Source organism: Cinclus cinclus, chromosome 3, assembly GCF_963662255.1.
Source record: "Cinclus cinclus chromosome 3, bCinCin1.1, whole genome shotgun sequence".
Classification (NCBI taxonomy): Eukaryota; Metazoa; Chordata; class Aves; order Passeriformes; family Cinclidae; genus Cinclus; species Cinclus cinclus.
Window position 1 is genome coordinate 69,906,539 of NC_085048.1, and position 144,179 is coordinate 70,050,717.

Here is a 144,179-nt window from a genome sequence, read left to right on the forward strand (position 1 = left end):
AGATTAGATAGACTATTTCTATTTTGCCCTTCTTTGTTTTTCAGTTGGCTCCAAATCACCTTTCACAGATACTTACTTTATTTCTCTTACTTAAGAATTGATGTTATTGCTGTATCGTGTTTAGAAACCAGATACAAAGAATGTGACTTTGATTTTTGGCTCTATTTTAATCTTTCCCTAAAGTAGTGTTATTTTTTTTTTTTTAAGAAGAAAATGTTTAAAAAAATTAACCTGTGTGTTTTTGGAATTTAGAATACACCTGCAAGTAGATTTCTCTGGGGATTTTTTTGCCTACTTTGTTCTCTTTTGCAAACATTCTTTTTTAGAATTTTGAAGGTTGGAGGGGGCAGCAGGTTTAATTCAAATCAGTTTTCTAAGGACAGATAAACTGAGGGCATAGTCCAGCCCCTTTGCTTTACATATGCTAATTAATAGGTAACATTTGGCAGTTGGTTGCTTTGTCTTAGCTGGAGGAAGAGTGTGGATTATATGACAGCTGAATGCATTTCAGCTAACTGTCTCCAGGGCAGTCAAGTCAGAATTTACAGTACTTTTAGACTTAGTATGGTAAACTTAGGCTCTCTCCTACTTTGCTTTTGATGTTGTTTGACTTGGAAACACTAAACTAAACTAGAAAAATGCAATTGAAATACTTGTTTTTTTTCTCAAATGGGTTAGTGTTTGCAACCATTGTAGATTTCAAGTTAATATAATACAGTATTACTGGATGAAGTAGGAAGGAAAATTGCTCTATCAGAGGATTATTACCACTAGAAGGAGTTGTTGGGATTGACATTTTGTGTAGTTAAAGAGTTAAAACAAAGGGTATTTTTTAACGGATTTTTTTTTTTTTGGTCTGTGTTAACAGAGTGTCTCTTCAAAGAAGTAGTTGTGATTATATAAAAATTGACAAACTGCGTACTGAAATTGTTGTAGTTGACAAGTGTGTTTAATTAGATTAGGATTATTTTTGCCTTGAACCTCTGTGTTTGTATTTCTGTTGCCCTTGTACTTTTTTGTTGTTAAGTTCACACAGGAAACTAAAATGGAGTTCTCCATTGTTTTAGGTGTGTGTGTACTATGAGGTTGTGTGCATCGCTTCTAGAACTGTGTACTAAAACAATTATTTCACTGTTGGAAGCTTTCGGTTTCCTGGTCCCTCATCTCTTTACTTTGTGAATATCAAGGTGAAGTGGATGATGTAGTATTATTAATGCTTCACTGCTCTGGTTGATTTGAAATTACTTTGGGGGTTGTTTATCACCTTTTACTGTAGTTCTGAGTGAAAAAATCTTAGATCAGCTGGGTTGGGCTATTTGTTTGTTTGTTTAGCTTTCTTTTGCAAGAAAAATCAGTTTCTCATATTAACCCCTCAGTGCTGGCCATAAGATTAATGGATGGGTAGTGAGGTGGACAAAAGGTTTTCCCCACCTTCTTCCAGCTCTGTGCCTCAAATGTTAATAGACAGATTAGGTTTTTTAACTAACAGGTTTAGTTTCTTAAATTACTCTTATTGACTTCTGAGTGTCAGCTTGGACTAGAATATACTTGCTGTATCTTTTCAGCCCTTGATAACCATGCTGATTTGCATGCAGACAGCAAACCCCGTTTCTTAGGTTCAGTTGTTACCACCTCGATGCTTTGTCCTTTTGACTTGGTGTATTTCCTTGAAGTGTTCAGCCCAGAAACTGCCCAACTATGTTGGATGAACTGCTCAGTAAAGATTTTACTAAAATCTTTTTGTACTTGTCTTCTCTAGATCGCAGAAGCAGAACTACTCACAGTGTAAACAGATGTTTCTCTGTTTATGTTTAAATTACAGACTGATTAAATTGCCTTGTTTCATAGCACAGGATAGACACAGGCTCTGGAAAAAGGCCTTAGTGGTATCCCATACCCTCTGTGAAGGCTATCTGTATGATGGATTGGGGGTGAGTGGTTGAGGTATTTTAAAGCATTTTTAGTTTGTGTCACCTTATAAAAAATGTATTTACAGAAGCAGGAAAGAAGAGTCTGCATGTGTTCTGTGGATGAATCTTCGTAGTATATTCATACTTGCTTTATCCTGTAACATGGTACCTTCTTTATTCAATTGTTATGAAATCTGCTTATTAATTGAATCAGAAGACATCTGGTTTTGGTAGTGATTCATGTTTAAAAAAAATCTTTCGGTTGACCACATATGTGGTCTGTCAAGTGGTATGCATTCCTCCTCTGGAAGCAAACGTTTCCAGTAAAGTGCCTCCTACGCATCCATTGCCCAGACTCAGGATCTGCTTGTCTTGTCTTGTCTGTAATTATTAGAAGTTGATTATAGCTAGAGCTGTGAAGATTTTTTGGTTTTCCTGTTATGTGAATAATTTAATTTTTAAGTTTCTATATTTGATGAGGGTGGAGGATGCAAACTTCCCTCTAGATGCCTTCCCACTTCATACTAGCCAGTTGCTTGGTAGTTCCAATTTTTCACTGGCACATTGATTACTGAGTTTCCATGTTGTAAATCCACTAAGTTTTAATTTACTTTCAAGTATTAAATAGAGACATGAGAGCTTATTTCTTATTGGAATTTAAATGATATTGGAACAAAACAGGAATATATAGTTTAAAATGTTCCTTAAAAGGCGAGCTGTAATACTGAGCAGACTGTACTAATTTTTAATTAATAAAATAACTTTTTTCCTAAAAAAAAAAAAAATCAAGCAGCCCTTCCCTGCAAAAAAGCAAACAAACCAACTCACAAACAAAAAGACCCAACATGAAACCCAACCCTATCAAGTACCAAAACAAATCAAACTCAAATTTATATCCTTCTCTGAGTATTTCAGGGTAGGAAGATGTTTGCTGTGTTATACTGTGTAGCAGTATTTGATATTTCTTTCTGTATTTGTAGTTTGGTTCTACAGCTTTCACAAAGCTGCTTTTCTTCAGTGGACTCAGAATTTTTATGTTAATGTGTACTTTTTCCCCAGTTACTTCACACTGTCACTGGGGTTCTGTAGAGTTCAATGGAAATAATGCCTGTCTTGTTTAGCTTAAGCACAATATGCTACTATAGTAGTTTCACCCAACTTTTTTATGTGCAAAGCAGTTTGCATCATGCATTGAATCCTGTCTCATTTGAAAGTAGAGTCATTGTGTGTGTAGGAACAATTGATTGTATATCAGCAAACTGATTTCAATTTTCGTGTGTTTCTTTAATAGTGTGTTTTTTTCTAACTTGCAAATATTGCTGATATCTGCTTGAAAAACTAGGTTTATTAAAATATATTTAAAATTAGGAGGTTTGGCAAATGCTCCTTGGACTTTTAACTTGTTTGAGAACCAAATATAAAAAGAACTCTTACATTAAGATTCTTCCTCCAGGCTTTGTTGGGAGGAGGGGGAAACGTAGTGACAAAGGATGAGGAAAGAGCAGAGGTACTCAATGCCTTGTTTGCCTCAATCTTTAATAGTAAGACCAGTTGTTCTTTGGATACCCTGAGCAGCAGGGTAAATCTTGAAGATGTAGATGGGGAACAGAATGAAGCCCCTGTAATCCAAAGGGAAATGTTCACACAGGTTTGCAGGAAGATGTGGCAAAATAATCTGGCATTTTCATTTTTGCTTCAAGATGAGTTAATGAAATTATGATGAATTCGTGAAATACTTTGATCAAGAACTGGTATTTGTTATCCTTGATGCAAGTGGTTTTGGGACTTTTTCCTCATACTTGTTCCCTTTGAGTTATTTCATGGCTTTGATATGTATCTTTGAAGTTTTTAAGAAGCAACCTGTGTTTAAACTCAAATATTAATTTAACACTTTTAAGCAGCTTTAATGAGTTTATGAGGGTATTTAATAATTAAGGGTTTTTTTAGCAAAGGCTATGTATTTCTATTATATTTTCTCTAAAAATAATAGCTAAAAATGAAAAATATTATTAAAAATAATAGTTTTTAAAAGTATTATATAGGACCACAAAGGCTACTATATATTCAGTTTCCCTTTTTATGTCTTGTCTTAGTTTGTGTGCACTAAAAATGCATAATTTGTGATCTTTAGGATCTTACTTGTTTACTTATTGTTGCAATTGACAGTGTTGATGATAGAGTATTCTCTGAAGGGTTCTGTTCATTGGAATCTTCTCTAGGCTATTGTTTGAACTAGATAATTTGCTGACTTTAAGAACATATTGAAGTACATATTTGTTTTGCCTTGGTTTTGACAGGAGGTGGAGGCATGGATTATCACCTAAGAGTTAACACATAGTAACATTGTTGAGTGTAGGTACAGACCCTTCTTATTCAGAGGAAAAGAAGCATTTAAATAGTCATACAGCACAGTGAACATTTAAAAAGAAATCCCATAGCTTTCCTAGTCTCCTGGGGAAGACAAAGGAAACCGAGGTAACTGAGACAAATACTGTTGTACAGTGTCTCGACTGACTTACTTGGATACCAAAAAGATGTGTCCTGTGAGAACTAAGGAGGAGGAAAGATACCGAGATAAAGGAAATACCTGTAGAGGAGTAATAGTGGTAACAAAGAGGATAAAACATTCAGAGAGGGAATGAATAGTAAAATGGCAGAATTAAGTAGAACCCAAAGAGAGTATTTCTAGAAAAGGTACAGCAAATACATGCTTTTAAAATCAGATGTACTTAAATACTGTGTTGGAAAACTGAACTTTTGTCAAACTAGAAGACCTTGGAAAGGACAAGGAAAAGGATATTTATAAAAGAGGAAGAAATGGGCTTGGATGAAGACAATAACGTAGGATGTTTCTTTTCCTTTCATGATGGTTTAGGAGTCTGAACTTGCCAGGACCAAACAGATCACTCCTTGATAACAGACTGTTTTGAACAAGGGTTTAGCTTCCAGATGGTTCTAGCAGTCAGTGAGCAGAAGCCATTTGCTTTAGGTGGGAAACAGAAAGAAGATGGATTGGGAGCCTTTGATCCGTGATTAGCAAATCTGCTGGCTTTTGCCATCTCTGTAAGTGCCTATGAATTAAATAAATGGTTGATAACAACCATTACCATCCTAAATTTGCCTAGCATCATAGTTTACCTTGTTGGCCTGTTCTTATTCTGCCTAGCTATGCTTGAACAAGGGTTGTCTGTGAGTGCTCTCATTCCAGACCAAAGTGTTATCATGTGCCGAGCACATGTCTGATTTGTGCTCCTTGAATGGAGGATGATATACATATGGATTGAGATGGAAAACATTGCGTGAATTCGGTAGGATTTGGTGAATACATGGTGCCAAGTACATGGAAATAGAAAAAAGAGGAAGTGAAGAAGCACACTGGAATAAATATCGATGGGGACCACCTCATGAGAGGCGAAGAATTCCTGGTCTTGTGCACCAAACATGGCATGCAAATGTACACTGTCTTTGAATGGAAACAAAACTATACCCATGCTATTTGGTTTTGAAATATAAATACACATTTAAAAAATCTTCCCAGTGAAATAGGGTCAGCTTGTTTAATGGTGCTATGTGATGAAATAACAATTCATGAGACATTGGCATTGGGCTTTTTTGCTCAAGACTTGGCTTTTTTTTTTTATCGTCATGTACATTTATTAAGTTCAGAAAAGCTAGCTGGGCAGATTCTGTAGAATATTATTTAAAATCAGTCACATTATGAATTGCCCTAAGTAAGGATATTTTTCATACATAATGTTGACATGAATAGCTGAGACCCTTTTTAAACAATTCATAATTTGTTGAAAAATATGCAGTCAGGGTATTTAGGTTATTAAAAATACTTGTTTGATAATGGTTTGTATTTTGGGGAAAAATAATCTATGGATTTTACTGTAAGTATCTGAGTGTGTATAGGGAAGGAGAGGGAATAGCATTAATGTAGTTTATATGTCAAATGTGTAGTTTCTATTGTAATCTAATATAAGCTTTCTAACAGTCAGGAACATAGCAAGTGTGATTGTTCCTTTCTAAATCTGGATTTAGAAATAGATCTGTAGTTTCTATAATGCAAATATGCTTCAAAAAAAGAGGCAGATATGCACTGACAGTTCCAGAAATGTGTGGTCTGTATAAATGATATACAGTTTGTTGGCTGACCCAAAACTTTGTGCAAAATCAAAGCCAATAATGAAATTCAGAGGCAGATTTTTTACAATGCCTACACTGCATTACTATGCCTGTGTGTGAACACTTTGGATCAGTTAATTATACCCTCCTATTTGAACGTTTTCATTTACATAAGGAGCAGAACTTGATAAATCAAATATAAAATTCAGTGTCTGATTTATTGGATGGGGTGTTATGTAATCAGAATTTTAAAAGCAAAAGTTAAAGCAAAATTGGCCCTATAAAAGCAAACTATTGCAGATGAATATGAATTTAAAATTAACATTCCCCATGCTTCCCAAAAGTGGACCATAGTTAAGTTTTTCATGGTTCCTAAGAGTGCTATTTCTTAGTGTGCTCAGAGATCTATTTAAAGGTAAATTACTGATTATTGAACATTTCAGTAAGTCACCGTAGAGCAAGATTTCGTTTTCAAAAATTTTTGCCTTTTAGCTCTTTATTATAAAGCAGTAAAATTCAGAAGATGTCGGCATGCTTATGGTGGCTTGCAGCTAAGGATCAAGAAAGGCTTATAGACTTTTTCTCTAATGTATCTCTAACATAAAGGAATGCAACTCTAAATCTGCATTCCTTAACCCCAGTTATGATGATGACTTTGTCTGGAAAATACAAATATACAACAAGGTGTCTTCTTTCTAGATAAATGAGATCTTGTCTCTCTGACTCAGAATATTTGAAAGATGTGTTTACACACTGTATTTTTGAAGACGGGTTTTTTTTTTTTCCTGTTTAAAATAAAAATATATAGCATATTTTCTCAGCAGGGCAACTCCAGAAAGTTCTCAGACATGTGCTTTAACTTAATAAACTAAACCAAAATGGTAGAGCAATGATAATGCAGTCTTATTGTTTGGGGTGAGTTAGGTTGATTTTGTGGTTTTGTGTTGTTTTTTTTTTTTTGCTGGTTTGTTGTTTGCTTGTTTTGTTGTTTTTTTTAATGCAAGGGAGAAGCAGAAGGAGGTGCTCCATAAAGTTGGCATAAAGCTTTAAAAAAATATTTTCAATTATAGCCCTCTTAAGTCTCATTGAGAACAAGTTTTTCAGCTTAACAACAATTTGTTTCTAGATGATCACTGAACAGATGGCAGTGACATTTTATTGCTATCAAGTTGTGCCAAATTTGAGTGGACTGATGAAAAAATGAAGAACAGTATTCTGCTAATAACTCCCTCACTCCAGCTACTGTTCTTCTGTTTATATCTGGAATTATGTAAAAAGATTCTATTCGTTGGAAAAAGAACTATTACTGTACAAAGCTGTGGAACAACCAGCCTAGAGGGTGGCTTGTCTCAGAGAGGCACTGGTTTGCCCAGACTGAATTGTTCAGTGCTAGGTGGTCCAGCCTCAATTGCATGTTCCTTGGAAGTGCCATGTGGACACAAGTTACCAAGTTGTTTGGTAACTTCCAAACTATTTAATGTATATTATTAATATTATTAAGTTCATGTTCCAAATTTACAGTGTAAAATTAAGAACAAATTTTTTTTTATGTAGTGAGACTGTATGAATCAAGTGCATTATGACCACCATAGATTTCAGCGTATTTTCTTTCTATATGGAGCTCCTGCTCTTTTGTTTCAGAGAGGAAGGATAGAAAAACGTGAAACCTCTGTTCTCAAAATATAAGTTTTAAAAAAGTTCTTGATTCACAGTGATGTGAAGTGACATTTTATAGCTCTACAGTGATGCAGAAGTACCTGAGAAATTACTTGCTAACATCTGAAACTGCAGATCCTCCATCAGCTTGAAGCTAAGGTTCCAAAAACTGGCCAGTAATATTATCAGTTTATACTACCTCACAATTCCTGCCAGCTGATAAAGAATCAAGGTCAAACTAAACCGGTTTCCATAAAAAACAATCATGACTCATGCTCATATTTCCTTTTTCTTTAAAATTTATTTTACTTTAATCAACCACTTCCTTCATTAATACTAAAAATAATTGAGGACTGTGATATCAGAGCCACTCTACTGCCAAATGGTATGACAGAAAACCTGCTTCTTGCTCTGCTTTCTTGAAAACATAAGAAGGAGAAATACTAGCTTTGTTTCTCTTTTTTCCTTAGAATGTGCTTCTGTTAATGTTTGAAGTGGTTTGCTGTTTGGAGGAGTTTGGTGGTCTCTGGAGTTAACCCCAATGTTTGAGTTTGCAAGGTCAGACCATGGAATCCAAGTGAGTGCTTAGATCTGAGGCACTGGTGTGAGCATGGCAGGCTTCATCAGTGCTCCTGCCTCAACAGCATTTTTACTGTGAAACTCAGTTAGAATGGAAATATGTAAAAGAACTTTCTTGTTCTGGCTAAAAATGGCTTTGTACATTTCAAAAGCTTTCTTGAGTAGTGTCAGCATCTGAAACCTCCTTCGTGGAATAGGCAGCCTCAGCTGTTTAACAGATGCATTGTTTTATCTTTTCACTGACTGGATGAAAAAGCTTTCGTTTGGACCTCACTGTATTAGACTTACGAAAAGTGGAATTGCCTCACAAATTTTTGTGTGGCATACTGACTCTAAAGAGCCAAAGCTTGCAATCTTGTTCTCTCTTTCTGAACAGTATCTCCATTTGCAGTACTAGATTCCTTATTCAACTTCAGTGCAGCTTCTGAACCTGCTTCCAAATTTCTACCTCGGGATGTGAAATACCAGTCGAAATGTTAGCACATCTCTACTTCCCTATCAGTTTTAATTAAAACCCATTTCTTCAGGTAGCTAGAGGTGCCAACTCCAGTATTCCTATTTTTTTTTCAGAATAATCAAAAGCAATTGTATGCACTACGTGGGAACAGCCTTACATAAGTGTCCCAAAAGCATCTCTTTTCTATAGAAAATATACTGCTAGTGCATTGTCAGAAATTTATCTGAGCATATTTTTCAGTTAGAAATCCATCTCCATTCATGAAGTTTTAAATTTTTAAGGTTCATAACTAAGATAATGATGTAATTCAATAAATTCTAATTTTTCAGTCCCATCATTCCATCTGTAGCAATTTGTTATATATTGTAAGGACAAAAATTCTTACAGTGTGACTTTTTTAACAAAATGGACACTTCTTAATATTAACTGGGTTGCATCTTGTGGGTTTTTTCCTCTGGTTTTCTCTGTGCCTGCTTTTGGGCAGAGTGCTTTTCAACTGGAATTTCAATTCTGTGTGCTGAGCTAGAATTAGAAGAAAAAATTTCTGATGCGACTAATTGTGGGGAAAGGTAAAATATGTTCCTTCCTTTGTTTTAAAATAATGCAGTACTCTTCAAAATCACTGATATGCTTTTTTGTTTCTGCCAGTATTTTATGCGAACTGTATGAAAAATAGCATTTGTAGTACTTGTAAATGTTTATTAACAACTTGATGGTAAAAAGTTTGTTTTGAAATGGAGCATGTGTATGTTGCTTTCTCAACATACAATATGAATATGCTCCTTTCTGTACACTCTGCTGCTAGTTGGTTTAGAGGTGCTGTATTTCACTTTTGGTGTTGTTATCCAGATGCACATACAGTTGGTTGTCCTTTTCTTTCTCTTTGAATAATGTGAATGGGCTGAATGAGTCCTGTCTTTTATCTTTCTAAGCTTTGCCTCTGACAGTGACTTGGTCCACTTGTTGTTTACCAAGTGGGTTATCATAGTGTTTGGCATCCCATGCAGTGGACAAAGGAATAGTCCCTGTCTTGTGGATTATGCAATTTAAATGAGAATACATACATTCATGCAGGAAGGGGCAGTTCAACAATCTTTTAACAATTTGACTTTTGACAATTTCTGAGCCTGTAGACAGTTCTGTTTCTACTGAGGTTTCAGATGTTGTCTAGCTTGCTTGAGAAGACCACTTTTTTTTTTTTTGTTGTTGCTTTTTTGAGTGGAACTTGCTTCAGTGCAGTGTTTCTGTATTAGAACTGAAAATGAGTCATCTTTACCCTTTCAGAATAATTCATACTTTGTCTAAAGTGAACTCCCTTACTGAATTGGTTCTACTGGCTGAGGAAAAGTACATGTCATCCAAACAGATTTTTGGTCCCTTCTTTCTAAGATTTTGAATACATACATTACATATTATGCTAAATTTATTTGTATTTGTCTGCTGACTGCTGTTTTTGTAGGACTCTTGTTTATGACGTACCTGTATCATTACATATTGAAAACTCTTCATTTTCAAAGATGAAACTAGAACTAAAATTCTGCTTTACTAGTATTTAAGGATAAATAATAAATATTATGATCAGTTAATAATAATAATAATAATATTCTATGAGAAGTTTGATGGATTTCCCCTCCCCCTGGAATAATAGGTGATCAATTATATGTATATAAAAGATATATGTATAAATTTTCAGTTGTTCTCTGGAACAATTCTTTGGTCTAAGACTTCCTGTTAAAATGTTTCCTTTTTCCTTCATTAATTATTTTATGTTGTAGGCTATATTTTTGTATTGTAAGTTTCACAATTTCAAAATAACTGAATTGGAAGAACACAAATGGAAGATTCTCAGTGTGTCAGTGGCAATTTTGCTGTTGTTTAAAATATGCTACTTTACATGGTTCAACCTGAATAAGATACAGCTTCAGTTCCAGTTTTGTGGTTGAGCTCTGCATAAGAGCTGTAAGAAGAGGAGGATATCCAGTTGGTTCTGGAAATCAAATTAGCCTCAATGCATCTCTGTCAAATCTTGTGTTAATGGAACAATAAAATATTGTTATTAATATTCTAAGAAAATGCAGTGGCAAAACAGTACAAATTTATCTGAACATGTTTTTCAGCAGCAGGAGATGATTTCCAACACAAGGTTTGACATTAAGAAGGTTAGACATTAATTAATGACAGTAGGGCTATGGTCAGTAATAGCTCTGTGTAAAACACTGGTGTTCACTGAGAGATAACCTAGGTTGCTTGATGAAAAACTTAAGCAGTGTTTTTTAGGTAAGCAAAGCATGACTTGAGGCTAAATGTATAATGAGTTACACCAAAGAAAGTATTATCTTTTGAAATGGCCTTTTTGGGTTTTTTGGGTTTTTTTTTCCTTCACTAAATGGATGCAGTATATTTAAAAACAACCAAACTAATGCATAGAATTGAGTTTTGTATTTAGCACTTGGAAGGTGATATTTATTAAAATACTTTCTCTGGAAATGCCAAGGTGACAGGGATCTTGACCATAGGATAAACAAGTCTAGCATTTTAAAGCGTCTATTTGTTATTACATCTTAGGCAATTATTTCTGTAGATGGTCATGAGATTTTTCTCAGCCTGTTGGTGAAGGAAACAGTTGTGGTTGGAGAGGTCTCTCCCTTAAAACACCTTTCATTGGACAGCACCAAAGCAGATGTGGAATTCAAAGTTCTGTTGCATCTCTTTCTCAATATTTATGTTCATCTGCCGTTTTCTTTGTTGGAGAAAGGAACTATGTTTGAAGAACAGATTATGGGGTTTTTTGTTTTTTTTCTTTTTTACCCAAAATCTTGTACCAGTCCCAAACTAATGCAAGTACACTGTTTTGCTAAGAAAAGTGATGGTCTTGTACCACCACTGAGAATCATGTGGGCTGTTTTTGTCACTCTTAGCTATAGCTCCTTCCTTCCCTCCCTCCCACACCCCATGATTGTTTGTGGATACATTTCTGTAACTATGTTATTTCAACAAAGGTTTTTTTCTGTTTCTACTATGAAATTTCACTCACAGAGGACTATAAATTTAAAGAAATACAGCGTAGCTAGGGAAGTGTGCAACAAATATTCACTACAGAGCAGCTCATCTGTATTTCCATTTGTCAAATGAGGGTCTTCCATCATTCTTCTGCCTCTTTTCTGTGTCTGCATATTAATCAAGTATCTGAAATATGCATATCTGAAGTAATCATTTATACTGTAGTAGTTATAGCTTTAGTTGTAAATTTGATGTACAATAATTTGAACCATTTTTTTCATGAGCTCTGCTCATAATTTGTTCGTTGTATTATTTTCAATCCATTTTCCACAGCTGCAATCTGAATAAGTGGCTCAATTATGGCTTAGTGTTATTCTTTAATATTAACTGAGCCCTATGGAAAACTTTGAAAGAAATATTCTATTTAAAGACAATTATGCTTAAATATCATAGTTTCTAAAGACATTTGCATGAAAAAAGGCAGAAACGTGAATAACTATGTTTTCTTTTTCATACTACTATGTACAGTAATAATTCTCCTGTGTGACATCATAATCAACTGTCATGTGATATGATATCACAGTTTAGTGTGATCAGAATTCTCTGACTTGAGCACACAAATAGCATTGCTTGAAAACCAGACATAGCTGTCGCTTTGCTTCTGAAAATTGGATAGTTCTTTTACAAACTATTAAGGATAAGAAATCATCAAGAAATAGGTGCTGTTAACTGATATATAAAACTATGTAAATCTAAGAACACTCGCTAATATAGTCTGGTTTTTTTAAAAAAAAAAAGCCAAACAAGTTTGAACTTGAATTACAAAACTTTTTTCTACTGTTTTGTCATTTTTCAAAAATTAATTTTTTTTCTAGTGGCGATCTTAGTTTTGTGACAGGTCTTGTGACAGATTGTTCAGTGAGTTATTTCGTCTAGAATTTGTAAAAATTCGGGCGGCTTTGAAACCATGTTCATTTGTCCCTCACACTCTTCTTTTTCACTGCACTTGAAAGCATGTGCAAAATTTTTTTGCAAACTTTAGGTTCCTGTGAAGTGACCTTTGTGTAGCTGCTGCTCTGTTGTACTGGCCAAGTACATGGCACTACTACCCCACTATGTGTTGCTTTGAAGACTGGAAACTCACTGGAGGGAGACACAGAAAATGCTGTGTAGAACCAATTGAATGCAAATTAAATGTTGGATCTTAAGCTTTTGGCATATTATTACTGCCTATACTCCTGTTTTATCAAATTGCACTTCCCAGTTTTTTAAGATTAGCAGAGCTTGAGAGTCATGGTGTATAGAATTGTCATCTTGATAAATAGTAGAGATTAATGCTTTCATCCAAGTTATGCTTTTTCTTTTAGGATGATAGCATTACATAATAATAGGGGCAGATTTCCAAAGTCTTGATCAACAAAATGATCACAGAAAGACTTCTTAAATAATTCATTTCCATCTATCAAGGCTGACGTGAGGCAGCGTTACCAAACAGCCTCCTTTTGACAGGGTAGTCCAATAGCACAGTTCTTATTCATTGCTCGGCTACTGGCACAGGAACATTTGTGGGCATGTATCCAGGTCCCCAGGAAACTTGGAATCGTTCCATTTTAAAGAACTGTAACTGTAGCTAACAAACCAGCTGCTGTATTGAGCTCAAAAGGAAGTCTTTGTAGCTGTGTGGAAGGAACTTAAGTTATTTGCATAACATCCAGCAGTCTTAGTGGGAAGGGTTGGCAGGAGCACAACAGCAGGGTAGGCATCCAGCTTTTCTTTTTTGACCTTATCTGTCACTGATTCCATTCTTCAATGCTAGGGTGAGATGAAAAGAGAGGGAAGTGAAGAACTTGACTAAAAGAGCTGTACAGGTCTGTAGAGAGAGTACTCATGATCATACTGACATCGTTCTTTTTGGAAGTAATAGCTTACTAAATTCAACAACAAAAAGGCTGGTTTACAATAAATAGTATCAACATCAGTGCAATATTTGAGTTTGTAAATTCTTACTGTGGAGAGAGAAAATCCTTAACAACAGATGACATGAGACTATGGTGCTATCCATCAGCATAAGTCAGCTGTCAGCCAGAGCATGCTGTTGTACTTTACAGAAAGGGTCTGTCATGTTAAAAACAGGCAGATTTTTTTCAATTAGGCCAATTTCAGATTAGGAAAAAAGATTAACATTATATCTTAAATATATTGTGTCACTTCTTCAAACATTACTATTTCCAATAAAGTACCAATCTGCGTTTCCAAGCAGGCATTTCTTTAGTCTTCCATCATACCAGCTTTGCACTGTAATGAAAATGAATTTTCTATTAAATACTGTCTTTTGCAATGTACCTCTGTTAAAATACTCAGGCCATACTTCATCAAGTATTTAAGCTACCACCACCACTGCCAGAGGGGGGGGAAAAAAAAAAAAGTCTTAAGTCTTACTTTCCTGTGGCCTTCAGCTCTCTGCGGCCTTTCACAAATGCAGATGTTTGTGACGTCAAACAGAAAATCACTTTGTGGATTTGGATTGGAAGTAAGTGGGGTGGTAGTGTCCATCTATTGCTCTTTACTTCTGCCTCCCACCATCTCGTCAGTTTTATTTCAACCTTCATTATGCTCCTGGTCAGTTCACTACTTTTGCCCAAAGGCTTATGATAAAAAGTGGGGCAAACACAAGAGAAGAAAAGAATGGAATTTTTGCAATATAGCCTTTTCTTACCTTATATTTTTTCCCTGATTTTTAAGAGATTAATTTTTATTTAAAAATGTGTAAACTAATGACTTCTATGAATGGTTTTTATATAAGAAAGGGCAGGAAGGCTAGAAGATGTAATTCACCGTAATTTCAAAGAAAATTGAATTAACCTTTAATAAGAAGTTAAATGTCTTTCCCATGATAAATTAAACTTACTATGTTCTCAGTCTCCTATATTCTGGCAGAAATGGAAAAGATGATTCTGGAATAGTTTAGTTTTCCTTCAGAGTTTTTATTTAGCAAATGTTTCTTCCACTTCTATGATTGTATATAGAAAGTCTAAGAGATGATTAAAAAGCTGTCAGCTGTTCATGTTAATTCAGAAAGAACTTGTATTTCAGCTTTGCAGTATTACTAGTGCTCCAGAAATCTTGAGCATATTGACATATCTGACAGCAGCCCTGCAAAGAAGTCTTTGGGTTATTGGTGAAGGAAAAGCTGGACGTGACCCAGCAGTGCGTTCTTGCAGCTCAGAAAGCCAAGTGTGTCCTGGGCTGCATCCAGAGCAGCATGGGCAGGGAGGGGATTCTGCCCCTCTGCTCTGCTCAGACCCCACCTGGAACCTTGCATCTGGCTCTGGGATGCCAGCACAGGAAGGACATGGACCTGTTGGAGCAAGTCCATGAAGATGATCAAGGGAATGGAACATCTTCTGTGAGGGAAGGCTGAGAGACTTGGGGTCTATTCAGCCTGGAGAAGAGGTGGCTCCAAGGAAATCTACTTCTGGCCTTCCAGTACATAAAGGGGACCTACAAGAAAGCTGGAAAGGGACCTTCTACAGGGCATGTAGTGACTGGGTGAGGATTAAACTGAAAGAGATCAGATATTAGGAAGAAATTCTTCATTGTGAGGGTAGTGAGGTGCTGGAAGAGGTTGTCCAGGGAAGCTGTGGATGCCCCATCCCTGGAAGTGTTCAAGGCCAGGTGCGATGTGGCTGTGAGCAACTTGGTCTAGTGGAAGATGTCCCTGTCCATGCCAGGGGAGTTGGAACTAGATGATGTTTAAATTCCCTTGCAATACAAACCATTCAATGATTCCTCGACCAATATTTTTCTTGTTGTGTAGTATTTTCATAAGTTAGTGCTTGAAAATCCTACTTGCCAGTTTAAGTGCTATTTCTGTGAATATGTCAGTTGTTTAAATAATCTTTTGGACTTCTGTAAGGAACCAATTTAATTGACTTCGTTGGCCATCAAGGAATTTGTATGGAGTGAAAATAAGCTGCAGAGATACATTGTTATTGAAATTGTCAGCAATTTCCACTACCCGTTGCATAGAAACCATAGCCATTATGAGAGTGCTGAAGTCTAACTTGTGTTTGTTACCTCATTACTGCAGAAGTCTTTTAAAGTTTGCTATATCAAACACAATTTCTGACAAGCAGAATAAAATAAGGTGTCACATTTTAATTTATATTATTCCCTTGGCCCTCGTCTCATCTTTTCTCCCTGTCCTCCAAGGAATTTTTATCACATTAAATATAGGAGAAAAAACACTCATCTTCTAAATTCTGCTTACTGCCTCATATCTTCATTGAAATCAAGGGAGAATTCATATTCCAAGCTAATTTAACCTGACTTCTTTTTAGTCTCTGACGAATTAATATTGTCCTTATTTGCAGCATCTTAAAAGATTGTTAAGTTGGCATTTTTGTTCAAGGAATAAAATCTGAAGAAGTATACAGCAGTCTGTCTTGTCTCCTATTTTTAATCTGCATTTATGCAATGGATTAATGGGTGGACTCTGCCTGCAAATGAATCTTCACAGCATGAGTCGTGGTCATTCTTAAGACTATTGAAGAGTATTTTTATATACTAACAGTTCCAATTTTGTAATCAAATTGAGGCTTATCAATAGAGCTACTATCTTTTCTTATTTACAGAAGAGAAGAGACATGTTCTTTATCACAATAACTAACAGTCTGGGTTTCCAGCCAGAGGAATATAATATAACAGAGACAACTGTAACTGTTTAACACAGCTAAATAGTAGTTTGTATTCCAAAGAAAGGAATGTAAGTAAACCTCCCTTTGGGAGGAGAGAAGGGATAGGAAACGAGGTACATTAATTCACTGAATCATAGTGGAACAATTATTTATCTTTAAAATATTCTTTTAAATGGGGCAAAACACATTTCTCTGTATAAGGTCTGATATGCTCCGTAAGATTTTACTTACATTTTCTACCAGTCTTGCTCCAACACTCCTGTGTTCATTAACCATTTTCCAGAAAGCTCGGAAAAAAAGTGTCTTAGATGTTATGCAAACAAAATCAGTGATTAGACAGAGAGTAGACATCTAAGTTGCTGTCAGGATTGCAGGGAATTGTCTGTGGCTATTCTGCTTGTGCATGAACTGCGCAGCTCATAAGAGATGCAGGTTCAAGCTGCTCACATCCCGTGGAATTGAATGAAAAACTGGAATTATTACATTTGCTGGGTTTTAAGGAGTCCAAGGATAGAAAATGATACAAAGCAAGTCACTTTAGGTCCATCCAGTTTCATGGGGTGTTATGTATATACAAGCAACAGTGGAAACCTACTCTTACTGAGTACAAGCATTTTAACACCTTTTTTTTTTTTTCCCCCTTATGAACAGATTTAAGAAATTTGTCTGGATTAATACTGAACTGAATGCATCTGAACTGAAGGAAATGTTTTGAAATTCCTCTCCTGACAGAAACTGTACAAAAATGGCACACTGAGGTTCCTGCCTGCACCTGTGGGAAGACTGTAACAGTATTTTTATATTGCAGTTTATTGGCCCATAAAAGACTATGTAATAACAAATGTAACAGTAAATTTATGCAATAGTAGTGTTTCTCCTCCCACTGACTGGACATGAGTGATCAAAGGTCTTTGCAAGAAGATAAGCACAAGGTTAGCAGAACGTCCTCCAAGTTCAGGGAGTCTTCGAGAAGCATGCAATCTGACGATTATTTCGCTAGAAAACTTAAAGCCTTGAATGGTAGCATGGGTCCTCCTGTTTCTTCAAATGCCTCTAGCAAAGCTGAAAATAATCAAACAAATGGTACACCAGCCGTGCCTAAAATGGGTGTTCGAGCAAGGGTATCTGAATGGCCTCCTAAAAAGGATTGCTCTAAGGAACTGAGTAAAGCTGCTTGGGAAAACAGACCTCCAGCCAGTTATGAAGGTGGTGGCTCAGTGCTTCCAAATGCACAAAATGACCAAAGCGATGAACAGCAAGAAGAGCTAGAACTGGAATTTGCAGAGGGAAAATACTCAATTGGAGATCTTTTTGTTCATTCACCTCAAAGGGGGCTTCATCCCATACGGCAAAGAAGCAACAGTGATGTGACAATAAGTGATATTGATGCTGAAGATGTGTTAGACCAAAATGCTGTAAACCCAAATACTGGAGCAGCTCTTCACAGAGAATATGGCAGTACTTCTTCAATTGATAGACAAGGCTTGTCTGGAGAAAATTTTTTTGCAATGCTGAGAGGATACAGAGTGGAAAATTTTGAACATAAAACCATTGCTCCTTTTGGATTTTCTGAGTTTTTCCACTGTGATCCTACGGTTTCTCCGAGTCTACATGCTGCTGCACAGATTTCCAGGGGAGAATTTGTCAGGATTTCTGGGTTAGATTATATGGATAGTGCCCTACTTATTGGTCGAGAAAGGGAGAAATCTTTCAAGAGGAGACTTAAATCAGAAGCAGTAGAAACATCTCTGTTTAGAAAATTGCGAACAGTTAAAAGTGAGCATGAAACTTTTAAGTTTTCATCAGACCTGGATGATAGACTTGACAGAAATGTTCGTTCTTGGAACTGTCAGAAATGTTTTGCACATTATGATGTTCAGAGTGTTTTGTTTAACATAAATGAAGCAATGGCTACCAGAGTAAATGTAGGAAAAAGAAAAAATATCACCACTGGAGCTTCAGCTGCATCACAAACTCAGATGCCAGCAGGCCAGAGTGGAAACTGTGAATCTCCTTTGGGAAGCAAAGAGGACCTCAACTCAAAAGAGAATTTAGATGCTGATGAGGGCGATGGGAAAAGTAATGACTTAGTATTGAGTTGCCCTTACTTCAGGAATGAAACTGGTGGGGAAGGAGATAGACGAATTGCACTTTCTAGGGCAAATTCAGCATCTTTTTCTTCAGGTGAAAGTTGTTCCTTTGAGTCCTCTCTGAGTTCTCATTGCACAAATGCTGGTGTTTCAGTACTGGAGGTACCAAGAGAAAATCAGTCCATTCACAGAGAGAAAGTGAAGCGTTACATCATAGAACATATTGATCTTGGAGCATATTATTACCGCAAGTTCTTCTATGGAAAAGGTAAATTTTTCTAATGCAAATGTTCAGACATAACCATGCATTAAAATTGTTTAGTAAATATTTTTTTTTGTTGTTGTTTTCCTTCTCTATAGAGAGACCTAGGTATTCCAGAGAATCGTTAAGCCTGTTACTTTTGCTTTCTCAGGGCAAAGCAGTGGGTTATGTATGGTTATGCACGATCTGTGTGAGTTCATTAAGTGATTTAATGAAAGGTCATATAACATAGCCCATAAGCTAACTTCTCCAACCCAAACTTTCTTGATCAGCAGGAAGAAAAGACATCATTTATATCCAGTAGATGCATTGGAAATACTGGTACTCAGAGTAGAAATAACTGTTTCCCAAAAGGTAACTCCAAAAGTGAGTGTTATGTCATGGAGGCTTCTGACTCTTTTCTAGATTCAACTGTCTTCAAGTGTCTTGAGACCTTTCACATTGTATGCACGTGGACATACTCCTTAAACAGAGAGCTTCTGATGTTACTTAGTTTTTCAGCTTAAAGAAGGATGCCTTAGTGCCTTTCTCCTAGCCTTACATCCCTTTCTTTTAGGATGTGTTCATTATGCAAATGTGCCAGGATACTCCTGTCAGCAGAGTAATTATCTTGGCTTTAATCATTATTCAGATAAACTGTTTCCACTCTGTGATCTGCCTTGATAGTCTGCATTCAGTACTGGCTTGTACAATGTGGATGAAATCCCTGGTTTTGTGGGAGAACCCCAAAAACCTGTCTCTGTCCTTTCTGTATTGCAAATTACAGCCAGGTCTTCTTGCTTTTATTAAAAGAAAAGGTCTGCTTCTGTTTTTAAAAAAAGCTGTTATAGCTTGATTCTTCTTGTTCTTCTTGAAGTCATACTTCCTCTGCTTTCTGACTATATTTGAACATCAGGAAATAAGCACAGTACTGCTACTCCTTCCTCCTGTAACCCTTTAAAAGGGACTCAAAAGATGATCCAGTACAGTGCTAGTCACAATACAATAGACACTGAAAACATATTAGCTGTAAAAAAAAAGGCAAGGAAGAAAAGAATCTGGATCTGTGATAGAAGAGGAAGAAAACAACCCACAGCTAAGCAAGGAATGGGCAGTAATTTCACAAGTTCTAAACAGATTTCAAGCTAGACAGGTTTCAAATTATATAAAAAGTGTTGCAGGAGTCAGAGTGCAAGAGAATGAAGGCAAACTTTTAAAAAAAGGGTGGCACATTTTTTTGTGAGGGGCAGAGAGAAGAAAAGATTGGCATTCACAAAAATTAAGGGAAGACTATCAGTAGACAAAGGTAGTGGCAGGATGGGCAGGGGGAATTGGGGAGACAAGAATTAAGCTGTATGAAAGAGGACTTGTTTATGAAGTGCTTCTATCTTGGATGAGTTACAAGTGCTGAAGCTCAGAAGCTTCTGTGAAGAAAAATCTTGTCAGAGAAATTGCAAAAAGAAAATGCAGATACAAACTCAAAGCCACTTTAAATACTATGTTATAAACAAACCTAATAACCTTCCTGGAAAATTGGTGTGAATGCAATTAGTTTTTATTAACTTCTGTTCTGAAATAGTATCAGAGTTTCTCAGCGTTTTATCCCACATAGTGTAACACTAGGAAACTTGAATTGTTACTAATTGTTCTCTAGGTAGAGTTCTTCAAGAGTAAATATGGTGTGATTCATTTAGTATCCAGCAATTAATTATTACCTTCTCACCTTTACAACGATATGTAAGCCATGGCCTGTTGGGCATTATCTTTTGGTAGTGCTGTAACAGAAGCTACATGAGAGAAATCTCCATTGAATGGCTTTTAAAACACAGCAAGTCAGGGCAAATAAGCTGATGAAACTAAAATAATAATAATTTTTAGTATCTAAAATCTGAAGGGAGCAAGTATGTAAGGAATTGCCACATTAATTCCAATTGAATACAGTTCTCACCTAAGCAAAACTTACTGTGGATAGAAGAAATAATCTGGATGTTTTGTGGTGGGCACCAAGATGTCTTGCTGCTGGCCTGAACTTCCATATTGAAGAGAAAATTTGGCATTTATGTTCATACCGGGTCTACATTATGCTGTTCCATGACAGTGAGCTCTCCTAGCTGATTTTTAGATTTAGTTGTGCACTTAATTTTACCAAAATCATTGTGGAAGGACGAAATAAAAATTTAGTAAGTAATAGTTACTTGTAGACACAATCACTGATTTCTGTTGCCTTTAAGAAAATACATATGATGAGGAAATAACTTTCTGAACATTTGATTTTGTTCACAGTTGTATAATTGGCACTTGTCATCATACCAGTTTTATTTCTGTTTTAAGATGCATGGAAGAAACACCCTGGCATGTGTAGCACTAATTATTCCATTCCCTTTCAAGAAATATGAGATTTGGGATTCGGTGTTTTCTGAAATGAGTTGTAGTTTTATACTGCATATTTATAAGCTTTGTAACTGTTGTTGAAATCAAATCTATTGCAACTGATATAAAATATGTTATGCTTATTGAATATGTCTTCTCAGTTTCCAGTTGAGAATTTTGCAAGCTATAATATATTATTTAATCTCACTGTTTTGATTATCATTGTTGTGTCCATTTCCCCTTCTTCAATTAATCTTGTAATTCCTTGAGACTTGTTTATTATTACTATGCTTTTTATTTGTGGGATTCTTTCAACCATTTAATGTGTGTCTATCTGCTGATATGGGATTGGAAAAATGTCCTAAAAGAAATGTACAGGCTTAGCAAGCTATTGGTATTAACTCAATTTTGTACAGTTAAGACTTTTGTGTTAGGAGAAAAATAGACAACTCTTCCTAAAAATGAAAAAGTAAAAAGTGACAAATATTTTAGCATTTCTCTAGGTCTCAGAAAATAGTACTTAATTTTTTCTTTTCTCCCCAGATGGTTCTTTTAAACAAACATGAGCACAGTTTAGTGAGCTTAATGAGTTTGTACTTTTTGACGCTAAAAAAAAGATGCTTTCCCCTAATCCCAGAATATCAGAATACCTAGAATATCAGCTTCTTTACTTCTATTTTCTGAAACTGGTTTATCTATTTTATTTTTAATGCATGTAGATAATGTGTTTGGGTTTATGTCTTTCATGTTGTACAAGAAATGAATAGGTATCTGCACACACTTGCATTTTTCTGGTCAGTAATAATGCAGCCAAGAAATGTAGTAACTCTTTAATACCCTTTTCTGGATTTACATCAAAATGGAAAGCTCTAGACTTCTAACTGAGGAGTTTAGCTTATGCAGCTGTGGGGAGCTTTTATGTTACTGGGAGTGTTTGACCTCTGAACTTCTCTCTCCCTCTCTGTCTCTTCTCTGTGAAGTTCTGTTCTATTTGATAAAATTGCCTATTTAGACTCAAAGTTTTAATTTAACACTGGGAAGTCCATAGGTACATTATTTATCCATGCAGGCAGAATTCTCAGACTGGGAAAGGAATGTAGTTGGAGAACATGAGCAGATATTTTAATGCCTGTGCCTCTTTGATTCCAGGTGTTCCTTCCTGAAAAAGTTGTAATGCCCTGATTCTCATTTTCCTTCCACTAGGAGATGGATTGGAACCATCTATGTATTTCATAGATGGATTTTTGAAAGACTACTGGAAATCTAATTTAAACTTGATTTGAGAAATAAGACTGTCTTTTACATAGAGATTATTTAATTATTTTTTATTAATTCGGAGAGTATGGATAACTTCTTAGTGGAAGACATTACGCATTTCTATACATATTTCTATAAATACATTACTTTAAAAAAAGTATCAAAATAGCTCAAAAATGCTAGAAAAATGTTTTTTAAACCCAGACAATCTTTAAGGATTGGATAAGGAAATTAGTAATTATTTTTTTAAATATGGGATTATAGCATAAATTGGATTGGAAGACATTTCTGCAGGCCGTCCAGTCTAATTCCCTCTTTAAAGTTCCCTTTAAATATAGGTTCCAAATAGGTTGCTCAAAACCAGTTTCCCTTTACCTGTCCCTTTAGCTTTTTTACAGTATCTAATGGATGGAGATTTCACAATCTCTCTTGGAAACCTGTTTGTGTTGGATTCCCCCCACTCAGAGGCTTCATCTTGTATTGGCTGCATCTTGTTCTTTCACTTTGTGCCTTTGAGAAGACTCTGTTTCTCCTTTCTCTACAACCCCCCATCAGCTTGTGGGATGCAGCAGTTATTTCCCCCATTAGTCTGCTCTTCTCCCCCTGCACAAGCCCGTTTCTTTTAACCTTTCATCATCTGTTATATTCTCCAGCCCTCTAATTATCTGTAGTTGTCTGCTGGCCTTGTCCCACTCTGTCCAAAACTGGACACTGCTGCTTATGTGGCCTTGAAAGTGCCCAAACAAAAAGGTGTAATGTTCTCCTGAGCTGCTGCAGTGCTCTTGCTCACATTGTGGTTGCCCTCCATCTCTGCTGGGAGTTCCTGCTGGCTGCTGGGCAGCCTGTGCTCACAGGGACCCCAGTCCCTTTTCACAGAGAGACTCCTGAGGCAGTTGGACCCCAGCCTGTTGTATGAGCTTGTTCTGTTCTACATGCATTTCTATGTTGGTCTTCATAAGACTTTTTGAGTCTGTTTTCTTGGATTGTCAAAATGGGAGTTTGTTTTAAAGTGTCAGGTTGAAAACTTGAAGTGGTTTAGGAGTTGCTTCACAAGCATCCCAGCTGTCACAGCTCAGCAGTAGCTGCCTCCAGGGAAAGGGAAGAGTGGGAAGTGAAGCACAAACACCCTACAGCTGTAGGATTCTACCTGTGGGGCTCTGCCTTTGGCTGTTTTTGTAAGAATACAAAGTTTATTTCAGTATCTGCCCTGTGCACATGTTCCTCATTTGTTAAAAGCCTGCTGTCATCTGTTGCACCCATCTACAGTCCTAACCTCCAATACATGAACTATTCTTTTAGAACTTGGTCATGGACAACAACTTGTTGAGGATGCACTCCATTCCATCATTTAGATAATGTAAAACCCTACTAAACCTTATTAAACAGTAACATCTCCACTGAGGTTATAAATTCTGATAAACATTTTAGTAACTGGCCACTAATTGTAATTATTACTGATCAGAGTCCTTTAAGGTCAGCTCTCCAGCTGGCTTCCATCCACCTTGTACTTTGCATGTCCAAACCATGTCTTTTCAGTTTAGCTACAGAGATAAACTATGGGAGACTGTGTGAAAACATTGTTAAAGTACAGATGGGTAATATTCATTGCTCCTTCCTCATCCATAAAGCCAGTCACATCACAGCAGAAAGCAACTGGGTCATGCACGGTTTGCATTTTTTAAATCTATGCAGGCTGTTTCCAAGTGTCTTTTTGTCCTTTTTGTGCCTGGAAATGTCTTCCATGAGAATCTGTTCCTTAATTTCTCTGGGAAATAAGATTTATCGTGACTGTTCTATGGCTTCCCAGACCCTCTTGTCCTGTATTAAAGGTGACTGTCACTACTCACTACAATCTTTCGAAGGTGGTAAGGAGGAGCCTCCACGCAAGTCCTTATTGGTCACATGGATTTTAGTGTGTCTGGTCTCCTTAAATGGTCTCCGATGTGATCTTCCTCTTCAGCTGATAGTGCTTTACTCTCCCAGACTGGACCAGTTGCCTCAAGGATGAAATTAACTATTCATCAGACACTGAAGAGTTACTAGACTCAGTTTTCTCTTGTTGAGACTGGGTTGCTGCTTTGAATGTGAAATTGTAAATAAGAATAAGAATAAATCTTATTTGTTTGAAGATTTTTAGGTTTTCTTCAAGATTATATGTAGATAAGTTTCACCAAACTAGCTTCCTACAGCATGAAGCAAAAAGATTAGTTTTGTGGTAAAAAAGCGGGGGGAAAGAATCATAGTAGCAGCAGTTGCAGTAATTTATGTGATATGAGTGACCATTTTGTTCATCAAAATTAGCATTTGTGTTCAGAAGATCACCAGCTGGTGTACGCACATACCTCACAGTCCAAGTAAAAATTAACTGATTTTCATGCTGCAGAATTTTTTTTTTTTTTTTTGAGATTTGATGAAAATTTTCTAGGAGATTCATACTTCACTCTTATCTCTTCATTCGTTCCTGTGCAAAAGAGCATCAGAACTACTTTGGAATAGATGAAAATCTTGGACCTGTTGCAGTCAGCATCCGGAGGGAAAAGGTTGAAGATGTGAAGGAGAAAGAAGGATCTCAGTTCAACTATCGTATCGTTTTCAGGACAAGTGAGGTAATGTTCATTCCATAACTCTACAAAGCAATGGAAAAGTTGACTTTGAGCTTAGGGTACTCGTTGTTTGTCTGGGGATATGTTGCTAACTTTGAAAGTAAATCTCTTAATGGGAAAGGATGTTTCCTGTATCATTAGTAAATTTACTTCCTCCTGAACAAAGCATTCCTTTTCTGTACCACATACAATTTTTGTCTTGTTGAGTGAGCACCCAAAAGGAGGTAAGTTGGCTGAAGAGAACTGCAAGGTGCAAGCAAGGGAACAGATGTTAACACAAAGATAAGTGTGGATCAGGCTGCTTGATGTTGTGTTTTTAATGATAGAAATAAAGATTAAGAAATGTAGGGATAAATGGAGCTGTAAAATCTGAAAATGTCTAGTATACTGACTTGTTTTTATTTTTTCATTTCAAAATACTTTCTTAAAAGCTTTTTTGTGACGTGTTTCTATGTACTTCTACATGGATGAGTTGTAGAAGGAGTATTAATATATTCATAAATAACGTTCTTATTTGAAAGAAGAATTTGCCTGTGGTTGCTGTGTGTGAAGTCTCATAGCTTCTTTTTCAACAAATTTAGTATCTCTTGCTAAATGATTTCTTTATCACAGCAACTACCTTAGATTTGTATGAAAACACACATTATTATTGCAGAGAACAACTGTAAATTTTCGGAAACCTTAGGAATATTGATTTTTATTTTGACTAGGATATAGAGAAGTGTTAGCTAGACCTCCTGATATCGCTGGCCTCTTGTGCTTTTGCAAACAGATGTAAAAACAGATACAGATAATAGATACAGTTTTTGTTTTCAGTCTAGGGGGGGTTTTTTATGGCCAAAAATGGGGTGTCCATGTATGTATGTGTGGTGAGGTGATCCAGGTGACCCAGTTCTAAGAAATTACTCTCTTTTTGTCAAATCCAATGACGATAAAGCAGCATGGATTAAATCGTAGGTGAATGGGTTAAGTAAAGTTGTGATTGGCTATAGTTTATCTCACATGTCCAGCCATACATTTGACTAATGTGTTTGCGAGGGTAGTATGACAAAACTAAACTATTTTTAGTTTACTGGTCTTTAATGCTTTCCCCCTCCCCCAGAAAAGGAATATTCTTAGTAATTGTGATGAATCGTTAACATGCTTCATGAATTTCTTTAAGCAAAAAAAATCCATCTGTCACTTAGACAGTGAAAACTTGTCTGCTCTTTGAAAGTTACTTAGTATTTTTTTTTACTGGTTAAAAAAATAAATTAAAATTAGGATGTTTTCCTTTCCATTTCTGTTTTCCATGCTTTTGCTAAAACCTCAAGTTTTTATCTCTAGGCTTTAGAGTATTAGAGCTTAAAATGTTTGTGTGTTTTACCTGTACTGCAGCTTACTACACTTAGAGGAGCAATTTTAGAAGATGCCATACCATCCACTGCTCGTCATGGCACGGCAAGAGGTCTGCCTCTCAAAGAGGTGCTTGAGTATGTAATACCAGAGTTGAGCATCCAGTGCTTGAGACAGGCATCCAACTCGCCCAAAGTACCTGAGCAGCTGCTTAAACTGGATGAGCAAGGGGTATGTAGCACATGGCCTTCTTTGTAAAGACTATTCCTTAGATAAATAGAAGAAAAATATTATTAAATATTTTGCAGACAGTGCTGATTGACATGGATCTGTAATGCAAACCATTCAGTTTCTTGGTTTTAGAGAAAGCTGTCTATTTTCACTAACAAAATGAGATTTGATTTTTTAAGCAAATTCTTTTTAAAATACATTTCACAGGAAAAAAATATTGGTCTATGGAGGTTGTCTTTCAGTGGCTGAGTGAGAGAAAGATTATGAAGTTTTAACATCAGTTAGAGGGAATTTTCACTATCTGTATTTGTACTTTAATGTGTACAAATGTTGAATGCAAATGAAAATACATCTAAAACTTGATTAGCATTGGGTGTGGGTGAGGAGGCAAAAGCATGTTATATCTTAAATCTCTGCATCTAAAATTTATGGTTATTTTTTACAATACCATTTTATGATATGCTTGCTGTATTCTTACTAGAATACAATACTTCTGTATTCATAGAACTGAAATCATGATTGAGACTAATGAATTAACTGCATGGCAATAAAATGTTCGAATGGCTTAAATTTTGAGAGAAAATGGTGAAGTTTATTAGGTTCAATAAGAGTGAATAGGCTTCATTCAAATCTAGTAGTTAAATTTATTGTTTCTGAATATTTTGTGAAGCGCACGCTTATAATGGTTTTTAAATAATTGTTTTTTAAGAAAAATGTCCATTTAAATTGAAGATTTTACTTTGTAGGTGAAAGTCAGTATCCAGCTGTTGAAGCCCAATCCAGTGATTGAACCAATTGATTATGATGGTGCTACAGTTAATTTTTTATTGCTAACAGTTTCAAATGTGGTTATTGCATCTAACATCAGTGGCATCTACCGGAATTCTTCTGTCTTTCCTTGTGCTTGTAACAATTACACAGAGCAGAGCACATGTAGCCAGAGGAACGGAATTAGCTTTTTTTGGATGGATTGTTAAGCTGTCTTTTATATATTAATTTTAGTACTTTTGTTCACATTGGTATTCGAGGATGGTGTTAATTTAGCTGAGTGTTGTTGTTTTCTTCTTCGTTTGTCAGTTTTTCTGGTAAAACAATACAGGGAAATCAGAGGTACTGAATTCTGAATCCAAGAATTCCTGATGTGCTTTTGCTGTCTGCTGTTTGACCTTCAGAGTGAGTTTAGGTTAATCTAGTAAATAATATTCACTCTCAGAGGGGCAGTATGTTCAAGGCAGTACTGAGTATGACTGTGTTCGATTTGATCTAAATGTTTTCCCAAACTCACTGACAGTGTTTCCCAAAAACTGGAAATGGAGATTGTCCGTTGAACTGACCAAAGTGATTCTTTAATCATCATCTCCTCATTTTGAGAAACAGCAGTATATAGCACTTCCTTTTATTTTGTGTGATCAGTTCTGAAATTCCATCCTATTATTAAATGGGCTGTCACCTGAAAAATGTAATATTAATATATATCTTATATACTGCTTATTCCAAGGTAATTACTTGAACATAGACAGAAAGCTGTGCAAAGAACTGGCATAGGATCCATTTTTGGTTTTAATCCTCTTAGGTACTTAATGCATTCAGTTTATTAATAAAGTAAATACAAAAATTTAACGCTTGGCAACTGAAGGTTTTGACTTGTGGAAACACCATGAATTTAAAAATATGAATTATGATCTAGAAGATTAGTACTGTCACCAGAGTGATAGCAATTTTGTCTAACAGAGTATTAAATGTTTGCATCATTCTGTAGCCAACTGAAGACTACTTTGATGTTTTGATTTCATTCTCTACCTGTTTGATAACTTTTCTGTGAAATCTAATATGGATTATGGAGGAAACATGTGGCTAAATTTTGTCTCTAAAAATGGCAGTAGAAACTAGATGTAAATTGGATGGTTGACCTAATTTGAATACATAAAGAAATTTCCTTTTCCCAATTTATTCTGCCATATGATGCTCATCATTAAATTAAACTGTAGATTTGCAAGAAAAGCCAACATTTTATCTGCTACTGTTGTTTTTTTAAGTTTTCTCCAACTTCCCAGTAGTTTCCCTTTCTAATTTCTGGTAATGGTTGTTTATTGTATGTGCTTTTTGGTTCCTCTCACGTCACTCTAGGGATGCTCACTTCTCTCGAAGCTATAGGATGAAGTTTAAAAAAGACCAAAGAAATTAAGCTTGGTTGGAGTGATATTTAGTGGCTGTTGTGTGTCTAATCTCTTGATGTTCCTTGACAGAAAAGAATCTAAAATCTTCAAAAGTTGTCGTTACGTGATAAATAATCTGTGCAAAAATTTGACAAGATGCCAAGATTCAGTAGCAAGTGATTGTGACAAGAGCACAATCATTTTGAGTCAGGAAGGACTGCTATGCACCTTCAATACATATCATGTGCCCAAGTTGCTAAATGGGTTTAGAAACTTTTTTGTGGTGTCATGTTGCTAAATTGTTCTCAGTGTAAAATATAACTAAATGTAAAATTTCTGAATTGGAAATAATTGAAATCAGACCCACATCTGCAGTTACTTACTTAAAAAGACTTGAGTAAGCATGTGGTACCATTTCAAAATTGGCAAACTTTTTCAATTTTAAATATTCTGATAATTCTTCATGCCAGTTAAATACATGACATAAGAAGATCCTGCTGAAGCTCATTGAGTTATTTCTCTTTTTGGCACTGACATTATAAATGTACCTTGATCTCTGCTTCAGCCACCATGATCTTGGCTGAGAGTTCTTTTACTCAAGTTTTGTAATTTCATAGTTGTAAATGGTTCTAGCACAGGAGCAGGAGGTTCAGATTACTGTAAATAAGCTTTCAGCTTGTTTAGCAATGGTGTTTTTTTATAGTATTGACTTCTTTCAAAATTGTATAGTGTTCATAATGCTTGTCTGTCTACGAAGTCAAATCACAGGATTAGTTTATGTCTTGGGCTGGTGAGTCTCAGATCCTTATTTTCAATGTCTTTTGGCTCAGTGTTTAAATGGTGAGGTGTTAGACTGTCCTTTAAGATAGGTGTACACTTCACTCCTGTTTGGAATATTACTGATATTCATGAACAAATTCAGGAATTATTGGCATCTGCAGAATGAAAAAGTCTGACTAGACATAATATTTTGCCCAGATGACTCTTTACTCTTAGTTCTTGTCCCTGTTTTTGATGGTCATTTTAGCATTTAATTTCTCTACTTGTCAATTCTAATGTGAAATCCTGTGTGGTTTGAGTTAATCTCTTTGACACTCAGTGCTGGTGAGTGTAGAGGTGCAGAGTGGTACAGAGGAAGTCTCTGCTGGGATGTATCAAGTAAAAACACTGCTTCCTGTAATCTAATGTTTGTGTGACCAGTTACCTTGCAGTTTCCTCCATTAATTGTTCATGCCAGCTTTCTGCTGAATAAAATAGTCACCAGTGTGCAATCTGGAACCTTTTGTTAAATACCTAAACCTCTTTAAAATGGGGGTCAAGGAAGCACTCTTGATGGGGATAGCACCTAATGCCAGTCAAAAGGAAAAGGCAGGAGCAAACCAGTATCTTCACCCTGCCCTGCTCCAGATTTCATTGGTCTGACTTGGGCAGCTCCTACAGTGCATCCATAACCCAGAATCCCCTTTTATCTCAGACGGTCATCCATCCCATTCCACATCAAACTTACAGCTTCTGGATCTTCTGTGTTCTAGGCTGGCCAGAACCATAACCTTATTCCATATTCCTGTCCTTACTAAGCCTGTCCTTCACCCCTAACTGCTCTCTGGTCAATGGCATTGTGCCTGAGCAGGTTCCACAAGGGCTCACCCCGACACAAAGCCTTTATCTCCTTATGACTGAGGGGCAGCAGACTGTTGTTGTCACCTGTGCTCTAACAGAAACACATCCAGCCTTTGCATAGCATGCATTTTGGACACTAATCCTGAAGTTTGATTAAGAGAGGTCCACGGCTGGAGAGTTGACTCATGAATATAGATAAATGTCTGAAGGGAATCGGGTGTGACTGATGGTCTGTGTCAGTTTGTGAAGCTCTGGTTAAGAATTATAGGGACTGCTCCATCCATGTGGAGGTTTCCTCTTTGTCAGCTTAAGTGTGCATAAAAGCTAAGAAGAAAACAGTCTGCTCAAGAAGTAGCAATCTCTCTTTATACCTAATGTTTTATAGTTTTTGTACTTTATTTTTGAATAATGTAATTTATCTGTTTAGTGTTCCTTCCATAACTGAGAAACTGTTAAGCAAAGCTATTTGAGTGAAATCTAATTTATTGATTTAAGTGTACTTTTAAAATGACAAATAGTTTTTAACAGTGATTTTATAAGGAAGGCAAAACATGGCATTTAATAGAAATTTCTGTTCTGAGGGGTTGTTTTAACTGAACTACAGTAAACTTTAAAGCAAAAAATGAGGGACAATAAACTCACCTTCTTTGAAATCTGAGAAAAAGACCAATATACAAATATTGCCAATTAAATTTTTCATACTGTAGCATGAAGTAGAGTGTGCTTTTATAGATAACAAAGTGAAAAGTCTTTGTACTGCTTTTATCTGTGTTTGAATACTGCCAATACAATTCTCTTTCAAGAGTTGGAGGGTGTCTTTTGTGGGTTTTGTTGTTGTTGTTGTTGTTGTTGTTTTTGTTCCGTGGTAACTTAATTTCCCAAATCAGAACATTTATTTTTTTTCATTTTTCGATGCTTTCTGTCAGGGGTTGTAAGAGTGTTATAATTTTAATTGTTAGTATTTATTCTGTATTGACTTTCCTTTGCTTCTCTAAAATTTTCCTTCTCATTTTTATTTAATTTTTAATTTCAGCTGAGTTTTCAACATAAGATTGGTATCCTTTACTGCAAAGCAGGCCAAAGCACAGAAGAAGAAATGTATAACAACGAGATGGCAGGACCAGCTTTTGAAGAGTTCCTTGATCTACTGGGCCAGAGAGTACGGCTAAAAGGATTCAGTAAATATAGGGCTCAGCTAGATAATAAAAGTAAGTTATATTTCAAGCTATGGGAGAAAGGGTAATTATCCATCTGATCTTTTGTAAATTGTGTTGTTTTTTCATGCTCTTGACTCTGGGTTTTGAATAATAAGATTATAGGTTAAATGAGGAAGATGAAATGTATGATTAGAGCATGTATCAAACCTTCTCTGAAAGGTCATTTACTTTTCCTTTGCCATTAGTAGAACTGAAAATCAAAGTTTATTTCATTTGTTTTAGTTTAGTTAAAATCATGAGTAAATATTAAAAATACTACATGAGTCATATCTCCCCAGGTACACTTTAACATCTTATTCTTTCAAAGGCAATAAAAATCTGTGTTTCAAAATATGGAGTAATTTCCCTTATTTCAGCTAAACATACATGCTTACTTTTACCCAACACACACATACAGTCAAGTTTTCTCACACATGCACAGTGAGCATGTAATTTATCAGCTGATAATTATTACTCTGCCTCAGCACTGTGTCAGTACTGCCATTTCCCCAGGTCTTTCAGTTTCCCTAAGTGCAGTATTATAAAAATTTCATTGTACAAATGGTTTGGATTTTGTAGCAAAATAGGAACTGAAGTGTTGCTGTTTTTAAAAAGTCAATGATATGTTAAGACACTTCTTTATTACCACTTCTTTAGTAGTTTTCACTGATCTTAAATTTAACTTAAATTCATTCTTAGCAGAATATTGACACCTGATCATATGAGCTGTGATCTAAGGACATCTAGTTACTCATCTGCTTCATTTTAACATGGTGTCAACCTAGTATAAGCATCACATTTATTTTCAGTAACATTATTGGCTTCATGCTTAAATCCATGCTTGTTTTCCTTTAATAATTCAAGATTTTTAAGAGACTATTGCATCCTATTTCAGTAGAGAATAATAGCAAATCATTTTTCAAATTAATTTGTAGAAATACGTATTAACATGCTTTGGATGCCAGACTTCTGGGATGAATTGATAAATAGGGATGAAAAATTGAAAGGAATAAGGGGTGTTTGGGTTTTCCTTTTTCTTCCCCCCAATCAGAGCATGACTGAATGTCACCTAGTAAGTTGTACATATGAAAATAAATGCTGGTCAGTCAGCAAATTCAGTTTCTGTATTTGCTGTGCTTCAGTGTGAACTTACAGTGCCGATCAGCTTTGTGTATGTATCAGTCAGTAATATGATTTTAATGTTTTACAAAGTCTGTGTGCCATTAACTATATTGTCCTGTCCTAGTGTGTTATCATAGTTTGCAACAGGCAGAATGGAATTAAGAATTCAAAAAGATACAGTCTTTAGTGTTACATTAAATGTAAAGTACTGGCTTAAGTATCACATTTTTATTGTACTTGTTTTTAAATACAATGATGCAAGAAGCATTACTGTGTGTTCTATTTAGATAATACGTTGTTCTGACTGCCTGCAGTTTCAGAGGAGTGTAATAATTTGATCTCTGGGAGCTGTATTTTTGGTAGACAGAAGGTTTCAGTAATAAATCTTGCTTAGTTCTTGTAGGAGTCAAATTTATTAAGTTTTCATATTCTCAAGTGCTTGACTAGCTGTGAGGTTTTTCTCTAAGAAGTTCTCTTATTAAATGTTTTTATTTTAAAAATTTGTTTCTTTAATATTTGGATAAGGAATTGGTCCATTTCTTATGTAACAGAGAAAGTAGAATGTGGTGGGTCACCCTATCTGGCAAATAAGCCCCTACCTCTTGTTTGCTCACCCACCCCCAGTTTGTGAGTCAAGATTAAGAGAGGTCAGTGAGTGAAGGGAAGAAAGGAAAAATAAACACCCCCAAAAAAACCCTCCCAAATAAAGAAAAACTCCAAACAACAAAAAACCCCGCAAACAACAAAAAACCCCCAACCCACCACTACATCAATCAGGCAATAACACAACTGATGCAGAGGCAATCAATCACCACCTGCCTTTAGCTGACTGATGACCAGCCATTCTCTGAGCACAGCTACCATGAGAAAACTCTCCCTGCTCCAGTTTTCCTGCAGAACATAACTTTATGGGGCATGGGATATGTTTTTGGTCCATTTGATTGGGTGTCCTGTCCTCCCAAACCCCTGGCCACCCCCAGCACACTTCCTAGGGTATGGACAGTGTGATGGGCAGGGCACTGCTGATGCTCTGTGGGCACTGTTTGGCCACAGCTAAAGCAAAGTGTTTTACCAGCACTGCTGTGACCACACAGAGAACACACAGCACCATATGGGCTGCTCTGAAGAATTCCAACTGCATCCAAGCCTGACCCAGTGCAAATGTCAAGAACATATGGAATATATTAGCTATAAACCCTTTTCTGCCCTTCTTTAGTGCAGTTTTAGTGGCATGCAGTTCCAAACCCCAAGATAAAGACATAAGAAAATTAAATTAAACTTTACCAATTCAATACTATATAATTTGTTTTGTACCTGTTTTAAAACATATCAGTCTACTAGAAATGAGAAAAAAGGTTTATTGTTGGAGCTTATTTTCTCTATCTCTTCAAAACTGTCTAAAATGCCACTGAAAGGTTATAATAGAATTAGATTTTCAGCTAAGATTTTGAAATAGAAGAGTGCAATAAGGTTTCCCTTTTTTAGCAATATTTAGGTGACAAACTTCAGTTGAAATTATGCTTTTTATTTCTTATGCAACTGTAATCTGTGTTTAATAATTAAGTTAATTATCATACAGACATAACTGATGCACCCACTTATGAATGTGCTCCTAATTGTATGCACACAAATATTTTTAGATTCATGGCTGCGAATAAACAAGTGTATGTTTATATACTTTTATATACTTTAAATGGAGACCTAACATGGCAAAATTATTTCTTTTTGGAATATAGCTATTATTCAAAACAAATCAAAACTCTAAAACTTTAAACAGTGTGTTAGAGAGTGTACTGGAGAATATTTATTGCTGTAGATAACATAAATTTACATTAAAAAATAAGTGAACATGGAAAAAGAGAAGAAAATATTGGTATTTGTCTTGACTAGAGTGTTCAATTGACTTAAACCTTAAACTTTTTAAAAGTTCATTGTACCTACTTAAATAGTCTGTATGAATTGAAGGAAAGGAATAAAAAGGATTAATGTATGTCTGCAGTGCAAAACTCATTTACTGTAAACATTACAAAATGCTAGCTATTAAGAAACTTTCTAAATAAAAGAATATTAATTCATACATATGAAATATATTTTTAAAGTTTTCCAATAAATGTATTATGCACATATTTTATGTTTTAAAAATGTCTGATCTGCAACATGTGTTTTAATGTTAGATTTAAAATAGCCAGTTCAGTTTTTGGTAGAGTATGGGTTTAGTCAATTGTCCTTATTAATGTTTAACTAATGAAAATACATGTTGTATAAAACTACACTCAAGTAGCTAAGTGTTTTGGTTGTTTGGTGATATGGCAATATATTTAAAATTAGTTTATTTAGGTCTCAGAGACAGCAAACTCTTGGGGTGTTTTTCTGTAGGACCCGTCTATGTCATAATAAAGAATAAAAGACTAGATTTTTAGCTGATGGAAGCTGGTTTTGTTTAGTCATAAAAAAGACACAATTTATTTAAATAAATTTAAATCACAGCAGGCAGAGCAGTGTCCTAAAGAGTAGTATGAGTGTTCTAATTTACTGACCTTCTTGCGATTAAATTAATTTTCAGCTGATTCAACAGGAACTCATTCCCTCTATACTACCTATAAAGATTATGAATTAATGTTTCATGTATCAACAATGCTTCCATACATGCCCAGTAACAGGCAACAGGTATGTTTTTTGGCTTTTCATTATAAGTGTTTGATATTGAGCGTTGGGGTTTATTAATAGTATTGGTTGAAAACAGAATTGTTTTAAAAGAAGTGTGACTCAATTATATTTATTTTCTTGAAATATTGTAAGACATTTGAAATCTTGTAGGATTTTTATTCTGTGTGATTCAGGTACTTATCCCATTATTTCATTATATTATTAAAAGGCAATACTGCCACTGGTGAACGAGTTATTTCCAGTTTGGACTGAATTCCCATCTTAAGTGTGTTTTAAACATTGAATGGGATGAATCTTGAAAATAATCTTATGGCTAAAATATGCATGTATTAAGATTTTTAAAACTATTCCACTTAATCCTTGTATTACAGATCTTAAAATGTTTATTTATGTGTGATATTAGTGCTAATTTTAAACTGTATCCTTCAAAGTGTCTGTGAAAACAGAAAATTGCAGTGCATTTTTCTTACTTCCGGAGAATTCCCTTTGCTTATATAATAAGTCAAAATGTCTTCAAAGCATTAAGGGTGGCTAAAAACCAGCACAGCATCCCAAGTGTGCAGTGCACCAGTAAGGTTACTCTGTCTTGCCTAAGATACTTCCTGTGACTTAATGAAAATGTACAAGCACATTTGGTATAGTATATCAGTATTAATGCTTAAAAGAAAAGCACTAAAATTGCTCATAGATCAGACTGATGGTAGTTTGTAACTGTTTTGTGCTCCTACTCTTGTTCTTCCAGGTATGCAGAAGTAAGTGTTGATTTATTTAGTTAGTTTTGGAGTATTCTCGCCTTGCCATGCAAATTATAATCATTTCAGCTGTTGTGGAAGGCTGTCATGAAATAAGGATGCTATCTCCCTTTGGTTTTGAACAGCACACAAAAGATGCTTACTGATTGATTGCTGAACCATATGGGAGTTGTATCCTTCATGTCTATCAATAGGTCTTGTGTGAGCAGAAGGAGATGTGTCAAGGCAGCAATAAAAAGATAGAAGTACTGAAATTCTTCAGAAGGGATAAATAAAAATAACAATGGAAGAAATTATATCATGTTATGTGTTTTAAATAATCAGAGAATAGAGCTCTGAAGAGTTTGAAAAGCTGTTTCAAGTGAAGAGTTAAGACATTACATTTAGTATTTAGATGTGGTTCAAATAAACTAAATTAGGAATCAAAAGACAAACTTTTCACCATATGAATAATACAAAGTTTAGATGACTCACTTCCTAAAATGTGTGGCTTTCAGGAGACAGAATGTTCAGCTACATCTGACACACAACTGTGACATAGCTAGTAATCAAGGGGTTGGATCTTCATCACTGATTTCAGATTGTTCTGCTTTTCTAAACTTTCAGTTGCATCTTATTACAAAACAGGCTTAATTTAGTAAATGCATTAGGAGTTGTTCTGTCTGTAAGGAGTTGTTCTGTCTGTAATCAGTCTGACAATCTTTGACTGGAAATGCATATAAATAGGGAAAACTATACCCTATGAGGACGATATAGTACACTGAATGAGCTTGACTTAAAAGAATAAAATTAATGTTTTCATAGCAAATCACAGGCACTGACAGTAAATATGGCCTTACTTGGAGTTTTTACTTTTGTTGTCTTTTGTGAATTTTCCTTGTTTGTGAGAACAAGGTATCCTCTTGCCATGATCCACTTATTTTCATAGTTTTTTGCTGTTAGTCTGTCAGCTTCACTGCTGTGTTGCTTAGCCATCCCCTATTACTGTCTTTTCACTGCTGTGCCTTCCTTTCATTCTTATCATTTTCTTATGTGTCTTTCTAAATGGTCAGGTGCTGATTCTTCTGTAGAGGAAAATCTTTCAATTTTTACTCCATGGTTTTCCCTAGCAACAAGCACTCCTTTCCCCAGTGTTTAGTAAGCTCTCATCATTGTCCCTTTCAAAGATTCAATATTTAGCAGAAGCACTATGTTGTTATTTGTGGTTTTCTTGGGATCAAAATAATGTGGCAGTTTTCCAAGTTCAAGCCGTATGCCTATCTGAAGACCCACCACATTATTTTTCGGGTGATGAGATCTCTCAGTGTTTGCACAGCATGTACACTGTCTTAATGAAATGTGACAAGTGCACCCAAATTACTAGAATTTAGCCAGCCTTAATGTGCAAAACAGATCTAGAAAAACTGTTTGTTTTTTGTTTTTGTTTTTTTTGTTTTCCCCTCTTACTGTTTTGTTCTTCAGGGTTTGGCTCACTGCATACCCAAATAAGGGGAAGTTAGAGACCATGGTAAATTTCCTGTTAGGTTATGTTAGGGATGAAGGTCCCCATTCAATAGTTATTTTCTGCTAGCATATTATGTATGTACTGGCTGAGGTTGTTGCATCCTTTCCCTGTGTCCCCTGTTTGGTAATGACTGGGCCAGGTATTCAGTCAGTCCTCAGAATCTACGATGGTGACCTTCAGTGAGCAAGCACTGAGCATCGCTTGTGTTCCAAATACCTGTGAGCCAAAAATAGGCCACACCAGAACTGTTTGTTGCTTCTTCCAGGATATAACTACGCCCTGCTTGGTCCCTGATCAGGACATCCCTCTAGTTTTAGAACCAGCAGGAGATCCAAAGAGCAAGGTAATTTTTATTTTGGCTGCAACATAGGCTGGGAACTTTCAAGTCAGCTGCTCCTTCCCTAGGATGGAGAAGACAACCAGCCCTGGTATGGCCAGTTCCTTTGCCTTTACTGGCCTTTTCTTCAAAGAAGTTCAAGGCTTTTCCCTTTAAACTTTACCTTTGCAATGTCCCTTTCCAATTTCCCTTTCCTTGCAAGTTTCCCATTCACGCATTTGCAGTCTGCTTGTGTACACGTGGTCTGACCTAATTAATCCAAATCTGTTCAAATAATCAGTTTTCATCTGGTTTTATGAAAACTTAAAAATATAACAGATATGCGGTAATGAAATAAGCTTGTTGCATTTAACTGCTGTTAAAATAGTTGGGTAGCAAGACCCGTGGTTATCCCAAACTCAGTTGATCGGACCTGTTGAAAGAACTTCTGCCATTCATTTCTGGTTTTGGTACTGGCTAAGAACACAAAATGAAAATAGAACTTTTGAAACCACTTATTTTAGAAATGTTCTGAAATAATCTTAGAGTTTTTCTTATTTGACTCTTAACACTTTATCATTTAATTAAATGAAGAGTATATTTCACTGCGATTTCAACAAGAATTCCTTGTTGTTTTGCAGTTTGACAAAGCAGTTAATATCACAGAAGTGGGTAGATTTTTAAGGCTAAGCACAAGCTATTAATATGCTAAGTTTTAAAACAGTTCTTTCCTTCAGAGAGGCATATCTGAAAATCAAGAATTGAGTCACTAAAATCTGAGAATTAATATAATAACTATCATTTAGTGCGAATAATTTTAATCAAATGGATTCTGCTTTTCTAACATATTCTCCTGACTGGACTCCCCTTTGTGTGTCTTGTATTCTTACATAACACTTCACTGATTTCCTTTTGGCTGCCTATCATACTTCATTAGGTTCGTTTTCAAATCCTAACATGACAGTCATGCCTCCTTACTGCAAGTAATTCTCTGTAATCTCTGCACCCAGTTGAGAGTTCCTATTGTGCTCAACATTGGCATGAGATTCTTTAGAGTATGTTAGAAAGGCAGATTTAAAAAAAAAAAAAAAAAAAACCACAGTATTTTACAACATCCAAAACCCCCCAAACCTGAGCAGACCTCAAAATGGGAGAGGAAGGGGAAACTGAGAACCTGAAAAGAACACACAAACATAATAGGGGATAAAAGTTGGGAGAAAAATCTAGGCTATAGAATGGAAACTAGAAAAGGGCTTTTTATAGATAATTTTGCTGAGTTCCGGTTTCCTTCAATTCCTTTTTCATTTTCAGTATGCTATCCTTATCTCACATTTCCCAGAGAGGTGTGTGTTCCTTCCTTCTTCTCCGTTCAATACTTTATTCTTTTCCTGTTCCTTTACCCTATCCAGAGCACTTCTTTCCATGTTCCAGATCACCCCAGTTTAATTCTCCCCCCTTTAGAAATTCTTTGCATTATGATCCTCTGTGCACAGCCACAACTGTGCTTTGCCTTTTGCATTGTGTTGAAGTTGACTGACCACTTATGCATGACAACTATTTATAAGCATTACACTGGTTTTATTTTAAATTGAAGAAGTCACTAAGATCTCTACTGTCTTGGTAAGGTTCTTAAAAATAATGACCTGTCTTCCTATTTCTATTTTTGTGCCTTGTAGAGTTTTCTGCTCTTGCAAAATATCCTAAGGATAGGGTATGGGAGCTGCCTTACTTTTAAAAAGTCTCTGCTAGCAAACTTTCTAAACATTTCTAAAACTTACCTCCAATTAAGTGAATGCTGTTCTTGCTTATGCTATGTATGATGGCAAACAGAACCTCCTAAATGGGTCTACAAAACCAGAAAATATTCTTGAAAACAATGATTGTCTTGAAAAAGAAATACACCTTTAAAGAGGATTGCATTCTCATTTTTATAATTTACTCTATGGAAATGTATAGGCATGAACCACTGCAGCAAGAACAATTGGGTGCTTGTGGTATAACAAGGGCAGAAATTAATCACCTTGTACCTCATAATTGGAAGGTTGCTTACAAATTTAAGTGAGTTGTAAATTCCAACCTGTGAGATAGTAATAATTTCTAAACATTAACTTGTGCTGCCCTACTATAATCTGATTGTATGGCTCACTAGATGAGCAAATTAAAGTGTACCTGACACACTTAGTTCTGTGCTCAGTTCCTCGTAGTGTACTTCTGTATGTAACAGCCTGTGGATCTTAAAGGGCTCAAATTACCAGGGTTTTTTTTTTTTAATTTTTATTTTAGTCTTAAAACCCTGAAAACTTGACTGAACCACATGACTTAATACAGTTTTATCTTTCTATGTCTGTTTTCAAGTTTCATAAGAAGTCTTATTTCCTTATCTGGATTTGGTATTTTGATTATGTTTAAAATAATATAGTTATACTTAGTGCTATAAAATTGTGGTTTTGGCCCTTATGACTACCTTCAGAATATCATCCTTTATGTTATTTTAAGGGCCATACTTTTGGATTCTAGGCTTTAGCGTGTGTCACTTGGCTTTTTATTGTTGGTAGCTGAAATACTAACTTTTAGTGAAACTGGAAAAATGCAACAAAATACTCTTATTAGAAAGATTCTGTTTTGTGAAATCACCTTGATAGAGATATTTTTACTTGCTCTGTCATAATTTTTTCATGTAAATTTGTTCCTAAATCCTTTTTTGTTTACACATGAGCTAAGGTACAGCTTTAAGTGTCTTTATGCTATTAGTTGACAATGCAAGATGTTTGGCATACTTTGGGTCATTATTTTAAATGTTGCAACTGATGGACTGCTTTTTTTGTCTGTTAATATACAAAACTTGAAAGTAACAATATTTTTCCATGAGGAAAGTGAACATCATTTTACTGTAATATTTTGTTGGGTTTTTTTGGGAGAAAGAGTAGTAATTCATTCTTGCTGGATATATTTTGTCATTTTTACTAAATTTTAGCCTATAACAATCATTTAGTACTTTAAATTAGTTCTTAAATATATTTTGATGATAAAGCCTACCCATTGCAAGAACAAATTTTTAATTAAAGGGTTCTTAATAGCTGTTGTTTCTCTGTGAGTCTTGGTTCTGTTCCTCAAGTATGCAGTTGTTAATGTTTGTGATGGATTTTCATGATTCTTTTTAAATTAAGATCATATTAAGGACAATATTTTATAGTATTATGATGTGGAAAAAAGTTTTATTGAGACATAGAAGCAATATTATACTTTTAATGTAGAGACAAATATTTCACTGTAAAGAGGGAATGGAGGTACAGTTTTCTGGATAGTAAGAAATATCAAGTGATGTAACACTTTTTTATTACTAAAGTGTAAGCATTAGCAACAATAAGAGAAATATTTTTTTCTCACAGAATAAAATATAAATGAGCAGAAACTATGGAGAACTAGTGTGGGGATGTGAGAAAATTCACTACTATTTTTTTCACTACTATTTTAGCCAAATTTCCTTTTCCTATATTTTGCAGTTCTGATATCCTTTATATGTTGTTATCCATGATGCAATAAAAGTTATTTCTGAAAAATTATGCTTTATTTGTATTGGTTTGACTTGTTTGGTTTTTCTTTTTCCTAAGATGATACATTTGTGACTTCAATTTTTTTTTTTTAATAACTAATTTCAATGCATGTTTCTTGTCTAGCTGCTAAGGAAAAGGCATATAGGAAATGACATAGTTACCATTGTCTTCCAAGAGCCAGGAGCACTTCCTTTTACTCCAAAAAATATTCGTTCCCACTTTCAACATGTATTTGTCATTGTCAAAGTGCATAATCCTTGCACTGAAAATGTGTGTTATAGGTGAGTAGAGCCTTATAATTATTTGTTGCTAAGATTGCAATGCAGCTATGTTTTCTAGATGTTTTGTATTTCTTATAGATATTATGTGCTCAATTTTAAAAGTTCTGCAGCACTTCCTGCGATTTTGAAATCCCAGTGTCTTCCTTGCACACATCTAGAGTTATGGAGCACAGTTTGTAGACTAAAAAGGGTATGTGCAGAACTCCATGTGGCTAATTTATGGCCCCAAAATGGGGATATAACAAGTTAGTGAAAATAAGATTTACAGATGCTCCAATAGAAACTAATTTAGAATTTCTATTGCATGTTTTCTTTTTTGAAAGAAAGTGATTTGAAGTATTTCAGAAGGTACTTTAACCTGTATGAATCCCTGAGTGTGACAATATGACAGCAGGATGAGTCATAGCCTTTAAGCACATGAATGGGAACTTTTGGAGAATGGAAAAAAATCATAAATTTCAGATGATTTTAATTCTCACACTTAAGTCACTGCATTGTGTACTTTAGCAAGGTAACTAAGGTGGAAACACATTTCTGAATTGATTGGTATTACTGTCTTTTAGCTGCCTACTAGAATCTAAACTTTTAGGACTTGATTTTGTTTCAGTAAATGTTTTGTGTTGAATAATACATGACATTTCCTAAGTTATGTTTTTCTTACTTTTAGACTCTATTTGTCATTCCAAATTTGACTGTATTTCAGTCAAACAAATAGTAGTTGCACCCACTGTGTGCAGTATTTTGAAATTCTTTTTCAGTTGAAATATATTATGTATATATCAATTAGAGGTATAATTGTATCAATTAGGAAATATTCCTAATTTTCTTATATTTTGCTGTGAACTGTCTAGATCAAGAATTGTGTTTTCCAGTTTTGTGAACACAGAGTAGGCAGTTTAAGCAAGTGGATAATGTTCCATTATAGTCACATTTGACACCAATATTTTTTCATTGAATTCACACTTCATTGTAGAAGAAGATTTGAGGATAAAAATTAATTCTGTTTCTATTTTTGCATTTCTTAGTTTTAAGATGATGCAACTGAGTGACAGCTGAAAATTATATATTTACATAAAAATAGTTAAAAAATATATCTCTTATTTCTTGCCATTCACTTCAAATTTATTGCATTAAGGAAAGTAGATGGTGACACCCTAAGAAGCTATTTTTAATAATTTTTGTTTTAGTAAGACACCTCCATAATATCCTTTATATATTTAAAAGAGGAAAGCCATTCTAAAACAGACAACTCAGTCAGTTTTCTTTGATGTGTCTGAAATGTCTGCAAATTGGCATGTCAGAGCTGTACTTAATTGTGTAAATGGATTGCAGAGATCACAGTTCTGCTATCATCTGATTTTAATCATTTGTTGGTTTTGTTTTTTTTCTATTTCCAGTGTTGGTGTTTCACGATCAAAAGATGTTCCCTCATTTGGTCCACCCATTCCCAAAGGAGTAACTTTCCCCAAGTCTGCAGTCTTTAGGGACTTCCTTTTAGCCAAAGTTATTAATGCTGAAAATGCAGCACATAAGTCAGAAAAATTTCGAGCCATGGCCACAAGGACACGTCAAGAATACTTGAAAGATCTGGCAGAAAACTTTGTTACCACAGCTACAGTGGATACTTCAGCCAAGTTCAGCTTTATTACTTTAGGGGCAAAAAAGAAGGAAAAAGTGAAACCAAGGAAGGATGCACATCTATTCAGTGTTGGAGCAATTATGTGGAATGTGATTGCCCGAGATTTTGGCCAGTCTGCTGACATTGAATGTCTCCTTGGAATCTCCAATGAGTTTATCATGTTGATTGAAAAGGAATCAAAAAATGTTGTGTTTAACTGCTCCTGCAGAGATGTTATTGGATGGACATCTGGCTTAATGAGCATCAAAATATTTTATGAAAGAGGAGAATGTATTCTTCTGTCTGCAGCAGATAATTGTACTGAAGACATCAGAGAAATTGTTCAAAGACTTGAAGTAAGTCAAAGTACTGTTTCTAAACTGGAATACCACTTTGTTTAGGAACAGTTACTTGTCTACATCTCCACACTGAGATATAATTAAATATGTTCTATATTTATAGTTCAGGAATGTTTTCAGTCTTCAGAGAGCATTACAAATAGTAATCTTCACAGCAGCCTGTAAAATAAATGTTATCAACCTGTTCTTCAGGGGTAAGGTTTCAGACACCATTAATCTGATCACTTGCCTAAGGCCATGGATGGTTCCAGTGTTGAAAAGCTTTTGCCACCTCTTGCCTGTTCTCAAATCTAACCCTTGTAGGTAGAAGTAGCATTAATTTAAAAATATGTAAAATATTAATGTGTAAAATATACTTTTTGTAATAATCTGTGAGAATATAAGCAGAAAATTTTATGTGAGTGGTTCTGCTGATTTGTTCCTCTGTACTGAGAAAGTGCAGGCAGTAAAGAAAGCTACACCAACTAATGCCAGTTTTAACAGCTGACTGGATAAGGTTTTTCAGACACTTGATGACCATATCAGTACTACTGTCCTGTAACTATTTCAGTCAGTCCAAATGAAATGAAAATAACTCTAGGGTAAAAGTGCTGATGCATCTAATGGTTGCCCTTCACTTTTTGATCTTAATTTAAGTGATTTAGATGGCCGTAGGGTTTTCTTCTATTAGAAAGCTCAGTGCTGAAAAGAAATCAGTCTGCTTACAGTTTTCACACTGGAACAGTTGGATTGCAGCTGATGATTTAGGGCCCCTCTGATACTGCAGTTGCATTTAGCATTGCTCAATATCATGCTCTAAATAATAAGAACTTTCTTCCAAAGTACAATTATATTTCAAGAGCTGAATGTCTTTAAACTCTTCTTGCCACTGTTGTATTATCCCTTTTACTTGAGGTCTTCAGTTTCACTTCCCTTAGACAGATATTTCTCGAAAATAGTGCTCCCATTAGGTCTTGTTAACAGAACAATGTACATTTCTTAACACAAATGAAAAACAAGATTTAAAGTTCTAGTGAAAACTGCTGTCATCGGTGACAGTTTTTTTTTGCTATTTTTCACTTACTCGGTTTTCCAAAACCTGGAAATAACCCATGTTGCTGGAGACAGATCTTTAAGATGTGGTAATTAAAAACACGAAATTAAATGTTTATCTATGTTCACTACTTTTTATTATGGCCAGATTTGATGTTAAATAATGACAAATTGGCTTTAATCCTCAAATTTAGAATCAGTTATTATTAAGGTTACATGAATATTAACTTCAAGCATCTATTCTGATGAACTCTGCCTTTTTTTCCCCTGCTACCTATCCAACTTTCATACTAATTAAAAGAGTTAACTATCATTACTTGTTATAAAGCATTTTTTGTCCCTGTTTCTTGCCTCATCTTTTCTTTTCCCCCCACATCTTCCTCTCTTTTGAAAGTTGCGTATAGGTGTCATATCCTTGTTTTATGAATTGGAATGCTTTCTACAGTCCTTAGATACATTTGGTGTGGAACCATTAGAACCACTAAAAAGTATTTAAAATTCTGATACCACACTTTATGTGCATACTTTAAAAACCTTTCAAGTGACTCAGAACACAGCTAAGGTTAATAGCCATATGTGCCACCAGATGCTAAACATGAAAGCTCAAACTGTGATGCAATATCAATCTTCAGTGACCAGATGACTAACCCTTTTCAGTCATGAGTTAGAGCATTTCTTAAAAACAGTAGGTAGAACATTGCAATTACTAAATGAGATTGTCAAATAAATAACTAGACTTTATTGCCTGGATTTAAATCATGCAGGTTAAAAGGACACCTATCTGAGTATCCTGATTAAGATAAGGTGTAAAAAGCTGGCTGAGACCATGGTTTTAGTTTGAACTGAAACAATCAGTCTCCAGGATTGAAAAAAGAGCTGTGACTTGTCAGTCTAGACAAATTTGTATTTGTGGGAGAGAGTACCTAGTTATAGAAATTAGAAAGAGCAGCAAACTATAGATTGACTTGAAGGATTGTGTTGGAAAGCAGGAAAAGCAGTAGTTTTGAGATTTAGGGTAACCGAAAATGGCAGGATGATAAAAGATTAAATGGAAACACTGGATGGAACTTTAGATAAGAATCTGAGTTGAGAAATCTTCCTTACTATTCTGTATATTAAAAAAACCCCAAACTCTTCACCTTCATGGCGCTTAGAGGATCTCTGTCTTTAAACTTTATCTGTTTTAAGTGCATTGAGAGAAGCCAGCTCTTAGTTCATTTGTGGTCACAAGAAAAGTGAAGCTGCAACCAAGTCAGCACTATCTTTAATCTGACATTGTATGTAATATGCAGTGTTATCTTTTAGCAATATACACTTGGGGAGGACTAGATCTCCTGGAATACTTCCCTTTGGCATTAGATGAGTCTTTGGCAGGAATCTTTTTACTTTTGAGTATTTAACTAACTTGAAGAAGAGATTTTGAGTGCTCTGAGTTGAGGAAATCCATATACTTTGGCTGGCGCACTCATTTTGCAGTAGTCTACAATTGTGACATAATGATAAAGAGGTGTCAGCCCCCCCAGAAAGAATATCATGTAGCTTCATAAGGAAAAAATTCCATCCTTCAGCTGGGCTTCTGACTGCAATAGTATGTTCTTAATTTTACTACATGACTAAATGCATATTTTAGAAACTTGTGATGGAAGTGTAGCTGACGAAGAGCTGAAATTTCCTTTTCACCTGTCTAGTTCACATATGATGAAAGGTTTTTTTCTTATTGAAATTTAATCATAAAAGATTTAGCATAGGTTAACAGTATGTTAAAGTTTCCAGTATGCTATGTAGTTCTAATACTATATACAGAGTTATAAGCACAATAGAAAGTTCTGTTTTAAAAGGAAAGTTTCTAAACTACACTATAACCTCAGAGCTGAAAAATTACAAAGGAAAATAGCTGCTTTGTTTTTGTTATGAAAACCCAGAACCTGACTTTGTAAACAAAGCCACCAGAATACATTTTAGACATCTCGATAATGACTTTAACATTTTAACTTTGAAACCTGCATCTTCAGAAGTAACTGGAAAGATTATGAATCACAATTTCCAGGCAGTAATTCTTAGAATATCTGATCCTTGCAGTATCTTCAATATTTCACAGTTCACAGAAGATTATCCCTTGATTAATTGAGGGCTAATTGTATTTCTTTACCTCACAGGATAAAAGCCTGAGCATACAGCAGATCAGCAAAGTTAAAATAACTCATGGATTTGTGGCACTTTGTTCTCATGTGTGCAAGTTCTAATTTTTTCTGCCGAGTGACAGATATCCATATAGAAATATTCTATTAAGAAAATAGTACTTTAAAACATACTAATGTACCAAATCTCATGAGCTGTACAGTCCCAATCCCTCCTCATGTACCCCCAAATCAGGTTGGACCATTTTACTGTGGCAAGCACACAAAAAACTAAGCCTGCAAGCTAGCCTGCCTGGATTCTGGCTCAAGCAGGCAATGAAGAGCAAGTGTGACTTTTCCAACATAGCCTCCTGAATTAAATTCAAGCCATAAAACAACCTTTGCAGAGATCTGTCCTGCACAGCTGGCAGTAAAGAACACTAGCCTCCTGTCTATTTTTGTGATGCACACTAAACCCAGCCATAAACAGCATGAGCACCTTTGTGAAACAAGGTAAGGTGTGCTGTGGAACTGCTCTTAATGTGGCATGACCTTGGGAAGATCCCTTGATCTGTATTGTGACATAGGCATCTCTAAAAGGCAGGTATTGGCTTTGGCAGAGTGTTCATGGGAGATCTTTAATGCTCACTACAAACTTTGAGAGATCTTTGATAATGTTTCATAGTGGTTAGGCTTTTGTTCTAATTGAACTAATGAAGCTAAATACATACTGGTTTTGTGACACTGGCAAAAGGAAAGGCTGGTTTAACTCTCAAACTTTCTTGTAATGCAGGCTAGAATTTTGTCTTCTGAGTGTGGTGCAGTATCCCAGCTTGTAGGCTGTTGTATGATGATGATTCACAGGGCAAAACTGTTAAGAACTTGATTTACAATATATATAGAAATGAACCTGCTTAGCAAAATCTGAATTTGGAGGATTTTGGCTGCACTGTATAATGACAGTTACTTTTCATTGAATATGAGGAAAGTAATTTTTTTGTTTCTAAGTTTCCCAGTGACATGGAAATTCTCATCCCATTTTAGTGATATCCTCATCTGGAGATGATGGTAGTTAGGAATCTGCCTATGAAGCAAAATAAAATAATATTTTCTTCTGTGGTATTTTCTGGAGGAAAACAAGCTGCTAGAACTGAGGCATTTCACTCATTTTGGCTCATGTTACATCTCAGGTTTAATACTGTTTAATGCTGAACAAAAAACACCTGCACACCTGCAGTCAGCCAAAAAAGAATGAAGTAACTGACAGGGCAGCATTTTTCTTGCTTTGTGTTCTGAAACTAAACCACCTGTAAAGTTTTCAGTTAGATATAAATGGCATTGTGTTAACGTTGGGCAAGGGGGAAGAACTTGACATGGGTCAGCTGCCTGCCCTGGAGATGTCAGGTTTTTAGCATCATGAAATGTTTAATTCGTTTTGTTTTATGCAGAAACCTTCATTCAAACATAAATGTTAAGATAATTTAATGTTAGCATATTAAAGATACTCACTATCAAGCCATACATGATTTTATAATGTTTGCGTGCTCTGACATTCGTGTAACAATGTGGTGCTTCCTCAGATAGTGACCAGAGGATGTGAAACCACGGAAATGACCCTGCGGAGAAATGGGCTTGGCCAGCTTGGATTCCACGTGAACTTTGAAGGGATAGTGGCAGACGTGGAGCCCTTTGGGTTTGCATGGAAAGCAGGGCTACGGCAAGGGAGCCGCCTGGTCGAGATCTGTAAAGTGGCTGTGGCAACTCTGACACACGAGCAAATGATCGACCTCTTACGCACCTCGGTGACGGTGAAAGTGGTGATTATTCAACCCCACGAAGATGGAGCGCCCCGAAGGTAACGAGCTGCAGTTCTCAGTGAAACATTTCTACCTGTTTGGGGCTTTTTTTTTTTTTTTTTTTCCTTTCTCTGCTCCTGTTTAAATTATCACTCCTTAAAGGAAGGCCTTCAGTAAATGGATGTTGTCTTGTCATGTTGGGTGATAATATTGTTGAGGCTCTTAAGGCAATCCTTTCCTCTCCTTTCCCAAACCCATATTGACTTGTTATAGAATATAAAATAAGATTCTAGGGGAAATTTAATGGAAAATTTATATGACTTTAAAAGGGTAGGACGTAAGCTTTAGTGTATCCTGACTGAGTTGTCCTGAAAGCTGATGTTGCTTCTTTTCTTCCACGGGAGAGTTTTATGCCTTAATGCTGAATTTTAAAATGTGGAATCTATTTCATGAAATTGCACCTTGTCTATTTCTGAGATTTCTCCAACTTCTGACTATTGGAAAACATTTGTTTTTTCTTATGTTGAAATGTAATGAAAATAGTGAATTACTGGGTTCTGGACATACATGGTACCAAGTCTTAGAGTTCTGCTCACTCTCTACAGATATCTAATTTATTGACATTAAATGGTGAATTACATCAATGAGTTTATCATTTAAAGCAGAGGAATGTTATTTGCAACATGAAATATATGTTTGTGCTCAGGAAAATCGGTAATAACAATCATTACAGTGGCTGTGGCAGTGTTTTGGGGGATGAAATGAATTTTTCTTTCATGAGTGTTTCTTTTTTGGTGACAAAAGACATTTCCCCCGTGTTTTAATATTATAAGGTAGAGAACTAGGAAAAAAATTGAAACTTTGTAACAGTGTGCCTTTATTTCTCACACACCTTGTCTAGTCAGTGTTAATTTGGCTCATTCTAAGTGAGAAGTGTACCAGAGTAAATTTAATTACTTCTCTTCTTGTAGCAGGCCAACTTTAAATCTCTTGTTGATTTTTAATTCAACAGAAAAAAAAAACGCAAAACATTAGATGTGTTGCTTTTGGCAAGACAGCAAGCAGTAAAATTTTACGTAGCGTGCCGCACTGTGAAGTCGATGCCAGCTGTATACGAATGCTGTTTAATTGGTGGCAATTCTCCAAGCAGTCATTGGCCTGATGTATGACACACAAGGGCTGTCCCCTGCCTCGACCTGCATCGTGATGCCTCCCATTCTGAACAAAATGCCTGTGAATGTAGAATACCACCGTTTTGCTTAGTTGGATAGAAATTTGCAATTAAGCCTCTCTTTGCTTAGCTTTGCTGTTCTCACCATCTGCTTCTGGGTATGAATTTTCACTGACTTGTTTGGTATACATTTCCAAGCTGTTTACAGAATATGAGCCTAATGAGCTGATCCTTTTATATTGAAGGTAAAAATGTGTATTTTATAGGCCCTGATAGAAAAATACATACTGTATGAACTGTTTATATTGTCTTTGATATAAATCTTCTTCTAGAGAGAAAGTGTTTAAATCCCAGATCAGTGTGATACATAGCACCCAAGTCTTTGTGTAGGAGGAGTTTGAACTGAGTGTTACCACACTGAGAAAAACCTGCAAAAGCTGCTTCTCTTTATAATTTTTAGCATTTTTTAAATTGTGACTAATTACTAAGAAAAATGAATTTTTTAAACTATGTCTGTTCTAAAATTTTGAAAAAACGTGTTTAAGTTCTTTTTAGTTTGACCTCTCTAGTGTATATATATAAAAGAAATGTCTCTCTCAAATATCAATTTCCCACAGAAAACTGCTAATTTTCCCTTGGATATTCCCAAAAATATGCTTAGTGATTTCAACTGTCCAGTCTTTGAAGGGTTTGAGCTTTCCTTTTCACAATGTTTATAATCTAAACAGAGCAGAGGGAAAAGCAGTTATAGATCCTGCACAACAAGTGTGAGAGTTTCAGTTGACAAATAAGTTGACAAATAAGCTTTGTAAAATATATTAATGAATGAGGGAAAAGAGGAGAGGGCAGAAAGGGATAAATTACCAGAATTCTGGGGGGACAAAGATAGCCTATCACTACTATTTACTAGTTTAAACTTGGGCAAATCCATCTCCCTGTCTCCTGCTCAGTTGCTTGTCTTAGCCTTTTGCAGGTTCTTGTCACAGAAACAGAACAGCTGAGGTTGGAATGGACCTCTTCAGGTTGTTGAGTCCAAGCCTATTGCTCAAAGCAAGGTCATCCAGAGCAGATTGCTCATGGACATGTTCACTGGGCTTTGTACATCTCCAAGGATGGAGATTCAGAAATTCCGTATTTCAATTTTGGTATGCAATCATCCTTTTAATAAGAAAAGTTTTTATGTGTACTTAAATGGAACTTTCTGTACTTCACTTCTGCACCTTGCCTCCTGTGTTTTCACTGGATGCAATTCTTAGTCTGTCATCTTTTTTTCCTTATTCACCCCTTAATTAGATATTTTAAACACATTGATAAAATCCCTCCTGAGCTTTCTCTTTCCCTGGCTGAATGATACCAGCACTCTCAGTCTCTCCTTGTGTTTCAGATGATCTTCTCCTTTAAATCATCTGTGATCCTTTGCTGGACTTGCTCCATATGTTCATGTTTCTGTTGTACTCTGGTATCAGGTTTACTCAGAGATTTACAGATAGTAGTTTTGGATGTAAAACAGGAGTAGCTGGATAACTAAAATCCATTTCACCTTCACTTAACAAGGAATGTTCCTGTCCTTGGAGAGTCCATGCATGGCTGAACAGGATAGAATCAAGCCTCTGTGAGTGGCTGCAAACACATACCTGCAGTAAACTTTTAAGACAGGTGTGACAGCTTGTCAGGAGGGAACTTTTTTGTATCAAATAATAATTATCAAATAACACTCAAAGAGAGATACAGATATTTTTGTAATATTTGTTGGGTCCATCCATCCTTAACCCACACATTACAAGTGTCTAGGAAAATGAGGGTTAAAAAGCATGAGAAAGCTACATCTATGCTCCAGTATTTATTGCTTTTATTCACAGCTGGTTTTAGAGGTTTTCTGCTAAGAAATGATGCATCAGACTATCTGATATAGGTAGGAAGGTACATTTGGAGGCTGAAATAAGTCCCTTGAAAGTTTGACTCATCCTACTGTGTATATGATCTTCTGACAGTTGGCTAGGCTTTTCTGTATTTCAGCCTGGTTTCTTGGAGTATATGCTGGTGGTTTGTTCTTTTGTTTTGATTTTTTTTTTTGTTTTTGTTTTTGTTTTTTTTTTACTTAAATGCCATGATCTAGGGTTTCAAGTTCAGCCGCTAAGATTTCACCCACAGTGCATAGATATAAAAATACATTAATCTTTGATTCTAAAAGGATACATTAAAGATTTACATGCATTTACAAGCATATACATATAATTTTAGCAAAAAGAATTCCACAGTTTCATGAAAAAATCCAAATGTATCATTTTATTAATGCCTTTCATTTTCTGAGATAACCAGCTTGTTTCCAGATTTCCACTTCTTGAAAGACTAGTTCCTGCTTAGCTTTGTCTGCTGAGTTTTATGAATACAAAGCAATGAGGAGTTTCTCTTTGGGTTGCTTACTAGCACTGGTTCCTTCCTGGGATCAAATTCTTTGTGAATTTGCACAAATTGGACATGACTGCCATGGAGTGTCTTGGGAATTGTATCCCTCAAGTGAAAATGAGTTTCAAGTGTGCAGGGGTGTTTCCAAAGCAGTCCCTTGAAAAATCATCAGCCAAAGTGGAGATCTTTAATCAAGTTCTTGACTTGATTTTTGTGTCTGTTAGCTTATCCACAAATAATCTTCAATCCATCATTTTGAAAGGAAGGCCACAAAATATAAGTGTGCCCCCACTGAGAATAAACTATTGGCAATAAACTATTAACAAGGATTATTTTCTTCCTGCAAACTGTCTTATATTAATTCCTTTCAGTGTGAAAATAAACTATTTGAATGTCGAAGGTGCTTACAAAGGAACGTTACAGCGTGATTAGGAAATTACAGAGGAAAATTCTGCTCAATAAATGTCTTCCATTACTTAATCTAGATCCTTCTACTGAAGTGTTGGCAATAGTGTATGCAAAAGCAATCATGGAATAAGGCCTTTCATTTACTATCCTGTAAAATTAATGAACTTGAGACAAAGCTCCTGCTGTTTTCAGTTTGCTCCAGCAATTAAATAATCATGCACAAATTGATGCAGAAATCAAAATTATTTGTGTGGCATCGGGTTGATATTTAGATAGAAAGAAGAAATTGCTGTTTAAAATATAAATTCTTTAAATGACAAAGCAGTATTAGAACAAATATGTTGGCCATTGTTTTCAGATCTGAATACGTATTCTTGTGTCATATTTTCTTCTGTGCTAGGTCTGTCCCTTCAGAATTGATGATTTGGGATTGTGTGCATTTGAACACGAGAATAATGATGTTCATTCTGATTTGCTTTCGCTGGTGGTGTTACAGCAGTGTTCAAGGACACTATATCCTTAATCAGCCAAATCCAATCAAGGGATTCAAGCACTTCTAAATCTATTTTAAACTGTAGATTTTGCTGGATTCTTTTTTACTACATTTTATGTATGTGTTTGTCTTAGTTCAGCTACCATTTCATATGGAAAAGAAAAACTGCTTGAGAACCGATGAAGAAACAAATTTCTAGAAAATTTAGAATGCAAATGGAACTTAAAGCAAAATTTCCAGGGCTTCCTATAAACACAATCTGGAGTGCTGAGGAGCAGTAATTTCCACTGTTGGTCTGAACAAGCAGGAGACTCTTTCTGCTGTTGTAGGTAGTTTAGAAAATGGAAATACTTCAGTAACTATGACTGAAACTGCCTGTGGGCCATTTTTAAATACTACTGCAGTTCTTCTGAGGTTGTTTTATTCTTTTGAACCTTGCAAACTCCTTCTTACAAATAAAATAGATGTAATGACTTATTTTCTAGTCTTGATGCTTTTTCCCCTTAATGACTATGATTTCTTTGAAAGAATTGTCTTCCCGGGTCTTTTAAAAAGTTGCAGATAACCAGCAGAGTATAGAATGTTTGGGAAATGCTTTTAGGAAGGGAAGAGGCTACTGTGTGGTGGTGTTCAGTTATTGTCACAGGGGTGTTTGCCATAAGCTGGTGGGATAGTTCATAGGGCCTTCAGATTCTTAATAATTTTTTACTTATTTAATAAATTAAGCCACCTAAGCTAGAAAGAAGCCAAGTCTAGCATCACCCGAGGCAGGTTGAAGCAGCAAAACCTGAAACGGAATGGTTGTAAAAGTAGAATTTGGGTGTACCAAATCTTTTAATTACCATCCCTGCTATTAATCTAAGAAGGCTGAAAAATATCTGAAATGTCTAGATTCTGATGTTTTACAGAAGTAACTGAAAGAACTATCACTAAGAAAATGTAATTGTACTAATTGGAAGCCGTACTACTTGCAGAAGTTAATCCTCTCCACCCAACAAAAAATGAAATGGTAGAAAATGCTTAACTGTGTTTCTCATACAAAGTCTTAGATTTTTTTTCTTACTGAGTTATGAATGAACTTATAGTAGGGGTTAATTATAATTGCTAAAGTTAATTATGTGTACAGTTGTTACAGTTGAGCGGCAAAAACCCCCTAAATGTCTGGCAAAGCACTGTTTGTCTCTATTGAGAAATGCAAAGAAGAGTTCCAGACTCTTTTTTTTTTGCTTTTTTCTATTCTTCTTTCTTGTCTCTATTGACGGAATCATATTAGAATCATAGAAAGGACCTTAAAGATCATCTAGTTCTGTAATATTGTCTGTATTTCTATTTTTCATGTAACAATACAGACGTAGAGGCTCTTTTGGAGGCCTCTGAATTGCTTGTCAGGTCACCAACACAAAAGTTCTTTTTCAAAACTGAATAGTAATAAAGATCAGAAGGAGAATGAGTTTATCTTCAAGAAGGAGGGATTGGCAGCTTCAGCTCTTTAGCTCCATGGAGGGACTGTCAGAAAGTCATCAATTCCTGTGATTGGTTGCTGTAAGCAGTCTCATACATCTGTTGTGGTATGAAATTATTTAAGTATAAAATTTTTTTTGGTTTTTTTTTTTTTTTGTTTTTTGTTTTTTTTGTTTGTTTTTTTTTTTTTTTTTTTACATTATGTATGACTACTTTTAATAGGTTTCTGAGTTGTCAGAACTCGGAATTTTTGTCTTGGTTTTTAACCAAAATTCTCTTTGACCATTTCAGTATTATTGCATTGTCTTGGACTTGTGCCCTAACTGATATAGGGCATCAGTGGAGTTGAGATATTACCTCCAGGAAGTACTTCACAGTGTCAGGGAAGGGAAAATCTCCCCTTAACTAACTATATCCTGAGTCTCAGCAAAACTAAGCTACTAAATTCTGCTTTTTAGTTAAATCCCTATAATGAAATTAAATCAATCTGTGTTTTATTATGTGGATTTAATAGATTGCACAATGAGTCCTCAGGCTCATTGTGTTTCTTTGGGCATTACTGTAGTGTAAGAACAAACATGCACTCTAATATAAGTGATTGTTTTCAAAAGCAAAGTTTGAGTTAGCGGAATGCAGTTATTGTACTGCTGGATAAAGACTCTTTCTTGAGCAGGATTAGATGTTTGGTGTTGAAATGGTGATAGTAAGGAATAATCTATCAGTGTAATATACTGGTGCACACCAGTGATTTCTTCTCTATCCTTTCATCTCCTTGCAATGCATTAAACTGGAGTTAAACTATAATCAGGTGTTCTGCTTAGGTTGAACCCTAACAAATAGTCCATGCTTGAAATCTGTAGGTAGCTGGGGTCCAAATACTGAAGTTGTGCTCAGTCATAGGATTTAGCAGAAAAGGAGGCTTTTGTGTAGCTATCAAGGTGACAGAGTGCTGATCATAGTGCATAGAAGCTTCTATCTCTTCCATGGAGATGGATATTTACAGAGTTTAACTAGACTCCCTGCCTAATGTGGGCCCTTCACAGAGCCTATTATATGGCCCTTCACAGAACGTTTATATGGAATCTGAAACTAATATTGGAAGGTTTGATTAATGTAGTTTTAAAAATCTTTATGGACTGCTTGATAATTCTTTCAGAACATAATGTTCCTTGCAGGAACATTTGAATATTGCAGATTTTTATAGTGGACTCTTAAATTTTATTACGTTGTCATGACCTGCTAGCTCTGTCATAGTCATGCTGTCTTTAATTGCAGAGTAGGTTTTATTAACCAAATTTTTAATAGGATAATATGGCCCTTGAACCAAAGGTACTGGTAGAAGTCTGTGCTTTATGTTGAAGCATTGATTTAATTCATACCAACTATAGTGAAGGGCAGGAAGTGCTATAATTTCTGATGTGTGGTTAAGGTATGGTCACATTTGCTTGTTAAATATCGTGAGTCTGTTTTTCAAATGTTATATTGGATATAATTTGCAAAAGACATTTTATATCCTATACTTGTTTAACATAAATTTAAGTATCTTTTGAAACCATAGAATAGCGATTTGTCTTTATGTTTCCTTTAAAGTGAATTTAAAAGTGAATATATAAAATTGAAATTTAAAAGCTGTCATTCAGTACCAGTGCCAATGTATATTCTTGCACGGGTGGAATAAGTACCAAAATTATAAGTAAAAGATAAAGGTCAAATTACATATTTAAGAGGGAATTGCATTTATTTTTGTGGGTTTTTTTCATGTAAGACAACTTAGGGTTTGAACCATGGCAGGGAGTGGAGGTGGGGGTTGCAGGCATGAAGTAATTCCTTCTCTGCCTTCCTGATAGAGGAGGTAGCTAAAATTGCAACTTTACCTATCTCAGTATACTGCAGTGTCTGTTCTTTAAGCAGTGCTTGTGAAGCAGTGAAGCATACTTTTTCATATAACTGTTGAAGTGATTGATTTGGTACTTTTAAATAAAGATTTAAAAGCCTTATGTGACAAAAGAAGCTATCTGAAACCATGGAAATTCTTTTTTGAGCCAGTTAAAACAAGCATTTGAGGGCTCTGTATTGTAATCATAAGCAACACTGCTGTTTTTTTATAGTGATTTAAAACAAAGTTGTTTTGTAAACCTTTTTCTGCAGGAACTGTATCCTCAATATTTTGTATTTTTTTCATTTGTAGGAAGAATATGTTTTCCTGATGCAAACAAACACAAAATTTTCACTTCTTACTCATTGAGGGAAAGCTTATTGTGTACTACTATTATGCCATGCTTTTGTTAATTAGTCAGCAAGCTAAGTCAAACTAAATAGCAGTAACAGTCCCTTTTGCTTTTAAAACCCATGGCTATTTTTACAGCATTTAGAGTACTTTATGGGCAATATCTAATGAGGAGTACAATCACAATTGCATGCTATGACTTCATCAGTTGCCAAGATGAACTGTAAAATTGGTATCTTAATAGCAAAAGTTGGGGATGGGGTGGTTTGTTTCTAATGCCTGAAGCCTATAGGAATGAAGAAGGGAGTGAAGCAGTACTAAGAAATTAGCAGAAGGCAGGTAGAAATTTTAGCCTACATAATTGTTCAACTTTTCCATCAAATAATGGCAAGCTCTGTGGTATATATGGTCACATGAAAAGTTTTGCAGTGCACCAAACTAATACTAACCTTGCTGTGTTATTTCTTCATTCTTTGATCTGTTTGTTTTGATGTAAAACTTCTTACTTAAAACCAAAAAAAAAAATAAAAAGAGAAAAAAAGGATCACAGTTGCATTGCTGGAGGCTGTTGTCTCCTGCACCTTTGTTGCAGGCAGTGAATGAGGCAGGAACTTGCACGAAGGGAAAAATGATCATGGAACATAAGCAGTTGAAAATCACACTGGAGAAATACATTCTATATATGCTTCAGCAGCAGAAGAGTTTGCACAGTTCTGTGCAATTCCCTTAACTTGACCTTTTTTCATGGTGTTCATTCTAAGAGCCAAGCATGTGATTCTTAGAAGTGTGAAGAAAGTTTTAAAAATCGATACCTGCACTGAGGTAGTTTGAAGTGGTATTCTGAATAACTGTCATTTCAGGGTGAGGGGAAGGTTAGAGATATACCAAATTGACCCTCTGAAATGATGTGATAATTTTATAACAGTGATTTCTCTGTAGCACCATTCCATGTCTGTGAGAAGAGATTATTAGGGTGGTTTTACCTCCTTAGGGAAGCTCAACCCAGAAAATCATGATTGCAAAATTCTGTGATGTCCAACTATGATTTGTCAGCAGAGGTTGGATATGTCAGATTTTATTGGTGTATTTTACAATGATATTTCTGATAAAAGAACAACATTGAAAAAACAGGAATTCTGAGTTCTGCTTTCTAAGATTCTAGCTCTTCAGGTCATCTTCATCAAGGTGTCTTCCACCCTCTGTTGGCTATTGATCTCCATTCTCGATACTTTCATCATCTGTGTTTTTAAGTACTTTAACTTTGAGTGTTTGAGTGTCACCAGGGACAGAGATTTAGTGCTACAGGATAAACTTGCCTATTTGCTGCTAAAAAATTCATCAGAGTGAAACATTTGGCTGGATCAGACTATGCATATACAGAGTATGTAGAATGTAATTGCTACAATTGCTCAGGGGTCTTCCCTTCAATAACCTTGAATAAGGCGGTTTGCTTTTTGTCTAAGAATTTTTTCTTTCAATCTGTTTATCAGAACACAGCTAATGAAAATATTCTTTGGGAGGGTGGATTCAGAAGCTTTAATGCACAGTGATTTAATGCGTGAGAATTTATACAATTTACTTTCACTGCACATTTGTGTTAAGTCATTTACTCCAAGATATTTTCAGGATTAAGACTGTAAACTCTTCACACTCTGTTGCACTTTCTCTAGGTGATTTTAATTTAGTTGCAAATGGCAAATGTTGGTTTTTCAACAAAAGCAAAGCTTGATCAAGTCTCAGCTGAGAAATAGAGCAGAATTGTGGTTGAGACAGAGGAGCAAATTTTCACTGTTTCTTACTCAAACTTAATGTCTTGCTTTGGAAGTATTTAGGGTGTTCTCTTCATAGGTATTGATTTAGTACACACTGCCTATCAGAAAAATAATGGAGATGGAATGCTGAGAATATAAAAAAATCTCCGGTGATAATCGGTGTTGACTTAAAGGGCGTGTGAAGCTTCTATTAACCGATTTCTGAAATAGTAAAGCTAAATTATTGAGTGCAGTTCTGAGTCTTCAGCAAATGTCCCATAGGCACACTGATCTTTTGTGGAACACTACTTTTACCTGGGTTTACACTGTCTGTGAATACTGTTAGTATTTAACCACACCGTAAACTTCAAGCAGAGCTGGTAAGCCAGGCTGTTTCTGGTCTGTCTATTCCTTCCATTTCCCCATTTATCTTCCAGGCTTACAAATCCCTGGGAAAAGAGACATTAGAAAGTACACTTTGAAAACACAGGGAAAAATATTTAGGTGCCCATTAATCATTTGCATTGTAGACTATGCTCTCTGTTATTTGGTGGGGACAAGGTGGGATTCTAGAGGAGAATTCTCAACCCCACTGAGAAACATTGAGTTTGCTTCAAAGCAACAAATGTATTTCTGAAATTTAAACAAATCAATGCTGGTTTAGAAAAACTTGATGCTTTATCACTTCTAAATGCCTTGTCTCTAAAAGTTTTTATTATGTAAAATTCAAGCTGCAGATTAATTTATAAAAGTTCAATATGTTCCTCGTTTTGAAGGGCAAGGAGACAGTTCAAAGATCTTTGAGCACGTGACAGCAAATCTTTTACTTTGAAAGGTTTTCTACCTGCTTAGTGTGGCAGTTTTGAAATGTTCAAAGTATAATGCTGCATGAACACCTTTGGGCCCTTGAAATCAAAATATGTATATACTTCTGACTGTGAATGCAAGATTTCTCTCTCTGTTCTGTCCTGTGAGACTGATGAGCATTTTTATTTGTCCCGCAGGGGTTGTTCAGAACTTTGTCGTATACCCATGGTGGAATACAAACTTGACAGTGAAGGCACCCCATGTGAGTATAAAACCCCTTTCAGAAGGAATACCACTTGGCATCGGGTGCCGACTCCCGCTGGGCAGCCTCTCTCTCGTGCCTCTCCAATCCTAGGAACATCTGACAGACTGCAGTGCCAGCAGCTTCTCCAGCAGGCTCAGACAGCCATTCCTCGTAGCACTTCCTTTGATAGAAAGCTGCCAGATGGTGCAAGGTAATACACTCTCTGGTTCTTGCCTGTCGTTTTCCTAATGTGGGTTACTTTTGAAATCTCTGCATTCTAGGACTTTGGTGTCTTGTTTTTAAAACCTAATTTTATTGAGGTTTTTATCCTGAGTTTGTATTAAATAGTGTTCACTGGACCAATCTGCTTGAAACGAGTGACTTTTGGTTTTTGTGGTAGAAGTGGGCTGTACTGAGGATCCCACTGCTGAGGAGAGCTGGCCTTTCCTTTTAGTCCCAAATCAGTGAAGTGGGAAACTGCCTTATAACTTCTGGATCTTGATAATGTCCTGTTCCCCACCTTTTGGAAGACTATTTTAACAAATATTGCGTGTAGACAAAATGAAGTCATTCCTTTAAAAATTAATTATTTAATCTCAAGGTATTGGCATAGTTTCAAAGGGTTCTGTAACTCATTACCAGCCCTTATGCTTTGCTTTGCTTTTAATTAAACAAAGCAGAGCTTGTGATTTGAATATGTAACACCTTTTAGCTGATGGGATGGTATCCTTAAATGTTGGCTCTGTTCTAATGTAATCATAATTCTTCATAAGATGAAACTTTGTTTTTAAAGATAAAAATTTGCAAATACACTTGACCTTTGAATTATTTGGGAAAACCATATGTCTTGAGTAGAAATCTATCCCTTATTGTTTATAATTATTTCAGCTTATGCCCTAATCTATGAGGTGATGTAGTTCTAATTTCCAAGCAAATAATTATTGCATGTTGAAAACATCTGAATGATACAAAAATCTGAAATACTAGTCTTGAATGGGTTTAAAGCAATTCTGGATGAAGTCATTAAATGCCACTATTGCTACATTGACTAACTTATTTAGTAGAAAAAAATTAATTACTTTCTACACTGAAATTTACACAAGTAATAGTAGTAAGGATTTGAAAATATGTCTCTTTCCTTGTCTGGGGAAGGAAGACTCCCATTTAGAACCATTTGATCATTTGTGTTCTCCTTCTCACCTGCCTTCCTCTCCACCCCTTGAAAAATGGAGAGGTGCATTTCTGCAAGCATTTAAATACCATTATAGAACTTAAGCTTTTCCTAATGTCTTATTAATTAAATTCTCTGTAACATCTAACATAATGAGATAATGCATCAAATGTCTAGAAATATTTCATCATTTATGAAGGTTTATTAAGCACACTGTATGCCAGTACAGAAAAGAAGTGAAAGCTTTCTGACATGCTACTCAATTCCAAAAAGGCTTTACAAGCATAAGCTGCATTTCTCATAACACTCAGCAAAGCATGTGAAAAGATGCTTAGACTGAGTCTATTCTTATCATGAAGAAATTCCTGTATCACTTAACTAAAACATGTGCAGTGCAGAAGTGCTATTTTGGGGAAGACATGATGCAGAGTACAAATAATGAAAAGGGAGGAAAATTATGGATTCTGGCAGGAAGGTCTTGAAACACATAGAGAAAAGTGCCTAATTGGCAAGGTCTTTCCATATGGGAAGAGGCAGAGTTGATGATGTGGCAGAGAGATGATCTTAAACCAGAAGAGTTTGAAGTAAGGTGGATTAGTACTTAAAAGTAGTCTTGCAAGGGTGAAAGTGTATACTCAGGCTAGGAAAATGATTAAGAGATTTTAGAGGGTCAGAGACCCAGTATCAGTTTAAGAGTGCAAAGCAGGGAGGAACAGGTTGATAAAACAGGGACGATTTAACAGCTGATCTGAAAATGAGCTAAGGGTGAAGTCAGCAATACAATTGTTTGGTTTAGAAACAAAAAGAGGACAAAGCAGAAGAAATGTGGACTAGATACAGTAAGAGACATAAGAAGCAAAAATTCAGCTACTGTGACATACAATATTTAGGTACCCAGTCCCTGGAGTGAAATTAGAAACTGAGAGCTGGATGCTCATGCTCCTAATGCAATTCCTGAGAATTAAGTGCTTTGAGAAGGCAATCCAAGTATTTTTGGTGTTGTTCAAGGAATTTCTTCTACTTAGTCACTTAGAAATACAAGGATATCCTTAAGATCTACTTCTGTTTTCACAGAGTGGCTAATTCTGTGACAGCTACTCGTAGCATGTGCTGTTAGCATTCGCATTTGCCTAAAGTGAAGCTTTAGGTGGACTCACTGTTCTGATTTTTGCACCAAGAAGTCTCCGTGTACTTTAGTCCCTGAGTCACAACTTGTAGGCAATGCATCCTATCATCTGGAGTCTGGAATCCATTCCTGGGAGCAGATGGTTGGAATTTTTGTTTGAAGGAAGTGTGTGAGGCAGTCGTTGATGGGACTTCTGTGGTTCTCCTTTTCTAGCCATTCATTGATTACTAGGCTAAAGACTTCACACTTGTCCAGCAAATGGACAGCAATGGCTTTGAGGACGACGTCCTATACAGCAGCCTGGAGGGTGGAAACATGTGGGATCATAATTTATCCATTCCTCAATACTGGGTCACTCTGTCTGTGCATGAAATGCATAATTCTTGGTGGTTACAGCAAGCTCATGGAACTGAATTAATCTGTAGCCTATTGACTAACTCAACTGAGAGAGGTTCAGTCCTGTCAATACTTCTCAGAGAAAGTTCATTTATTGTATGTTGGCTATTAGGCAAAATGTAGCACCTAATGTCTTTTAAAAACAAAATATAATAGCTACAGTCTTTAAAATTTCAAAGCTGAACAGTAAAGTTGCTTATTAAAAGGTCATGTTCTTGAGAAAGTGTTTTGCATAAAGAAAAAAAACCCACCTCTTCCATTTCCTCCCTGAGCACATACATTCATTTCTACATGAAAAAGAAAAGGGGGGAGAGAAAAGAAAAAAGATAAACACAGGGAATTGAATTCACGATAATGTCAAGATAATAGAAGGAAATGGTATTGTAGTTATGGAATAATGTGCACAGAAGTGAAGGAAAGGATGTGATCAAACCCAAATTTAAGCATTAAATTTCAACAGTCTGGAAAGCTAACAAAACTGCTTAGAGACATTGTTAAGACACGAGGCTTAAAAGTTAAATAATAAGTAGAAAATAATACCCTTAATGAAAATGGCTTTTGGTTGCTTTTCTATGTCAAACGATTAATAATGAAATAAAATTTTAAAAAGTATTAGAATTGCCTCTTCCAATTTTACAATCTTTAAAATTGGAATAAGTGCCAAGGAGCTAACAATCATTTCTGATCCTCTGTGAGACCTTTGCACACATGAATTGAGAGACCTAATCCAGTTGCTTTGACTCCTGAGTAATCCCACTTATTCAGAACTAAAGCCAGATCTAAGGAAAATAGGATTTGGCACTTAGTCTTTCTCTTTTTCTGCCTTTTTATATATTCAGTTGGAAATATTTTATTCGTGTATAAATACTATACTTTAAAAATTCTTGTTAAAGTTTTATGAAACTGAAATCTTTTAAATTCCGCAAATGGATGTAACTAACTGTTCATACTGCATCTGTACTATTTATGAAAATGAATGTATTTGATAAAAGAAGCACAGCCCAGTTCAAGTCTGAAATCCCACAAATACCTCAGTACACTGTTAATGACTCTAAAATCAACATTGCAGAAGTTCTCCAAGCAACCAATCCTCATCCAGTGACCCAGGACCTAGCGGGAGCAGCCACTGGAGACAGCAAGTGGGATATGATGGGTACTACTGATTTTTAAAAATTTGTATTTAATTTGTATTTGTATTCCATAGCATACGTCCTCAAAAAAGTAGGAATTTCAGAGGTCTCGTCTCCCTAAAAGGCTGTGCATAGATTGTCCTTTTGCATCCCTGTTAATCCCTTGGTACATAAATTTCAGAAGGTAGCTATCTGTATGTAAAAGATTACCTCAATATCATCATGTGATAAGAACATTATGTGAGACATCTGTTCTAAACTACTTTAAATTTATGACTTTGTTGTATATATACAGCTGCTGAAAACACTCCTGTTACAAAATGTTCAGCTATGGCAGTATCTACAATAGAGTAATATAAAAGCATTCCAGACTTGCCAAGTGGCTTTCAGTAGCTACTTTTAAGGGAAAAAAAGTGACTCTTGAGAGCCTCAGCTTGACTCCTTGAAGCTTATTAATGCTTTGGCATGACTGATTGTGGATAAGATATTCCATGTAAGAGATATATATGCAGTATCTTGTAGGTTCTTCAAGGAATTTCACATAACTCAGTGAAATCTCTGGCAGCTAAATAGATGCTAATAATTCAAATAGAACTGTAGCTTTCTTTTTATTTATTTATATTTTTGACAGTCAGCTCATCAAAATTCTTCTTGTGTCATTTTTTCCAGCACACTTTTTTCAAACAGCAATCTAGGTTTTAGTTTGTTGCTTTGTGAAATGTTTAAGCTTTTGCAGTATAACACAAAGCAGTAAACCTGGTACTAACTTTCATATTCTCAATGTGACACCCTACAATTACTTTCTTGTGGGGCTTAGATCACAAAGAGGTTGAGCATATATTACCATGGTTTTACACTGCAAAAGCCTTTGGGTGTATAGCCCCAAGAATACTTTTCTTCTTCAAGTTCAGTGTCGTCTTGGCATGTTCACGCTTCAGATGTAACAGTGTGCTGATGAAAAAATTGCATGTAAATATTTCTATGCAGAGTTTGGAAGTGTTTGGGAATGATGATTATTTTAAAAAGTAACAAAATACTTGCTTTTAAGAGTAAAAAGTGGTGTCGTTCATCGTGTAACTAATCTTACAGGATAAAAACCTTAACATCTTAATTTTCTGCTTACATTTAAAGATGCCAGTCCCCTTTACTCCATGAACATCACCAAGGTTCAGGCTCACTGGAGTGTGAAGGAGGCAGAGACCGAGAGGACACTTTGGAAGGAACTAGACATTCTGGTAATAAACCCCACTGTGTCTTTCAAGTACATGTTCTTTGCAATGCAGTGCCTGTTGAAATGCAGCCGCCTCCCCATGTGGTGGTTTGACTCACAGAAAGCGTGTGATGTGACGGTGAAAGCAGGGACTGTTACAACATTCTGCAAAGATACCTGTGTCTGATTGCAGAGAGTGTGCTGGTTTGGAACCAGATACTGAGTCTTGTGCCTTTCTCCATTATTTTTGGCAGAAGCCAAGTGGCATGCACCATCGACCAAAGTCCTGAGCTCCTACAAAGACCGAGCTTTACAGAAAGAGGGTGGTGGCAAGGAATCGCCAAACAAGCTTTCACATGTAAGTCTTTTCCTTGGATGTCATTCAGAACTCTGAAAACAAGCAAACCCCTAAACAGCAGCAACAAAAAGCTACTCTGGAACTTAGAGAAATAAATCTTAAAAATGCATTTTAGTAATTTATGAAGACCACTGTGTGTTTTCAGGAGGCAAAGGTTATGCCCATCCAGATGTGGGTTGAATCAAGTATGCTTAATCTGTGTTTACAAACTCAGAATTCCAGGAGGGCTTGAGTTTGGGGCATTGAGGAGATAAAACTAGTATAGTCTCCACTCAGCTGTGATGTAGAGCTTCATTTACACTGGCTTGTTTAATCTGTGGAGTATTTAATTACCCTTTAAAAGAAAATAAAATTACATTTACCATACCACTTTTTGTCTAATGTGAAATACCCATGGAGTGTAATTATCAATAAGCACTATAAAAATGTAGCTTGTATGTTGGGAATGCTGAATGGATTTTCTCATCTACCTTGTTTAGTAGCTTGCCTTCAGTAATGGCAAAATCCTCAACAGCCTAGTGTTGGAAAGTACATAAAGTTTGTTACATGGAAAATCCTGCTATGTGTAGTAGGAGTCTGTACACTGTTTGTAAACTTACATTTTATGTGTGAGCAACAGCATCTCCTAGCATCTGCTAGGAGAGGGATCTCACGAAAATTTTAGTCACCCTTCCCATTTATATCCTACCTAACAGAAATCCATTTGCCCTAGTAGAAGTCCATCTGCCTTTATTCTGGCTACTGTCGCAGACATAAGTTAATCCAACTTTCTGTAAAATTTATTTTTAAAAATAAATAACAAAACCCCTGGACTTTATTGGCACAAAAGTCTGACGTAATTATTCCACTTCAATAGCCATGCTTAGTTTAGGGCCTTATGACTTAAGTTACTTTCATCTGGTACACATACATCACAATTGGCTTCAATTTAACTAGCCACACATCCAATTGGATTTGATCCAATGAGCTGCATTTTTCAGCCACACTGAGAAAAAGCCAACAATAACTCAGTCTTTGGTGTCTTTCAGACTCGCAGTAGAGCTTGTTTAAACAAATAATTACTGATGCTTCTAGCTTTAAAAAAAGCTTATTTTAACTGCTCAGAAATGCAATTTTATGGATGTTAAGCAGGTCCTATAATCAGAAAATTAAATTCTGATTTTAAGATTTGTGATAGAAGATGGAACTAGAGCCTTTTTATTTGCAGTGACATCAACCTTTAATGTGTCTAGCCAGCTGTGCAATTCATTTCACAGAAACTGGTGGTATAATTGGCTCTTTTCATACTTCGCAGTTATATGATAGCATACTGTAAAAAAAATAATTAAATGGTCTTTGAATGGCACAAATGCAGTAATTTATATGAAAATAGATCTCTTACTATTTAATTTGAGTGGGGTCTTTTTTGGTTTGTTTTCCTCTTGTTAAGATTGGGGACAAAAGCTGTTCAAGTCACTCCAGCAGCAACACCTTATCCAGCAATACGTCCAGCAACAGTGATGAAAAGCACTTTGGTTCTGGAGACCTGATGGATCCCGAGCTGCTTGGATTGACGTATATAAAGGGGGCTTCTACAGACAGCGGGATCGATACGGCTCCCTGCTTGCCAGCTCCTCTGCTGGCCCCTCTGCACCTGGCTGGCAGCAGGGCTGGAGTGCACTGTCACACGGAGCCGTGGACAGAGGCTCCAGAGCCTCCCGGGCCGGATGATGATCCAGCTAAAATCTATGCTGTTCACACCTATGCTTCTGCTATCTCAGCCAGTCATACGGCTGAAGGCAGCATGGGGGACCTGAGTGAAATCTCCTCTCATTCCAGGTATGCGTTTCTTACAAAGTAGGGGTTATGGATTGTAGGCCAACGTACAGATAACTCTTTTGTGTTGTTTTTATTCTGTTTACCCCTCTTTGAAACTGAACTTAAAAGATTTTGATGGTTTTGTTGTGTTCAAATGCCTGTATGAGCAGTTTTCAAGTAATTTTTGATGAGTCTGCCTGGAAATAGCCTGACCTCCTCCCAGATCTGATGGAGGCTTTATATTTGACCCTTGCTTAGGTTTTTAAAGTTGGGAAACATCCCTGAGTAAAACTGAAGTTTGCACCTAAACTTGTTTCACATACTTTTGGGTTTTTTAGTACAGTGCGACAAATTACCTTGGAGTTAATGCTAAGGGAAATCAGAAAAATTGGACAGTGGAAAATTTTTGCATATAGAGAAACTGCATTTCCTACCATCCCCCCTAATTTACATTATTCTGATGTATGCTTTACAGTTTTGCTTGTTGGACGGGGTTTATGATTGATTTTCAGCTTTTCTTTTTCTTACCAATGAAATGTGTGCGTGGTACATCTGTTGTAAAGCTTGTTGAAAATACATTCTATAGCTGGTTGCCTTTATCTTCCAGTTCCCATTTTGTGGTGACTTTGAAGTTGAAGCTTTGGTCTATGTGTTAAGGTTTTTACTCTAAAGGATAGAAGGAAATTGTTTGTTCTTCTTTCCCTCTGATTTTCGTTTTCAGTGTCAATCAGTACAGGAAAATAACCAAATAATCCCTCGTATACTGATTTTCTTATTTGCTTGACATGAGTGAATTTGTCTTGTATGGTTATTCTGAAGAAATTTATTCTTCAGGGATGTGTTTGCTTTAGTTTATTTGAAATAGGTTTTAGAGTCTTCACTAAAAGTATGCCTTAGTGCCGACTGTTGCTATTATTTGTAATAAAAGGGGCTGTTAAAATTATCCAGAGAACTGTCTGGTGTAACTGAAATTTACTTCTGTTAAATTTGCTGATTGTTTAATAATAGTGTGTCTGATTGAAAGGCACAGCCTAATCTTGTATCAACTGGCAAAATTACTGTGAAATGGAAAAGCACATAGGTTTTATGATTAGGGAGATACTTGAGTAATTCCCCATGTAGTTCTTTATGTAAATGTGTGTGTACATATTTACTTTAAATTGCAAACACAAATTGAATACATATATATATATATATATATACATATTGAATTTAGGCTTTTAGTTTTGATTCACATCAGTTTGCATTGGCAAATTCAGCAAGCTGAATTCTATGCATTGTTTGCTCCTGAAACTCATCACAATTCTGTTCTCAAAGAGCTTTAATGTGCACACAGTTGGTGTTTAGAAAATTACTGTGCTGATTTTGCTTCATTGATTTTAACCTTGAGAAAAACTTAACAGTGAGAATTATTGCCACCTACCAGGCAAAGCGTTACTGATTTGTTGTTGCATAGCATATTTATTTTTTCCTTTTGTGTGTTTGGTTCATTTTTCCAGTGGGTCACATCATTCAGGAAGCCCATCAACACACTGTTCTAAAAAGAGTGGCTCCCTAGATACCTCCAAAGTTTATATAGTGTCACAGAATAGTAGTCAACAGATGTCTGGGTCGATTTCAAAACCATACCACAGACAAGGAGCAGTGAGTAAATATGTCATTGGCTGGAAAAAATCGGAAGGAAGTCCTACACCTGAAGAATCTGAAGTTTCAGAATGTCATGAGTAAGCACTCTGTTTTACTTTGTTGGGGGAAGAAGGGTAGTGAAAATAAATTTTAAAATACGGTAGAAAAATGTTACAAGTTCTCTTTTGCCTTACAATGTTCAGTTTTTTTTCCTTTATGTACCTTTATGTATCTAACGTAGTTTAACACTGCAGTAGTCCATGAGAAATGTGTTGTTCTTAGGTGGAAGAAAAAGGTTTGAACTCAAAGGAAAACATGCAGGACCTCAAATATAGAGCTGGCTTGAAAATCATCTTTGTGGATAATGTCCTTGCTTTCTTCTTGTGCACAAGCTATTTGGTGCTGTTTCTCAATAAACCATAGTCAGACACTGTCTGTCTCAATAAATTGACAAGATGATATGCAGAACTGGATTTTCAGATATTTAATTGAGATTATTTTTTTTTAAATGGGAATGGGTTATTTTCATCTAATTCCTAATTTTGCATATGTGTGCACATTTATGTCAAGAGTATTATTTAAAAATATATGCTAGAATATATATGCTATGAAATATGAATCTGAAGTTATTAAACTCTTAAATTCCTAATTTTCAAAAGTAGAAACATTACTACCCTCTTCTCCTGGTTATTTGTGTTACTTTGTGTTAACATAGAGGTGATTTAGTTTCTTCCCCCCTCATTGCTTTAATTGCATAAATTGTTGGATCATACTAGTATTTTAATTATAATGTGGTAACTTCAGGGTTTCCCACAAATTTTTTGATTTTGAAATCAATGTACTGAAACAGTGTCTCCTTACTTTGATTGGCAGCCTTAAAATAAAATTGCATAATCAATTGGGGTATTTAGACTGAAACAACAGCAGTTTAGAAAATTATCTTCAAGAGACAGTTCTATTCAAGAACTATTAACTGAATATGACAATACTTCCTATATCAAAAAATATTTTCAGATTTTTTCTATGATATATCTATATCTATATATATATATATATATAGCCTCACCTCTTTCTTCCTAGGAAAGCTCTATATCACAGAGAGGAGATATTTCTTTGAGGATAATTATGTTGAAATAAAATAGCATCTCTGATTAGCAGTGATGATGAATATCAGGTCAATTGCTGAATGTTGTGCCACTGTAGGTTATAATTCACTGATAATTGCACTTTACCATAGCAAAGCTTATTTCCTCTCTGCTGAAGACAGTCACAGATGAGGCTGCACTTGGCAGTGAGCAATGGCTTCCAGTGTGTGTTCTCTGTGAGTTGCAATCTCCAGCTCCTTCGATTACATTCTCAGAGTAAACCTGTTCAAGTCCTGTCTCTCCTTTCTCACTGGAAGGAGCTGAAGGTTAATAATTCAGTTTGACAGTCTTTTGTTGACTGTAACTAGATTTTCATGTGCTGATAATAAAGGAAGACACCTGTTTAATTTATCTAAATGGCTTTATGAAATTGCTGATAATAAAATATACTTACACTGGGCAATTGATTGCCAATACCCTTCAAAGGTTGCCGTGATGACCATAGTAATTTTGCCAGATTGTGAAGCTGGATGGTATATTTTACTATAAAATAGTGATTTTTTTTTTTTTTTTACTTGCTATGGAAGTAGAAGTATTTTGCGATGAATCTCTGGAAATGTTGAAATAAATATAACTTGTATTTATAAAGTGTGGTGTGTAAAAAAGAGGCGAGCTAGAAGCAACAAGGATTATGCTTTTTAAAATTGTTCTTTAAAATTGTTAAAGTATTTCTGAGTGGTTTAAGAATTTAATTTGTACCCACAAACATTTTCATAAAGGTAAGGTGATGAAAAATAATTTCTAAACAGTGTGCTGTGTCAGGAGATAATTCTAACAATTTTCATCTTGACAGAAAATGATTGCAGTCTTTCAAATCCAATTTCTTGCTAAAAACACCCATTTTCTCAACAGAGTATATGATGATATTGATGCTGTGACTGCATCGAGTCCACTCCAAACTTCAGTCAGGAATGCTATTGTTGAAAGCCAGCAAGTCTTGTCCAAAGAAGATTTTCTGAAGTTGATGCTGCCAGACAGCCTCTCTATGGAGGAAGGGAGAAGAAAGGTTGGCTACTTTCTTTGGCTCTCTGTGCTTCAGTCCTTCAGTAACCTTGGAAATGGGTTTCTGGTATGACCATAATTGCTGTACAGAATGCAATATTGCTTTGCATAAGATAAATTTTTTCTATGGGCATGACCAAAAGACCCAAAATAAAATTTCCCACGAGGATGGGAAATGTTTGTTTGATGATTGTTTATAAAATCCAGTATTTGTTGAAATATGTCTTTGCTTAGCTTGACCAGAGGTGGGTGCAGGTTGAGCCATTTCATTATAATTTGAAACATTAAAAGCGACATTTTCAAGGAAGGAGGACTAAATTTGTGCATCTTGTATGATACTAAAACACATGAATAAAAGTAGCCTACTTTCCTCTGCCCTGTAATAGTCAGTACCAGCAATTCTGCTGGAAATCTGAATCAGTTTCATGTAGGTGTCAGTGGCAGATGCTCAGAAGGCATAATTGTCAGTGCTACTGGAGAGCCTGCATCTTTGTAGTAAGAAGACAGTTGGTAATGCTTACTAGTTCACAATAAGTGGATAGCGATCTTAAAATTTGCTGCTCCCCGAAGTAAACAGTTCTGAATTCTGTGCTTTATGTGGAATAAAGAACAAAGCAATTGAATTACTTGAGATAATTGTCACACTTCCATATTAACTCAATGCTCTCTTAACCCGCTGTGTTTAAACAATATGCTAAATATCATAATCATCATGTCTGAACAAAAATAACACATGGGAATCTTCTGAGTGCAGAGTTGAATTTAAAATTCAGATCATATATATTTTATAATACATGGTATGTTAAGTATGCATTTTATATGCTTGAATTTTTGTGTGTCATGTCCTAGAGGTTTTTATTATTTATGATTGATACAATAATTGGAGGGGTTTTGTGAAGATTCCGAGAACTGACAGTGTTTCTGGCTGCCTAAATAAGATTCAACAAAGAGAGAGGAGGTGTTAAGGAAAGTTAAGTTAGTGAGTGAGACCATGGGCCCTGACTCACAAGGAATGCCAGCCACAGGAGTTGGCAGTGTACAGTCTGTGGCTATGACTTCATACAGGATAGTATAATCTTCATATTGCTGAGCCAGGTACCATTGACAGTGAAGCCAGAAATGAATTTCCTGAATATGTGAGATTCTACGCTGTATTCACTGTTTGTAAAAACTATTCCTCTTAAGCATTTGTTCTGCATAGGGAACGTGGAACACACAATTAATTACAAAGGAAACATGTAACTGTTGTATGGAGGACAAACCAGTGAAATACTTAAGGCATTAACTGCGCTTTGTAGATGTAAAGAAAACTGTGTTTGTAGTGCTGAGAAATTACTTACCAAGTGGAATGGTCCCAGATTTACAGTAACAATTTGTTTTACGGTAGATGTTTGGGTTGTGGTCTAAGTTAACCTTTGAAATGTGTAAGCAGTTTTCACTGGACCCTCTTACCCTCTTTTCTAAGCCTGTTTTGTGATATCCAGAGAGATGCAGTGTCTCAAGTCACTTTTACCATCCAATGAATTATCTGGCAGCATATATCAGTTGAGAATGTTTAACATTAAAACATGGCCAATTCAAATTAAATTCAAGCAGTTTTATGTATAGTCTTGCATACATGTTGCCAGAGTTGGTAACCCTATATAAATTTCTGTAAAACATTGCTGTCATAAGGCTATGAAGTTTTCATTTAACATTTCATGATTAATAGAACTGCATGGTATCTGATTAATTCACGGTGATATGTTCCAAAACATTGAGAGGAAGTCTGAATATCCAATCTAGTCACTCTTTAGAGGCCCCAGTAGGTCTGATATGGTGGAAGAAATCTCTGATCTTCTGTATTAGTTCAAGAATTCCAGAGCACCTGTCCAGAAAAACACTCCCAAGAACTGATGATGGGATACAACTGTATGAATCACTTCAACCAGCAATACATGTTCTGTTTTTTTTATCTTTAGTTTTCATTTTATGGAAACCTTTCCCCACGGAGAACACTTTACCGCACCCTCTCTGATGAAAGCATATGTAGCAATCGAAGGGGATCTTCCTATGCCAGCTCTCGAAGCTCAGTGATAGACCAGGCCTTGCCAAATGATATCTTGTTCAGCACTACTCCACCATATCACTGCACGTTGCCTCCCAGAATGAGCCTGACTCCTGGAATGGGAAATCTGAGAAGTAAGTCATTGTTGCTGTTGTTGCTGAGTTTGGAATATTTGTAGTAAACTCAAAATGAATCACCAAGTATTAAGTGAGATTTTACTTTTAAGATGAAATTAAGAAATGTCAAATCACTGCTCTAGTTATCCTACTAAAAAAGAAATATTTGGTAAGCAGAACATGCTCATGCTTGCCATTAGTTCAATTCATATTTATCATGTTTGGAGACAATATTCACTTTACTTCCCAAAGAATTTTCATGAGACCATGGATAGGCAAAAAACCGTGTCTGAAGATATTTGTAGTTATAATTTTGTTTTCCAATGGTGACCTAATTAAGCCAAGCTGTCTTGTTTGGGGTTTTTTATTGTTATTTTTATTTTATGTGCATTTGAATTATTGAAATATTCACAAATATACTTGAAATAATAGCTAAATGAAACGGCTTTTATTTAGAAGATCCTTTTAGTAACCTCTTAAAAGGAAATGTGCAATAAATGTTGACTTTGACTTCTCTTTCCAAATTGAATTTGCTGATACTTTCTTTTAATATATTAGTAAAACCTTTGCAAATGACATTTCATTTTTAATGACAGCAGAAGAGTAGTCTGAGATGCTAAGTTAAAACTATTTTATGAATGTGGTTTTTTCTTTGTGGAGTTTTTGTAAGTGAGACCTTTATTATCTGCTTAGCTTGCAATAATTCCAGGATGAGCTATGAAGTTTGTAGTAATTTTTTTTTAATTGAATGAAAAGCCCAGTTCTACACAGAAAGATATGTATATTTAGATTAAATATCTATATTTGTTTACTTAATAAGGGTGATTTTCTTCAAAATTGCTGAACATATATGCTTCTCAGTTAGTATAGGCTGACACATACTGAACACCTGGAGCAGAAAAGAAAAATCCTCTATTTTTTTAGGTACTCTAATATTGCATCACAGCTGACTGCAATTTAAAGTATGTACTCTGAAGTCCATAGTCAAGAAGGGTGAATTTCTTGAAAGCATAAAGGACTTTTTAGGCCCATGTCCAGGGAGAATGCAGCCAGATGATTTCAAAAAGTAGCAGTAAAAAGGGCTGTGTCGTTCATCATGTTCTTCAGAAACTAGCAGTCTTCTCCTAACTTTGAGAAATAAGCTTTATACAGAAAACACTTTCCTACTCAGAGCATCCTCAGCCATGAGACTGAATTTTGGTCACTAAGCACTGGTTAATTTTAAATTGGTATATTAATTGAGGGCTAAATTCCTGCCTCATTTGGGAATGCATGCTTGGGGTACTGTAACTTCCCCCCAGCCCCCCATTCTTCTCGGGCAGATTTAAGGTACAAGGTCTGTAAGCACTGCCTAAGTAGGGAGTCAGCTCTCCTGTGATTTCATCTTTGCTCACTGGGACCTTCTTCAGCTGACAGAAAGAGACTGGGAAATACAGCTCAGACTTTTTCCACAGGCTTCATTTCTTCCATGAAGGGAGTCTGGCAGCAATCCCAATACATGGGTTACTACATGTACTTTTACAGGGTTCAGGGGAAATCAGAACTAAACCAGTAGGGTACAGAATTGAAACACTGTCCAACTACATTAGTGTTCTTTGTGTAAAACAAGCACTTAAAAGAATCAATTCTAACCAATAATATTCTAAAGAGATATCAAGGGTTCTACATTTTTCTACCATTAGTCATTCTAATTAAGTAGTTTTTCTTATCTCAAAGACAATACCAAGGGGGCCTCGCAGGGGTATCTGCAGAGGGATCCGTCTCCTCTACAGCGTACCTTTTGCCATTCTAAAAATATTCTCCTCTCAGAGTAGGACTCTTTACTATAAATTTAATCTGAGAGGATACTATTCTTTTATGGATAGCAAATGGAGATTCAGTTTGTTTCACTGGAGATTAGTTCAGTAGATTTTTGTAGTCTGTGAAGGAGCTGTATAGTATACCGTTAGGCATCCTGATTGTATTTTCTTTTTTTTTTTTTTTTTTTTTTTTGTTTTCCTTTGTTAGCCTTGTTTTTTAGAGCCATTTCTTGTGCATGTAAACATGCAATGGGATGAAACCTTCAGCTTGCTTTTCTTCAGGAGATTGGCACAAGGCAATTACCTGTGTACATCCAAGTTTTATAGTGCTCCTCCAGCAGTGCTATTTTAGTGGATTCTGTATTAGTTCTGTCTTAGACACCTAATCTTCATTCTTGCAGCTTCTTAGATACAGAAAGTTATATATACACACATATATATAACTGGAAAAAACCCCCATGAAATCAGTATCCTGTCAGTCAAAAACTGATCCAAGGCAATTCATGCTGTTTCCAAACGCAACCTCTATTTTATGCTCCTGGTTCTCTTTTAAAAGTGCTTGTCAATGCCAGCTATATAGACTCTTTTGTGGTGTTTGTTTCAAAGAAGATTTAATTGGTTGTCTGTAATTACACTTTGTGAAAGAAAGACATTCTGGCTTGCCCAACTAGTTTCAAAAATAAGGTTAGTTAGTATCTCCACATGAGACATTAACTTTGGCTCTTTTTAGGAAGATTTTTTGTAGTCGGTGTCTAGTAGGTATTTATGTTCTGCAGTGATGTGAAAGATTTATTTTTCTTTTATAATTTTAACATGAGGTTGTAGTTTCAGATATCAGGATTCATATCCTGTTAATAAGACATTATCCAAATAGTATACTATACTATCCAAAATAGTAATTTTGTAGGTGATCTCAAAGCATTTTAATTTTACTGATATTTAATGTTAATGGATATCAGTGGAAATAGCGTGGCTTTGGCTGAAATCAGTTTTAGAAAGTTATATTCTTGCATGTTACTATCCAGCATGAAATACTGTGGCAGCACCAAATCTCATGATTTCTCACTTGCTCTAGCAAGGAAAAGAGTGTGATTAATACGTAAGCAAGGCAGCACCAAAAACAAAGGGTAATAGGTGACCCTGAGAGCTTTCAGTTTATTGGGAAATCAGAATTGAGACAGAATAACCACACAAATGAACAGAAACTTCATCTGTGTGTGATGTTGACTGTAAGAAAATTATGGGAAAAGTGAAGCTATAGAACTTCTAAATTATTGTTTTATCACTGGGAAAGTTGAATAAAAAAGGGTTGCTTTCAGTAAAGCCTGAATGGCAAAGTCTGACAGTCTGGTGTTGATAATTGCAACCAGTACCCAAATGTAGAAATATTCACTTAGCTTCATCTTCTTTTTAACTTAAAACAGAAAGGAGAATTTGTGTGGGTAAGAACTCTGGAATTTTACCTTGGGGACATTAAGGATTCCCTGACTGAGCTAGAGCTGTTCATACTGACTGATTCTAACATGTAGTTGCAGGTACAAATCTATGCCCTTCTTGCAAATTCATGGCAGGTGAATGAGCAGGGAAAGGATTATAACAATGGGAACCACTGATACTGAACTAGTGTAGTAGCATAAGTTGGGAACCCAGGGAGACATGTGGAGACAATCTGATTTACATTGTAGGCACTGTGAACCACTCTATCATGAAGCACAAAAAGAGAGGGGAAAGAAAATGTTCTAAGTGATAAACTGGCAGGATGTTCCTGTGCTGTATGGTAAGGAGCAAGGTGCAGGATATTTGCAGTGAAGATGATCATAAAGAAGGGAATATTTTACATTGATATACTGAAAAATTATGAAAATTCTCAGATTATACATGCCAGAGGGAAAAGGCTGCCAGAAGTGCAGGAATTGTCTCTGGAACTATGTTCACAGATGAAAGTCTTATATTCAAACTGCCTTATTATCCATGTAGCTTCAACCCAAAACTAAACTTGTTGATAAGAAGCAATATTAAAATGAAAGAGCATCACTGTATATTGGCGATGTGCAGTGGTAGCAGTTTGGAAATCAGTTTGTCAGCAAGCAGATAAAGGCTGTTGATTAATTCACACAACCAGTGGAGAACGTGTTTGGTGTTACTTGTTCTCACACAGTGAATGGGTCACCTTATTAGAACATGAGAGTATCTTCAATAAGGGAAGGAAAACATGGTTTTCAGAAGCACAGTGCATGAGACCCTATGAACAGGCTGGCATCTTTGAAGGGAGATTTTGGGCAACCCTAGGCAATACTAAAGAAGGGAAGGGTTCTGCAGGCAGAATTTGTTGCTTAAGTTGTCTCTTAATTATAGAGATATAATTACTGTTTGCAAGAAAGAAAAACAGACATCCCACAGAGAGTGGGATTTACATTTGTGTGAGATTTGATATATTTCTTCACCCGCAGCTGCTTTGGAGAGAATCTACTTGTTAAATGACATGTCTAGTTTGAAGCATGGACTTAGCAGATAGCTTTTTCATGATCTACAGTCTCTGCATAGAAGTTGCAGTTCCAACTGAAGCAGGATAATTGTCTTGGAAGTAAAATAGGTTAAGTCAGGTGAATCTTTCTTCTTTCTGCATAACTAGTTACTCTTTGAATGTGGATGTGTGTGGGACCAATAGCCACCAGTTTCAGAAGCTGTGTTGGCAACTAAACTGACCATGTAATTTTGGTGGAAACAGGGACTCTTGATAATTCTTTTTCCTTTATGCATCAATAATAAAAATAAATAAAATTCCTAAGTGTAGGAAGTGACACAACTGAAAAGACCAGAAACTACAAGATCAATAATTTCATGCCAAAAGGAGTGCAGCAAATAAAATAATCTTTAAAACTGAAGGTAACACTGAAAATGTTTCCTCAAAGGAAATTGTGTTGCTTCAAAAGTCAGTCTTGTGTGGCCAATCTGTAGTGGCCTACTAGATGAGGCATATCCTTCTTGACACACAGAGGTGAGCATGCTTAAGCATCCTTGCCACCTTTGCACAAATCAAAAAGGGAAACAGGCAGCAGCTGCTTATGTGGCAGTCCTACACAGATAGAGTGAGGCAACAGCAAGGTAAGAGGAGCAGGAAAGAAATACAGATACAGGAGGCTAGAAATAATTTATCTCACCCAGAGCATTCCCAGAATACAAACAATCTTCTCTGAAATTCAAATGCATCAAGGCACATGTCATTAGAGCTCATGTTTGGTATTTTTATTATTTTTCTTCTTCCCCTTCCTTTTGCTCCCCCATTGCAGAAGAACACCAATTATGTCTTGAAAATGAATTATTCTGTGGTGGTGCACTTGTGCATGTTCAGTTATTCCACTTTCAGCCGTCAGCATGAGCCCTTGCATTTTCAGAGCTATCAATATTCAAATCTCTACTCTAGCAGGCATTCTGCAGTTGAGTGGCTCTGTCAGGGCTTATTCAGGACTCAATAGGATCCACCCTAAGGTGAATTGAGGTTCTCACAGAGACAATGCATATTGAAGGATGACTACTGGTGAATATATCACTCCTACACTTTAATTTAGAGAGCTGGCAGAATCGCACTGGGAGCAGGCTTCTTCCTGACAGGTTTCACAATCAGCCTCTCTAGGCTGATCACACAAAAGCAAGGGCTGTCCCTTAGGGCCTGCCTGCTGGTCTAGAACCAAAAACTGGCTTGACAGTCTTTCAGATAAGGTATTCTGTCTATTTTCCACAACAGGGATGTGTGAATCATTTGTACTTGCACAAATAAGGTTCTTACCATTCCCACGTAATTTACAGAAGTTCAGAGACTGCTCTGACTTTCAGCTTTCAGTCTATTTGCACAAAGGTAGCTTTAGGTAAGGCTTTATGTATGTTTATACAGCACTGAAAATAAAATCTCACAGATATATGAGTAGAATATATGTCTATATTATATTTTCCATTTCATTTAACATTCACTTTTACATACTGAGAGTAGGTATTGAGAAAGACATTCCTACAGAGTTTTTTTGTCTTGCCACTTCCAAGTGTAATGTAACAATACTGCATCTTTAATAAAAGTGTAGAACAAGATAAATTCCACACTAAAGCGAATTTCTACCCCTTCTGCAGGGACTCCTAATTTTTAACAGAGGATTGCAAGCATCCTTCCCTTTCTTTATCCTCATGTTTTTTATTCTTTTTAAGCAAGGTTTCTGCAAAGCATAGAGCATATCATATGCTTAAATCATTGCTCTGTTCAGTAGAGTGCTTTGTAACAGCTTGCTCGCTTTGGATTTTTAGGTCAGAAGCTTTAAGTCAAATGGATGTTAATATCAGGACAATGACAGCATGCCATTTCCTTAAACGATAATGTATCTTCCACTTGTATGAATGCATTTCTTCCTTCATTGTTTTTTGTGTTTGGTCTTTTCCTGGAAAAAATACCCATTTTACATATTATAGTTTAAATCCCTGGAATAACTAGATGGACATTTCCTCCTGAAATATTTGAGGAAAAATTACTATTTTGACCTTTTTTTTTTTTTTTGATTGGAGTGGATATGTTTGAAGCAAGAATTCTCTTTGCCTGACTATACAATGTGATAAAATTATTATATGTTATTGCTGGCTTTATGGTTAAGATGAAATGTGATTGCAAATAATAGTTTTGGTTTATGATCAGTTTTAAGAAACTCTGTGTCTCTGTTCCATATTCTTTTTAACATGTTCACACTGATCAGAGTGAAGATTGCTATGGACAGATTAGAAACATGTAAAGCTATTCAAGAAAGTTATGAACATTAGCATCTCCTCTACTAAAATGTATGTTTGTGGTGCATTCCAGAATCTGCATAACTGAAAGGTTTGTTTGAACAGCTTATAGTGTATACATTTCATTTAATATATGATCTGTGGACCTTTTACAGTGTGTCACAGCTCACTTTGAAATTCACCCAAGTCTTACATCCTCAGAGATACAGCTACTAATGATAAACTAATAGCATAATATTTTCAATGTGAAAGGGAGATTTGGATACAGGCTAGAATTTACAAACGCATTAAAAGAAAAGCAGGTGGGTTTTTTTAATTGCTTCTGGAACAGGAATATTTTTAGTCTCAGAGTAAAACTCTGCATGCAAATATCTTTCATGTTTCTTCACAAATACAACTTGGTGTATCTAACAACTTTTCTGCTCAGTGCTCAGGTTTAATATGCTATGCTTTAAAACAGATGTTGCCTACTCACACAGTATTCATATGAAAATGTGAGGGGCAAGTGCAGTGGCACCAAAAAATACCCTTTAAAACCGTCCTATCTTACTTTGCCAACATTTATAAATTGTTCCACCCATACTGAGTATTGAACAGGAAAAGACAGACACAAGAGAAATGAAGATAAGCATTTCTTGCTTATACATTTCTTACAGATCATTACAGTGGCTTCAAAATTAATTGTACCTAATTGTTATAGGAAGACTAATTATTGTGTTTATTGTTTAGATGAATTGTGGTTCTCAGATGGGTCCTTATCTGATAAAGCCAAATTCAATGATCCTGGCCTGATGCCCCTGCCAGACACTGCCACAGGGCTAGACTGGTCTCACCTGGTAGATGCTGCACGAGCGTTTGAAGGTAACAGGAAAATTTGAATAAAGATCAATGTTCAGTACAGAAACGTTTTTCTTGTTTTGTTTTTTGGTTTTTTTTTTTTTAATATATATTGTATAGCCACATTTTGAAATTAAAAAAAAAAAATCCAGTGTTTGCCTCTGTAGCCCTTTAGTTCTTTGGGCAGTATCAATTCTCAGTGTGGAAGATTGTCACTGATAATTTGGGGTCTTCATGATTCTCTCTATATCCATTTTAGATGCCTATATCCATTTAGATTGCCTAAGTTTCTTCTGCAATCAATTGAAAAATCAGATCTTTGAAAGCGAGATTCAAAACATTTAAGTTAGATGTTTAAAATGAAACTGGGAGTAACACTTCCCTGAGTTTGTTCTGTTGTGTTTGTAAAGTGGCATGTGTAGTCCAAATGATGTCCCTCTCAGTTTTCATAAGCCCTTGAAGACCAGGAGAAATGTACAGTATATTTTCCAGTAGCAGGACATGGGGTGCAGGATATGGACCAGATTTGCTGTATTAAATTATGGAACCAGATTAACCAAGAAAAAACCTCATCCAGCTCTGGGAGCTAAACCTACACTTAATGTCTAAACAGAGAAAACAGATGTTGGTTTGAGTGTTTATATGAATATATATATTTTGTATTTGTTTGTGTTTTGTTGTTTGAGAGGTGTTTTTTTAGTGCTGTCCTAAAATGTCTGACATTTATTAACTGGTGTTGCTTGCATTACTGAATGTAGTCTGTGAATAAGGAGGACATTACCACAGTCATCACTGTATAAGATACAGGTCTTAACTTCCTGAAAAAATGTCTGTGAAGTTAGTGACTGGGGTCTTTTTTAACTTTTTTAAACCATGGGAATCAGTTTTCTGGTTCCTGATTCCTTCCCAAAGTATGAAGTGATTAAAGTTCACTTTGACCAAAAGCTCTTCAGAACTTTTTGTTACACTAATTTAAATGGCATTGTGAAAACCCAAACCAACAGCAGCTATTAGGAATTTGAAGAACTGTATTATTTTCTGACCTGATGTGCATTCATTACTATTCAGTACTACTCAAACATGGCTGTGGTAGCTGGCAGGAAATACTGTGACACTGAGAATCTTGACAGCTCTTCCCATGCATTCCTACTGCTGATTGCTCAGGGAACACCCTGCTATTTGTTAGTGACATCTTAAACTACTGAAAAAGGGTTTGCATCAGTAAATGACTTGATCTGTAACTTTGAACTTGAAGAATATTTTAAAATGCTAATTAAAAATGTTGAGTTCAGCTGAGTTAAAGATCATTCTGTACCAGCTATGCTCCTGTATTTTTAGCTTTCTTTAAAAATAAATAGATTTCCATTCTTTTTACTACCTAGTATCATGATTAAAGCAATTTCACTTTGTTAAGTGTTATATAAGTGTAATTACATTTGAAGTTGAGAATGAGAGGTAGAACAATACAGCTACCCCACAGTGCTCTATCCTAGGGAGGAAGCGTATTCACTTGTTGGGTTTCAGTTGCAAATAATAACTTTGATATACCTGGAGGTGATGCTGAAGAACTGGGGTCTGAGTTGTCAGATATAAGCTATTTATTAGATGTTTTTTGAATTATTGTTAGGATTTGAGTAGTAAATAATAATAATCTATTTTTATATGAAGGAACATAATTCTTTTCTGTTTAGGACTCTACAGTGGAGACATCTGTATATATGTTAGATGATTTATATATTTTTACTAAATTCATAGTGCTGTAACTAGACATTTTTGCAAGGAATGGAATTTTTAAACCCTTATTCAACCTCATCCTATGTCTTGCAATTTGAAAGTCATTTAAAAATGAATAACTGATAGGCATGTCATAAAAGATCGCTGGAAAGGAATGTGTTGCATATGAATTAACAGTGCAGTTTCTCTATGTATTTTAATGTTATTGACTTAAAAGCTGCTTCAACTTTCTATTTAAAAATAGCTTGGAATACTGTTCTGTATTCCATCAATGTGAACAAAAAGAGTGGATGATTCTAAAGTTTGTCCACTTCTGAATATAAAACTGCTTTGATTTTTTTTTTTTTACCTGGGTGAAAACGAACACCTGCGAACTGAAAGTGGAAAGGATCACTAAAAAGATAAGAATTTTTTAATACTTAGTCTATCAAATTAGAGTTTTTCTCTAGTTTGGCTTTGTCAGCCTGTTATTTTGAAGTTGTAGTCTCTTCTAGAACCTAGATACTGGACTTAATATAAATTTTTTCTTTGTACAATGTCTTTTCTTACTATCAGTTTATCAGGACTGCCAATCTGTTTCCAAGGTCAGAGTTTTTCTCTTGTGATGTCTCCAGATTTTGTGTTCACAATTTATATGATTTGATTAGTTCAACCTCCCTAATGTGGGCCTCGTGATATCTCATCTCTGTCATAAGAAGCAGTTGTATCTTGATTAATGTTAGATGTAGACTTTTTAGGTGCTTATATTGTTGCCATCAATTGGATTAAGAATTAAATTTAGTTAGCATGAGTTTTGCTACCATCATCCATACTCAGAGTTTACTTATGGGTGTAACAAGAGCAGTAGTCTCATTTTTCACTTTCTTCCTCTCCTCAGATGAAAGTGGACAAGGTTGTTTATTAGTATTAGCTTTTATTCAACTGAAGCCTTGGTCCTGTGTAGAACAGCAGTTTCTAAACTGTGGTCCATGAGGGTGGAAGAAGTTATTACTTTTGTTTTGGTTTGGTTTTAATTGAAAGTATGGGGATAATGCTTTTCACTTTGTCAGGATTTAATTTTCACTGCATTTGCTTGACAAGAACCTTTGTGGGAAGCTGAATATTTACTTCAAACTTTTTTGGAAAATCTTTTCCTTTTTCTAAGACAGGTCTTCACAGTATAATGGAGAGCTGTGCATGCATTAACTCCACAAGCTCCAGAAGCTGCATCAGGGAAAGGTTTTTGCTTGAGCTGCCTCTGTGGGGGGCAGCACCCATAAGCTGGAGCACAGCAGAGCATTATTTTAACACTCTGCCCTGCCTTCCTTTGCAAGACATAGTTTTGACTCTGGTATTTCTCCAGAGATGATATTTTGTCTGCATGCTAACGTCAGCCCAGTCAGTAGCGAGGGGAACCCTTCCATTTCTGTGATACTCGGATAGGCTGCTTCCAGTTCCCTTCTCTGATTTCGTTGGGAAATGCAGAGACATAACCAGGGAGCAGTTCACGTGATGGAAATGCTCTGCTGTGATGTTTTTGTATCCATCCCTGCAGCAAGCAATAAAGAATAGGTAGGGCTGAATGTGACTGTATGGCAAAGAGAGAAGGCAATTGGGGTGAAAAAGAATAAGTTAAAGAACCGAAAAGAAAGCAAGCAAGCTCAACTGAGTAAAGATAAAGATATGGAGATTTCTAGAATAAATTGGAAAGCCAACTTTGAAAAAGGAGAAATCCCAGAAAAGACTTAAGGGAAAATAAGAGAATTAATTTTTTAGTTCTCTTTTTGTACTATCCTTCCAATAGATCTTTGAGTTAGGGAAGAAGGACTGGCCTTCAACATGTGTATTATGTTGCTGATGACTTTTTAGATGTTTTTAGACTTTTCCATGTTTTGGGAACATGGAAAAAAGAGGAGCATTTTTGGATTTCCATACCTGCTAATATAATTATAAGAGACGACTGACACAAATACAAATATTGAATATTGTTATTCATAGAACTTTGTACTATTTGTTCTGCTTCAAACTGGGTTTATTATGCTTTTAAAAAACTATTTAGTGTTTCATAAGTCAGGAGCATTAAAAGCCTAAGACAGTCATTCTGATGTCCCTGTTCATTAAAATTGGTGGTTTCAACTCCTGATTTTTTCCAGGTGATTCTTACGAATGTCTACTGGTGCCAATCAAAATGCAGCATTTCTTAATGCAAATTTATCTTTGCAGTAACATCTGTCCTATTATAATTAATTTTATTTTAATACTTAGATTTATAATCTTCATAGCTAAATGCAATGCCACACATAATATAATGAGAAAGAAGTGAAGCATTTAGCATGACAGAAAATGACTTTAACCAAAGTGGTGTGCTAAACTGCTAGAAAGCGAAAAAATGACAATATTTAGTTAACATTTGGTGATTTCTAGGGCATGCATGTGTAACTCTTTTTGCTTCAATGCATATGTCAGTGTATGTTTGTGGGTAGACTTTACCTTAACAATGAGAAAGTGGCTTTATGCACTATACTCATTTTAGCCTTTTCTGCTTCCAGTACATAAAAATTGCCTGGAGTTTTTTCTGGCCTCTCTTATTGGTCTCGAACAATGAAAATCCAGATTCAAACTCCTACCATTTATAGCTCTATGAATCTTTAAGGTTAAACATGAATTTTTGTCTCATCTTTAGTCTTACTTATTCAGTTGAAACTTTTGATATAAAGACCAATATATTTTTTGCAAATAATTTTCTGTGCGTGGACTCTCTTTGGAGTTTGTCAGGGATATCTCAGTTAAAAATAAGAGCTCTGAGATTTACATGTTCTTTCTTCTGTTTAGTATATACATTTTGCTTCAATGAATAGGAGGGGTCCCTGTAATTTGGAGAAAGCAGAATGTAGGTCTGCAGCATCATACCCAGAAATACAATAATTTTTCTTTATAAAAACTAGTTGCTGTAATGAAAATGTTAATGGTATGAAGGTGAAATCAGTAATTATCTGTGTACTTCAGACTGCTTTTTTACACTGTCTTGTTTCTGGTCTACATACTCTGTTTGATCTGGGAAACTAATTTTAATTTATCTTCACAAAGTAAATATATTTATCTTAGTAGGTTTCGAATGTGCCAATTATGTCACTGATTATGTGTTTAAAATTAAATTCTTACCTTATTGTCAGCACATACAGTATAGTCATGTTCATATTTGCTGAGATCCATCAGTAGTCAGAAATAAGGCTAAAAGCATGGGAGGTGTGCTGCAGTCTTTGAAATTGGACAAAATCAGACATGCAACTTTTGTTTCATTGTATTATAGAATGAATTGGCGATCTATACTATACTGAAGAGATTTTTTAAATTGACAAAGAGCTTTTTAGTGATTTCCTATTTTTTTATTTTTTTGGTAGAACTTGTCCTTCCTATTTGAAGAGATCTGGCCTGTATTCACTGTTTGTGTCCTTAAGAGTTTGAAGGATTGTCCTCTTATGTATCCTGCGGGGTTGCCATGCTGTGTCTCAATACTGGGTGTTGCTATTAGAGACCTGGGGCGTGACAGCTCGTGCTTCCTGTAATGTTGGTGTTGTGTAGAAATGGCCTGGCAAGGCTGGGAGTGAGAGCCAGCAGGAATTGCACGGGGAACATCCCACTGTGTGCGCTGCCGCAAGGGCCACAGCTGCTCCAGTGGAGATGGACTGTCTTGTTTATAGGAACATTCTAAATCTTATTCCAGGTTTTGACTCAGATGAAGAATTTGGGCCGTTCTGTCATCAGATGCCGTTTCTAGGTGATGGTCTGGGATTGATGACTTTTGTAAACTCTTTTTAATACCTCCTATGTTTGCACGTTTGCATGACAATGCAAGCTTTGGGTCTGGTGGGGTGGTAGAGCAAGGGGAGAAAGGGCAAGGCAGGCATGTTGTCACCAGAATTCATGCAAGCCTACAGACATGGATTTTGTTTGGCAGATATAAGTTAAATCAATCTCCACAGAGTATGGATTTTAGTTGTTTGGGTTTTTTTGGGTTTTTTTTTGTTTGTTTGTTTGGTTTTTTTTGTTTTTTTTTTTTTAAGAAGACAAATTAAATCCTAATGAATGCATCATTTACTCCTGTTCTGTGCAATGATGATCTGCATGGCATACTTCTATTATGTGGTGACTGATGTATTTTGGCAACCACACTGTATATCCATAGGTAATTGCATCTGTGCTTGTTAGATTATGTTCTAGTGAAATTCAATGCAGATAATAGAGTGCCTTCGTAATACCTGTAATAAAAACTCAGTTGATAAAAATAGTGTGAATTTATTGGGTTTTAAGTATGCAGATTGCCATCAGCTTCTGCAAATGCTTGAGACAGTAAAACAGTACGAAATGAACAGTGAAGATTTCAGAGGAATCTGAGGGCTTTAAATCCATGGAAAAAAATGCAATCCTTTTTGCTGAATTAATATTGTCCTTGGTTGTGGCCCTGAATTCTGTAATGGTTTTCTGCATATTTCATCAAGACCAATTTACTGTTCATATCAGCATTAAGGGGTCCAGACAAAACTGTCACACTGCTGATAGACATTAAAAGAATTGCTTTGGGGTTGCCTTTGGATGCAGGTGTGGGGAAGCCAGCTAGTTGGTACATACATCTGCTGATTATCTTCGAAGCTGAGATGTAGAAGCCTACAACCATTTCACTAACTGAACCAGGATAATGGCTGTAATGCAGACTTTTCTTCTGTCCAGTTTTAGAGGTATCCTTATGTTACTTTTTTACAGATCAGAGGGTAGCATCTTTTTGCACCTTGAATGATATGCAGCAAGCTCAGGGCTTGGAAGGAGCACAAGAGTTACCTTTGGATGAGAGTCCCCCAGATGGTAAAGATTTTCTTGAAGATGCTGGGTATGTCAGAATTAAAGCATATTTCTTACAAAAGTATTTAAAGGAAAGATTTTCTCTTAATGTTGCATGTCAAATTGCCTGTATGCACGTTCCATGGCTGTTTGTTGCCTTGACTTACAATTTCTTTAATTTTGAAAAACGTTGTTTCTTCAAATCAACTTCTCTCTCACTGTAACATAGATTAAAGTCAGATACAGAGTTTCAGATAATCAAATTTTTCACTGTATTCCTCCTTTACAATAATATTTTTTGCTACATTTATTTCTGTTTTCATTTTAATAGAACTAAAAACAGGAGCTCAACTCTGTAGGATGCAATAACCTGATTGGCAGCAAATGTCTCAAACCTTGGAATAGGACCTATCCTATCTTTGCAACTATTTTCAAACTAGTAATTTTTCTTTTATACAGAGGTAAATTAATCAAAAGAATCTGTAACAGAAGACTGCAGATTTTATGCCAAACTACCCATTTCTTCAGATTCTTCACAGTGCTCTGGGAGAAATGATTCCTTTGTTTTCCCCCCACCTCTCCACCTATCCTGCTCTAAAGAGTATACTTGTTAATTTAAACATTATTCTTGTTATACAGATTCAGCAGTATAATCTGTCCACCATCACACTTTAAAAGAAAAACACGTCTTTAATTAGTTTTGCTCTTCAGTTGTAGGAATGAAAGAATGGGAAATGGAGGGAAAAGTCTTCTTGCTTGTTAGACTATCACATTTTAATTTGAACCAATTTTACACAAATTAGCTTGCTTACGTGGTAAAGCACGTTTATTGTAATGACTTTTAAGTCCATATCTTTCCCCAGGCTAATGATCAGTAAGGATTGCAAAAGACTGCTAAAGATGTTCCCCTTTTAGCCGTGGCAAACCTGTCAGATTTGTACAATTGCATGAAGCTGCTGATTCAGCTTTGTATGTAGAGCCTCTCTCTTCACCTGCTCTCTTTTAGACACAATTACTCACATGATGGCTAATTCCATCTATAATGTACATGAAACTGTCTCCCACAGTGCTCATTGTCATTCAGAAAACAGAAGCTATTCTCAGCATTTTCCTTCAGTCATGCATTTGATTAAGCTGTGGCAATATTTTATGTGTTTTGACCTTTAAACAAAATATTTGTAACCATTAAGCCATAGGTTTATCCTTCACTGAAAATCACACTACTGAACAGCAGACAAAAGGACTCTTTACCAGCTCTTTTGGTTTGCAGTAATTGCTGCTGCCTCTTGCTTGAGATTGGTACAGCCCTTATCAGAAAGCAGCTTGTTAACCAATGTGCCTGCACACCACGGAGCAGTGAGTGTGCCTTGTGCTGTGGGGTCATGTCATTCCTGAAGCGTTCATTCTTAAAATCGTTCTTACCTCTGCCTGATTTGCATGAGAAGCAGTGTCATATTTCAGATATTGCAGGACTGGATTTATGTTCTTGTAATAGTCTTTTACTGATGCTGGTTTTGTCTCTTATTTTCCTAACTGTGCCTAAACTGGTTGGTTTCCTTTGCTGTTACTAAAAGTTTGACTCTGCTAAAGCTGGGAAAAAATGTTTTTCACTAAGTCAGAATGAAGACAGTGGTTTACTTTACAGGGAACATGCTCCAAGTACTCTGACTGGCAAAGTAAACCAGCTGGAAGTCATCCTCCGGCAGCTACAAACTGATCTGAGAAAGGTAAGAGACCATGAGCACCCTAGCTGCTCCCCTGTTTTAGTAGTTGTATTTTTACACAGATATCATTGAGAGAAGTACATCAGTTAAACTAGACAGTAGAGCTCAGTGGTTGCTCAGAACACTGAGGTGCAGAAGGTCCTGTGGGAAGGGTTATGAGAGGAAATTGGCACAAGGCTAAGTAGTTTACTCCAGAAAAACTGTCCTACATTAGTAGCATAGCCCAGAAAAAAGAAAACACTTCATCTTCATTTATGGTATTTTGGATTTAACAAAGGATAGGGATATGGACAGGGCACCATTGCTAAGTAGTTAGCACTCTCGTTTTGTCATCCTTGTTGCCTTGTGCAGCCTTGGTCACAGGGCAGTGACTTGATTTGTGCCTCATTTGCTGTCAAAATTCTGAGCTGGAGATAATGCCAGGATAATAGAAATGAGGCTGCTTTTGGTAAGAAAATAATAATGTAAGGAAAAATTTTGAAATTAGGTGTTTTTCTTCTTTAAACAAATGCTTGAAATCAGTTACTTACAACTTGGGCTCTTACATATGATTCATTATCACTAAAAGCTTCTTATGCTTTTAATGTTTGATTTTTTAATTTTTAATTTTTTTATTATGTTAAATGGTGTAAACTCCTTTAATTTTTCTATTAAAGTAACATCTAGTTTTCCCTTTAGCTTGCAGTATTTTCTTGGAATGAATGAGGTAGTTGGAGCATATTTGGGGAATTCAAGTTAACAGTTGTCAGAATGAATTAGGAAGCTCAACAAAATAAAGCTGTTATGACTTACATAGAAGTATTAACAACAGAAATAAATGTTGTCAACACAACTACTCACTTTGCTCAACTTGTATCTTTGTTAACCAGGAAAAACAGGACAAGGCAGTTCTCCAAGCAGAGGTACAGCACCTGAGACAAGATAACATGAGACTTCAGGAAGAGTCTCAAACAGCAGCTGCTCAACTGAGGAAATTTACAGAATGGTTTTTTAATACAATAGACAAAAAATCCTAATGGCTGGGGCCCTGCATAATACTTATTTGAACAACGTAACAGCTGTATCTTTTTAATTAGCAGGGTAATAATTTCACTGTGTTCACAATCCATTTTAGGTGTTTCTGCTACATTTTCTGTCCAGCTTTATTCATCTGGAAAGGAGAGAGGACTGTGGCAACCCGTCTTTATATTCATATGAAGAAAGCAGAGAATAGCAGATACTTGTTTGTGTGCAGATGAATGTAAAAAAATCCTTAGTGTCATTTTAGACATTTTTAGAAGTTGCTCTGGCTGGGGCTTGCCTGAAGAGGAATATTTGGGGTTTTAGTTCCTGCATTTCAGGTGTGCTGGTGAAAATGTTAAAGCAATTTAAATTAGCTTGGGCTTCAGTATTGTAAGATAAAAAGAATAACCAGACATATACTTTAATGTTTAAAAGGTGCTCTATTTTTTTGTATGTACAGTAGTTTTATTTCCACAGTCCACATTGTCATAGCAATAAGAATGGAGGTATAGTGAATAGTCACAGAGCTGTGTTTATAAAATGTTAGCACTGATGTGTTTAACACTAGTTTGGATGCAGATACATTAGAGATTATTTATTTGCAGGAACAAATGGTGCCTGAATATAAACAGTGTTCTGATTTTCTAAAAATACACATGCCTTGTAAATGGCTCACTGGGGTTAGCCCACTCCCAACTTCAGTTACTTTTGTACAGTTGATGTTCAGCTAAACAGTTACACTGCTTAACTATTGAAATCATTTATGGTGTGAGCCAGCCAATCAGTTGTACAATGCCAAATTTGTTTATCTTTGTACAGAAGCTTTGATCAAGTGTCTTGTATTTAACATCTTTATTTAAGCTTATTTAACCTTAAATTGTTGTTTTTATAAAGTTTGTTTTATCTGCACTATGGTGAGGTCAGTTGGTTGCAAGTTGTAAACTTTTGAGCTTGCCAAGACTGTACTGAGGAGTTCTAGAAAATTCTAACAATTGGATGCTGCTAGTACACAATTGATTTGTTTGTATGCTTTAACATTTTTAACTGTTTAATTTGAAATGAACATACATCCTGCTTTTTTAATAAATGTTAAAAATCTAAACCTGAAATTTTTTATCTTGTATTATCTGTAATCACTGTTACCAGTAGTAACTCAGGTTTCTGTTCAGTTGAGTCCCTGGGCTTTCCATCCAGAGATAGTTGAACCCCTCAGAGCTGTCAGGATCCCTTGTTACTGAGGAGGGGTCACCACCATTATCACAGTTAATTTCTTTGGTGCATCCTGTCCTGGAACCCAGGAGGTGGCTTCCCCAGCCCAAACAAAAGCTTTTTGGGCTGTTCATAGACATTAATTAGTGGCCTAGCAAGAAAAGAATCCTGCTTTACTGTCAAACACATCCTGGAGAAAATGTTCAAAAGAGGTTTAGTTTCTTCATATTACCTTATATGTTAGTTGTAGCAGGAAACCACTTGTCATCTTCTTGTGCCAGCAATTGAGGATTTCATTGAAGTGTTAGGATATGTGAAATGCTTTGGGTACAGTACTGAATTTAAAGTCTACACCAAAAAAAAGACACCTTTGCAAAATGAAATTTAAGCTAATGAGCACATTTGACTTACCCTGAGGAAGAAAAAAAAGAGTTCAAGATCATAGTTTCATCCCAGTTTCCTCTTGGCTGCTGAATGCATTCAGGCAAACCTATGAAAAAGTGTTGAATAATTTAAAAATACATTCAACTCATGCAACTAAAACTCCATGTCCATTGTTAGTGCACATTGGCTGAGAAATGTTTTATAAATTGAACAAATGTCTATCACTGCTGTAACAATTGTTCTGAGAGACTCTTCTTAGGAAAGGTTGCATATGGGCAGATAATCAAGCCTTTGGTATCCTTACACTGAAATTTAAAAGACCATTTTGTATTGTATTTTTCATCAAAAACTCTGACTTTTGCATACCAAACAATATCCACTAAGCTGTATTAACAGGGTAATTGAACATGGCAGTCATGTGTTACAGTGGCTTCTAATTTAAGCACCTTACAGAAGTCATTAGCAAACCCATCTGGCTGGAGACCTTGCCAAACAACAATGCTTAACAACTTGGGCAATTTGTCTGTGGACACATTTCTGTGAGGATTGGTCTGTTCCCTTCGAAAGGCTGTGCTGAAATGAACTTCAGAGTAAGCTGGCTCTGAAAGGGACAGTGTTAGTTTGTCTAAGAGTTTATAGTCCAATATTCATTTTAGTTCTTTATCTCAGTGAAAACCAACAGTTATAACTATGTGTACAAAGAGGACCTTCAGTTATTTTTTCCATTTCTCCCATCCAACTGAAAGCATTTGATTTCCAAAAGTGACAGAAAGCTTTTGTCTATAGATCTCCAATTTTTTTGCTGACAAAAGCAATTGTGTTGGGGGCACATGGTCCTTCCTTAATTAATCTTCACCATGGGGAAAAGGTTTTAGTCTGGCTGTTAGTGTTTTAATGACATGGGAATACAGTATTTATGAGAGACCATAATATGGTTTTGGCATAGGTAAAGGACGTTTAATTGGGACATTTTAATTGTGTTTTTTTTAAAAGAATAATCCTCTTGGAAGCATTGTGCTCACAATGCTTGGTTAGACACATGAAGACAAAGACTACATTTACATGAGCAACAAGTGTAGAGCAGTAGGAAAATTCAGGGTAACTAAATTCAGGTTGCTAACCCAGGATTTGGAGACCTTTCAGGCTCTTCCTTGTCCAGTTCCATGACTGCGTGGCTTTTAGTGGCTGAAATCATGTTAGCTTGGCTCTGTCTGAAGGCTCTGTGCTCTTAAGACCATTCCATATTATCTAATCTAAGTGGAGGTGATTGGGAAATTTACTTCAAAGATGTGTTTGTGATATGAACTAAAACAGTAACATGGAAATGTTTATAATATCAGCAAAGTCCTCCCAGCACAGCAAGCCATGCTATGCAGTATTGAGGTGCCAAAATCAAATATGAGCCAATGCAGATGTTTACTTCTGTAAGAAGGAAAAACACCAATCATGGCAAAATTGCAAAATGTTCTTCTTCTGCCCAAGAAGTGATATTTCAAGATTTATATGCATATCTTTATTGAAGGGATCCTTACTGAGACATTTATCACAATGTGGGCTGTATTTTCTTTATGTACAGTTTTTTTCCTCTACATAAAGGTCACTATTGCAAACATAAGGAATAATTCAAGGGGTTTTTTGTTTTTAAGAGGGTAGTCTATTTGATTTAGGCATATGATAGCTTTATACAGAAGCTATTTAAGACCTCTGTGTGTTATTCAGTATAAATTCTCAAAATAGTTAATCTTTTTTTGTGCCTTAAATCCAGTTATGTGGGAAAATGTTTAGAATATTTGTAGTGCAAACTAGCTGATCGTGGAGTAGTTGTTTAGGAAAACAATTTTCAGTATGGAATAAAAGAGAATTGCTATGTGTGTTGTCATTGCAGCACTTCTTGAAGTCTGTGCAGACTGGTTCTAATATATAAAAGTCAGTGAAACTCAGGAATTTGTGCTGTACAATTTGAAGCCATCAGAGCTATTAATTATTGCCAGAACAAGCTATTCTTCATCCCATTTTCTTTCTTCTGCAGCAAAGAGTGTAATGTCTTTAAACTCAAAAGCAAATACAAATCTTGATTTCAGCTTTTTTTCTTCATGCACACAGCTATTTTTCCTTTGATTCCTTACACTTCCTTTATTTCTTTCTTTCACCATATTGCCTTTATTGTCTCTCATGGAGAATCCAATGGCAGAAGAAGAAGTTCTGTAGTAGGTGCCTGGTCTGGCCAGCCATAGAGTGGCAGGGCCGAAGCATTTTGCTGTGTTAGCTCCACAGTGGCTACATACAGAACAGAAAGCAAGGCTGGTACGATTTCATCCAGTCTTGCTGAGGTAATCTTTGCTGTTTTGCAGACTCTGAAGTCAATTGCTGTCTTACACACTGCTAACTTTCTGAAGACGTTTTTGACTCTTGGGTAAAACAACCAATCCACGTATTTCCGTAATACCTGTATCCAGCAGATATACAACACCTTCACCAGGGAAGCAGTTAAAAATAAAAGGGGGGGTAGGGGGTGAAGAATAGGAATTTTTTTAGGTTTTATTTTGATTCTCCTTTCAGACAGACAATCAACATTTCTGGCTGTTGCACTGTTTTAAAAGGTCATAGCAGGACCAGGGAATGGAATGAAGAGACAAAATTGCTCATAGCCTTCTAGTTTAGAAATCACTGGAAGGCTTAAAATCTATTAGTGTTGGAATCCCGTTTATTTTATTGACTTCTCAAGGGAAAATGTATCATGTCCGTTGTTTCGTATTTTATTGTCCTCCTTTAACCGTGGCTATTTAAAGGCTTCTTTGCTATACAGCATCACAGAATTACTCTAGTAGTGGCCATTGTTAAGGAAACATCCCAGTCTGCCCATTCATGATATTCCCTGGGCAGAGACACACTCCCACGGGCAGAGACTTTCACTGCTGGGACCAAAGCCCCTTCAAAAAGGTGGCTCCAGGAAGCTGACAGGTGCCCTGCTTGGCTCCCACACATCCCCCCACCCAGTCAGACCAGGTTTCCTTACCGGTTCGACCCCAGCTTTCCCATGGCAGGGTCCCAGATGTCTCGTTCCATGAAGCCATTTATTCGCAGTGCACTAACACAGACACAACTTGAGCTGCTGCCAAAAAAAAAAAAAAAACAGTAGATGAGCATTTTCTGACCAAAGTCATTACAATCCATTGACTGATGACTCTGTGTTCAAAGACTAGAACTTTAAAAGAATAGGAAATTTGCACAACCTGTTTTATGTTTTGTAAATCCGTTGTTTGGAACCCAGAAAACAATCGTGAGCCTACCTTGACAAAACCCATGTATTAGCCCTGACCCGAAACCTGGGAGAAGGTCTGCAAAACTCAGATACTTACGACTGAATTTTAGCTGTGGGGCTTGGTTATACTGAAGACAAATTTAAAGTGTTAGAAATGCATTCTTTTTTTTCTTTGATTCCTATTTTGAAACGTATGAAAATGTATTATTGAGTGACAAGAGTTGTTAATAATAGAATAAATAAATGACCCCAGGGTTGTAAAGTAGCAGATAGTAGTCCGGTCATCTGAGATTCTTGTTAGCACTAAATTGTAGTCTTGCTTTCAGCTCAGGCGCAACTTTGATAGATAATATTTTCTGAAGGATTTTTTTTTTAGTGGAAATCTGAGGTATCTGCATTCTTGTCAGTGCAGTGTTTCTGCCTCTGCATAGACATTCTGTTCAAGATGATGGATATTCCTTGCCCAAATCCAAGACACAGTGTTTCTTTCCAATGAGCTTTCTCCTGTGTGTAAGGCCAGAGCTCTAGGAAGTGTGTTCTAGCACTAGTGCTACCTTAAGCTGTTTGTGCTCAAGGCTCACTCTGTCTTCTGCCATGCAGCTTCTGGATTCTTGGTCTTCCTTTCATTTGCTGAGAACTGAGTTTCTCAGTAAGAGGTTCAGTGAAAAGCACCAAGCAAAAAGCTCCTTCAGACTTGCAATGTCTTCATTTTTTAGGAAATACATGGGTTTTTGCAAAGGTACAAGCATCCTTTGATGTTCCTTTCTGTGTCTTTTCCTGTCAGCTTAGCAAGGAACTTCAGTTTGGCTCAATACTTGAACAATTCAAAACCTGTTTGAAATATTGAAATACTAATATACAAATATGTTCAGCGTGCTTTCAGCCTGTATGCAGACCAGAGCTTCCAGTGGGGGAAATGCCATTCCATCAGCTGAATTCTACACAGCTTGGACAATGAGGAATGAGTTATCTGCCACTCAAAAGAGAAAGCAAACAGTGGGCTCATTCCTACATGTTTTTATGTCACATAGCCAACAGAAGCTGTATATCATGTCACCAGAAAAGGTCCAAATGGCACCATTAAATGGAGCTGTGCTTTGTAAACTGGGTGGCTGATTTCCTTTAGAAAGATCAGAAAATGTATTCAGTTCCTTTGGTGTAAATCAGACTTAATCTAATAGAAATTACTGAAGAGAGTAAAATTGGGAAAAGAATCAGTCTCTTTGTGTGGAATGGTGAATTACATCCAGACCATATTTTAAAATGAGGTCAAGTGATTAGACCAAAAACAGGATATGAAAATAAAATTGAAGTCGTTCTTTATTAACCGTGACCTCAGTAGTCCACAGTGGTTTGGCTTATTGATTTCTAATGTTAATGTGGTTTAAACTTCTTACTAAGCTCTGAAGAATGTTCTTTCAACAGAACCATATTAAATGAGTCATTTGCTCTTTAAAACTAGATAGCTTTACAGCACAGCATGCCTTAAGCCTCCTAATGTCTCGCCAATTGTCCAGCACTATTGTTGATGTTTATACAGTGAAACTTTAAAGGGATGCTGACAGGAGAGTTTCATCATCTGTAAATAGCCTTATTAAGGCTCAGGCATAAAATCCTCTTGGATTTTTTAAGTGTGAATTCTTGCTATGTCTGTGTGTCAGTACCTTCCTTTGCAGTCTGTCCTAGTTTGTTATTGCTGAACATCCTAGCGTTGTTCAGCTGCTGATTATTTTTAGTTGGGGTTTGTTCTTTTTTTTTTAATAAATCAAACATGAGCTAGAAGAGAGCCTGAAAGAAACCTAAGGAGAGAGAGTGAAATCAATCTGCAGACTAACACAGAGGAGCATCCTTTTGAATTTTTTTTTCATGTCACAGAGATGCTTTCAATAATCCTCTTAGAATGAAGAAGAGAAAAATGACTAGGCTTGCCTATGTAATAGGCCAGTCTATAATTCCTGAATGCAGCACAGTTTCTCTGTAACACACGTGTTACAGCAAACCCCATTGCAGTGAATGGGTACAATGTGGTAATAATGATTTGTCCACATTTTACAAGAAGCGCTTAAAAAATTCCCTCCATAAAAATCACTATTTTTCTTCTCTAGGAAAGTTCTCAGAAATACCCAAGCTGTACTTTTTAAAGTGATATGGAAATATTCAGTTACTGTTGATGGTGTGAATCCATTAGTTGGTGTTGTGAATGAGAGTGAGCATTCTAAGCTCATTCTAAGCAGTGCTGACACTAAATGCAGAAGCTCAGAGGCATCAGAGTTGCAGATACACCTGCACCTTCTCCTTGTAGGGAATATGCCAGAAATATCAAAAGGCTGTCTAGTGTCTAATGCTTCATTTGATCAGAATACAGATGAGTGCAAGGTAATTGCTGACAGAGGTACTCTGGTTTTCTGATGGAGACAGGTTGTTTTTACCCAATGTTCACAATCAAATCTTTCCTCCCCACCCATGAGGGCTATTTTTTATCTCTTGTTCCTGGCTGTGGAGCTTTGAGCAGCTTCCTAAATTGCATGGTCCCATCTGGCACCTGAGGAAAATGTAATTTTCCCTAGCATCTTGCAGATTATTTTATGAGTCTTTTTGTTACAGACAAGTCTCCCATTCCTGTTATGAGTGCCCAGCTGGCCTGCAGGCTTCCTGCTCTCTTTTGCTCCCCTTCCTATGCTGGCTTCATCTGCCCCATGTGCTGCAGCTGCTCACTTGCATGCTGGAGTAAAGCAGGCAGCTCCTGTGCTGTCCTCTTGTAGCCTTTCAAACTGTCCACTCAAACACTGGGTGCCACATCCAGACCATGCTTTTGCCAAGAAAGGTTGGTCCAGATGATCCCTGAGGTCACTTCAAACCTGGTGTTCTGTGAAATACAAGAGATTATGTCCTTCCCACTTACCTAAGTGTTTTTGAAACATTTTCTTGTTGTCATACAGTGGTAACTCTGGACAATCTGGTGTTACTGGTACTGAGCACAAACTGTGGGTCGCAGCTGGAAATGCAGGAAATCAAGTGGGTTTGAAAAAATGCAAGCAGCTTTGTCTCATTAAAATCATCTAAAGGGAAAAGTGGGACTTTGCATACTTTGAGGAAAGACTTATTTCTTGGCCACATGATCTTCTCTGGCTAAATATTTTTTTCTTCCTTTTTATATATGGTTTTAGTTTTAAATAAGCTTTCACAGAAGCCATGAGATGATTCAAACTTTATTGTAGAACTTTTTCTAGTGGCAGACAAATAAATTCAGGGTTCCCAGGTTATTTTGGAAGTAACCATAGGAGATATATCTATATTTGAAGTGCATGAACTGTCTTTTCTAATGTCCAAAACAGTGGTCTGTACAGCCGAAGAGCTATCCCTTTGAAAGTATATTTAAGTCCCTATATGTGTTAGGTGTTGTACTGTCTAAAAATACCCTTCTCTATGACCCCTTTACGACTGGGGCTTTGTGTTTCAACTCTGAGCAGGAAGTATGGAGAATTCTGTTTTTTAATGAAGCTGCTTTTTGTTCTCTTACAATAATCTGATGACCTTAAACTTGCTAAGACAACATTTCCAGAAAAGTAAACGCTCTCTTTCTTCTCTAAGCGCATTTACATCATTTGGTCTGTATGGATTCAGAAGGTTGAGAGTCCATTTTTCATACAGGCAGAGACATTTTTTCCTCCCCTGTGAGGAATCACATTTCCTTTTGAAGCTGTTTCACTTACTGTCAATTAACAGGACTTATAATTTGTGACAGAAATTTTGGCTGGAAGGAATGTCTGGAGGTCATTATGTCCAACCTCCTGAGGCAGCACTGCCATTTTACCAGGTGAGGTATGGCTTTGTCTAGCTAAGTCTCACAAACCTCCAAGGACAGAGGTTCCACAACCTCCCTGAGTACCCTGTATTATCCCCCACTAAAGCTGGAAGTTTTTTCTAGCATTAATCCTTGACACAATCTGTGGATGTTCCCCCTTGCTATCAGCTGGCAATACCAAAATTTTGGCTTGTTTCATTTGTGTAAATACCCCCAAAATAGTTGTAGACTATTACTAAATCATCCCTTAGTCTCTTCTTTATCAAACAAGATTAAACACTTCATTTCTCTCCAGATTATTATCATCCATCTCATAGTGGGAGTCCAAAACTGAACACAATATTCCAGTTGTAGCTTTACCAGACAGTAGTTTTCCGTTTTCCATGCAGCACAACTGTAGTTTCTGCCCTGTTCCTTCTCTTTTCCACCAACTCAAATGCTATCTGGACATGCAATTTATTTTTTTTCCCCTTTTGTTACATCTGAGATTTTGTCTGGCTATGGTTTGGGGAAAGGAGATGCTTTGATGCTTTGCTGTTGATGTCATCTGTGGAGGTGGCCACAAGGTTACTTCTGCAGAGGCACACATATTCCTGATAGACACAGTCAAAAAAGTTGGGCATAAGTTGAAGTAAAAAACTACATATGTATGCCTTCTGTGAGAGGCACATTTGCTGGAACTCCCCAGAGGAGTGTGGTTGCTGAAAGGAAAATAAACTTCTTTAGTTCAAGGTTGTTTCCAAACATGCTTTTGCCATTTGCTGCAAATCCAGTAAGGATGCTTGGTAGCAATCCTCTCACTTGTGTTTCTGCTACAGATTCTCAAAGATCTGTCTGGATGAAGCCTCCTCTATCTGAACACACCTTGTACATTTTCTTAATAGCTGGAGAAAGAAAACAAAGGTTTGCAGAAGGTGGTTCAGCTGGGCAATATCCCAGAGCTCCTCTGAAGTGAGTCACCCACTGACAGCTCCTTTCTCTCTCCCTTCAGTACCAGAGGAGCACCAGAAAAGGAGCACAGGTGTGGAGTTTAGCACTATAGTGTGTTTTCTGGAGTTTTTAATTGTTCACTGGGTTTTTTTTGCCTTTGATGTTTAAATGAATGCCATGAAGATCTTGAACAGAATGCAAAACACCCTGACCTGTTTTAGCTACAAGCTAGATCAGTGTTTGGATTATTTGAAGTCAGCCCTGTTTTGTGTTTGACACAAGGTATTATCCCTTGAAGGTGATTTTTCACTTTGAATAAATGAAAACAGGAGATGTAAGATGCACTCACCCAATTTATCTTAGCTGAAACAAGTTTGAAGCATTGTTGGATGCCTCAGTAAATGATATATGATCATCTGAAAACAGACTTTTGCAAACCAGGTTTTCTGTCCTTTTTGGACATGAGCAGAGTTCAACTGGATTCAAGCTGATATTAAAGTAAAATCTAGTGGAGGCCCTAACAAATTATCTAATAAACAAAGTGACTTTGAGCCTGATCTACTAGTGTGCTATTCTAGTTTGCCTCTAGAGTAACTCACTTCACTTAACCTTACTATATTTCATATTAGCTTCAAACTAGCTTCACAGTACAGCTACTCATTGTTGAACCAAGTCCTGTTTTGATCAAGATACAGAGAACTGTATTTCTAAAAGTGCTGAAGTCTTTTTTTTTGTTTGTTTTGGAAGATGTTAAAACATGTTAAAGAAAATTAGTTCTAGGCTGAATATTTGTATGACAAGTTCTGCCTACAGCAAATCTCTATGACTGAGCTGCAGATCTCTCAAAATAAGATTTCAAATTGGAATGTTTATGCAAGTCTTAACACTTGTGGTACCAGAGGATGTTGCCATAATAATAAGTGGAATAACAGAGTGTTGTCACACTGCATTGCATTTCTGACCTCTGTTTCATCTTGTGAGACAAATTGATCCTCAAACATTAAAGCCATAAAGGATTATCTGGGGAAAAATGTTTTCTGGATACTTGTAATGAAACTCAATATGCTACACAATTCAAGTAAACAGTAAATGAATTCATTGTTGTGACTGGTTTGTAAATGACAGTGCAAAAGCAAAGTGCAAAGCAGAAAGCACCACCGAAGAAAAAAATAGGCAACAACAGGGATTTTTTTACCTAGTTTTACACTCCACAGATAAAACTTTCCAAACAGCAAAAATATGCAAAACTCAACAACTCTGTGTTGAGTTGAAATTAAATCCTCTGGTTATTTCTAATGCACAGCAATGTGAAACAATGGAGCATTGCTGGGTTTGCCCTGTCCAAAGGGAGACATCAGCAGCCAAATAACAGCAGTTGTAGAAAATATGTTAAGGGGAGATGTGCTGTCTTTGTTACTGCAAGGCAGGCTGGTGCTCAGAGTCCCTCTGGCTGTGCAGGAGCTGGAAAGAAGGAAAACTACTGAGATACCTTTTGTATCCTTTTTGATTTTTAATTTTTATTTTTTGTATACTTTTTGATTACATTTGTGTCTCCATAGCACCAACATACTGCATCACCTCTGCATCTCTTCCATACTTAGTTGATCATATTACTGAAGTTGTTTGGATCATTCTTCAAGGTAATGGAAATTATGTTGGGCAACAGAGTAAGGATCGCAACAGCCAGAAAGAGCTGAAAGAGCAACAGGTCTGCTTGCCTCCCCCTCTTAATGCCCTGGGCTTCCTTGCTGCAGCCTGGGATATGTGCCATGGATTGAAATCCCAGCAGGCTGGAGTGACTCACCTACCAACTTGTTGAGAGGTTAAAAATTACCCTCCCTCCCATTTATTCCTATGGAAGATTTTGGCTGGGAATGTAGTTATTCTAACTTACTAAAATGGGGCTGTGCTTGGGGCAGGCCAGGTTGCTGCAGTTTAGTCTCCTTCCATCAGAACCTTCAGAGAACTGCATGCATTCCCTAAATAGAAACAGGCATCTTTTGATGCACTGCCTTCAATCTGGCAGGAAGCACCATCATGCCTTTGATGTAAACTGGTGCTGTGGCAGGAAATCTTGCCCAGCTCTGTGGAGCCAGAGTTCTATCACACCCTCCAGAAAACAGAGGGCAGAGCATCTTTGTTTTTGCTGATAGAGCCCATTACCCCACAGGTGAATGTACTGGTGCCAGGTGTAAATGATCCATAATCCAACGGCAATTATGGAAACAATGTGTATGAAATCTCCTGTGAAGAGACCGTATTTTCTTTCTCCAAAATGAATTGGTTTTTGAAAGACTACTTCTAGCCTATAAAGTATTTCTTCTTTTATGAGTGTTCCTCCAGTAGCAGAGCCAGGTTTATGAGGGGATGCATCAATTTATATGTCAAACCCCACAGGAGAATCTCCTTTTGGCACTATCCTATATTTCACATCATTTCACCTTCCTCTCACGTGCTCCACCCTTTCAGAGATGAAGGCCCTTTTGAACTTACACATCTCAGTGCCCAGATACGATAACCAAGGTAGGGAAGGTAACCTAGTATTAGGTGAATGTCTTAAGATAAAATTTATATCATTTTAAGCAACTGCAACTCAATGAGCTGCTAAAAGAACCAGGGGTTCTCTTCCTCTTGGATTTCTCCAAAAATGTCTAGAGCAGAGCTGAGAGTTTCCAAACTGGAGGAGTCTTTCTTTGCTCATTCTGCTCACCACTTCACAGAAAAACTTTCACCTTTTGTCCTTACCCCTCAAATGAAATCCCAGCACTCTTGGTCAGGTGATCTAGTTTGATTCGCTTGCAAAATGAAATCAATAATCTCATTTAAAAGACTTGCTGAAGGCAGGGACTCTCCCTCATATTGGACATGCTATCAGAGAAGAATCTTCCTTTCTGGATGCAACCTGACCTCCAGCCGGTGAGGATAACTAGCCTGAGAGAGCATGAGGGATTTAGTGGCAAAATCAAATGCATGGAGAGATTGTGATAAGAGCTCTGCACTGTCACCGAAGAGTTATTAGGATTATACCACATCTCAGCTTTTCAGTCACACAATTTTTCCACAGATTTTCTAAATAATTGTGTTTGAGCCAATATACACAGGATGATGTAAGGTACAGATGGGTAAATGTGTTGACACACTGAAAGCATAAGTAGCAAAAGACATGGTGTTTCTCTTGCTTGCCTCATTGCACACAGATGACAGCCACAGTCTCAGTGTCTCTGTGAAATCATGAGTTTCTTTGACTATGACTGAGAAAATGTCCATTTCCCATTTTCAGAAAGATGTTTCACTGCTGCAGGAGAAAACCAAACCAGCTGAAGCCTGAATGTGATATTTTTGGTTTCCAGTGCAGAAACATGCACCATCCTCCCCCGCCCCCACCCATTTTGTTGTTAAGTACAAATACACTCTGCAAGTCTCGTGGTAGAGGAGACCTGTTTTGAGAATGGGGAGCCACACTGTACCTGACTTCTAGTCTATATCAGGTTCCAGTTTTTTAGGGAAGGAATACAAGAGTTTTCCAATGTTAGATTAGGGACCAGACATTTATATTTTACAGTAATACTTAGCAATATATCAAATGCCCTTTTAGATTTAGAGAGAGTAAGATTTCACAGAGTGACTTCATCTCCTGAGGCCTTAAGAAGAGCTCATTGACAGTCTAGGAGTAAGCTGCACCACTGCTGAGGGAAATATGACACTCAAAGATAAAGCAGAGTGCAAGTAAGGAGCTAAAAACCTACCCCGCTCTGTGAATCTGTAAATTATCAGATTTACTGAGGTACCATCTCCACCTCTCCAATTACCATCCTGTGGGAGGGTGCAGGGTCCCATTCAGCCCCATTGCTGCATTTGCAGCTACACAGTCCAAGTGGCCCCAGACAAGTAATTCTTTCACATTTTTCAGCTAACAGATCTGAGAAGCTCCACGCTGCTCCTGAGGAGCTCCATGAATCCTCATTGCACCTAATATAGCCAGAGAATTTGAGCTCTGTGCTTCTCCTTATCCAGCCCCCCCTGACTGCAGTGGAGTTGGGTACCTCCCTGTTTGCTGTGACTTTGAGGTCCTTCATAAATAACATTAGCCCTTTGGACAGGGGGTTGAGCTGGCAGCTGATGTAAAACCCATAGAGCCACTGACAGGCAATGAAAGCAGATTCCTCAGCTCAGAGTCAACGTTCTCTGGGTGTTCTGCCGTGAAAACACTCTGCCTCCATTTTGCCTGTTTGTAGGGTGTTCATCTGTTTTTTTACTGAGCTGATGTTGACTTCATCGTTTAAGGCACTAGCAAGAGTTGCGCACCCATGGAAGGGTCAGGGGAGCTTCAAAGGCAGTTGACTGTGAATGTCAAGAACTTTTTTAAAAATGGAAGGTTAGGGCTAGGGGAATGCAAGTACAGCTGCACAACTGGGAGGCAATGGAGAGCACGGGAGTGATGGGGTTTTCTCAGTTTTTCCTTCTGGAGCTCTGGCCTGATGTGTTTTTATACAACAACCTCCCTGTTGGGAGTCCCGTGTGGCTTCCCATCCCAGGTGGAGCAGGCCATGGCACCTCCCAGGAGCACCTAAAATGCAGATTGCCTTAGCCACATGTGACACAAACCCCATCACTGTATGTAAGGGCATAACAATTTTTCTTTTAAGAACGAAAAAACAGTGACGTGACTCATTAATACCAGACATCCAGCTTGTTTCCAGAGCTACACCTGTTTCCTCAACAGCTAATTTCTGATGCTTGAAGCTGCAGACAGCTGGGATAGTGATGGTCTTTCAATTAGTGTTGTCTCAGCATTTTCTCTACCTGTGCCAGAGCCCTTCAGGGGGAAGAGAGGGGGGGAGGGGAAATGGTATTAAACTGAGAAGAAGATGGGCAGACCACTGTGCAGGCCAGAGCCACTGCCATCCCCATCATATATTCTGCTGACAGCCTGCTCCAAGCCTGAGCTTTAGGTCTCTCTCTTGACTCTGGAGAAACCCTGGGGCAGATTTGGATGGTTACATTGGTCTGTCATTGAACCTCAACTTTTTAACATGTTCAGTGGGACTTTGATATGAATTGGAGCCAGGGAGAAGTTATATGGAAATTTGTTAATTTTTTTTCCCATGGTGATAAAAGATGAACAATGTATAAAGCTTTGTTCCCTCTCTAGTGCAGGAGGTGAACAACAAACTCAATTTCATCTGAGATCAGCCAAGAACAAGACAAAGAAGCAGCTGATTTTTGCCTTTGAAGCCTAAACATTGATCCTTAAATAAATGATGCTATTACTTTCTTCAGGTGCATGGAAGGAGTTTTAGTAGCCACAATATAAGAGATGTCCTGTTGTTTCTTGGTTATTTCATGTTGTACAAAGCACCTATTCCTATTTATATCACGTGAAATGTTATAGCCACTGGAGTTTTCTGCCTGTTTGATTCTGCATTAATTTACAATGAGCATTAGTCTTGTGATTGATGGACTGCCAGATTCCCTGAGTAGGGCAACATCCTTGAAGAAAGCTTCTCACCCACGGGATAGCTCAGACAGAGTTTCACTTGTCTCTGCCAGCTCCAGCCTGGGATCTTGAAAGAAGAAAAGGGCAGGCAGGATGTGGCAGGTGAAACAGCAATTTTGGCACAGCAGACAGCATTTGCTTTGGGTGAAAAATCTAATATGGGCTTACCCTTCTCTCTTGTTGCTTCCAGGTGCCTCCCTTGGACACATGGGAACTGTCCAGCACCAAAGGGAAACAACAGGTCTGTATTTATGACTTCTGAAATTTTTGTATGGGAAATTTCATCAAATGGTTGGCACTTTTATAGCTCAAGGGTTTGTGCCTGTTCTTCTTAGGAGCTGAGGTGGAATGTCTCCACTTGGGAGTTGGGATCTAAGGTCATGCAGGCATTATTGTTGATTTACACAGGGATGCAAAAACAGAGTCAGATTTCACAACCTGCAAATCCTTGGGAACTAGTTCTCTTATTTGGTTACTTGGTGTGGTGTCAGCAATGTGCTTTGTGGAGACAATAGCTTCAGAGGAGCATCACCTAAAGGAACTCCCTCTTCAGTGAACTATTTGGCAGGCACAACACCTTTGATGACTTAATATTGTGCTCAGAAAGACAGTAACTACTCCTGGCTTGAGAATAAAGTAAAGGACAGGGAAAGAGGAGGATTTCAAGGAGTTTGGTTGTGCCTTATGTTCTCAGAGCAACAGTCCTGCCTCATCCTCCCTGCCCCACTCCTGCATTCCTCCCTGAGCTGCAGGGAGCAAAGAAACCAACAGGGGTTTTGGTGGCCTAGATATGGTGAGGCAATATGTTTTCCTGCTCCAACTAGGTACTTAGAAATGCCTCTACCAGGTATCAATATCACAAGTCATGCTAGTGGGCACTTATGTTGTCAGTCTTGAAAGAGAGGCTGAAAGCTGACTTACAGACAGGACACAACCCAAATGTTCTTGTCCAGTTCAGACATGAAATGTTATCGTTGCACAGAGTGAGGGAATTCCTACTCTGTCTGCTCAAGCTCCACATGTCCTTGTGTGACTGTGTGCAGAGCTGGCACTGGGGAGGCTCTCATAAGCTCTGGGTCCATGTCAGTAAAACAAAACGAAAGTGAAGGTTGCTGGTGAGTTTGCTAGCCTGAATTCACATAGCAGTTGGAACTGGAGGCTCTGATAAGATGTTCATAGTAGTTTATTTTAAGTGTATGTACAGAGGTGAACATCATGTGTGGCAAGAGACATTATCTGGGTAGCTTCTCTTACTAATCCTGTTGGATGCAATCAGCTCATGAAAGCAAAGCAAATTCCAAAGCAAATTGCTAGGGCTCACAGGATTACTATTAAAAGATCTTGCCATTTAAGCACTTCAGGAAATGTTCTCACTTCCTCCTGGAAATTTTCAAATACTGAAGAGCAGTTATAATTTTTGGCCATTTACATCTCCTCTATTTCCAGGTGTTTGAACATCACACACGACTCAGCTATATGGCCTATCCAGCTCCTTCTTGGGAAAAAATTGTTCATGATGGTCTTTTGCCAGGTTCTTAAAAACTTGAGGTCTGAGAAAAACATGGTCATAGACCTGAATGCTGATCAGGGAAGAGGCTAAAATGGAAGAACACCAAAAGGAGAGGCAGAGAAACTGAGAATATTCTTACTGTTGTATTATTCAAACAAGGCCAAAAAATGCTGTGAATCTTGGAGGAAACTTTATTTGCAACACTTTTTCCAAACCAAGGTGGTGGACATACCTTGAAGGAATTTAGTGGCCAAACTCCTAGTCACCTCTAGGAATTACATCCATTGCTTTAGCTTGTGCTTTAACTGTGTTTTCATTGTCTGGTCAAGTTTTCATACCCCAGAAACTAGGACTTATTAGAGCAACTGGCTCATCCATATGAATCATCTCTTGTCCATGGACTGGGTTTTGATAAACATAAGTAATATTCTATTTATAAGAGAAGCCCAAAGACAATTCTCCTGTTGCCTATTGCTAGGAATTTTTTTTTCCAAGTGCCAATTATGACTTTATTTTCATTACTGTAAAAATGTCTTGGTTTAAAAACAACTTTCAGACTGGGCTCTTCTGGCTGAGGTAGCACCAAATGAACAGGTCTGAGCAAAGTGCCCTTTTTTGGGCCAATTTTTATAAAGTATCCAGAGGTTTGGAACAAAGCAATCAGTCGCAAACATAAGACTCTTCTGATGGACTTCAGCCAGGCCATTAACATAACAAAGAAAATATATGCTTATTCAGATTCTATTTATTATCCATGTTTCATAACTTCTGAAGAGGGAATTGCTTGAATAATGGCAGTAATAACATATTAGTAAAGATGCTTGTTTTAATCTTCAGTGCGATCTGACAAAAGAAAAATACTGCCCAATGTCTTAAAGTGTGTGTTTGTATTTGTTGTGGGGAATATAAAGAAAGATGTATTTGCACCAAATGTCATAGGAGCCCTTACCCAAAACACTGTTAAGTGCTTAGTGATGCAGAGTTCACAAGAATATTTTCCCTTTTTTATTTCTTTATTTTGCTTGTCTTTTCTTTTTTTGGCGTTCTTCACTGCCAGCCTGAAGATCTCCTCTTGAGTTTTCTAGTCCAGCACTGTGGTCTCTGGCCTCAGATAGGCAACAGCAAAAGGCCTGTAGAACACCTGAGGTTTTTGCCAGCACCTACAAAAGTGCTGCCTGTATAGGGTTTGTGTGCATTTCTACCCAGCAGTTAATGCACAGGCATGCAGGTAACTAAAAAAAAAGTTTATTGAGAAAAGCCAGTGGGCTGCAGTAAGAAAGATTCAAATCTATATGGCAGTGTCCTGGAAAAATGTCTGTATGGCAGCAAAGACAATACCTTCACTAGCCTGACTTGCATTTCTTTTAAAATAAATGTCCAAGTAACTTCTTACTGACAGGTTTTCATATATTTTTTCTACTGGTACTGGAAACACAGGAACTCAAGTAAAGCAAGAGTTCTATGTGGCGCTTTCCTCTTCATTTTCCTAAGTTTTCTATAAATAGTACAGCTTGGGGATTGCTGATACCAAACCAAATAGTTGGGCTGCTGCAGTTTTCCTATAAAAGAGATTATTTTTTTAAGGATTTCTTTTTCTGTAATTGCCTATAGCAGATGGTTGGAATTTGGCATCTGGAGAGATGTTGATCTACAGATATACCCTGTCTTCACCCACAACAGTCTGTTCTAGAATTAGCTCGCTTATAAACTGCTACAGATGTTATTTTCCTTCATTAACCTTTGCCAAAACTGGCAGCATCCCAAAATAATACGGGAATGTGGCCATTGCTAGGTGAAGGCTTCAGCACCTGCAGGTGCTTGGGCTGGTGAATGATGGAGAGAGAAATAAACCCTGCCCACACCTCTCAAACCTTCCAGGCAGCTGGGTTGTGGTTTGGGCATCTGGGCTGCCTTCCAGAGGCAGCAGCCCTTGCTGCAGAGGGACACAGGAGAGCACCACTCTGCCTCTGATCACAGGAGCCCAGCCCCACAGAGGCACATGGGGGTGCAGGAGAGAGGGCTCACTGCTGTCCAGTGGAAAAAATTGTTTGAACACTCATCTGTTTGAAAATATTGGTTCTGCCCTGTTGAAGATGGGGGTACACTGCAGTCTAGTCACACATGGTTTTGTCCCAGGACATTTGCCTCCTGCAGTACAGGCCAGATAAAAGTGCAGAAATAATGTAGTTAAGGACAGGCTCTGTATTTTTGTTTGTTTTTTAATGACTTTGTGGTACAACACAAACAATTGTCTTCAAGACGACTAGACAGCATGCAGTATGGTAAAGTGGATGAACCTAGCAGGATAAATTCAGAAATAATCATGTCTCAAGTAACTTCCTATTCAATACCTAAAGTGATACCAGTGAGATAATAGCAATAAACAACGTGAGTACCCTACAGGTACAATTTATCATGCACCTTAATAAATTTAAAGGCCTTTTTTTGTTTGTTCTTTCACTGATTCAGAGCATTTTTTTTTTTATTTATTTCTCACCCTGTGCTTCTCAGATTGGCCAGAATCGAGGAACTAGGTCTTTTGCTGTACCAGGAATGCCTTACCAGGAAACTGAGTAAGTTTTAGCTTGTACAGGATATTCTTAATTATCCCTTTGTAAAAGAGGGAAGGGCAGAGTGTAGAATTTGGAGTGGTGCTTGAAACAGGGATCCAAGTAGGGGCTATAAAGTATTAAGATTCAGACTAAGTTGAAGACACCATCTTAGAACCTGAAACACCCCAAAATAAAAAGCAAGAGACTGTTTTCAGGGCACTGGTGGCCATGATGCTTTGCCACTTGGTGTAATGGACACACAAAATGGGGCATGTGAGAAAAGGTGTGCCTGGATAAAAGGGATCCTTGTTTTATTTTCAGAAGGGGAGTAGTGAATATTAAAAAAAAAAAACAAACCAAGATCAGCTGTGCTTCAGCTCTGATTCAATCCTACCCTGGGTTACAGAGACAGAAAACACTGTAGATATAGATGCTAGACTGTAAGGTCTAGCTTTTCTGTTTGGAAGCATCCAGACAACAACCTCTGGTGAGCTGAAGGCTTTCCACAGTACAGCACTTGCAGCATCTCCATCAGGACATCTGTATTCTCAGCAGGAGTGAATCATCTCTTATGAGTCACTTGTGTTGCTCTTCCTTTGCAGGCTGACCAGGCCTGGCTCTCCTCAGGGAGAAAGCTGATTCATAAATTGTGAGACTCAAATGGAGCCCAGCAGTTGCCACATTTGACCTCTGGTGTCAAACAGGGCCAAAGATTTTATCCAGCTTTGGTTCCAGTGAGTTGTGGTCAGTGTAAGCCTCCGCTGTGCTAACAGGCTGGGATGATATGGCCATGTCTTTTCCAAATTTGTACAGGCATCTTCAATTTGTGATTGTGGTAGGTCAAAGCATGCTGATGTATGATGAGGCTTGCAAAGTGGGAGAAGTGCTCCAAGCATGACGCTTGAAGGCATGCTCCATCCATAGCAATTACTTAATTACTTGGTATGTGTACCAAGTCTGTGTAATACACCCTGAAAACCATCTGGATTTGATCCATAAATAATACGATCAAGTCCATTTGATGAGACAGAAACAAATCAATGGAAAAAATATTGAGTCGTATGTTAAAAATGCTACCTTGGGTGTAATAAATTAATCAGAAAATGCATAGCACAGTTGATAATCATTGCTGCTCTGGAAAGACTGTTCAATACTGTTCACTCAGGGTATTGATAAAAGGAACTCAAAATTCATAAGGCCATGTTCTAGGCTGGCTATTTTGAAGCAAGCCAAGATTCTACCCGAATTTAATGAAGAATGTGTCCAGAAACACAAATAGATTACCCTTCCACTACATAGTTTGTATTATGGTTATACATTGCTGCTATTATTCAGTTCCCTGGGTATTGCAGTTGAGTGAGCACATTAGAGCATGAGAAGCATTCCATTCCAGGAGCATGTTTTTTCTATCCAAATTGAAACAGATTATGGAATATTACAACATTCTTCAAGCAAAGATAATGGGAAGTATTAAAATGTTTAATTACTGCAGCCTCAATTTTGATGCACCAGGACACAAAAGTAACCAGTTTTTTCTATCTTCTAGGAAGTTCCTAGGGTCATCAGCTGTGGAGCTGACACTCCTGTGCAGGTGGGAAAGGGAGCACTTGGCAGGTGGGGGACCAACTCCACTTTGCCAAACTCCTGCTGATGGAAAATAAAGAAGTTTTGGCATCCCTTTGCCAACATAATGAGAAATAAAGGGCTGGGCCTAGCTTTTCCAGAAGGAAAATGGTATCCAGTTTGCATAAGAAAAACAGATCTATGTCTAGATCAACTATCTCCACAAAGCAAAGGTTTGGATTGGTTCAACCATTCCCAAAAGGCAGAACTGCTGGTCACACAGGTATGCAGCAGTTTCTAAACCTGATCTTTGCTGAGGTCAGCAATCAGCAGGGTGGGGTGAAGGCTTTTGGGTGTATCCTTCTAGTGGTATATTGGGTAAATATATCTCCACATGAGGACTAGTGACCAAAAGACAATAACTAAGTGTTTATTTTTATTGACTAATTAATTAATTACGTGGCTCTCACTCAGAGGAGCTCTCAGGCTGAGTATGTGAGCAGGCTGGCACGTGCATTTGAGCTGGCTGAGGTTTGCACTGTGGCAGCTGCAGCAGCATGCTGACACTTTCATTACTTTCTTCACATCCCTTCGTACCTTCTCCTGATCCAAGTACTTTGATATTCCAGTGTGCTGCCTCAAAGCCATCCATGTGGACACCATTGATGAGATGGTTGTGTTCAACCCCACTGGCTGCAGAAAGTGCACCACCCTAGGCATGGAAGGCTTTCATTTCCATGTTCCTGCATTCCTCCTTGCATACCCAGGGTAAGGGCCTGGCATAAGAGCCTTTGCTCAATCAAAACTGATTCAGAGCCTAGTGGGGACTTAAAATTAATTATTTGAAGTCTCTGATTTCAGCCCAATATAAATCAAGTGTGTTTCTTATAAGAAGAAGGTTATGAAAATAACAAAATATTTGTGCTTGGTTCCTGCTTGCTTTGCACTTCATAAGCAAAGACATGATAAGTGTACACAGTAAAGAGCTGCCATACACAAATGGTGTTTAATCTCTCTGTTAACTTTCTGGATATTTCATGATGCTGTCCTTGCCACTTTTTGCTGACAGAAGGGGTCAGAGGTACAGAACCAGATCCATCATCTCAGGCTGTGGCTGTACATCTGACAGCAGACAGCTCAGATTGCCATCAGCCCTATCAGTGCACCCGGCACAACATGTGTTGTGCAAATGGGTAAAACAAGTTGAATTTTTAAACAGGCAAGCAGGAATGGAGCCCTAGTCCCTGTAGTGGTGGGCAGGAGCTTGTATCCCACCTAGAACTAATTGACACTTTTCATCTTTCACTGCCACCATGATAGTGAAGCACTGATTAATGGCCCCGGTGGAAGTGTGGGACCCTATGTCATATGGAGCTGGATGCATTAGAGAGCCCCTGGGTTTTGGAGCTGAGGCAATGCTGAAGGTGGTGTTCTGCTGCCCTTGGACCTATGATAAACAAAAATGTTGTTCTCTGAGTCTCTTGAGTGGGATGTCTGTGCATCTATATGCAAATAAGTTGATAAGAACTAATAATCAGCCACGTTTTGGTTTTAGCATTAGAGGAGAAGATGTACATTGCATATGAGGTTGGTACCTGCTGAGACAACTGCCTTGGCTTTTGTATTTCTTGGGAATTTTTGATGTCTCCTGCTGATAGTGTTAATAAATCAGAAGGGAATTGCACAGGCAGTGCTGCCAGACATACAAATGGAGATTCTACTTTGCAGGAAAAATGTGTGATGCTGGGATACATTTACACATTCTGTCAGTCACTTTGCCCAGCTTCACATGCAATACTAACCAAGTAAAAGACTACACATGGAGGAAAATAGAAATTGGAAGACATATGAATGACAGCAAATTATGGTGGTGGGGAGAGATCACCTGCTTGGACTTTAGGACTGTCATTCAGAGGGACTTCAACTATCAAAGAAAACAGACTCAAAAAGTCTTATGAAGACCAACATAGAAATGCATGTAGAACAGAACAAGCTCATACAACAGGCTGGGGTCCAACTGCCTCAGGAGTCTCTCTGTGAAAAGGGACTGGGGTCCCTGTGAGCACAGGCTGCCCAGCAGCCAGCAGGAACTCCCAGCAGAGATGGAGGGCAACCACAATGTGAGCAAGAGCACTGCAGCAGCTCAGGAGAACATTACACCTTTTTGTTTGGCATTTTTGAGGCCACATAAGTAGCAGTGTCCAGTTTTGGACAGAGTGGGACAAGGCCAAAAGATGATTATGAAGACAGTTAAGGGGCTGGAGAACATAACAAATCAGGAGAGGCTAAAAGAGATGGGCGATGGGCTTGTGCAGCCTGGATAAGAGAAGTTAAGATGGAGAAATAACTACAGTGTCTCATGGGGGGGTTATAGAGAAGGAAGAGCCAGACTACTGTACAGAAAGGACAAGATACAACCATCACAAGATACAACAAGGGACATTTGGGTTAAGTGGAATGAAAAGAAATTGCCATGACAGTATTTTGTCACTGCAACATATTGCCCCTTGAGGTCGCTGGATCTTCTTCTCTGGTGGAATTAATAGAATGGCTTGGGTTGGAAGAGACCTTTGTGATCATCTTTATGGCCCTCTTCTGAACCCCCTCCAACAGGTCCATGTTCTTTCTTGTGCTGCAGACCCCAAAGCTGGCTGCAGCATTTCAGGTGAGGTCTCACAAGAGCAGAGAAGAGGATCAGAAGTCCCTGCCTCAACCTCCTGTCCATGCTGCTTTTGTTTCAGCCCAGGATGGACTGTGAGTGCACACTCTTGGCTTATGTCCAGCTTTTCATCCACAAAAGCCCCCAAGTCCTTCTCCACAGGGCTGCTCTCAATGGGTTCTTCTCCCACTCTGTACTCATGTCTGGGGCTGTGTCTACCCAGGTATGGCACCATACACTTGGGCTGGTGGAGTCTCTTAAGTTCATGTGGACCCACTTCTCAAGCTTGTCCAGGTCCCTGTGGATGGCACCCCTTCCTTCTGTTGTGCCAGCTGCCACACTGAACTGAGATGTTCAGAGGTCAGCTTGTCAAAACTCTAAGCAACCTGCTCTTACTTTGAAGCTGGGCCTTTTTGAGAGGTGGGTGAACTCCAGAGTCTCCTTCCACAAAAAAATTACTCCATGGCTATATTGTTTGAACTGTCACTTCCCATTCCCCTTGCAGCCTGCACGACTCAGTCTTTTCTCCTTCCTCTAGCATGCCCTTCATGTGCCAGGAGTACCTTGTATGCCTTGGCCTTGGGATGAAAAATTCTGTTTAGTCTTCAGCCAGATCTGCATGTTCACAATGCTGCACATCTGGCCAGACATTTGTGTGGAGAGGTCATATGGTTCTATCCATTTGCCACTATTACTGCAAGGATAACTTGAACTGAGAAGTTTCTGACAGCTGGATTGCAGACATTGATGGAAACCTGGTACTAGTGGGGCAGCTGGATCTTTGAGTTGTTTACAGAAACTGCTGTGAGTTATAAAATATGATTGATTTCAATCACTTTGCCCCTCAGAAAGTGTCAACGGCTGTTCTCAAAGCCCAGGTTTTTGCTTCAAGTAGATTAATATGGTTTTCTATCATCTTCAAGATAATATCAATAAATCAGGACTGGGCCACTCTGGCAGAAAAGATAACAAATATTCCTGCTGTCTTTCCAAAGAGAATGTCAGCTACTGTTAAAATTGTTATTGTTTTTCTTCAGAATTACTATTTTGAAGAAGCCTATCCTTCTTCAGTCTAACAGCACTTTCTCCTCTCTCAGCATCTGCATAAACCTCACCCTTTCTTGGTTGCCAAATGCATCTCAGTGATCTCCGCTATGGGATGAAGATATACATAAAGATACATATAAAAGCATGCACAAAGAGGGGAATGTTATCCCCTGGCTAGTCCAGCTGCTGGCAAGCTTTTACCCTAAACCAAGCCACAGAACTGCTGAGTTCTGGGAGAAGAAAGCAGTGACACTTAGAGCACCATTAAGTGTGTCCCAGGCCTCCCCTGAACAAGCTTTGAGTCTCTTCTAAAAAACGGAGAGGTATCAGAGTTGGAGGGTCAGGGGTGGCAATTGGCCTGAAATTCACCCCTCTGCTCTGTCATGGTGACACCACACAAGTGCTGCCATTTCATCCAGCCCAACCCACCCCAGAATGCCAACACAGCTTAGCTCACCAGTGTTCTCAGGAGTGCACACAGCCCACTCCTAAAGGTGCTTGTTCAGCTCTAGGAGAAGGCTGCAATAATCAAGAGCATGAAGCTCATTAACAGAGGGCAAAGATATTAACATTAGTAGAGACCTGAATATTTCAAATGCAGTGCTACAGAGGTGCCAAACACCATTTAAATACAGTGTTGAGAAAATGTCTGCTTTTCCCAAGCTCTTCTCGAGCTATTCTCCTCTCTCCTTCCCACCAATCTGGCCCCTGCAGGGGTGCCAGGCACCTTCTGGGTCAGGCTTCTGCTCTGCGCTTGGTCTTTTCTCAGCTATTTCTTTGAAGAGAGACCCAGAGGGACCTCCCTCCTCAGGCCTGATGGCTGGGCTGTCACTCACAGCTTTGCTTTCTTGTCTGCCTCTCCTCTGTGAAGCAAGGCTCTTGTCCCCTGAGAGCTTTCAGGCACAGCTTGTTGCTCTCCCCTGGAAAGCAAAGCAGCTGTTTGTGCTCCTAACGAAACAGCACTTCTAAATGCAGCAAAGATTGTCCTCGGGAAAGGGATGAGGCAGAGTGCTAATTCAGCAGTCTGGGGACATGGCAGGCTCTGCGCTTTAACCCCTGCACCAGGGGCAGGGAGTGGGTGAGCAGGACTGGGGCTCTTCAGATTGAAACATTTGAGGGAACTGCCATCATCCAGAGCTGGAGATACAGGCAGAGTTAACTTTCCTTGGGCAGAGCTAACACCACCATGGCAAAGTCAGGCTCTGGCTCTGTGATCCTGGATGTCCTGGAAGCAGCCAAGAAAGGGTAAAGCTTTCCCCAGTTACTTTCTTTGAAATAATCTTTAGCAGACTGCTCCACCCAAAAATCTGTTTACTTAGTTTTCCTACTCATCCCAGGGACAAGGAAGTCCTTCTGGGAGTCAGAGGCTGTCTGCTCACACCTGCAGCCTGCTTGCACCTTCCTGCGTGGGGCGAGTAGGGAAACACTGCACCTGCCCTCTGGAATGCTGCCCCTGCCCTGCCGTCCTCCCCTCCAGGGACATTCCCACAGCCAGCACTTCCCCCAAGCTCTGTTGTGGTGAGCTCACCTTTCATTTATGGTGTTAAAAGCTTTCTAAATCTGGGTGGGTTTTTTTTCCTTGCAGTTTTCCCTAAGGTAAACACCTCAATTTCAGTCTGAGTCATATCTCCTTGCACCACCTGTTCTGACATGCAGAGGTAAGTGGTGTGTGGTACCTGTCTCTGGTTGGATGCTGCAGCCCAGCATCCCACAAGTGTGTGACCCATAAAAGTGATACAACAGCTCAGGAGCTGAAGATATCCAGTATCTTTAAGACTGAGATGCAGACAACAATTCATCATTAAGGAAGAGAAGGCTTTGGGGAGAGCTTACTGCAGCCTTTCACAAAGGATGATGGAGACAAAACATCTTGGCAAGGCCTGTTGTGATAGGAAAGGGATATCAGTTTTAAACTAAAGGAAAGTTGATTGAAATTTGATTTAAAGATGAAGGTTTTTACAATGAGGGTGGTAAAACACTGGAACAGGTTGCTCAGAGAAGTTGTGGTTGCCCCATCCCTGGAAACATTCAAGGTGAGGCTGGACGAGGCTCTGAGCAACATAATCTAGTTGAAGATGTCCCTGCTCATTGCAGTGGGATTGGAATAGATGACCTTTAAACGTCCCTTTCAAACCAAAATATTCTATGATTAGCATTGCAGTGATGGAGAAATGTTACAGTGGCTTCCATAATGCCACAGAGCAAGGACAGGTCTCTCCCTGCTCTTTCTGCCTGACTGTGAGGACATCACTCACAGAGTTTCCTTTTCTTTGCAATAATATCTGTGTAGGTGCTTTATGGGAATAGTGGCAGCCCACGCTAAATTATAGCAGCCTTCAGGTAGCTGTGACTTGTGCCAGGGTATTGGTTCTGTCTTGGCAGCATGGGATCAAGGGTGCACAAGTCAGGCAGTTTCTGTCTATGGCATAAACTTTCCTTGCTCATCTCATTTCAGTGTTTTTTCACCACCATCAGCCATTCCTTTTTTGTTTTCCCTTGTTTCAACCTATCTGTCTTAGTCAAAAAGCTGTTCCCTGCAAAATCACCCTGTAACTGTGTCACAGTTCCAAGGAGAAGTGCCCTGGACACAGGAAGTGCCCGAGGATGTCAAGGCACAGCACTCCCTCCTTCTGTTGGAGGAAAAGCCCAAGTGTCCTGTACCACTTACCCTAAGGAGGGTGCTGAAGAGGGAAACTCCCAGTGGGAGCAAAGCAGAGGGGAGGGAAGGCCATGTCACCACAGGAAAAGCAGGTGACCTTTTGTGTGTAGATGTCTACACTCAGTGATGGTCCAGTGAGAGAAAAACTTGGTATAACTGAACCGTGCTATAAAAAGAGAACTAGGAGTTCAAAGTCAGAGGGGAATGTTAAGGAGAATTTTTTTCTGCCTTGCCACCTTCCAGTTGAATTTACTTCATCTGTGAACTCAAAGCCTTGATTTTCTCATGTCTGATTCTGGAGCCAACTCTTCCCAGGAGCACCTTGATAGTGTGCAGACCAGGAGCTGGTCCATGCTCTGCCTTGTCACAGCTGTGGGCTCACACCAGCTATTTCCAGTCCCATGAAGAGCAATCTCTGGCTATAGGCTTAGGAACAGAAATAGTATTACATTAGATCAGTAGCCTAGAGATTAACTCTGTTCCAAAGTTATTATTTAGAGAAGGATTGAGAACCTGGCTTGTTTTTCTCATGGCTGATCCCTCACAGTCTGGTGTTTCTCTTGATTTCTTGGCTTTCCTTGTGCAGATGCCAGGTTTTCTGAGCTACCTCAGAAGCTAATTGGTCTGGATTTGCCTTTCTCCCCTTTAGTAGAATTACTGATGACTTTCTTCTCCTGTGCATGCCAGTGTCTCTGCAGAGGCAATACTAAGCTCCCACATGTTGCTCTTATAAGTTTGTCTGCTGTGGGCTGCCATTTTCCAAAGACAAATAGAAAACATTTTGGTCTGTCATTAATGCAACAGGCATCCCTGAGATTTCTAGTGAGGATAACAAATGGAAACCTCTTTTCCTTGGTATTTATTTGCTTTCTTCAGTCATTTAATTGCTCTTCCTTAATTTGGAGGAGGTGAAGAAGACAGTTCAATATAGAGAGCTCATTTTGTTACTGTATACTCACATTCCTATGATGCTGCTAGTGGCCAGTGACAAACTGAAGGTCTGAAAGATACAGCTCGTGTTTGATTTTCTCATACCTACAGAGGTCCTTTGGATCTATTGTATCCATTTTCTGAAGCTCATTCTCTCACCAGCCCACCCAGGATCATTTTCATAAAATAGATTGTCAAAATAGATGACATATATTGACTTTTAGAAGTCATTGTCTGTTGTTGTGCCTCAGCTGTTAAGGGCACCCATGCAGACTGAACCTTAAACCCCTAAAAGGATAGGGATTCATTCCAACCTCAAGTGCTGAAACTTGAATGTAACTCCTGGCCCAAGGAGAGGTGGCTGTGTTACCACCAAGGCACTGAGGGAAATACAGAACCAGGCAGAGCTGATGGGGTTCTGATGTTTTTCCCCCCCTGTAACTCTTCTGTCCCCATATGGTGACCCTACCACTCCTTCCTTTGCTGAATATGTAACCTCAGGGCAGCTGTACCTTAGAAGCTGGACGCTTGGACATGTTTCAGCCCAAGGGGCCTGCTTTCCTGTCAGGAGTCACATGGCAAAAATCCTAAATAACTCCTAATAAAAGGAGCCATAGGCTACAGTACTGCGCCTTTCCAGCCTTCCAGCAGTCTGGGATCTTTTTGTAGCTGGGCACTAGAAAAACTAGACAGTAATTTGATTCTGTGAGACTTCAGTGGTGTTTTGTCTGAGACACAAGGAAGAGCATCATTATCCAAACACTGGGCTTACAGCCTGTTTATTGAATTACGCACATCAGATATTTGCTGAGCCACTGTTTCGCTTATTAAAACCTTGGCCTTGGGCTTGTCCTGGGCCACAACTTGACTCAGTTCCCACAGCCCCAGCAGGAAACTTGGTGGTCCCATGGGATGCTCAGTGGCCAGCAGTGTGTCCAAGGAGCCCTGTGCAAGTGTGAGGCCATGGAGGCTGGTTGTGGGTGCTGGAAGTCTAATCCTTGCAGAATGAAGGCACTGGAGCCACACAGGAGGTGTAAAATGAAAACAAAACCTGGACAGTGAAAAATAAATAAGGAAAATGAAGCAAAAATCTCATCCTAAGGAGGTGTCCTGACAACAGCGATTTTACTCGTAATTTTTTCTCTCACACTTTTCCATAGTTCAGTAGTTCAATTCCTTTGTCCTTTACATGCCAGGACTGGAAGAGATGTGTTTTCCATGCAGTGGCTCCTGTGGGAATTGGGAACGTACCTTGTTTCTCTTCTCCCTCCCTTGCCTCTCAACACTTCCCATGATCCCGTACCGTGCTGTGCATCTGGGATGAAAGACGGGGGCCCTTCCTGAGCAGCAGCAAGACAGTGCAGGAATACTCATGTGTACCTCTAATGAGACAGACACTTGCTAGGAATAGCCTTGTGATGCAGATTTCTGGTGTGTATTTGGTTCATATTTGCTACAATGGTTTAATAGATATCACTGCACACCCTGGTTCCTTGAGTGTCTCTGTAATGGCTGTACCTGTAAGCATAGTGCTGTCTGGATCCTGCCATTTGTCTAGCAAAACTGAAAAGAAAAATAGAAGAGATGCAGAATCTCATTACATTGCACTGGGCAAAGGCCAATCTTCCTGCAAAGAAAGAGGAAAGCAAAATATCCTTTTCTCCCTTCACTCTGTGTTACAGGATCCCACTTGCCCTGCCTAATTTCCATGTCTGCCTGTCCCTCTGTTGGCTTAAAGGCATGTAGTTTTTTCTGGTTAAAAACCTAGCTCTAATAGTACCTCTTGAAGGAACAGCAAGCACAGCTGGATCCTGCCACTGTTTTATGCACAGGCAAATATTGACATGCACGCACACATTTGCCTGGCTGTGTTTGAGGATGTGGTCTCCTCTTGAGACTTTCATTGCCATGTAATCTTCCTCACCACCCTCTCACATGAGACACATGAGAAGACCACCACTTAATTACATGATGAAAACCCCCTCACATCAACTCCCCTTCTGCTGTTTTAACTTAAAAACTCTTACAATGCTGAGTTGGGCAAAGGGGAGAAGTGATGTCATTTTTGTAAGAAACACATAAATTTCAGTCTGTGGCTAAAAGAGCAATCACACATGTGGCATTTGCACATGACCTAACCCAGAATTTCTCTATGTTGCCAAAACGGGCTTTGTTGTTACTGATGTTCTCAGCTGCTTTTTTCTTCCCTTAAAAATCTCAGTCCGGGCAATGCATTTCAATCCATTTGGGAGCTGCCAAGGGTCAATTTGAGAAATGTGTGGAAACTAGTTAGAGTAGTGTGGGGAGCGGGGGTGTTGAGGATGTTGTTTAAACATCTCTGGGCCAATATTTCCAAAAGCATTTAAAAACTTAAGGGTTTAGAGCAGGTAAGTGCCTAGTGGATTTTCAAGAAAACCTGTACTGCTTATCTGTAAATTGCAATATTTAAGTACTTCTGAAAATCCATCCTTAAGTCGTGAGCCGGGTGAAAGCAGCACCATTTATGTAAGGCATTGTCAGAGCTCTTGGTGATGCCTGGGTGCAGCACTGGGATGAATGCCAGCAAAATTATTTCCCTGTGGAGCCACACAGCTGACTGTGCTTTGGTTTGCCAGGACAAAACGCAGCACCAAGGCAGGCAGAGAGTGAGGAACTGCAAAGGAAGAGGTTTTTGTTGATAATCTCTGGGTCAGGTCAGAGCTGTTTTGTTCCTTGACAACAGGCTGCATGGGAAGGGCAACTGTGGATTTTTAAAGATAAAAAGCCATGTCACCAATTAAGCTGGTGCCTCAGTAGAGCAAGCACAGCTGTCTGGAGGTGGTTGCTTGAGAGCACTGAGATCCCTGCAAGGGGAGGGAGAACCCTGCCTCCCAGTGCTGTTTTCCTGGTCTTTCTGTGGAGGGAAGGTAAGTCTCTCTGCCTGACAGTCTCATTCCTCTCAAATTTGCAAAATGACACTGTATGCAACCCAGAAATACAGGAACCTTTTTCACTGCTGGATCCATGCTACTGAAAGTGTGATGCTTGGCAGGCTCTCTCCCCTTCTGCTTAGTACCCTTGCCTGTGTTGCAGTATTCCCAAATCCCATCCCACCTGCTGCGTCCTGCTGAGATGTAGCTCCTGCTGGTGTCTTTTCTTTCTCTTTTTTGTGGGAAGGGCCAGGAGCTCTTTGTGTGTCCCAGCTTGCTGTCCTCTTCAGTGCAATAGCTCTCACAAACTGAACCTCTGGGAACTACAGACAAAATGTAGTTTCCACTTTGACACATGCTCAGGCTCATGAAAAGCCTCCTTGGCTGCTTCTCAGGGACTTTGGAGAGGCTCTTGGGATGAGAATGGAAGAAAATAATGGCCTCAGATGTTACATGAGGAGCCCTGAGCTGGACTGCACCCTCAAGATGTACTCCACAAAATGGAAAATTATTTAGATATTATTATCCTTCCCAATGCCAAAATCCTAGACTTGTCCTCTTCTCACCTCTCCATAAGCTGGAGAGGGGTTGCAGAGCACTTGTTGCCCTGGCTTGGATTTTTCTGGCATGAGTATGCTCCTGTTTTTGGCGTTCTGTGGGCTGAGCAAGGAGAGGGACTGCCTGAGTTCTGCAAGAGGGCAGACAGGCTGCAGGAAACCAGGGCAAACAATGAGGGTCTGCTTTGCTGCTGCAACAGCTTGAGAGTGGTGGAGAGGAAATGCTTCGATGACAAGGGCAGGGTGAGCCAGAGGCCAGAGGGCACATTTTTCATGCTGTGAGGCCTTTTTGGTGTCAGCAACTGCATAATAAAGCTCAGCACAGGGCGATGCTTGGCAGGGGGAGTCAGTGCCCCTCAGTGTGGGGGGAGACAGGAGGGCTCCCAGTTTGAGAACTGGGGAAAACTGCAGGGAAACAAAATCATTAGGAGTTGTCCCTGAGAAGGGACAAGCTGTTCCTGTGAGAGGTGGCAGCGCTGCTTCCTTGTGCAAATCTGACCTGGAGACAAATAGTCCCAGAAGTGTCTTCCAGCAGAGGGAAGGAGGCACTGCTGAAGCCCTGCTGAAGGTCTGCAGCTCCATTCAGTGCCCATCTCAAAATCTGACTCTTGGTGAAGCACTTCAGAGGAACTAAGTTATTTAGAAACTCTAACAATCAATTGCAAGCACCCAGCTCCTTCATCTCTGTCCTTGCTGAGCCTTTAACTTCCTCACCCTGCTCAGGGTAGTACTATGATGGTGTAATGGTTGATGTTCATGAAGTGTTTTGAAGATAAAAAGTGATGTTATGTTTTACTAGGCCAAGATCTGAGGCTCTCATTTAATCTCTCTCAATATATCAGACTCAAATCTCACTCCAGGGGTTTCCTGCATGCTGCTTGTAAGTAGCACATGGAGATGCCCCTGTTCCCATGCCCACCCTGCTGCAGCCTCATGCCCTGCCATCTCTCCCATCACAACTCTTTCCCTATCTGGCTGTAAGCCAGAGTGCTAAGGCGATCCAGGTTATAACACTGCAGGACTACAGGTTCACCAAAACAATGGGAGAAAGAAAACAGCAGGCAGAGAGGAAACTACACAGTGAGGGAGAGGACTGGCATGAGGTTTGTGTACATGTTTATGTTATCCCAGTCATTTGAAATATTCATAGAATCATAGAATCACAGACTATTTTGAGTTGGAAGGACCACTGGTTGGAAGGACCACAAGGACCACTGAAGTCTAATTTCTGTCCATACACAGGACAGACCGATGAATCACACCAGCAGTAGTCTTTGTAACCTGTTTTTATCTGGGGCCCCCATTGAACTCAAAGCCATTCCCTGCCCCATCCCTGCCCCAAAGTGGTAGACAAGGCAAATGATGGATCTGAATATGAGAGGGAGAGGAAGAAGAGGAAAGCTTGGCAAGCAACCCAGGATCCTAAAGAACCAGTCTCCTTATCGTTGTCAAATTTCCTGCAGACATTGCAAGGAATAGAAATTTTAAATTGCTTTTACACACCCCTGCCTGCTTGAGTGCACAAAAAAGACAGGAATGGTCTTAGAAGGAAGACTATTTTGTGCAGTACATTTCCCAGTGCCTTGTTTGTAGTTTGCCACATAAGCACTGTTGTCAAATGGGAGCTATTTGCTTCCTCCAGGCTTTTCTATGGGACTCATCAGTATAACATGGGAGGACTTGAGGCATCAATTAAATTCTTTCCAGAACAGCTCTGTGAGACTGAGGAACAGGAAACAAAAGGAAATCTTTGTGGTTCTGAAGGCTCATCTCTCCTGCAAACTGGGCCCAAATTTCAAGTTAGGCACATTGAAAACAAGAAGGTACAATGACCTTTGCTTTGTGTGGGAACCTTGTAGCAAAGGCGGTGTTAACATCTGGTGCTCCTAGGCAACATTCAGAGCAGTTAACCACCATGAAATTGCTCCTTCTCCTCTTGCAGTGCCTTCCCTCACTCAATTACTGCACAACTTCACCAATGAAGACTCCCTCTCTATCTGGCCATGAGGCATCCACAAGATGTCCATACACTGTGTGCTACAGGGCCTGAATCAATGGCTCTAAGGATTGTAGGTTATTAATGAGCACACGAAACTGAAAAACTGCGTTCATACAGGCATCTTCTAGTCTCTGAGTACCTGGAATTTGTGCTCTGAATCCTCTTTTCTGCACTGAGGGATGTATGTGGGAGTATGGTGGGGAACAGGTGTGGTGAATTGTTCAGCCTTTCTCATTCCCCTGCCTTTCCTGTTTCCCACAAGCAACTCTCCTCGACCATTTTGCCTAGAGCTGGGCAGCACCCTCACATTGCCTGCACTCAACAGTGGCACCACTGAAGTTTCAGCTGTGCAGCCTGGGGCCATTCCCCCATGCCTGGGGCTGAGAGATACAGCACAGCTTGCATTGCCCACCCAAGGTTTATCTGCTGCCGCCAAGGAGGTTTGAACGGGTCATCTGCCACAGCCCTGCCGTCTGCTTTCCCTCGCAGCACCAAGGGTGTGTTGAGCTCTGCAAGGCACCACAGGGTCCTGCAAGCTCTTCCAGAGTCTCAGAGGCACAGAGGTTCTGCACCAAAATCTGCTGTGCCGGAGCTCTGCCCCACCAGCCCCTCTGAGGCCACGTGGAGGGGACAGGGGACTCAAATGGAGCACAAGATTGGTGTGAGGCAGCCAGATGTTCTGGGGGAGGGCAGGGCTCTGCCACCACCACAGCTGCTGTGAGCACAGAGCAACCACTGTGGGAACGTCACGCTCTCCCTGGGCCAGACTCTCCCACAGCTAACCAAGACCCAGCAGTCTTTAATGAGCTTCATCAAACTGATATTATGGTCAAATTGAGGCAGCTTTGGATGGGAATGATAAAATGAAAATTGTCCCTCGCAAAAGGCAACTCCTGCTGCAGGTTTCAGGCTTTGACTTTGAGCTAGCATCCTGTGGGTTCTTTGAACCAAACCCCAAATAGGTAATTTTTTAGAGGAAGGTATTTGCTTGGCTATGCTCTTTTTGGTTTTGGAGGTTTTTTTAAAAAAAAACAGAGAAGATTCTTTTGCTGAATCTCTCCTTCACTGTGGCAAGGACACTGGAGCATGGAAAATTTCATGACCTAAAACATTTATCAAAGTTTTAAGCAGCAGACAGAAAGGGCTTATACCATGAAGCATAAGTGGTCTCAACAATAAATAATTCTACCAGTTCAGCTTAAAATAAATCTAAAATATATTTTTAAGGCTTCATATACTCTGCTAGATTAAGTTGCTACAGTACTAATGTACTTTACCTCTCAGAGATGTGTGTGGGCTTCTGGCAGCAGATGAGTTAGCAGGAGAGGATGTGAAAAAAAGGCTCAACTTCTTTTTCAGTAAACCAGCTCTCCATGGTCCCTGCAGCTGCCAAGAACTTTTGTATGACAATAGCAATAGCACAAAACCTGTTAAATATAGATTCAACTGAATTTAAATTGAGGAGAAGCATTGATAATAATGAAGGTTTGCTGAATATGTCTTGAATACAGTGTTGTTCTTAATTATTGAGCTCTGCACATTGGCTGCAAATACATTTGAAAAAGTTTCCCAGCCTGCTGCTGCTCACTAGGAAATGAAGGCATGACAGTGTGGTTTTGCCTTTCCAAACTCAAGAGAGTGAAACTTCACCAGTTCTGTCACTAACCTTTTACTTTCCAAGTGCACAGGTCTGAACATTTTGTCTTTAAAGAATCTTTATGAGGAGGGCACCACAGCTTAGCAAGATACTCGTGAGCTGTGACCATATGGGCTGAAAACTAGAGCTGAATGGGTCTGAGGAAAGCCAGACTTTTTGTGTGCTTTGGCAAACAGTAACTACAGACAATACTCCTGGCAGGGCTGTGTACATACTTGAAAACCTTTCCTGGGGTTTTCAAAGACCCCCACAACATGCTGAATCGCCCTGGCAGTGGTGTTGGGTCTCCACACAAGGGGCAGTCCATGGATGTACTGGAGGATGCAGGGATGGAAATCTGCATTATGGCGTGCCTCTTCCACTTGTCTGACCATTGCATCATGCTTGTCCTTCTCTCAGGAAGGGGAAAGGTGATGACACCTTGCCACCATGGCCACATCTACTAGAGATAACCCTACTCTCACCTTTGATATCAGGGGTCTAGTGTGGGGATGCTGCTCCCAGTGCAATCCTGCAATACCTGGCTGGGGCAGGCAGCACAGTTTAAGTGTGCAATCCCTGAGGCAGGAGTGGTTTAAGCAGCTTATAGCAGTGGTAATTGTGTAGATACAGCAGCATAACGCTTGGTGCTGGTTGGATCAGACCACAAGGACATCTGTTGCATGACAGCAATGCAGATGCACTCTTCAGGAGTACCCATAAATACATTCTGGGGGGGGGGGGGGGGGGAGGGGGGAAGAAACAAGAAGTAAAATATGCTGAAAGGCAAAAGTTTACAGTGAAGTGTTTTCTCCAGGAGGTCTCTGAAACAGCTCAAGGTAGAATGATATGGACTTGGCTCTCCTTCCATTGCCAGGGTTACTGTACAAAAATACAGAATAAGAATGGAGCAGTTCTGTAAGTAAAAAACTGCTTTGAGAATACCCAGGCCTGAAGCCATATTTGAATGCATGAGTTGTTTCAGTGGATGGTGATGGGCATGGAAAAGCTTGGCTTTTCTTCTCCCTGCCCTTTGTTTTGTTTCCTTTTTTTCTCTTTTCCGTCTTTGTGGCTGACAGTAACAACATTGTCCGAGTATTTATAGAAGCATACACATACCACAGCACATGGACACTTCCCTTAGGAAATAGTTCCCTTGCCTAGACTGCAATGGGGGTGACTCTGGTTTCAGCCACCATACGAACTGGCAGGCATCAGGATTACTTCTGCAGCTCCTCACATTATGGTGGGACAGGGGCATGAGACTTTACCATGAAGAAAAATGTACTGGAGAGTGACTGTGCTGAACATGCCTGCTTTTCTGATTCCTGAGCCTGCCACACAGGTGGGCCGGGGGAGAAGTGGGGAGAGGATGGAGAAGTCTTGAATAATGCGTTGACACTGCCCACAGCAGTCAGCATTGCTGAGCTTGGTAGCAGGACTGAGCAGAGGAGAAAACCCTCACCACCAGGCCAAGGACAGCTGCAGAATGGGTCCTCTAGGGATTAGAGGTAACTAGGGAGTAGACTGTGCCCTGAGGCACTTACTCATTCTGAATAACACCTTATTTACCCCAGGGGGAATCAGAAGAGATGCCTATGCCTTACAGCAGGAAGGATGAATGGGCAAGAACAGTGCCATCAGTGGTTGCTTTCAGCCCAGCATTTTATTTCTATTTTATCCATGCAGCAGACTTTTCACCTGTTTTATTTCCATCTGTATGCCAGATCATTTTTTATTTTATATCCATATGGTGCTAACAATGAGGGATTCATGGGGAGAGCTGATGGGCAATGCAGAGACACAATAACCACTAAAAATATATCATAGTGGCAGTGTGAGGAACTGCAAAGGTCTCTGCTTTGCCAGGTGAGGAGTACAGCAGGACAATTTGGTAATTCCAGGTTATTTACAGGTAGTACTGAAAAGCTTATGCTGGGCTGTGTTATTAACCTGTTTGGATGTATTTAAGGAGGAGAAATATGAAGCCAGAGGTTGACACAGCTATCATTTTTCTGGTTTCTGTGTGTGGTTCCTGGAAACAGAGGAACTGAAATTTGTGCTTTTGAGTATCCAGTTTATGGTACCTGTACACCTCCAGTGCTGCAAAGCTTCATATATTTAACTTTCGTCATGGACACTGAAGGGCATTGAAATGTGCAATGTTTAGACTTTTCCACAAGTTAAAAGGAAAGGTGGTGACCTCCCTGTTCTTCTTTATGATCATCCTCTTCTCTGAGTCCCGTAGGAAAATACTGCATTGGAGAAGAAATTATTTGCTGCTGCCAACACTGAACACAAAGGGAAGCTCTCAAAGACATTGGGACAGACAAAGTCACCCAAGACAAAATGTCATTGCAGCCATCAGTGGTGGAGCCAAACACTCAACTTTTATTTCTCATTTTGAAGCCAGGAATAAAACCATCTGAAGGAAGTTCCTAGGCTGGCTCTCAGCTTCAGCTATTCTGAAGCCTGCACCATTGAATGACACTATTAAACTTGCCCATTTCAGAGCAGGCTGGATGCTGGAAAAGGTGTGGCAGGTTCAGATCCTTTACGAGCTATGACCCCTTGGTACCTTCCTTGTCCTCCTTCCTGCTGCTCTCTCAGTCCACCCACACTTCCTGCAGGGCAGCAGAAGGGATGGAGGGCAGTGTCACTTCTCTTGAAACCTGGCTACCAAAGGCTGTGATAAGGACATAGTCCTGTCCTAGTGAAACATTTGACCTTGTTGTTTATTAACAGCATGTTATGCAAGGCACAAAATCCTGCCTCCTATAACCATGCTCCTATGCCTATAAAAGTGTGCAGACCATGATCCTCTGTTCAAGTGTGGCTTGGCTGGCCTACAGCTATTTCTGACATGTAGGTGGATGTCAAGCCAGCCCAACAACGAGTGTTACTGTCTTGTTGTTCTGCTTCATTCCAGAGAAGAAAGATTTCCGAAGACATACAAAGAACTTGGAGCTGTTGTTGCACTGACATTTTATTCCAGGAAGTGACACAAAATGAAGAGCTCCTCCCTAGTGCCATGTTTTTAAAAACCTTGGGGTTAGAAATTTATGTGATTCCTAACCCCTCATGTTGTTACATTCTGGGACCTTGGACAGTTTAATGAGAATTTTAAATAATGGCTCCCCTCTCCACTCCATCAGAAGGCTGCTCAAGGGAGATGGGGAGGTAGGATTCAATCCCAAGCCTTGTATTTGCTGCCAAAAGCAGTGACAGGCAGCTGTAGCATCTGCCCTCAGGCTGCCAGGGATGTAGTGCTCAGCTCTGCTTGGCTCTTGACTATCTCCCACTTCAGCTCTAGCCAGCACATCCATCAGTGCTCTTGAAACTGTGCAGTGGAGGAGCCTCTGGGGAGCTTGTTTCTGCCCTCACAGTGACTCCACAACTGCTGGGAGCTCTCTGCTATTGACTCAGGGGATGCAGCTGGAGCATGTTGGGCATCAATAGAGGCTTCATCCACTGTAGGCTCCCTGGTGGACTGGGGCAGGCAGTGCTGCCCTACTCAGCATGTGTGAGCTGCTAAGTGAGCTGGCAGCCCACAGCTAACCCAGCTCTTACAGAGCTTACATGGGTTTGGTGTCCTCCAATGGAACCTTGCTTTACAGGACCATCCTAGGCCGATATTAGTTTGGCATCTTTTTTGTGGTGCTAAGCAATAGTTTAAGTCCATTAAGCTTTTCAAAGTTATCTTTAGAGGGAAGAGGACTAGAAATGTACTGTTATTTGTCTCATGTATATTTTTCAGTGGAAGTCAGATGCATTATTTCCTAGCATTTCATATTAAACACATTTACAAGCTGTTCCCTTTCTCTGTTCCACACAGTGCTCCTTGCAGCACATCCCTTATGCCCTCCTGCCAGCTCACAGTCTGACAGCAGTCACCCAACAACATCACCCAAATGGACTGTTAACCATGGTTGTATTTCTCATTTCAGAGCCTGGGACTTTAATATTGCTGTTCTTTTTCTCCACTACTGGTATGAACATTTCCCTCCTTCCCCAGCTTCAACACAAACTTGCTTTGCCTCCCATGGTGCAAACCAGCCTCCCTTGAATCACAGTCACCTAGCACAGCCATCCCCAGGCACAATGGTGAGTTGTTGGGAATCATGGCTGATCTCTGCAGGAAGTAAAGGTCTGAGAGTATTGCTGTGGCAGAAGAACACCAAATGCAATTCTTAAAGGAGAAAAGATGAGTTCTGACAGGTGATCTGAAGTCAGACACTGAGTCAGACTCTCCTGTCATTGTGTAGGCTCAGCGCCATATGACCAAAACCAATGTTCTGGATTTTGTGATATAGTTATTGGGATTATTAAGATGACTCTATTTACCCATTGGAGTGTACAGGATGAAACATATGGTACTGAACAAGCCAGCAAAGCAGTCAAGGGGCTGTTACATGAAGGGATTTGTACATAAACATAACGGGGCGAGGCAAAAGCCATGCTCCTGTAAGTTAATTTTGCTGCGCTTGCTGTAATGACAATGTAATTATAGGAGTGCAATTCAGGAGATTTATCTTTTTAATTAGTAAACTCCCATGTCCTTCAAAAATCTCCTTTCACAGCTACAGAGCCACCTGCGTCAAAGTGCAGCAGGGGGCCCTTGCTTACTCACGGCTCCTGTGCTCTGGCTCACCCCACGCTGCAGAATTGCCACAGCTCCAAGCAGATGGTCCCGCATCAAACATTTCCTTCCCGTGTCACCTACCATTAATAAATTAGATCATTGTTACTGTGCATTATAATTTACTTGGACATTTTCCTCATGACAGTATGTTTGATTTCGGTGGTACCTTACATATGTGTATATATATACATATGTGTACTTCTGACAACAGAAGTTTCTGAATGGTAATATCAGGTGAAAAGATTTTTTTCCCTGGAAAGAACTCAGTGCACTAGCAGTGCTCCCCGAGCTTGCTGTGAAGAAGCAAGCCAAACTCTAGGAGCTTTGCCAAGAACCAGAGCCCACTCGTACAAAAGGCAAGCTGTGCCCAAGTAGTACATATCTGGTCTCACAGAGAAGTGAATGCTCTCAGAGCAGCACTGTCAGGGGAACACACATACAGGGGAAGCCAAGAGAAACTTAGTCTATATGAGCCCTATCCTGGCCATTTTTGGTGACCCTACATGTGCTTGTTTCCCTGATATTGGTTGAACTACATTATGTGGAACCTGCTGGAAGAAATTACTAACAAAGCCCTTAGAAATAGAATAATGTCCGTAATTCATTTTCAGATAGTTCTTATAAACTTTTCTTATCTTGGAGGCACAAAAGAGTAAAGGTTTTTGACTGCTGTGTTTCTGGCAGGAACTCATACCCAGGGCACCAGCCAGAGCTCCAGCAAAGCCAGTGTTGGGTGTGTGCATGCAGTGAAGGATGCAGCTCAGTGGCTCTATCATAAGAAGCTAACAGCAGAGATGACAGTAAAACTTGATACCAGGGCAGAATTGCCTCAATAATGTGATGCTGTTATTTTCCTTCTTTTAAAATGCTGGGAAGGAGGAAGGAACTCCACCGTTTTCCAAGGCCCAAGGAAACTCTGTAAAGGGTTTGTGCTGGAGCAAAGCATCACTCACCTGCCCTTAGGGACCAAGAGACCTGGACAGTTTGCTTAAAACACATGCTGTCCTCATGCTCAGCCCCCTTGGGACAACTCAGGTTCAGGTTTGGATTTAGCAGGTCACAGATGGCAGCTGCAGGGTCTCTCAGAATGCAGGCAACCATTGGCATCCCACATTTTCCTGTGTGGCTGCTCAAGAACTATTTCCCATATTGGAAAACACTTGGACTGGAAGGTAGGGAAATGCACATGAGCTGGATTGAGTGAAGCAGGTGCTTTGCCTGGCTTCCCCAGTTGCCAGTGTGCCTGTGTCCTGTGCCTGTGTCCCTACCACCAACCACAGCCAAAAAAAGAAACCTGTGAAAATGCTTCCTGACAAAAACACTTTCTCTGGGGCATAGCTGGAGGTGTCCTACCACTGCCAACCTGCTGACAGCACCGGGCCTCGGAGGCTGTCAGAACAAATGCATTGCTGAGGTGTTGCCAGCACTCAGGCGGTCCCCTGGGCTGACAGTGGGAGAGCACAAGAAGTCCTAAAGATGGAGACAGGGCAGGGAAAAGGACACTCCGCAGACCAAATCAGCTTCCAGGGAAAACCTCTACATCTCAACATACACAGTCTGCAACATTAAAAATGCAAATGATAGATCAGTCCAGAAAGCATTTTTGGGTTTTTTTTCTAGCAATGATTTTACTTACGGCTGAGATCTCAAAGCAAGCAGAAGTGGTAACATGACACTTATGAGGAATGAATATATTAGAGTATGCCAAAAGAGAAACATGACTTTTTAAGCCGTGCAAGATTTTCACTCATGCTGAGTTTAGCACTGATTTGAGCATAATATTTCCTCTAAAACTTGATCACACAAAGCCACATCATAGCAAAGGGTGGGTGAGCTAAAATGGTCATACATATATCTGCTAATTTCCTACTCTTCAGGAATCTCAAAGCCATTTACAAGAGGAGCGAGCAGAGGAGTGGATGAATTAAGTTTTGCAAATCCTTTGGGAGATGGGGGCAGGCAACAGTATTTTCCCATCTTGAAGGTGGCAATAAAAGCAGTAGCCTGTCACCGATGGTTTGTTTCAAAGGTGTCAACACACAGAAGCAGTGGAAGCTCAGCTAACCTAACATGGATCCTTCTCTCCCCAGGCCATAAAGTGAGGTAAGGGCAGCGACTCAGATGTATCTGAACTGCAGCAATTTTGTGGTTGATTTTCTATCATGGCCCAAAACAGCAGCGCTTCCAGGCCTGACTGGGTGATAACTGCTATGCATGAAGTGACCACGGGTGCTTGGTTCCTGTAGTCAAATAGGTCTGCTCCTTGGGGAGCACCAGCTTGCCAGCCAGGTGGGAGCTGTGGGCCCAAGGTGCCTGTGGTCCACCTTGGTGCTTGTAGCTCTCCAACTGTGTGTTGCACCACTGGCTCGTGTATCATCAGCACCAGCACAAGGTCTCTGTGACTCACATAAGCTGAAGGTAAAAGTGCAAGACCCACCCAGCACCTTTCATCATCTTCTGAGACATGCTATTAAACGGGCTGGTATGCCAGGTTTCTTCTTGGACTAAATATGTGTATCTATCTTTCAGAATTATGTTGGAGGAGGTACGTGACAGAAAAGCAGAGACACAGCCCAGGGCCACATTTCCTAACTGACAACCTTTTTGGTTTGCTTGTGCTATAAGAGTTATTGTTTTCTGCTTTTTGCTTTTTTTTTTTTGTTTTGTTTTGTGTTTTTTTTGTATCTATATAAATTGGACTTGCAGTAACGAAGTTCCGGTTTGGGGTAGTACCTTCCTTTATGTCTGTGTCTAAGCAAGAATCAGTGAGCAAATATTTATTTAAAATGTGAAATTCCTGAGGTTTGTGCACCTTTAGTAGCTAGAATGATTTGCAGTATACTGGATCACTGCATGACACTTAGAAAGACCTTATTCATTATTTCCAAAAAGCTATTAAAAATATCCCATAAGAAGATAAGTTGCTTAGAAGGTGTCTGTGTAACAGAAGATTAAGCCTACCTCAGTCAGACAGTGTTTCATGGTTAGACCACCAGGCACTGCTCTTCTCTTCATAAACCCCATTCCACTATATAATTTCTTCTTTAATGTACTCTACCTGGCTTCCCGCTGAGGATGATATATGTGCTTTGTGAAAGCAGAAAGTAATATTATTCTGGGGAGGGTAATAGGAAATAGAACTTAAGCTGATTATTTAATTTTCATCCAGGAAATTTTGAAGACTGAGCAGCTTTGGTTTTTTGGTGGTTTTGGTGGGGGTTTTTTGTTGTGTTTTTTTTTTTCCTGAAGAAATGGTGTATTTTTCTCTTTTCTTTTACTGAGAACATGATAAATACATATTTTCTAAGCTACATTTTACTTAAGAGGATATATCAAAGGATAAAACCCAGTGAACCAAATTTGCTTCTGGAAAGGCCATGTGTAACTCCAGGAAGGTATGTGAAGATAAAACACACCTGTGGTTAAATTATCTGTGGAGAGGATTGAAGTGCTCACTGGAATCAGTGAAGCAGGAGAGGCGTTTACATCAGGAGAGGCTGTGGTCTGCAGGCTGCTGAGTGAATCGTACAGATATTTGAGAGGGGAGAAGCAGAGGAGCTCCACTGCCAGAGTGTAATGGTTGCTTTTACTTTGGCACCTCCCTGGCTGAGAAATGTGGTGGTCACTCTGTCCTCTGTGGCTTGCACCATCCTCCCCTTTCCTGGGAGCAGATGGGGTCCAGTAAAACAGCAGTAAGGAGAGGCACTGGGAGCGTTCCAGGGACTTAGCCAAGGTGACAATGGGGAGCAGTGGCATCAGCCCCAGAGGCACAAGCCCAGTCACACTGACAGTTTTCTGCAGCTCAGGGCAGGCAGTTTATAGGACTGAGGTTCAGGCCTGCAGACATTCCTACAGGGACTTAAATTTCTCAGTGGCTTTAATTGCATAAAGTCAGAAGTACCTAAGTCTTGCCTCAGTCTTTTTTATCCATGTTATTTTAAAAACAAAAAAAAGCCAAATAAAAACCTAAACAAACTAAGCCTCCCCAAGCAAATAGAAAAATCCCATATCATGAAAATAAACCATTTCTCTAAAAAGAAGTTCAGGCATGTGGGAAAGAAGAATGAGGTTTGGAAGAGTAAATGCTCACAGTGCTTTACTTTATTTGCCAAGGCTAGAGACCTAACTCAAGGCTCTGTCTATGGTCAGTGAGGTGAGAGGACTTCCTCAAAAAAGAGATCCAAATCCCTCCCACTAGCTGCCTGCAGCTAGAGTGTGTGATCATCCTGAAGGAGGTCATCTCCCAGCTCTGTATCATGTCCAAAGGCCACATAGATGGCACCTTCCCTTCCCTTCCCTTCCCTTCCCTTCCCTTCCCTTCCCTTCCCTTCCCTTCCCTTCCCTTCCCTTCCCTTCCCTTCCCTTCCCTTCCCTTCCCTTCCCTTCCCTTCCCTTCCCTTCCCTTCCCTTCCCTTCCCTTCCCTTCCCTTCCCTTCCCTTCCCTTCCCTTCCCTTCCCTTCCCTTCCCTTCCCTTCCCTTCCCTTCCCTTCCCTTCCCTTCCCTTCCCTTCCCTTCCCTTCCCTTCCCTTCCCTTCCCCCAGCACGCAGAGCACTCTTTGGGGGTTTAGGGATCTGGGTTTAGGTAAGACACATCAGAGCTCTCTGATCCATCTGTCATTGTTATTCCTGTGGATCACCAAAATAATAGTTTTTTCCAGGCCACCTGCACCCTTACCAGGCTATAAAGAAATCATCACTGTTTTGGCCACTGTGATTAAAGCACCCACATGAGCAAAGGGGCAAACTTTTTCCAGACTTCCCACTCCTGCATGTAGTAGTTCTGCTGCACATCTGTTGGACTTCTACACACTCTTCATTTTAGGTGCTGTCTGGCTCATCTTCCCTTTCATAGATATGGGGCAAGCAGGTCTCCTTTATAACAAGTATTTCCACCCAGGGTCAGAAAGTTATCACACCAAGATTATTTTTCAACTGAAAATTGGTTTCTTCTTTTCAGAGGAAGGAGGGTAAGGAGTGAGGAAAAAGAGAAGGTGCCAAAGAGACAGAGAATGATGGGCAGCTGGTAGATAAGGGAAGCAGTGAAGTGGAAACGAAAGCTTCCATATCATTGCAAATGGATAAATTCATGCACTGCACTAGGATGTCACAGGCTGTAATCATAAAAAGAATCAAAGATACATAATAGCACCATTACTGGAAAATATGAGAAAACCTTGAAAGATATGGTATCATCAAAACTCTCTTACACTGAATATTTTGCCTCTGTTTTGTGCAAAAATAGGCAGAGAAATTGTTCTTTCTGCCCCCTATTATAGGCAAGTGATCACCCTTTCTTCACATATCCTCCAGTTTAAAGCAAAAATAAAGGCAGTACCTAAGAAATAACTATATGACAAATGAAGTCATAAAACAGCATACCAAAAGTCTGATATTAGAAGAACATTTAGGTTTTCAAGGCTGCAAAGCCAGCTGCAGGGAAATGACTGACAAAGTTGCCCTTGGAGTTTTTACACCAGTAACCCTGTGCATGTGTGTGAGTGTGCATGTACCCAATACAAACACAGATTTTCACTTCACCCTCACATAATTGTTTTGTCAGAACCTTTAGCTCTTCCTTTGGAAGGACAGACACTGAGCAGTTGTGCAATGAACAGTGTGCCTATTCTGGTTTTCTTTCTAGCCTTATCAGAAAATGCATAGCCTGGTGTCTCCTGCAGAGCCTGATGAAATGCCTGCATCAGTCATCAGGAACTTCTGTGTAGCCTTGAGCCTGTCCCAGGTCATGTCCTCTATTTTTATCCTCGGAGTTTCCGTCCTTCTTCCAGCACCTGAGGTACCTTAAAGAGCTATATATGTAGGTCTGTTTTCCCCATTTTCCAGCCACAGAACTGGGAAGAGAGGTATGTTCACATCTGCCACAATTCAGCCAGAAAGTTTAACAGTTGAGAAAGATTTCAGCAAATAATATTTTTTTTTTCATGGAGATGCCTGGGCAGCACTTTCAGCAAAGTAGAAAACTCTACATGTAGGTACACATTTATGTGCAACTCTGTGTCTCCCTGTAATTTATACATAGAGTACAAAATTCTGGTAAATGGGAAGAGAGACTTCTGGAATATCAGGACAGTTAATAAACAATATAAACCAGCAGCAAGAGTAGGAGATTATCCATGTCCATAATCCTCCCACATTTAGCAAAATACATGCTTGCACTGAGTGGATCTACTTTTCCACAGCAATAAAGCTTTTCTGTATTTACAGATTTAGTGAATTAGGCATTAGCTGAGAGTTATTAAAACAACTCTGACAGATTTACTAACTCCCAAGCTTCTTGTGGATGGACAGAAATGCTGAACAGGAATGAATCTTTCACTTTTGCTTCACTCCTTTCCAAAATCCAGATATTTAAAGTAATTTTGGTCTCTGAATAAAAATTTTCACTTTGATAGGCTGATTTGTAACCCTCAGCAAAGAACTGTGATATCCTTGGGGTCAGAAGGAGCTCTAAATCAGAAATGCTTGGCCAGTAGCCCCTTCCTTTCCTCACCAGTGGTCCAGGGTTGCTTCCTGACTTTAAAGATTCCTCTGTGAAACAGTGCTAACAACCTGATGGAAAAGACAGATGGCTGGCTGTGTCACTCCAGCATTTTCCAATTAAGGCAAGGATGAACCATGTCCTTGACTCTTCTTGCAGCTCGAGGTCTGCGTTTCCTCCCTGAAGGGATGGATCAAGAGGGGAAAGAAGCAGGATGGCTCCTACAGACCATCTGCAGTCAAGTCCTTGAGACAGGAGCTCCAGCAGATCTGGGGATTCATGTTGTGGAGTTGAAGGTCAGTGGCCTAAGCAGCAGACGGGGTCATAACCCCCAGGCATGGGAAAGGGCATTTCCATTTCAGGCTTACAGTGCTTTGTGACTTCCCAGAGATATGAAAACTACACAGCAGACACCGCCTGTGTCCCAGACATACCCTCCAGGCTCCCCATTGGTTTCTGTGAAATGCTGGTGCAAAAGATGAATGTTTCCCCACAGCAAAAATCCTGCAACAAATAAATAGTGAGGAAACAGTTAACAGTGTAGAGAACAAAACTTAGTGTTTTAGAAACTGGAGGCTAAATGACAGGTAAGGAGGATGCTGGATTTCTGCTTAGGAGGATGTTTGGTTTCTAGTTTCTGGATTACAAACATGTAATCTAGAAATGTGGCCCACAGCTCACATAAAGAAAAGTAGTGCGGGTTTGGCAGTGTGTACTTGTAATTTCAGAAATCTCAGCTCTCTGTTCAGACACAAAGACTTCCAACAAGAATAAGGCCTGGAAATAATGTCCCTGGCCAATGTATTGCAAGGTATTCTGATGACAGTCCCTTAGGTGGCATTAAAGGGAATGTGTTTAATGCCACGTAGTGCACACTGCTGTGGGTTGAATGCATTTCCTTCATTATGCTTCTCATGAGGACATGCCACAAACAAGCAGGTGCCAGTGAGAAATAATCATGATTATTCATGCCGAAGTACTAAACCAATAAGCCCAGGGGCAACAGGAATCCCTGCGTGGCTGGTGGTGCAGTTTGTCAGTGGAGCTGCAGGGCAGTGGTGTGGGAAGCATCATTACTGGTACTCTGGCACACATTTATAGCAGTGCAACTCTTTGTCATGGAGAACCAATTGCATTCTCCAAAGATCTCACTGTAAAATCATGTAAGATTGCCTCTGTGCCCCTGCCAGCCATCTCGATTTCCTGCCCTTCCTGCCTGAAGGGCCATAAAAGGTTAGCCAGATGCATCTAGAGACAGAGCTGCTGTGGATTTTCAGTGAGGTGACATTAAACAGCTTAGAGCCACCTTCAAGGAAATAACCTGAGAAGTGACAATCATTGCTATTTCAATTTCTATGAAGGTACCAAAAGGTGCCTTATTTGTGCTAAAACTGAACTGCCCTGTAAGAAAGCACATGCAGCCACAGTAGGAAAATCTATAAATCCGCATCCTCATTCACTCTTCTGTTTCTCCCTGGGACTGACCTCTGGCATAAAGTACTTACGTGTTTTTTGTTTGTTTGTTTGTTTGTTGTTTGGGTTTTTTTTTTTTTCAACTGACCAAAGAAAGAGAACCCCAGTGTCTCCTAGAAAAATCATCCTGTTGTCATACAACAGGATGCATAGGGACTCTATGGCCTAAGTGAACAGGAGCACGGCTGTCTGCATTGCCATAGTGCTTTGTGTCCTCCTTAGAGATGTAGCAAACAAGAGAATCTGTACCATGCTGGGAACAGAGGAGCAGTTTTATCTGTGACTCCTCTCTTCTCCTTAATGCAGGTGTTTGCAGCTTTTATGGTCTTCTCCGTTGTATTGAGCAATATGGGATTTGCTGTATAGCCATATATTATAATACTGTGTTCTGGACTTCTCACTCACCGCAAAAGAAATTCTGTCTGCAAAAATAGTGTTAAAGGGTTAAAGTGCTTTTTGGTCAGAGAGAGAGAGAGAGATATCGTGAATTGCAACTATGTTTCCCCCTAACTGCAACATGCCCATAGTAAGACCTGAAGTGATGCCTTTGAAATCAAACTGCCTTGAATTATTTTGATCACTTCTAAAACTAAAAGACCATGCACACATGGTAAGAACTGCTGGTATCTCTGCACTGAAGGTTCTGTCAGCAGCACTGGTGTTATAAAGCCTCGTTTTTCCCCACGAGCCTACAGCTCAGCTGTGAAATTTCCTCCAGGCTCAAGCTTTCTTTCAAAGTTCTAGATAGGAAGTGATTTTTTTTTTCATTGGTTTTGGCTACTTTTACAATGTAAACAGGAAGGTGAGTGTATGTAAATTTTAGTAGAAGCCAAAAAAAGAAAGACACATGCTTTCATTCCATCCACTTTATTTTTCTCTGTTTCTCACACTCAGAAGTTCATCACATGTAATGAGGTCTTGTCATTAATCTCCTGGTGGAAAAAAAAGATAAAAATCTGAAAAGCTGGGTCCAATTCTGATCTCATAGACCTGACTTAAAACATTTGACTTAGCAATGGTTCTCTTAGTAAATTAAATGAGAACCAGAGCTTTCTGTCTTGCAGAAAACACGGGCTCTCTTTTACGTAGCATATTTAACCTGAAGCCCTTAATTGGTCAAATGATTAAGTACCACATTATTTTTCAGACACCCAAGCTCCTACAGATAAATCTCAAAGAGACATTATTTGATTTTAAATCAGTATTAGTGATTTGATGCCTAACGACTTGCTGTTAATTTCCACTGGCACTGAGACAATACAACCTACCTCAGTAACAAAGCATCAAATATGAGTGTCTCATAGACCTTTAATTATGATTATCAATCTTCTTTTCTATCTCATTTTTTTCTCTCAAATCCGCATATTAATCTGTACATTGCTTTCCAAATAATTGGACAAAATCAGGTCTCATCCTAAGGAAGCTGCTGCAATTTTTCACAAAGTGAAGGATCTCAGAAATCCTGCAAAGCCAAATATCTTCCGGTGAGTCCTGGTGATTAAAAGACAAGATGCAAAGTAGGATATTTCCTGGGTGTCTTGTGGTTTTCTTCTGTTCTCTTTACCCTTAATTCTTTCCTTCTGGTCAATTGCTTTCTCTCCCAGTTGCACTCACAGGTACTTTTTATAGAGAGAGAATAACTACATATGTTAAAAATTCATTGCTAAAACATATGTGCATCAGAATAGCATTAATTTTCAGTTAACCAGTAGATGCTGCAAATTAGGAAGTGACTTAAGGCAATATAGGAGCAAAAATCATGCATTATAAAACATACCCTTTTCATTTATTTGGACAGTTGTAGTTCAGTTTTAATTATTAATGGTAATACTCCTCAATGTGCCAGTAAATGTGCTGGTTTATATTTAGTAAAAAATGAAGTCTTAGTAAAACATGGAGTCATTACAGCACTCAGCTGTTAATTATTGCTTAGGGGTAGAGGGGAGATTACAAATTTTGTTCAGGTTAATGAAGCATGAATCAGCTGCCTCCTATTGCAAGGAAAAGCTGAATATTTTACATGCTACTGCAGACACAGTCAATCTGCAGTCTCTTTGTTTTCACACTGCCTTGAACACCAGCACCTGAAATCAAGCCTTCAGAGATGCATTTCAGAACTGTGAAAGGTTGTTGATAGCAGGGAAAAGTCTGAATTGATCCAGCTTCCACAGAGCTCAATGAGACTTCATTGGAGATTTTGCAGGGTCCAGCCAGGACACTGTAAGAGTCACTGACATCACTTGTGCTGTTTGGAGAAGTAACAAGTGTAGATTGTGTGCACTGAATCCTGTCAGTTCTATCAGGAGGACTGCTGAAGCAGTATGCAGCTGCCTCCTCCACATTTGTGTGCAGATGTGGGGGAGTGTGGCCAACCATCAAGAGCTCTACAAGCCAAAGCAGCAATTTTGGATCCCCTCTGCTGACCCATTCATTCCTCAGGTAGTGGACAGAAAGAGGAGAGACACTCACTTTGCAATGCTATCTCAAGCTACTGCAAAAGGTTTTGAGTACACACCTAACCTGGCCTCTGTTTGGACTGGTTTTGCATGCAGCCTCTTTGACAGTATTTCCTCTACCATACAACATGCCACATTTTGTTTAGTTGGCAAGAGAGACCCTTCAGTTAACACCACCAGCAAGTATTCAAAAATGCCTGTAAAAATAAAAGCTGCTGACTCACATGGCTGGTGCCTCTAGTCCCTTTTATTACCTTTTACAGGCATGAATGGGTTCTGACTTGCAGAATTACTGTAGAAACCAAGCATCATAAATACCAGCAGTCAAAAGAAGCTGTGTCTGCATAACACTCCTAGGTCTATTTTTATGAAAACCTCTAAAACTGTGGTACATGTACTCAACAATTTTAAGTGGGAGAGAATTCAAGTTCTAGTTGCAATTCCTTGTTTGTCCCAGTCAAAGAACTTGGATGGCAGCTTTGGTCACCGCTTGCACAGCAAAAGATTTCTAATGCTCAGAGCCATTAACTCTAAAACAAACCCTGAACTAATTTTAAGAAAACTCTTTTAAGAAAGCACATGCTTGAAAAGTCACTTCCTCTTTGTGGGAGAATGGGAACAAAAAGTTGCATTCATTGTGTAGATTAGTAACAGTAAATAATTCAAGGTGTTCTAGTCCTGAGCGTTCATGTTAGGAGGAATGAATTCGGACTCTGCAGAAAGCTACCCTGGAATCTTAGCCAGCAGCCTAGGTCTGGAGGCAAAAAGGAGCTGAGAGCCCTCTCCTCCCCCAGCGCAAAGAGACAGGTTAGGGTGGGTAGAAGGACCACCTTTCTAGAAGGTTTGGTGGGAACAGCTCTGTGCTTGCCTCCATAGAGTAGGGTTCTCTGCTATTACCAGGTACCTCTCAGCTCTTTGCTATTCTATCAAACTAGGTGGTTCATTGAACATTAAATATTTCTTTGTGTGCTTAGCCAGCACAGAAAAAAAGCTTAGCACAGGAAGTTTTGCCACAGGAACGTTTATCCCTTGTTAACTCATGGTGTCTCTACTGGAACAAATTGGTTTGGTCTCTTCACCCAACTTGCTGCTAGTGAGGTTTGTACAAAAAGACAAACTGCTTTTCATTGTTGGCATTGTTAGCTAGCAATATCACCACTAGATCTCAGTCTGAATAGAAATCAAATATTTTTTTCTAGATTTTCTGCATTATTTTTTTTCATGTAGAATTTAATAAGTTTAGGAGGGGCAGTCTCTCAGAATAACGAGTGTCATGTGAAATTGAACAACAATTGTTAAATATGATAATACTAATATCAGCTGGCATTTTCCTAATATTTTCCTGCTCTGTGAAAGTGGTATGAACTACATTTCCTATAGACAGAGGGAAAACCTGATGACTATGAGACCTTGGAGAAAACCTGAACTGCAGTGACTGAGGCCCTTCAGGCCAGCCTGAACCTGTAGCTGGGCCATGCCCCTCATGCATAGCAGGACCCTGACACACTGGCAGCAGCCTTGTCCCATCACCTGAACATCCCTTTACCAGGGACAGATGTAGCTCCTGAGGGCTGCATCTGCCCCGGCAGCTCTTCTCACTGGGATTTCTGTAAAGGATTTTGTTGGGATTTTTGTGCTCCAAAGACTCAGCTCCTGTCAGGACTGGAACAACCTGGCTTCCCTCTTCTCCCTGCTTTTCTGCTTTTGCATATGCAGGAAACCAGTCCTCGTGATCTGGGGCAGAACATAGAAAGTGAAGGTGGTGTGAGTCAAAACGAGGGGTTCCCGAGGTTCTGTATTTAATCTGGCCTCTCCAGGAACACCACCTCTTGTATACCACATGTCTGCCTTCTCCTGAGGATCAAGGGGTTGTGTTAGATAAAAACATGTTAAAATGGCACCTTTTTCTGCCCTCTCTCAAGCAGCCATCTGGCAGCCATCAGTCATGGAGATGTGACACATCTGGAACACGCTCTTGAGTAATCATCTGGGGTCACATTGCAAAGCTTTCCACAGGTTTGACAATATCCATCATCAGATAAAAGTCTGGCATCACTTTCTATAAAAGTCTGGCATCACTTCGTAAGTGAAAAGCCAAGTAAAACCCGAGTAAGAGCACCTGTGTTGGACATGACTGTGATTATCAACCAAACTACTTCTGAATTCTTTGTGTTATGTGGAAGAGGTACTTAACACGTAAGTGAGACAGACTATGAAAAAAAAAAGACAGGACTCTGGTCTTATGCTATTTATGTACCCAAAGCATGACAGAGCATGGTTAGGACTTGCAGGATTCTAAAGATGGAAACTAGCAGTGAATTTTCTGTGGGAGTCGTTGCAGAGACTGCCTTCACAAACGAGAAAAGGTAGGGAAACATTTGTCTGGAATGTGTTCAGGAAAAGACACAATGACAAAACAAGGTTTCTTCCCCCATCATTACCTCTGCCTCAGCTGAGTAGGCAGGGTGTTGCCTGTGCCGCCTGCCACTGGTGAGCAGAATCTAATTCATCAGCCTCACTGCAGATGGTGCCATCCCCTGGGACCTCAGCCGGCTCATGATCCATGCCAGCATCCTCACAGGGAGAGGGGAGGGAAGCAGAGAGGCTGGGGGAAAGCAGCCTCTGAGAGACTGGGGATGCCACGTCCTGCTGCCTCTGTACCTCTTGGCCTTTTCTCCACACAGCTGAAAAGGGCAAAGGCAGTGATGCCATTCCTGAAGACTCTGCGGGCAGCTGGACTTTAAAATTAAAGTGAACTTCCAGACAGCTGTTGCCCTGCCTTCCTCAGAGCAAGGAGGTGCTCTGGGGAGGGAGCAGCAAGCCTAGGTGAAGTAACCACTTCTCATTTGCTAAAACCTTTGTCCTCTCTGGCAGCCCAGGCAGCGGCTGCAACAGCACCTGGGTATGGGAGAGCAGAGAATTCCACTCCAGCAGTGGCCCGTAGGACCTAGGACAGCAGTGGCCACGCTGCCAGCTGATGGTCTGAGCGCTGCTTGGTGAGGCAGGCGTTTCCCTTTCATGCCTCTGAAACGATGAAAGGTTTATCTTTAATTTGTCCTTGCAAGCAGAACTGTGAGTCAATAGATGTATCAGAAATAAATACAGAAACAAACAAAAGAAGATAGTGGAGATTATTAGGCAGATTTCCACACCCTAATGCCACGATCAGATTTCTGGGTGTTGCAGAAGGCTGAGGGCATTGTGGGGGATCAGTTCCTACTGAGGCTTTCCTATCCTGTCCAGAGAATACTTCCTCAGAATATACACCATTCATACTGTGCACAAAATTGAAATAGGTATGAACAAAGAAGTAGTTCCAAGTTTGCTTCCCTTATAATTTCCCATGGGGAAAAGAAACACTGTGAAAAGAAAAGGAAGAAAGTTTCAAATAAGTTATTATATTTATGGGGAAAAAAGCCTCATCCTTGTAAAGAAATATTTCCTCCACCCTTTCCTTGCCTTTGAAAGGAATCAAATAGCTATTAAAAAGTACGTTCCTTTTAAAAAGGACAATGAACATTTTGATTAAAAGGAGCTTTTAAGTATTTATATGATTACCTCTTTTGTCCCCCTGGCAGCATCTGTCTTGTTGACTGCTCGGCATCTGGCATGTGCTGCCTCATGTCAAGAAGGCCCTGATTTCTCATTCAGACAGGGGGTGGGTGACAGAACAGACATGTATACATGGAGAGGCTTTTGCCAAAAGAATAAGGCCATTTCCCTGACTGCTAGTGCTGCTGGTTGTTTGGCTGCAGTACTGCTGGAACACAGCACCCCTTTCTTCCCATTGCAGCACGCTGTGTGTACCAGATGGCTGGCTCGTCAGGGTCAGCTCTCCATCAGTGCTTCTGCAGGCAGTGTGGCCAGGCAGGGCATTTTAGGTCAGTATTCCCAAAATTTTGTCTGCTTATGGAAGGAGATGCACTTCTCCAGGCTTCCTTGTTTTTCCATAGGTCATGGTGGGACATCCAAAGCACTCAGCTTTGGCTTGGCAGTCAGTGTTTTCTCTCTCAGGGCAGAAGGCTGGAGCAGGCTATCACAGGATGCTTGGGAAAATCCCAGTACGTTGTTTGATGCACTTGCATCCACCCTACACATGGCAGGAGATCTTTGAAATTTGCAGGATCAGCCTTATTTTGTGCATATTCATTTCTCTAGAACTATCTTTGGTAACACGAACAATGACTCACACAAACATTAGTCATCCTTTGCCCTGCTTATAATTCCTTGCCTTGCAGAATTTCAAAGAGTGTTTCAAAGATGATTTAAAATATCCACAATCCATGAAAGATGAAGTGGAATAGAGCCATTTCAAATGCAGCTACTTAATGAAGGTTGAGAGAGCAGTGATTTGCCCAGGTAAGACAGAAGGAAACTGCCAAGGCTTGAGTCCTGAATCTGTAACTGCTGGGTGATATGAACACTCCTTTTTCATTGCGTCCCTGCCTAATTTCATTTCAAGATACATGTACCAGCAACCTTACTTAGAAAAATAGTAACAGAAACCTTTTTGACTCCTATTCCATCATCCCCATGCTTATGCAGCATTGCTTTCAAACTGAGAACTGCACTTCTATGTGGTTTTCCTCTGC

General features: G+C 38.6%; 1 protein-coding gene across 2 annotated transcripts; it reads left to right on the top strand.

Moving 5' to 3' along the window:
- The first annotated feature begins 17,320 nt into the window (after positions 1–17,320).
- SIPA1L2 (signal induced proliferation associated 1 like 2) lies at positions 17,321–89,425 on the top strand. 2 transcript variants are annotated; one of them, XM_062490165.1, is made up of 21 exons: positions 17,321–18,785; positions 24,858–24,991; positions 26,366–26,554; positions 31,364–31,538; positions 35,212–35,315; positions 41,565–41,722; positions 43,120–43,696; positions 48,429–48,703; positions 59,566–59,823; positions 63,375–63,458; positions 64,567–64,670; positions 64,900–65,003; positions 66,433–66,821; positions 68,300–68,524; positions 70,424–70,577; positions 72,535–72,754; positions 80,029–80,160; positions 85,574–85,627; positions 86,611–86,734; positions 88,331–88,412; positions 89,279–89,425. In XM_062490165.1, exons 1-21 carry the CDS (start codon positions 17,321–17,323, stop codon positions 89,423–89,425), a joined length of 5,154 nt encoding a protein of 1,717 aa, XP_062346149.1. The 2 variants fall into 2 exon arrangements, with proteins under 2 accessions (XP_062346149.1, XP_062346150.1); XM_062490166.1 differs by lacking the exon at positions 85,574–85,627.
- The last annotated feature ends 54,754 nt before the right edge of the window (positions 89,426–144,179 follow it).

What these genes read in the sequence shown, in the direction of transcription:
- SIPA1L2 (XM_062490165.1), top strand. Translation starts at nt 17,321, where the DNA reads ATGAGTGATCAAAGGTCTTTGCAAGAAGATAAGCACAAGGTTAGCAGA. An exon ending in TTAAACTGGATGAGCAAGGG is followed by an intron (nt 26,555 to 31,363) that starts GTATGTAGCACA and finishes TTTTAATTTCAG; the next exon opens with CTGAGTTTTCAACATAAGAT. An exon ending in TACAAACTGATCTGAGAAAG is followed by an intron (nt 88,413 to 89,278) that starts GTAAGAGACCAT and finishes TTTGTTAACCAG; the next exon opens with GAAAAACAGGACAAGGCAGT.